At 37.5% G+C, this 138,447-nt stretch overlaps 20 protein-coding genes, 1 long non-coding RNA gene, 1 other non-coding gene and 6 pseudogenes across 36 annotated transcripts; 14 read left to right on the top strand and 14 right to left on the bottom strand.

The window, feature by feature from the left end:
* Positions 1-11,363: 11,363 nt before the first annotated feature.
* LOC104790704 (cyclin-B2-1-like) lies at positions 11,364-14,022 on the top strand. 3 transcript variants are annotated; one of them, XM_010516487.3, is made up of 10 exons: positions 11,364-11,757; positions 11,858-11,990; positions 12,088-12,150; positions 12,234-12,372; positions 12,460-12,588; positions 12,671-12,760; positions 12,856-13,077; positions 13,163-13,261; positions 13,360-13,538; positions 13,657-14,022. In XM_010516487.3, exons 1-10 carry the CDS (start codon positions 11,694-11,696, stop codon positions 13,796-13,798), a joined length of 1,260 nt encoding a protein of 419 aa, XP_010514789.2. In that variant the 5' UTR covers positions 11,364-11,693; the 3' UTR covers positions 13,799-14,022. The 3 variants fall into 3 exon arrangements, 2 of the variants coding, with proteins under 2 accessions (XP_010514789.2, XP_087314451.1); XR_015561967.1 differs by having other exon boundaries at positions 11,429-11,757; positions 13,403-13,538; XM_087458325.1 differs by lacking the exon at positions 13,657-14,022 and having other exon boundaries at positions 11,429-11,757; positions 13,360-13,542.
* A 65-nt stretch (positions 14,023-14,087) lies between these two features.
* Positions 14,088-15,763, top strand: LOC104790694 (phosphoserine aminotransferase 2, chloroplastic). The gene has a single exon (XM_010516477.3). It carries the CDS (start codon positions 14,317-14,319, stop codon positions 15,595-15,597), a length of 1,281 nt encoding a protein of 426 aa, XP_010514779.2. The 5' UTR covers positions 14,088-14,316; the 3' UTR covers positions 15,598-15,763.
* A 42-nt stretch (positions 15,764-15,805) lies between these two features.
* Positions 15,806-18,368, bottom strand: LOC104790684 (serine acetyltransferase 2). Of its 2 annotated transcripts, none has more exons than XM_087458330.1 (10): positions 17,928-18,368; positions 17,375-17,572; positions 17,236-17,295; positions 17,060-17,155; positions 16,932-16,956; positions 16,700-16,794; positions 16,441-16,607; positions 16,277-16,350; positions 16,149-16,208; positions 15,806-16,046 (listed from the first exon to the last, which is right to left on the bottom strand). In XM_087458330.1, the coding sequence occupies exons 1-10, from the start codon at positions 18,066-18,068 to the stop codon at positions 15,922-15,924; spliced, it is 1,041 nt and encodes a 346-aa protein (XP_087314456.1). In that variant the 5' UTR covers positions 18,069-18,368; the 3' UTR covers positions 15,806-15,921. The 2 variants fall into 2 exon arrangements, with proteins under 2 accessions (XP_087314456.1, XP_010514770.2); XM_010516468.2 differs by having other exon boundaries at positions 15,806-16,042.
* Positions 18,369-18,673: 305 nt separating this feature from the next.
* LOC104790673 (isovalerate--CoA ligase AAE2-like) lies at positions 18,674-21,775 on the top strand. 2 transcript variants are annotated; one of them, XR_015561966.1, is made up of 3 exons: positions 18,674-19,459; positions 19,541-21,272; positions 21,436-21,775. XR_015561966.1 is itself a non-coding variant. In XM_010516457.3 (2 exons), exons 1-2 carry the CDS (start codon positions 19,133-19,135, stop codon positions 21,002-21,004), a joined length of 1,791 nt encoding a protein of 596 aa, XP_010514759.2. In that variant the 5' UTR covers positions 18,674-19,132; the 3' UTR covers positions 21,005-21,775. The 2 variants fall into 2 exon arrangements, 1 of the variants encoding a protein (XP_010514759.2); XM_010516457.3 differs by having other exon boundaries at positions 19,541-21,775.
* Positions 21,443-21,775, top strand: LOC109125703 (protein NOI4). Its single transcript, XM_019228163.2, has one exon. The coding sequence runs from the start codon at positions 21,443-21,445 to the stop codon at positions 21,650-21,652; it is 210 nt and encodes a 69-aa protein (XP_019083708.1). The 3' UTR covers positions 21,653-21,775.
* A 3,915-nt stretch (positions 21,776-25,690) lies between these two features.
* On the top strand, positions 25,691-27,356 carry LOC104790666 (pentatricopeptide repeat-containing protein At2g17670-like). The gene has a single exon (XM_010516448.3). It carries the CDS (start codon positions 25,803-25,805, stop codon positions 27,201-27,203), a length of 1,401 nt encoding a protein of 466 aa, XP_010514750.2. The 5' UTR covers positions 25,691-25,802; the 3' UTR covers positions 27,204-27,356.
* A 10,492-nt stretch (positions 27,357-37,848) lies between these two features.
* LOC104710842 (uncharacterized) lies at positions 37,849-39,734 on the bottom strand. Of its 4 annotated transcripts, none has more exons than XR_015561963.1 (5): positions 39,542-39,734; positions 39,119-39,279; positions 38,469-38,723; positions 38,313-38,361; positions 37,849-38,219 (listed from the first exon to the last, which is right to left on the bottom strand). It is a non-coding gene; the product is annotated as an uncharacterized LOC104710842 (long non-coding RNA). The 4 variants fall into 4 exon arrangements; XR_015561962.1 differs by having other exon boundaries at positions 38,469-38,552; XR_015561964.1 differs by having other exon boundaries at positions 38,469-38,552; positions 39,119-39,268.
* Positions 39,735-40,590: 856 nt separating this feature from the next.
* On the bottom strand, positions 40,591-41,779 carry LOC147949883 (uncharacterized). The gene is made up of 2 exons (XM_087511065.1): positions 41,405-41,779; positions 40,591-41,259 (listed from the first exon to the last, which is right to left on the bottom strand). The coding sequence occupies exons 1-2, from the start codon at positions 41,777-41,779 to the stop codon at positions 40,591-40,593; spliced, it is 1,044 nt and encodes a 347-aa protein (XP_087367191.1).
* Positions 41,780-43,104: 1,325 nt separating this feature from the next.
* On the bottom strand, positions 43,105-44,133 carry LOC147949882 (uncharacterized). Its single transcript, XM_087511056.1, has 2 exons — positions 44,026-44,133; positions 43,105-43,923 (listed from the first exon to the last, which is right to left on the bottom strand). Exons 1-2 carry the CDS (start codon positions 44,131-44,133, stop codon positions 43,105-43,107), a joined length of 927 nt encoding a protein of 308 aa, XP_087367182.1.
* A 7,200-nt stretch (positions 44,134-51,333) lies between these two features.
* Positions 51,334-55,244, bottom strand: LOC147949881 (uncharacterized). Its single transcript, XM_087509038.1, has 4 exons — positions 53,020-55,244; positions 52,353-52,890; positions 52,181-52,280; positions 51,334-52,084 (listed from the first exon to the last, which is right to left on the bottom strand). Exons 1-4 carry the CDS (start codon positions 55,139-55,141, stop codon positions 51,380-51,382), a joined length of 3,465 nt encoding a protein of 1,154 aa, XP_087365164.1. The 5' UTR covers positions 55,142-55,244; the 3' UTR covers positions 51,334-51,379.
* A 1,085-nt stretch (positions 55,245-56,329) lies between these two features.
* On the top strand, positions 56,330-57,341 carry LOC104708089 (uncharacterized). The gene has a single exon (XM_087509037.1). The coding sequence runs from the start codon at positions 56,398-56,400 to the stop codon at positions 57,277-57,279; it is 882 nt and encodes a 293-aa protein (XP_087365163.1). The 5' UTR covers positions 56,330-56,397; the 3' UTR covers positions 57,280-57,341.
* A 1,664-nt stretch (positions 57,342-59,005) lies between these two features.
* LOC104790646 (agamous-like MADS-box protein AGL97 pseudogene) lies at positions 59,006-60,249 on the bottom strand (annotated as a pseudogene). The gene has a single exon (XR_015596044.1). The product of XR_015596044.1 is annotated as an agamous-like MADS-box protein AGL97 pseudogene (transcript).
* Positions 60,250-60,530: 281 nt separating this feature from the next.
* LOC104790654 (UPF0548 protein At2g17695) lies at positions 60,531-62,312 on the bottom strand. Of its 2 annotated transcripts, XR_768764.2 has the most exons (5): positions 61,969-62,312; positions 61,778-61,864; positions 61,493-61,669; positions 60,937-61,398; positions 60,531-60,869 (listed from the first exon to the last, which is right to left on the bottom strand). XR_768764.2 is itself a non-coding variant. In XM_010516436.2 (4 exons), the coding sequence occupies exons 2-4, from the start codon at positions 61,834-61,836 to the stop codon at positions 61,017-61,019; spliced, it is 618 nt and encodes a 205-aa protein (XP_010514738.1). In that variant the 5' UTR covers positions 61,837-61,864; positions 61,969-62,312; the 3' UTR covers positions 60,921-61,016. The 2 variants fall into 2 exon arrangements, 1 of the variants encoding a protein (XP_010514738.1); XM_010516436.2 differs by lacking the exon at positions 60,531-60,869 and having other exon boundaries at positions 60,921-61,398.
* Positions 62,313-62,346: 34 nt separating this feature from the next.
* LOC104767072 (serine/threonine-protein kinase STY8) lies at positions 62,347-66,584 on the bottom strand. Of its 2 annotated transcripts, XM_087458303.1 has the most exons (16): positions 66,111-66,582; positions 65,626-65,740; positions 65,449-65,528; positions 65,251-65,361; positions 65,079-65,133; positions 64,840-64,950; positions 64,666-64,716; positions 64,329-64,501; positions 64,136-64,243; positions 63,810-63,883; positions 63,555-63,730; positions 63,355-63,450; positions 63,147-63,227; positions 63,000-63,053; positions 62,775-62,909; positions 62,499-62,722 (listed from the first exon to the last, which is right to left on the bottom strand). In XM_087458303.1, exons 1-16 carry the CDS (start codon positions 66,311-66,313, stop codon positions 62,603-62,605), a joined length of 1,743 nt encoding a protein of 580 aa, XP_087314429.1. In that variant the 5' UTR covers positions 66,314-66,582; the 3' UTR covers positions 62,499-62,602. The 2 variants fall into 2 exon arrangements, with proteins under 2 accessions (XP_087314425.1, XP_087314429.1); XM_087458299.1 differs by having other exon boundaries at positions 62,347-62,909; positions 66,111-66,584.
* A 2,149-nt stretch (positions 66,585-68,733) lies between these two features.
* On the top strand, positions 68,734-71,013 carry LOC104790631 (uncharacterized). Of its 2 annotated transcripts, none has more exons than XM_010516419.3 (4): positions 68,734-69,905; positions 70,021-70,286; positions 70,401-70,483; positions 70,609-71,013. In XM_010516419.3, exons 2-4 carry the CDS (start codon positions 70,044-70,046, stop codon positions 70,757-70,759), a joined length of 477 nt encoding a protein of 158 aa, XP_010514721.2. In that variant the 5' UTR covers positions 68,734-69,905; positions 70,021-70,043; the 3' UTR covers positions 70,760-71,013. The 2 variants fall into 2 exon arrangements, with proteins under 2 accessions (XP_010514721.2, XP_010514717.2); XM_010516415.3 differs by having other exon boundaries at positions 68,739-69,929.
* On the top strand, positions 68,740-69,458 carry LOC104790621 (uncharacterized). The gene has a single exon (XM_010516406.3). It carries the CDS (start codon positions 68,740-68,742, stop codon positions 69,124-69,126), a length of 387 nt encoding a protein of 128 aa, XP_010514708.1. The 3' UTR covers positions 69,127-69,458.
* A 3,460-nt stretch (positions 71,014-74,473) lies between the features above and the next one.
* LOC104790613 (prolyl 4-hydroxylase 5) lies at positions 74,474-76,896 on the top strand. Its single transcript, XM_010516395.3, has 8 exons — positions 74,474-74,914; positions 74,998-75,091; positions 75,502-75,599; positions 75,692-75,789; positions 75,948-76,077; positions 76,163-76,350; positions 76,442-76,551; positions 76,675-76,896. The coding sequence occupies exons 1-7, from the start codon at positions 74,721-74,723 to the stop codon at positions 76,513-76,515; spliced, it is 876 nt and encodes a 291-aa protein (XP_010514697.1). The 5' UTR covers positions 74,474-74,720; the 3' UTR covers positions 76,516-76,551; positions 76,675-76,896.
* A 3,645-nt stretch (positions 76,897-80,541) lies between these two features.
* Positions 80,542-81,192, bottom strand: LOC104708063 (uncharacterized). The gene has a single exon (XM_010424552.2). The coding sequence runs from the start codon at positions 81,190-81,192 to the stop codon at positions 80,542-80,544; it is 651 nt and encodes a 216-aa protein (XP_010422854.2).
* Positions 81,193-81,335: 143 nt separating this feature from the next.
* LOC147949880 (uncharacterized) lies at positions 81,336-82,523 on the bottom strand. Its single transcript, XM_087511037.1, has 3 exons — positions 82,083-82,523; positions 81,860-81,988; positions 81,336-81,680 (listed from the first exon to the last, which is right to left on the bottom strand). Exons 1-3 carry the CDS (start codon positions 82,521-82,523, stop codon positions 81,336-81,338), a joined length of 915 nt encoding a protein of 304 aa, XP_087367163.1.
* A 5,015-nt stretch (positions 82,524-87,538) lies between these two features.
* Positions 87,539-88,354, top strand: LOC147949879 (uncharacterized). Its single transcript, XM_087511033.1, has one exon. It carries the CDS (start codon positions 87,539-87,541, stop codon positions 88,352-88,354), a length of 816 nt encoding a protein of 271 aa, XP_087367159.1.
* A 4,387-nt stretch (positions 88,355-92,741) lies between these two features.
* On the top strand, positions 92,742-94,713 carry LOC147949878 (NEP1-interacting protein 2). Its single transcript, XM_087458285.1, has 5 exons — positions 92,742-93,378; positions 93,600-93,778; positions 93,873-93,956; positions 94,053-94,220; positions 94,330-94,713. The coding sequence occupies exons 1-5, from the start codon at positions 93,219-93,221 to the stop codon at positions 94,450-94,452; spliced, it is 714 nt and encodes a 237-aa protein (XP_087314411.1). The 5' UTR covers positions 92,742-93,218; the 3' UTR covers positions 94,453-94,713.
* Positions 94,714-96,910: 2,197 nt separating this feature from the next.
* On the bottom strand, positions 96,911-97,843 carry LOC104790594 (protein VACUOLELESS GAMETOPHYTES pseudogene; annotated as a pseudogene). The gene has a single exon (XR_015596027.1). The product of XR_015596027.1 is annotated as a protein VACUOLELESS GAMETOPHYTES pseudogene (transcript).
* Positions 97,844-101,101: 3,258 nt separating this feature from the next.
* Positions 101,102-104,163, top strand: LOC104790584 (aspartyl protease family protein 1). Of its 2 annotated transcripts, none has more exons than XM_010516362.3 (10): positions 101,102-101,629; positions 101,752-101,887; positions 102,319-102,554; positions 102,677-102,901; positions 103,014-103,149; positions 103,225-103,301; positions 103,383-103,482; positions 103,564-103,621; positions 103,719-103,790; positions 103,876-104,163. In XM_010516362.3, the coding sequence occupies exons 1-10, from the start codon at positions 101,352-101,354 to the stop codon at positions 104,070-104,072; spliced, it is 1,515 nt and encodes a 504-aa protein (XP_010514664.2). In that variant the 5' UTR covers positions 101,102-101,351; the 3' UTR covers positions 104,073-104,163. The 2 variants fall into 2 exon arrangements, with proteins under 2 accessions (XP_010514664.2, XP_087314404.1); XM_087458278.1 differs by having other exon boundaries at positions 101,141-101,634.
* LOC147949877 (F-box protein At2g15640 pseudogene) lies at positions 104,140-105,844 on the bottom strand (annotated as a pseudogene). The gene has a single exon (XR_015561957.1). The product of XR_015561957.1 is annotated as an F-box protein At2g15640 pseudogene (transcript).
* A 5,789-nt stretch (positions 105,845-111,633) lies between these two features.
* LOC147949876 (small nucleolar RNA R71) lies at positions 111,634-111,743 on the top strand. Its single transcript, XR_015565538.1, has one exon. It is a non-coding gene; the product is annotated as a small nucleolar RNA R71 (small nucleolar RNA).
* An 8,123-nt stretch (positions 111,744-119,866) lies between these two features.
* LOC147949875 (uncharacterized) lies at positions 119,867-122,841 on the bottom strand (annotated as a pseudogene).
* Positions 122,842-124,198: 1,357 nt separating this feature from the next.
* On the bottom strand, positions 124,199-126,913 carry LOC147949874 (uncharacterized; annotated as a pseudogene).
* A 1,354-nt stretch (positions 126,914-128,267) lies between these two features.
* Positions 128,268-129,046, top strand: LOC147949873 (cell division cycle 20.2, cofactor of APC complex pseudogene; annotated as a pseudogene).
* The last annotated feature ends 9,401 nt before the right edge of the window (positions 129,047-138,447 follow it).

Here is a 138,447-nt window from a genome sequence, read left to right as displayed (position 1 = left end):
AATGAGAGATTGAGAGAATGCTTATTTATATGATAAGAAATTATGGAAGTTACATTTAGAATTACGGAGTTACAATAGTAATTTATTGTGTTTGAATCAAATTGAGTGGTAGAATATGATTAATGCATAATTTATTTTATTTTCAGTTATAATTTTATTTTAATGTGTGAATTAAATGTATTGTGTTTATTGGGTCTTAAATATTGTTTAAAGCAATTAAAAAGCAAAAAAAAAAAAAAAAAAAAATAGAAAACATTAAATGAAAATCAACCAATAAGGAGAGACCAAAACCTTACAAAACAAAACAAAACAAAAAAAAAGAGATTTGAAAGAGTGACTAAGAGAATAAGATAATGAGTATTTATAGGAAGAGAAATGATGAAAAACTACATTTAGAAAAATGAGAGTTACAATTCTAATTTATTGTTTTGTTTTAATACAATTGATTAATACTACTTAGTGGAGAAATAAAGTTAATGCATAATTTATAGGGGGAATTTATATGATTTGAGTTTTATATTATGTGAGTTAAATGTGAAAATTAATTGTTTTTAAATTTGTGTTTTAATATAAATATTTTTGTTGTTAAAATCCAAATGGACCAATAATGAGAGAGTGAAACCTTACTTTTATATATATATGATTATGAAAGTTGGCCAACTCTCTCCATCCTTCTGCCACATCAGCAATGTAGAGAGTGTCACATGTCCATCCTTCTTTATGTTGCTTGACTGATCCTCATCTGTTTTTTTGCTTGATTTTCATAGTAACTCACACTTTGACCTTTTTCGACTTCCTTTGCTTTAGTATCTGCTCCTTTATAATATCTCCTTTACATTGTTGTGTTGTTCCTTCTCTGCAAACTTTTTTTCTATGACTCTATCTGCTCAACTGTACTCAAGATTGCAAGTTCATTCTCACTATGGCGAACCTTAAGGATTTTGTCTTTGAGTGGCGTTGTTTCTAAATTTTTGTTTTATGCATCTAGGGCCGGTATGTGTGTTGTTAAATGTAATCTTACTATAGAATAAGAAGAAACTGGTCATTTTGTGTTTGATTTTTAAGAGGTAGAATAGATTATGAGACTTGAAAATTGGCCAAATTTACTATAGTTTTTTTTCTTACTGCTATTGTGCCAGAGAATAAGAAAATTCAATCATGTGTGGTGCCTACTCTAAATTTTCAGTTATATGATATGATATTGATCACCATGATTTGTGCTTTCATTTTTTACTACTCAATGCACAATATAATATTGACAGTAAAAATGTAATTGTTCATATCGCCAAAAATAACCCGTGCGCGAATACTCATTTAGTGTACTTAAAAGGATGAGATCTGCAAAACTCAATGTACACGTGTCATATGAACGGTCAAGATTCGAAGAGAGCACCAATCCATTATTCCCGTCCGTTGCTCTTCCTTACGTGTCAAATTATTTCCGCTCTTCCACGAAAAAAATCCCGCCACTGTGCAAAATTTTCAATCTCTTTTTACATTAAAAAATTAAAAATATAGTAATATTATTATTATCATAAATAAAAACAAAAACCCTATTACTCAACACTAGTCATAACGCCCTCTCTTCTCTAGTTACAATTCTAATTTATTATTTTGTTTTAATACAATTGATTAATACAACTTAGTGGAGAAATAAAATTAATGCATAATTTAAAAGGGGAATTCATATGATTTCAGTTTTATATTAGGGCAATTGTCATAAAGGTTTTTATTCCAAAAATACCATAATTTAGTTTTTTTTCCAAAAATACCACTAAAATGTAATTTTTTCCAAAAATACCACATAATTGAATTAAAGTTCTAATACTAAAAACTAATTCTTAAATTGTAAACACTAAACCCTACCCCTAAAAACTATACTCTAAAACTAAATGTGTCAACCCAAACCTAAAAAAAAAATTATAATCCTTAAAAATCAAATTTTTGTATTTGTGGTAATTTTGGAAAAAAAAACTAAAATGTGGTATTTTTGGAAAAAAAAATTAGTGGTATTTAAAGGAATTTCTCTTTATATTATATGAGTTAAATGTGAAAATTAATTGTTTTTAATTTGTGTTTTCATAGAAATATTTTTTTTGTTAAAATTGCATTGTCAAGTGGACCAATAAGGAGAGAGTGAAACATTACTTATATATATATGATTGCTTTAAACTTTCAAATGAGAAATATATTATTAACAATAATTTTACATGAGAAATATATTAATTTAGCCAACCAAAATATGAATATAAATTTAGCCAAGCAAAACAATTTAAAAATATTAAAATTTAACCAAAAATATTTTCTCTTGAAAGATAAATGAGTTAGTAGGAGGAATGAATTAATGTACAATTATTGGATAGGAGTTACATTTGATTTAAATGGAGTAACATGCCTTTAATTCTAAATAAATATTTTTAATTTTTTATAACCTAAAATAAAAGGAATACCAAGTGTACATCTTTGTTTAAATATATTTTATTTTTATATTTGAGTTCCAGTTGAATATGATTTATTTTTTGGATCAGTTTTTATTTTGATTAAACACACAAAACCAATTGTTTAATTATGGATCATTTCAACTTCATGATCTTATTGTGTGGTGAATATTGTAAAAAAGTATGAAAATAATGACTTATAAGATGTTAATAGAAAATGGAGATAAACCTTTTAAAAGATTAAAAATATATATATAAGATATACATGTCATACAAACTCAAAAACTAAGTTTTTACAATGATATTTGATTTGATTTTTTATAACCCATACAACAACAATAACAAAAAAAATACAAAACAAAACAAAACAAAAAAAAAGAGATTTGAGAGTAGTGGAAGAAGATAAGAGAATGAAAGACTGATAGACTAAGAGAATAAGATAATGAGTATTTATAAGAAGAGAAATGATGAAAATTTATATTTAGAAAAATTAGAGTTACAATTCTAATTTATCGTTTGTTTTAATACAACTAGGACTCAGACCCCCGCGACATCGCGGGAGAAGTATTTTAGAAAAAAGTAAATAAATTTAAAACTTAAAACTATACATTATGAAATCATTTGAATGTAATAGAATAGTTTGAATACATAAACATCTATAATAGTATTTTTGCAGCAACTTTTGACAAAAAAAATTCATTTTGGAAATAATTAGCATTCAATGCATTGAATTTAGTATTAGTTACCAAAATTTTGAAAATTAATTGTAGGTAAGATTAAAAAAATAAGAAAATATATTATCTACCTCATTCAAACATAAATTTATAATTCTTTTCATTTTTGTTTCAATTTATATTTGAATTATTTTAGAATTGTGATTTTTTCTTGCATATAAACTTTTTAAAACGGACATATATTACTCAATAGATGAAAAAATATGGGTACAATATCCCACATCGCCTAAAAAAATGGACCATAGTTCAGAGTCATACTATAAAATAGACAAAATGATTCATAATACAAATGAGTAGAAAACTTAATTTATCAGGCATTCAAACTATCAGTATTAGAGAATAGATATATATATAATTAAAGTGATTAAATAAATATTATGTAAAAAATAAATTATCTTGCAGTATTATATAGTTTAAACTTTAAACCATAAAATTAACAATTATATAATATAGTATATTTAACCAATATAGTTAAACATAAACTGTTACTTAAAACATCTGACAACCCGTCCGTGGACCCCATTAGCCCACCGCTAGTTGCTCCCATAGGCTGGCCCTGCAGGGCATCGATCCTAACTCATCACTGTGGATATCCAAATCCACCAGTAGGTTATTGGTGACAACTTGTCTGTGGGAAGGTTGTTAAAGGGTGATGGACCAAGGTTCGAGGAACGCCTGATGCACCAATAACCTACTGGTGGATTTGGATATCTACAGTGATGGGGTAGGATCGATGCCCTGCAGGGCCAGCCTATAGGGACAACTAGCGGTGGGCTAGTGGGGTCCATAGACGGATTGTCACATAAAAATTGATTTTTATACGACAACCCGTCCTCTGGACCCCACTAGCCTCACTGTTAGCTTGCCCCCATAGGCCTAAAGCTGGCCCTGCAGGGCATCGATCCTAACCCCTCACCGTGGCAAATAGAACTACTCATCCAAATCCACAGTAGGTTATTGATGCGCCAGACATTCCTTGAACCCTGGTCCTCACCCTTTATCAACCTTCCCACAGGACAAGTTGCCACCAATTGATCTGATACCAAACTGAAACGACCTGACATGTTTTTTTTTTTAATAATAAATAATAATAATAACAATAATAATAATAATAATAACAATACTAATAATAATAATAATAATAAGAATAATAATAATAATTAACTACGACTAGTGGTTCCATACCCACTAGCCACCTAACCACAATCACAAATAACAGCGGAATACCAATACCAATTAAATAACCAATAATAATCCATAATCAAATAACCAATAACCAATCCTAACCATTTCAATGTCAAACAACAAGAAACACCAAACCGGCAATCATAACAATGTTTCTAATGACCCAACTCTATCACCCTAGCAATGCCAGACAACATCCAATCGAGTCCCTAGAACATCTTCCTCTTCATTGCCTTGATTCCACGATCACACCTTGCCTTTACCTGAACCACAAACACAAATTGAGATGCATGAGTATTTGATAAATACTCAGTGAGGCAATCCTCCCATCTACTGGGCTATACACACAAGCAACAATGACTCCAATGTTCCAAACGATCAACAAACAAAACACACAAACCAGGAAAAAACGAACATCGTCACACTGGAACGGAGGTGTCGACCGACACCAGCCTAGTGTCGACCAACACTGGCATTGGTGTCGACAGACACTACCCCACAGTGTCGATCGATGCCCATTTCTGCTGGTATCGATCGACACTCCACCTGCAACTGCGATCCGCACGAAGCTGAGAGTCGAATCTGGCTTTCCAATCTCCTCCAAATCATCCAATACTCAAAACCCATGCCGGAAACATCATTAGGAACCTGTATAATCCAATCCCCAGCAAGAAAACACACAAAACAACAACGAACAAGCAAGAACAAGGAAATCAAGGGCTTAGATTAGCCATGGTCATGCACTCACCTCTTTGCAGGAAGTTTCTGACCAACAATGAACGAATCCACACTCTCAGCAAGCTTCCCACACGTTCCTAGCCTTGAATCCTCACTCCCACAGCAAGATCTCACCCACAAAGCCTTTAAATCTCACAATCTCCCTCTAGAACCTCAAGAACAGTTTTCTCTCTTTTCTTTTCTCTCAAAGCAGCGTAAGACAAGAAAAACACGACCCTAGGTCGTTTTCTCCTTTTTAAACCTTGGTCCAATGGTTTCCTTAAACCAAACTGGTCTAAATCAATAATTAAAACAATCTGGTCGAACCAAAAATAAGTAGTATCGACCGACACTAACATGGGTGTCGATCGACACCCACCCCTAAAACGCAGAGTTTTGGTTCGCGGGCGTTACAATTCTCCCCCACCAAAATAGATTCGTCCTCGAATCTCGAACAACACTTATCCAAAGACTCATGTGCTACCGAATCCACGGCCCACACTCCTCCGACTGATATACGAAAGGTCACCTCTAGGTGATAGACTCACGCTCCAGGCGTTATTTGCTCTCGACTTTTGGACTCACCTTTTTTTTTTACTCACAGGCCCAAACCTTGAGTTTTTATTGGCTCCTCATCAGACCGAAGTCTGCATGCCATAATATTGGCTCCTCATCGGGCCTAAACCCGCATGCCATAATGTATATATGGGAGTCCAATACTCGTCTCTCGGGTTGCCACCCTACAGCGCGCCTCCGGATCTTCATCCAAAGTCGATATACCAGCCATACTCCCAAGCCACAAAGTCTTAGAATATGACGGTACTAGGAGAACCTAAGTTCCCCAAGAGTCGCGAGCAAACAATTCTGAACACATCTGAGTCCTATCCCTATCCAGGTTCCCTTCCCGTGGATCGCGTAAGACAACACAATGTCCTACCAACCACATATCCCCTCACTGGAATACCCCATGACCACACAAGGATCATCTCACTGCCCCACGGGCCGCCAAGAAGGCCAAACAAATTTCCTAAACAGGACCGCCTCAAAGGCCAACCAAATGTCCTAAACAAGACCGCCACAAAGGCCAAAGAAATGTCCTAAACAGGACCGCCACAAAGGCCAAACAAATGTCCTCAACAGGACCACCACCAAGGCCACTCGTCCCGAAGGACTGTCACGAAGACCATATGTCCCGAAGGACCGCCTCAACAGGCACTCTGGCTAAACAGCCCGCCACGAAGGCCACACAATGGCTAAACAGCTCACCACGAAGGCCACACAATGGCTAAACATCTCGCCACGAAGGCCACACAATGGCTAAACAGCCCGCCATGAAGGCCACACAATGGCTAACAACTTGTCTGTGGGAAGGTTGTTAAAGGGTGAGGGACCAGGGTTCGAGGAACGCCTGATGCACCAATAACCTACTGGTGGATTTGGATATCCACAGTGATGGGTTAGGATCGATGCCCTGCAGGGCCAGTCTATAGAGGCAACTAGCGGTGGGCTAATGGGGTCCACGGACGGGTTGTTACAAAACACAACCATCAAAATGAAAACTTATAAACAAAAATAGAATAGACGTAACTGTGCAAAAATATTGTTTAAATTATTATAAATATATAAGATATTTTATGAAGAATTATGGTAAAGAGGTACAATTAAAAAAATTATACTAACAAAGGGATCTTAACTCAAAATATTGAATTAATGGTTGTAATGAGTAAATTTAATTTTAATAAATAATTATAATGAAAAATGTATTTAATAATGAGTGAAACTATATCAAAGAAAAATTGAAATTAAAATACACAACTTTCAAAAACATGATAAAATAAATTTTAAATATTAAAAAAGTTTTTAACGAAAGTTACGATAAATATACCCAATTGTAAATTCTATATTAAGTTGTATTAACTTTCTCTTTTGCTATATTTATTTTTAAAATTTTAGTTAGATTATAGAATAACGTTGAATATTAGATATTAATATTCAATTATTTAGATTCAACATAAAGTGAAAAATTTGTTTCAACGAACTTGTTGGTTACTGATGAAGAGACAAATATAAAGAAAGTTTAGAAGACATGACTATTTAAATAGAAACACGTCAATGACGTCATACACCTATTAGAACGAAAGTTGTGATGAAAAAATATAAATAATAGCGAAAGACACAACTCTATAATGAACAAATACAACCGATTGATTTAAAAAAAAAAAAACAAATAAAATCAAAAAATTTACGAAAAATTACTACGAAAAATCGCAACTGTTAGCAATTCATTATACCTAATAATCCATATAAACTGCTTAAAATAGAAGGCATCTTTATTACCATATTGAAAAGGTTAAATTCAAAAACTCACTCTATAATTCATCTAACTGTTGGAAAAAACCATAGGTATTTTTATTAAATTTTTATATTTAAAATTAACTAAAAGTTGTAAATTAGATTCATCATTCCAAAAATCTTTTGTTAAATCAAGAATTGGAGGAATTTCTTTACTTTTAAAAGAATGAATGCTAGAGAATAATAATTTAGAAAGCTGTAAAAACTGTTGAGAATGAAAATTTATATTATTTTGTGCCATAACAAAAAAATGAAAAGAGTTCAAACAGACAAATCTATATAGATTTCAAAAGATATGAATGTTTCAATAAACACAACTCTACAGTGAACCGTTGTAACTTTTCATAAGTAACCGTTTTAATGTACTATCACGACTTTTCGGAAAATATCCAACATGTACGATTGAAAAAACACAACTGTTGGTCGCATTTATTCGGATTGTTATTATATATAGATTGATTAATACAACTTAGTGGAGAAATAAAGTTAATGCATAATTTATAGGGGGGATTAATATGATTTCAGTTTTATATTATGTGAGTTAAATGTGAAAACTAATTGTATTTTTAGGAAGATGAATGATGAAAAATTACATTTAGAAAAATGAGAGTTACAATTCTAATTTATTGTTTTGTTTTAATACAATTGATTAATACAACTTAGTGGAAAAATAAAGTTAATGCATAATTTCTAGGAGAAATTCATATGATTTCAGTTTTATATTATGTGAGTTAAATGTGAAAATTAATTGTATTTATAGGAAGAGAAATGATGAAAAATTACATTTAAAAAAATGAGAGTTACAATTCTAATTTATTGTTTTGTTTTAATTCAATTGATTAATACAACTTAGTAGAGAAAGAAAGTTAATGCATAATTTTTTTTTTAACACTAGAACTGCATTAGCTAATATAATGATTACTTTATAGGGGGAATTTATATGATTTCAATTTTATATTATGTGAGTTAAAAATGAAAATTAACTATTTTTAAATTTATTAAAATTCTATTGTCAAATGGACCAATAAAAAAAGAGTAAAACCTTACTTTATATATGATAACTTTATCAAAAATCCTAAATGATAAGGAGGCTCCCCATGTTCACGGTTTCATTCCCTAGCATTACCCGTTATGTCTAGATTTTCGTAAACATTGACTATTATTCCTACTTTTATGCTTATGTTTATATTACGGTAGATGACTAACTTTTTTGGTGCTGAAAAGTATAAAAGATTAATTTTTTTTTTACTAGTTTTTGTTTTGGTTCGAATAAGTTTTAGAAGCACGTTGCAATCAGTTGTCTAAATAGATATATCATCTTAGTTTTTGGTAAAAAAAATATAGAAACACAGACAAAAAGAATACTCATTTTCTCCCTGATAGTGTTCTAAGATTTATTTTTTTGCCTAATAGATTGAATTTGTATATTAAAATATTAAACTAATTTTTCTACTTTATGTTAGACATGTCATCTATTTAATGGTTTATATTTTCTCTTTGAAAAATAGTTAGATTCACTCCTGAGATGAACCTTTATATTCACCCTCTTCCCTCTCAATCAATCAGAATGTTCTATCTAATATTTTATTTTAAAATAAATCAAAATTAAATTAAAAAGCAAAATTAATTAAGGAAATAAATTTTGTATACTTTTATTTAAAGAAAGTTAAATATTGGCTTGGTTTAGATTTTACAATGAAACGAGGTTATATATCGGTTTGAGTTTATAAATGAGAATTAGGGTTTAGATTTTATAATTAAAACGAAATTATATGGCAGTTTGGGTTTACAAATGAGGTGGTTAGGGTTTAGATTTTACAATTAGAACAAAATTATATGTCGGTTTGAGTTTACAAATGAGATGATTAGAGTTTAGATTTTACAATTAGAACAAAATTATATGTCGGTTTTGGTTTACAAATGAGATGGTTAGGATTTAGATTTAACAATTAGAACAAAAGTATATGTCGGTTTGGGTTTACAAATGAGATGGTTAGGCTTTAGATTTCACAATTAGAACGAAAGTATATGTCGGTTTGAGTTTACAAATGAGATGGTTAGGGTTTAGATTTTACAATTAAAACGAAATTATATATCGGTTTGGGTTTATAAAAGAGCGGTTTAAGTTTCTAATTTTATAATAAATGTATACAGAATTTATTTCCTTATTTTATAAGAGGGTGAATGAAGAGGTTCACCCCTATTACTCTTTCTCTTTCTACCCAAAAATTATTAAAAATTAATTTACAAATAAAAATCAAAGTTTTTTTTAATATGTGTGATAATATTTAAACATCAATTTAGGAGAGAGAGGGAGTAAACAAAATTTATTAGAGACAGGGAGTAAACAAGACTAAAGTAAATAAAACCTCAACCATACTTCTTAACACAAAAAGGTATTTGTGAGAAGTTTTGCCTCTTTTCCATTCATTTTTTTTTGTCATAAATTTCAATTCAGATCCAATTTGTTTAGCCATGCTCTCAAGAATATATATAATCCGCACCGGAATGATTATTTCCATTAATTGAACTTCTTTTTCTAAGCTCACACATATGCATATTAAGCCATAACGCCTTATTGATATGGGTTATTTTTTTTTTTTTGGCGATCACCTTATTGATATGGGTTAAAACTCAATATTCTCTTTCTTTCCTCCAACCTTCTCTTGGTTCTTTGCCTAGTCACATGACTTTTTTTACTCGAAGGTGGAAGAGATTTTGGGAGGACAACCTCACTTTTGTCCACCCTAACTATGTTACTTCTATGATGTTATTATTTCAGGCCTTCCGAGAACCATATACTGAACAATACAAAGGAGAAGTTTTGCTAAGTTGTCTTCCGGCAATCGAGCCACTAACCAAAACAATGACATTTTTTTTGTGGCGAACAATCTTCAAGAAAAACAAAAAAGGTTGTGAATTCTGATGATTTTTCTTGAATAGATAGACAGATAGCACAAAACCATAATTCTACATTTTTCATTTTTTAAAAAAAGTTACAGTAGTCATACATGATGGAAATACCCTTGAGTCGACAAAATTCTACTGTTTATGTGCTTAATCGAAGGACATTGTTCTCATGCTAGCTAGTGGTGATGGACAACAATGACTTCTGATTTTTTTTTTTTTCTTTGACAAACTTTTACAATGTTTCCAAAATATTTAACAACTTTTGGAAAGCTTCATAGGTTCTCAAAAAAATTCAATTTTTTTTAAATTCCAAAAAAAGCAAAGAAAATTGTTGTTGATAATAAACATACAAAGATTTTTTTAAAAACATAACCCTAAATATAAAAATATATATTTAACATATATACAATAGTTTATTTAGCAAGTTTTTTCAAAAAAAAATATTCTAAAGGTTTTAAAATTTCAGAAAACCACAAGCAGGCTTTCGAAAACCTCCATAATTCTCTAGAAACTTTTACATATAGCCAAAATATTTATATACATTTTGAAAACTCTAAATCGTGAAATTAATGTAAGCTCTGATCCAAAATTCCAAAATAACTCTCATAGACACATGCCACAAAATTCCAAATACTACTTTATTAAATATATTCACCTACAAAAGATAATTTCAAATGGGAAATACAAAATAGTAACTCTCTCACGGGCCAGCATATAAGTCTCAGTACGGAATCTGGTCTGGTCTGCCTAACGAATTTTTCACTGAACAGAGTACTGAGAGAGCATGATTAGCTCTGTAAATGATTTAATTAATAAGTTAAGATTATTGATTGTTAATTATATTCTTACTATAACATTATTTAATAAGCTAAGTTTTTAATCAAAAAGTTGGTTAGGGGAGCGCATATGGAGCGTACGATTTCGTCTTAAAAAAAAGTCGAAGCCACCAAAAAAAAACTAAAAAAAAAAAGAAAGAATAATAAAAGTTTGAAAACAAGAAGAGAAGAAGAAACGAAGCCACCCACATGCCTTGAACCAAAGTTACCGTTGTCTTATACAAACTTAGAAGTGAATCGTTTCTTTCCCCTAATCATCCAACGGTTATATTCTCATCCTAGCCGTCCCTTTTTTTAAAAAATTAAACACTTTGTTTTCTTTTCTATATTATTTTTTGTTTTTATCTTTCCTCTTTTTGCTTATTTCATCCCCTTGTTCAGATTCGACTGTATCAGACTTTTAAGATTCTCTTCGTGTTCTTAATGCTCTTCTTCTCCTTCTTGCTCTTCTTCTCCTTCTTGCTCTTCTTCTCCTTCTTACTCTTCTCTCTTTGTGGGTTTCTCTTGGAATAATCAAAAAAATGGTTAATTCATGTGAGAACAAAGCCTTCGTTGATGAATCTACTACAACTACGATTCTTCAAGGTAAGTCTTGTATGAGAATTTTTCGAGGTCTTATATACCAATGGAGAATCCTGACAGAATGTGTTTTTGTTCTGTTTTTTTTTTTTTTTTTATTGTTTAGATGAAACAAGAAGTAGAAAATTCGGACAAGAGATGAAGAGAGAGAAGAGAAGAGTGTTGGGTGTGATTAACCATAATAATCTTGTTGGTGGTGCAAGTGTTGTCAACAAGAGAGGAAGCTTATTATTATCTAAGTACGTTTGATTTAACTTCAGTCTCTCTAATCTCACAAGTTTGTCTCTCTTTTCAATTTGATTGTGCTTATATGGGGTTTTGATTGATTTGAATCAGTAATCAAGAAGAAGAAGGAATTCAAAAGAAGAAGTTTCATTCTCTGCGTCCACCAGTTACAAGGTATATATAAAGCTTCAATCTTTATTGTCAATTTGTTTTGATTTGCAAGAAAGAAAAGATCTGAGATTGTTTTGAATATGTAGATCTGGAGTTGAAGAGGAGACTAAGAAGAGGCTGAAACCAACAATTCCAAGTTCAAATGAATTTGGTGACTGTATATTTGTTGATGAAGAGGAAGAGGAAGCTGCATTGGACCATCCGATGCCTGAAGCTGATCTAATGGTAAAACAAGAACATTCACAATGCTGAATTTGCAGCTTTAGTTCAATTTATAAATTCAATGATTTTAATGAAACTTTGATTGGACAGGAGGAAATTGAGATGGAGGATGTAACAGTGGAAGAACCGGTTTTGGATATTGATGCCGTAGATGCCAAGAACTCACTTGCAGCTGTTGAATATGTTCAAGATCTTTACGCATTCTACCGAACAATGGAGGTAAAAGTATTGTATCTGTGTTTTGAAGCAAGAAGTGGTTTGAGAGCTTGTTTAAGACAGTTCTTTGATTTTGAAATTGCAGAGCTTTAGCTGTGTTCCAGTAGATTATATGATGCACCAAATCGATTTAAACGACAAGATGAGAGCAATACTAATAGATTGGTTAATCGAGGTAATATTATCCACAACATTTTACAGTTCTCTCTCTCTCTGCATTGTACTGTGTAGTTTTGATAGAGGCTAAAGAAGCTTATGTAAAATTTTCAGGTACATGACAAGTTTGATCTGATGAACGAGACACTGTTTCTCACAGTGAATCTGATAGATAGATTCTTGTCCAAGCAAGCTGTTATGAGAAAGAAGCTTCAGCTTGTAGGTTTAGTAGCTTTGCTCTTAGCTTGCAAGTACGAAGAGGTTTCTGTTCCAGTTGTCGAAGATTTAGTACTCATTTCTGACAAAGCTTATACGAGGGAAGACGTTCTTGAGATGGTAAAGACTAGGGTGGTTTTTTACATACAAGCTTCATTTATGTTGAGACATTCTCTGATTGAATGATTCTGTTTCTCTCTAACAGGAGAAAGCAATGTTGAGTACTTTGCAATTCAATATTTCGTTGCCGACTCAGTACCCTTTCTTGAAGAGATTTCTTAAGGCAGCTCAAGCAGACAAGAAGGTAAGTTAAAAAAAAACAATTGGCTTATCATGAATCAGTTTTACCTAGAAGTCTGAATTTAGAAAAGGAACTAACTGTGAAACTTAAAAACAAAACAGTGTGAGGTCTTGGCATCCTTCTTGATTGAGCTTGCCCTTGTAGATTACGAGATGCTTCGGTTTCAACCATCATTACTAGCTGCCACATCTGTGTACACTGCTCAATGTACACTTGATGGTTTCAGGCAATGGAACAGTACATGTGAATTCTACTGTCGTTACTCTGAAGATCAGCTCATGTAAGTCTCTCTCTCTCTCAAGTAATAATTAATCTTTTACAAAGATCATCATCCTTTTTAATCCATAATCACAAAAGGGTATTGAGAAAAGACTGATCTTTTAAAACTGTAATCGCAGGGAATGTTCACAGAAGCTGGTGAGTCTTCATCAGAAGGCGGGGATGGGAAACTTGACAGGAGTATATAGGAAGTACAACACATCCAAATTTGGGTACATAGCAAAATGTGAAGCTGCACACTTTCTAGTACTGTCCTCCTAGTCTCATCATCATTTTTTTGAAGCCAAAAAGGCCAATTAAGTAGTTTTGTACAGCTTGTTGACATAGTTCCTCATTCACCCTGTAGCACAAATAACAAAAAAAAGAAGAAAAAAAAGCCAAGTTCAATTTTATTTACTTCTATTGTAACAATCTCTTAGCTTCACTTCTCAGCATTACACTCTATAATGAATGATATATGATTGAATCATTCTTTTACATGAAAATTTTCTCAACTTGTGATGTCTTTATTGGCTTGTGTATCACTGTTTGTCTTGTAGGTAAATACAAAAATACATTTCAAAATCAAAATAGAGATCAATCTATGTGTATTAAATGTATTTTTGTATTTGAGCTACTTACAAAACAGCGTCGTTTTCATTGTTTTTAACTTTGACCTGTTTGAGATCTCTCTCTCTCCCCACCAACTCTCTCTTTCACACTTCACTTCCACATCATCAGATATATTATACAGAAAAAAAACAAAACTTTTTGAAGATTCTTCAAGATCAACGACGATAATGGCGGCGTCGACGAACTCATTCCTCATCGGAAACAATACACAGATCCCTTCCTTGAAACCCAAATCAAATTCCCAATCTTTTATCCACTTCACCAAACCAAACACCATCAACCTCACCACCACCACCAGAAGAAGAACCAATTCCGTTTCAATCCGATGCGCTTCCGCTTCAACCACCGTCGGATCCGAGCAACGGGTCTTCAATTTCGCCGCCGGTCCAGCCGCGTTACCTGAAAACGTCCTCCTCAAAGCTCAATCAGATCTCTATAACTGGCGTGGATCTGGTATGAGTGTCATGGAGATGAGTCACCGTGGTAAAGAGTTTCTCTCCATCATTCAAAAAGCCGAATCTGATCTCCGTCAGCTTCTCGAGATTCCATCGGAATATTCCGTTTTGTTCTTACAAGGCGGTGCCACCACTCAGTTCGCTGTTTTGCCTCTCAATCTCTGTAAATCTGATGACTCCGTTGATTACATTGTTACTGGATCTTGGGGAGATAAAGCTTTCAAGGAAGCTCAAAAGTATTGTAACCCTAAAGTGATTTGGTCTGGTAAATCTGAAAAGTACACGAAAGTTCCATCTTTTGATGGGTTGGAGCAGAGCACGCACGCCAAGTATTTGCATATATGCGCCAATGAGACGATTCATGGAGTTGAGTTTAAAGATTACCCTCTTGTTAAAAACCCTGATGGTGTTCTTATTGCTGATATGTCTTCCAATTTCTGTTCCAAACCTGTGGATGTATCCAAGTTTGGTGTGATTTATGCTGGTGCTCAGAAGAACGTTGGTCCTTCTGGTGTTACTATTGTGATTATTCGAAAGGATTTGATTGGGAATGCTAGAGATATCACTCCGGTGATGCTTGATTACAAGATTCATGATGAGAACAGCTCCTTGTACAATACGCCTCCGTGTTTCGGGATTTATATGTGTGGTCTTGTGTTTGATGATTTGTTGGAGCAAGGTGGTTTGAAAGAAGTGGAGAAGAAGAACCAGAGGAAAGCTGAGTTGTTGTACAATGCCATTGATGAGAGCAGAGGGTTTTTCAGGTGTCCTGTTGAGAAGTCTGTGAGGTCTTTGATGAATGTTCCTTTCACGTTGGAGAAATCGGAATTGGAAGGTGAGTTCATTAAAGAAGCTGCTAAGGAGAAGATGGTGCAGCTCAAGGGACATAGATCAGTGGGAGGTATGAGAGCTTCTATTTACAATGCAATGCCTTTGGCTGGTGTCGAAAAGCTTGTAGCTTTTATGAAAGATTTTCAGGCAAAGCATGCTTGATTCTTTTTTTTTTATTGCTTTCTGGTCATCTTGTTGTGTATTATTAAGCTTTGATGCTTATGAATTTTGAGTTTTTTTCCTTTCTTTTGTCTGTACTTGAATTCTAATTGTTTGTTGTGGATTTTTTCCAGTAATAATAATTTGAGATGCCAGGTTTCAATTTCAAGCAAGAATCATTTACACTTTTATGTTTGTCTGAGACTCTGAGTTGAGACTGAAGAACTGATGAAAACTTCCAAGTTGTCAAAATCTTGTGTTAAACAACTTATTGAGAAAATGCTGAGATTAGCTTATGATGATAAGCAAATGCAAACAAGGATCAGCTTATGATGATGAGCAAATGCATACAAGGATCAGCTTATGATGATAAGCAAGTGCATACAAGGATCTCATGCTGTGCAGATAGTGTGTCCTTTCTCTGTTTCTCCTGCTGAGACTGATGGTCCTGTCTTCAAGAAGCGAGTAAATAAGTGATTCAGGTTTTCAAAATCCCAACTAAACTGTAATTTTAGATTCTTTATATCAGAGTTCACTGTGAGCGTGTAAGTTACCGTTAGAATGTGCCCCTTTGTAACCATCAGCTACATGTCGAAAGAACTCTTTGGTAGCATCTGCATATTCATTCAAGAATAATCACTACTACATCCAGCCAGAAGAACAAAAATATCTGCAAACTCACCGTGTTTTGTTGTAAGAGACGGGTCTTCCCCATCCATGACCCTGATCAGTTTTGCAGGATTTCCAGCCACCACACTTCAAAAATACAAAGAGGGTGTCCATTGTTACCAAAAACAAAGAGTGCCAAGTCATGAAGATTTGTCAGATGCATTTTCTCTTTTATACCAATGTGAAGGAACATCCTTTAACACAAGTGAACCTGCAGCTACCATTGCTCCAGGACCTATGCTTATGTTCCCAAGTATAGTCACACAAGCTCCAAGCAATGCACCTTCACCTATTTTTGGGTGACGATCGCCGGTTTCCTTGCCAGTTCCTCCTAAAGTCACACCCTGTGACAAAGAAAACTCAAGTAGCCTTGGTTGGAGAAGATCATGATCTCGGTATTAAATTTCCAGGCAATGGTTGGAGAAGAGATGCTTACATGTAAGATTGAGACACAATTTCCAATTACAGCAGTCTCACCAATAACCACTCCAGTTCCATGATCCAACAATATTCCCTCCCCAATTCTTGCCGCTATGCAAAAAGAGTAATAAACCAATATGTATAACCAGCAATCAAATCACTGATAAACCTGATCAACTAATACACCAGAGAGGGGAATAGGATAATGTTCAAACAGATAAGAGCGAGATATGAAGCTCAAACTCTACCTGGATGAATGTCGATTCCAAAAACCTGAGAGAAAAAACCACAGCATATATCAGACATTGAGATGAAAGATACACCTCAAGCGAGGCTCTAAATGCAGTAACAAAAAGACAATGATTGCCAAAACTACCTCACTTATCCGGCTTTGCAATGCAAGAGCTAATAGTTTCCTCCCTTCATTCCACAATTTATGTGCAACTCTATATGCTTGCAACGCATGATACCCCTGTAGAACAAAACCACCTCAGCAGTCACTTCTTCCTAGTGAGGAAATGTTCTGTCTGTATAGACAATCAAAGATTTTACCTTCAGATGTAAGATTGCAGAACTATACGACAAACAAGCAGGATCCCGGTCTTTAAATGCCTGCAAATCACTGAAGCACATGAGAAAACAGCCTCAAACAAACACTTTCACATGTACTAAATAAAACCGTTGCCTTTACCTGAATGTCATGGCGAATAGAACACTGGATACCTTTGTCATGCATCATAACACCATAAAATATATCCAAGAGTTGAGTTGCCAACAAAGTTGGGTTTTGGAGACGGTTGGCCAGAACAAACCCTAAAGCTTGCTCCAAACAGTCATGAGCCAAGATGCCAGCATACAAGAAGCTACTCAAAATAGGTTCTTTCTCTGCCTATAACCACAACAAGATTCAGCAATGTAAGATACCAAACTATATAAAGCATAGAACACTAACACTGTAGTCAAACTTTCTTGCTTTCAATCAAACAACCTTCAAAGTGAAAACCTTTAAAGTGTATCCATGTGTGATGATGATCAATGGGAGGGGAATGAACATTCAAGTCCTATGTTTGGTCGGATTAAATATCAAAGCTTGCAACGAGAGAAACAAGATTGACTAATTCCTAACCCTAATGGATACAGGGTTACTACAATAACAACTGTGGATTAACATGGAGACACAAAACCATAACTTTTTTCTTCCAAATAAGACTAAGAATCGATGAAGCAGAGAAAGTGTTAGAAACCTCAAGCTTAGCTTCTTCTCTGATAGCATCCCAGATAGGATCAGAACCAGAATCAAGCAAATTCGAGTCAAACTCTGACTTATGCATTCCCTTAGCGTAAACCTCGAAACCCCTCTCGAAAGGAAGCTCATCGCCGTTCATATCTCCGGGTATAGTTTACAATACAATTCCCGGAAGACGATGGAAGAATCACAAACTCTATTGATTGGTTGGCGAGAGAAAAGAGAAGGAGAAAGTGCTAAAAAAACGGAGGCTACTTTAATGGATATGATGCGAAACTGACAAAACCCTTTATCATCTTTTAACTTTTTGATTCTCTATCGATGGTCGTTGTTGTTTGTTTGGTTTCTCGTTGTAAACAAGTCGTGTGTTGTTGTGTTGTGTCCAGTGTCCACCGCTTTGAAAGGGTTCTACGATGATATCATATCATTTGTTGTAATTATGTTTATTTTTATATTTTCCTTTGGCCTTATTTGGTCGCGACCGTGATTGTGTCCAAGTTCGTAATGTGATTAGGGTCTCTCTTAAACAGCTAATTGTTTTTCTAATCAACAAGGCTCGTATAGATTTGTTAAATACTATTATAGTTGAATCTTAATCGCCTTCCTCGGTGGAGATGATTAGTGGAATATAAAAATTGTACTACAAAGAACAAAGTAGAGTGACCCACAAATGATGCCAACTAGTCGTATGTTTATTGCATATTATAGATTATAAATGTCTTATATGTCGCCGGATAAGGTCATATAAACTATTTGTACTCTATTCCATGGATTCTTAACTATACAGTATGGATGGCTACACAAACTTGTACTTCATTCCCAAACTACACTTATTATTTTAAATCAGTAAGTATAATTGATTTCAAGAATTTATGATTTCAAGACTATTCATTTGTAGAATCATCCTTGAAAGCCTAATATAATATGGTCATTCCCATCAACACTAGCACCAAAATCATTCACCACGTTGGGTGCCATCGAAGCCCTCAAACATAAACGCATAACGCATATCCCAGTTATCTTAGGACGACGACGCCCGTTAATCACGAGGCATGGTTATCCCAATAGAGCTTATTTGTAATCAATTTAGACCAATCGTTTTGACAGACCATTTGAGTTCCCGGAGAATCAAAACCTGTCTTGATCAGTTCCAAAGACCAAAACTTTCAATCCAACAAAGGCAACTAGAGTGAGATTTAAACCATGAGATTCTTGTTAACCAAAAGGGCACTCAAAAGCTTTACCCCACGTTTCCAGAGACTTCTGTTAACCCATACTTCCTTCTCCTCAACCTCAGACTCCGGCGATTCCGAGCCGGGATCATGGAGAACTATGGAGGGTCTACTCCGATCCCCCGCCAATTTCTCTCCTTTATCCCCAATCACGTTCTTGGAACGATCCGCCAAGGTTTACAGAGACAGAACCTCTCTTGTATATGGTTCGGACAAGCACACTTGGTTCCAGACTTATCAGCGTTGTCTCCGTCTTGCCTCTGCTCTTACCCACCTCGGAACGTCTCCCGGCGATGTGGTTAGTCTCTTCAATTGTTCAATTTCTGCTCCGATTAGGTTTCCGATGTAGTTTTAGTGATAAAAGAGGATCCTTTTTTAGGTTGCAGCTTTGGCTCCGAATGTTCCAGCTATGCATGAGCTTCATTTCGCTGTACCAATGGCTGGTTTGATTCTCTGTCCGCTTAATACTCGACTTGATCCTTCCACATTGTCCGTTTTGCTAGCTCACTCCGAGGCGAAGATCCTCTTTGTTGATCAACAGTTACTTGAGCTTGCTCATGGAGCTCTTGATCTTCTTGTCAAATCAGACAGAACAAGAAAAAGTCCAAAGCTTGTGTTGATCTCTCACTCTAATGATGATGGTGATGATGATGAGAGTGATTGTTCATCAAAGTACTCTTTTGATTACGAATATGAAACTCTGGTTAAATCCGGAAACAGCGGATTTGAGGTGATCAAACCGAGAAGCGAATGGGATCCCATTAGTATAAACTACACTTCAGGGACGACTTCGAGACCTAAAGGCGTAGTGTATAGCCACAGAGGAGCTTATCTCAATTCTCTTGCGACAGTCTTTCTTCACGAGATGTCTGTTTATCCGGTCTATCTATGGACGGTGCCGATGTTTCATTGTAACGGATGGTGCCTTATTTGGGGAGTAGCAGCGCAAGGCGGTACTAATATCTGTCTTAGAAAAGTCTCTCCTAAGTTGATCTTTAAGAACATTGCTATGCATAAAGTGACTCACATGGGAGGAGCCCCTACGGTTCTGAACATGATTGTGAACTCTCCTGTGACGGAACGTAAACCGTTTCCTCACAGGGTTGAGATCATGACAGGTGGGTCACCGCCTCAACCACAGATCCTGGCAAAGATTGAAGAATTAGGTTTCAATGTGTCTCATCTTTATGGTTTGACAGAGACATATGGTCCAGGGACACACTGCGTGTGGAAACCTGAATGGGATTCTCTTTCTTTGGATGAGAGAACTAAGTTAAAGGCTAGACAAGGAGTGCAGCATTTGGGTCTAGATGGGCTCGAAGTGAAAGATCCGGTGACAATGGAGACTGTACCTGATGACGGTTTAACCATGGGTGAGGTTATGTTCAGAGGAAACACCGTAATGAGTGGATATTTCAAGGACTTAGAGGCAACAAGAAAAGCTTTTGAAGGAGATTGGTTCCACAGTGGTGATCTCGCTGTGAAACATCCGGACGGATACATAGAGATAAAAGATCGGCTAAAAGATGTGATCATATCAGGAGGAGAAAACATAAGCTCGGTGGAGGTGGAAAGAGTTTTGTGTAGCCATCAAGCGGTTCTTGAAGCCGCTGTTGTGGCACGTCCGGATAATCACTGGGGACAGACTCCTTGTGGTTTCGTGAAGCTGAAAGATGTGTTTGATGGTACCAAACCTGAGGAGATTATTGGTTTCTGTAGAGATCATTTACCTCATTATATGGCTCCAAAGACTATTGTTTTCGGAGACATACCTAAAACCTCGACGGGGAAAGTACAAAAGTATCTTCTGAGAAAGAGAGCTGATGAAATGGGCAGCTTGTGATCGCCATGTAAGAAACAAAAAAAAAAAAAACTTGGTATGTAGTTTATGTTTGTGTATATATAAGGAAACAAAAGATGTGAGAATCGTAAACCACCGCGTGAAAAGGAAGAAACAGATCAGCCATGGATATGATTTGGCTATAATTAGATTTGTTACGCGGAAAGGCCAACGATTTTGTACCTCAGAAAGATTTACAAGACATTAATAAAGAAGAAGAAGCTTAATAGAATATTCCGCCGTGTCTGAAACGGGTCCAATTCGTAGGAAGGTTTCAAACACAATCTTACTTATCTGTCTTTTCCTTAAAAAAATATCTCCATTATAAATCTGCATTGGACGACCCTTACAAAATCATCAACTCATCCAAACAGAAGAAGAAAAGATTTTGTTTGTTTTCTTTCTGAGAAGATTGTTTGTAATTTTCTTGATAGAAAAAATATGGCATCAAACGAAGCTGGAAGGCCATTGCCGAAATTTGGAGAATGGGATGTGAATGATCCGGCGACGGCTGATGGATTCACGGTGATATTTAGCAAAGCGGGTGAAGATAAAAAGACAGGAAGGAGTTCGACCAAGACGAATTCTCAGAGGAAACAAGATAATGATAAACCAACGGTCAAGAAATGGCTCTGTTTCACTTTTGCTTGATATTTTTGGTTTTTGTTTGTAAAAGAGAACTTAGCTTTGAGCCTTATTGAGAGCCCTTTGACAACTTTTGTCATTTTGTTTCGTAGTCATCTAATAAACAAATGATAAGGTTTTGTTTCCTAATGAATAGTTTTTTTCACTTGGTAATACAGAATCAACAAAATGACAAAACTCATAAAAAAAGTATCTTTGATTTTGAGGTGAACACCAAGTTCTTGATCTTGAACATCTTTCTTGTTCAAATTCAGACAAAATGTGTTCTTCTTTCTTCCTTACAAAACATATTTATCTCTCTTGCTTTTCGTTTTTTACGGAAAAATCTTTATATAGGTTTAATGGCAAAGTCAGAGAAAAAAATCCACATTGAGCCTCTAACTATTGTTTGCACCTAGGGTTTTCGCTCACATACTTGTACAAAAAGCAAAGGAAATTACATGTTGGGGGCGGGGGGGGGGGGGGGGGGGGGGGGGGGAGAACGTAAGACCTTCTTTATCGGTGGGTTTATAGAGGAGATCTAAGTATTTAGTTGAAAAAAAAATAATTAGAACAAAAGAAAAAAAGGTAAGAACTCCTCCTATATAGTATACTCAAACTTAGTTTAAGAAACGCTACATGTTATCATTCTATTGGATGAACAAACTAATACAAAAGGAAAAAAAAAAATTGGGAAAGATCGATTGATTTTATTCTTTTTTTTCTCGCTCTTTCTCTTGCGATTGAATCCTCTTTCTCTTAGCGATCTGCAGCTATTTCAGAAAATTTGACCCCTAAGTTGTGGATTGTGCTAACATGTATTTTTAACATGATTTGGACTTGTTATTGGATGTTTTAAGTTAAAAGTAATATTGCTGATCTTCTTAGTGATGTTAGCATTTTTGTTTGAAGCTTAAGGCCCTGTCTTTTGTTATTGATAGTCGTCAATGTTCTAAAAGAGAAAAGCTTTAGGTTACTAACTGGTTTTTTCCGCTTTATCTCTGTTGGTGTTATGTCTCATGCTACATTCATTCTTAGTGTTTGATCACACTCATATATTCGTGTGACGATGGCCTTTCTTTTATGTGAAATGCTCCGCTTCTTGGTAGGTATATTGACGATGCAAAGGAAGCAATCTTTTGATTCATACTTACAGGATTTCGAAGTGTGTTTCTTTTCCTGAGCTGTGAACTTTGACGGTGGAGAGTGTCTTTTGCTTTTGTGTTTGGTGGTTGTGCTTTTGTGTCGTACTTGATGTTTTTTTCTATTTTTATAAAATTTTAAATGTTTATACATTTATACTACTTCTATTCTATTTAAAATTTTCAAATTTTAAAAAACAATTTTACAAAAATAAGAGACCCAAAATTAGAACTTACCATTAGAGGAGAAAATTTTAACTAAGAGTTCATGGGTTCTTATTTACAAAACAATACACAATTTATTCTTAAAAAATTCAAATAGTGTCTAAGTACCCCAATATATGAACCCCCAATAATCTTGCTCTAAGCAACTTGAGTGCGACTGTCTGTGCGAGTGCAAGCAATTCGCAAATACCTCTCCAAGAACCCTAAAAGCTAAAAAAACTTTTGCGGTCAAATCAAAATGGCGAAAGATCCGCCGTCGCTTCGCTCTATTCCGAATCTGCATAATCCAACTGCTCCTGCCTTTGTGATAAAATGTAACGCATGCCACCTCGATATTGAAAGTGGTCAAGGCTGGCGCTGTGACGTTTGCCCAGACTATGATGTGTGCAGTGCTTGTTTCAATAAAGAGGCCGGTTGTGTTAATCATCCGCACATGTTAACAAATTATCTATCACTAGCTGATCAGAATGCTCAGAATAAAGAAGCTAGGCAATTTCGGGTATATTGTAATATTCAGTTTCTTGTTGTTGTTGTTTATGGTAGATTATTATGTTAAAAGAGCTGCCTCTTCTTCTCTTTCTTTAGTCTTCTCTTGATTTAAAAAATGGATGGTATTAGATTAGTCATATGGCAGTGTCTCTGAAAAGCTAAAGTTTTCATTTATCTAAAATATGCAGCTCAGGAAAATGCTCGAGGTTCTGGTGCATACGTCGCAATGTTGTACTCCACATTGCCAATATCCCAATTGCGGCAAAGTGAAGGATCTATTTCGAGATGGTCTCCAATGCAAACTACGTGCCTCAGGAGGTTGTTTTCTATGCAAGAATATGTGGTATTTCTTGCAACTCCATGCTCGGGCCTGCAAGGACTCCTCTAATTGTTACATACCTCGATGTAGGTAAACTCTTTAACTTCTGATGTGTCCCTGTCTTTTTCGACAAGTAAAAACGTAGGATGGAATGTCTGTCTTTTTCTTTCCTGGAGTCATGGTTTTTCTTTTACTTATGCCACATTCGAAAATCACAATCTCAACACACAATTTTGGATATTACAACCCGGGCATATATAACATATGACATAGTTATATATTGTATTGATCATTGTATATCTCTCTTTGTATTGGTTTGTATTGATCATTGTACATCTCTCATTTCAGGGACCTAAAGGAACATATTGAGAAGGTTGCAACAGCAACCGGATTCACGACGCAGAGCTGCTGTCATGGAGATGATGAGACAGAGAGCTGCGGTCAAATCAAAATGGAGAAAGATCCGCTGTCGTCTCGCTCTATTCCGCATCTGCATAATCCAACTGCTCCTGCCTTTGTGATAACATGTAACGCATGCCACCTCGATATTGAAAGTGGTCAAGGTTGGCGCTGTGAAGTTTGCCCAGTCTATGATGTGTGCAATTCTTGTTTCAATAAAGAGGCCGGTTGTGCTAATCATCCTCACATGTTAACAAAATATTCATCACTAGCTGATCAAAACGCTCTGAATAAAGGAGTTAGGCAATTGCGGGACTTGGAGGTATATTGTAATATTCAGTTTCTTGTTGTTGTTGTTGTTGTTGGTAGATTCTTATGTTAAAAAAGATGCCTCTTCTTCTCTTGCTTTTAGGCTTCTCCTGATTTAAGAAATGGATGGGATTAGATTAGTCATATGGCTCCCTCCACAGTGTCTCTGAAAAGTTAAAGTTTCCATTTATCTAAAATATGCAGCTCAGGAAAAGGCTAGAGGTTCTGGTGCATACGTCGCAATGCCGTTCTCCACGTTGCCAATATCCCAATTGCGGCAAAGTGAAGGATTTATTTCGACATGGTCTCCGTTGCAAAGTACGTGCCTCAGGAGGTTATTTTCTATGCAAGAATATGTGGTATTTCTTGCAACTCCATGCTCGGGCCTGCAAGGACTCCCATTGTTACGTACCTGGATGGAGGTAAACTCTTTAACTTCTGATGTGTCCCTGTCTTCTGTCCACATTCGAGAATCGCAATCTCAACATACAATTTTGGATATTAGAACCCGGGCATATATAACATATGACATAGTTATGTATTGTATATCGCTCTTTGTATTGATTTGTATTGATCATTTTGTACATCTCTCATTTCAGGGATCTAAAGAAACATATTGAGAAGGTTGCAACAGCAACCGCCGGATCCACGACGCAGAGCTGCTGTCATGGAGATAATGATGAGACAGAGAGCCGCAGAGAAGTCGCTGGAACCTCTGGTTGAATAATTCGTATATACTAAATCTATATATAAGATCTAAGCAGAAGTGCAAGTGTAATCTTAATCCCCAAGATTAAGAAGATGAAATAAGCAGGTGTTTCTAAATAACACCTGGAAACAAACCCTATAACAGTTTGTTTAATTTAGATTGATTCGTATGTTCTGTTTTATCATCTGCAATATAACAAGCATTGCATTCTTTTAATCTTTGTTGATTTTGTTTTGTTTTCTGCAAATTTGCCACATTTAGCCTCCAACTACGTTCTTGTTTTTTACAAAAAAAAAAAAAAAAAAAAAAAAAAAAAACTACGTTGTTGTTTCTAGGGATATTGGCTCACACAATCACATACTTGCGTAAGAAAGCAAAGAAAAGTACCAGTCGAGGCCTGCTAATAGGAAAGCCCAATAGGCCCAATGTGTTTCTACGGTTTTTCCGAATCGCTAACGTAAGCAACTTGAGTGCAAGTGTGACTACCATGCGCCTTTACTCTGTCCCCCCCATTTTGAACACTAGAGTCGCAAAACCCTCTGCAAGAACCCTAAAAGCTAAAACCTTTTTGCGGTCAAAACCGAAATGGGGAAAGTTCCGCCGTCGTTTCGCTCTTTTCCGGCGAACCAACTGGTCAGAAAACCCACACCATCTCCTCCAGCGACGCCGCGTGATTTTCGCAACAGAACCGCCGTGAGAGATTCAACTAGACTCCCCCAGACTACTCATCATCAACCCCTTCATCGCGAGCCTTTTAGGAACCCTTTCAAGTCACCAAGTCTCTCAGACGCCAAAAGCCTCTTCAATTCAATCGCCGCCACTTCAAGAATCCCACTCGATCTCAAATTCCACAACTCTGTTCTTCAATCATACGCCTCGATCGCCGCCGTCGACGATACCGTGAAATTGTTTCAGCACATCTTGAAATCGCAGCCTAAGTTCTCTCCTGGGCGTTCCACTTACCTCATCTTGCTCTCACATGCTTGCAGAGCTCCTGATTCGTCGATTGCGAATATTCATAGAGTTCTCAATCTCATGGTCAATAGTGGTTGTGAGCCTGATCATGTGACAACTGATATTGTTGTTAGGTCTCTTTGCGAAACGGGTCGGGTTGATGAAGCTAAGGATTTGATGAAGGAGCTGACTGAGAAACACTCGCCTCCGGATACGTATACTTATAACTTTCTACTTAAGTATATGTGCAAAAGCAAATCACTTGGTGTTGTTTATGAGTTTGTTGATGAGATGAGAGAGTCTTTTGATGTGAAGCCTGACCTTGTCAGCTTCACTATCTTGATTGATAATGTCTGTAACTCTAAGAATCTGAGGGAGGCAATGTTTTTAGTTGATGTCTTAGGTAACTCTCATAATGGGTTTAAGCCTGATTGTTTCGTCTATAACACCATTATGAAAGGCTTTTGCACACTGAGTAAAGGGAGTGAGGCGATTGGTGTTTATAAGAAGATGAAGGAAGAAGGTATTGAGCCGGATCATATTACTTACAATACTTTGATATTTGGATTGTCGAAATCTGGGAGAGTTGAGGAAGCTAGGAAGTACTTGAAAATTATGGTTGAAGCGGGTTATGAGCCAGATACTGCTACTTACACGTCGCTGATGAATGGAATGTGTAGAAAAGGCGAGTCTTTAGGTGCGTTGAGTTTGTTGGAAGAGATGGAAGCAAAAGGTTGTGTTCCAAACGATTGTACTTATAATACTTTGCTTCATGGGTTGTGCAAGGCGAGGTTGATGGACAAAGGGATGGAGTTATATGAGTTGATGAAAGCGAACGGTGTAAAGCTTGAGACTAATGGTTATGCTACGCTTGTGAGGTCACTGGTTAAATGTGGCAAGGTGGCAGAGGCTTATGAAGTGTTTGATTATGCAGTTGAGAGCAAGAGTTTGACAGATGCTTCTGCGTACACGACTCTTGAAACTACCTTGAAATGGTTGAAGAAAGCGAAAGAAAAAGGCTTGGTTGTCTAAGTGGTATTCTCTTGCTAAGGCTTACCAACTTTCTTCTTTATGCAAGTCTTTGTTATTTTCTATAAAAGGAATGATATTTGATTCGTTATATTGAAATTAACAGTTAAATCCTCGAGGAACCAGTATTGATTTATGATAATAGGTGGTTGGTTATCTATGTTGGTAATATTCTTGTCACATGAGATCTCTAAAGGGTTCCTTAAGCACTCGAATGATCGATTGAGGGACATTTTTTCTGCTATGTTTCTATAAAAAAATATCATTTTCTGCGATTCAATTGGTATCAGCTTTTTGTTTAGTGTCATGTACTCTGTTCTTACAAGCTATTGTAAACTGCTATAATTTTGGTTGTATCCTGAGAGAGATTTGCTTTGATAAATTACCCCATGTGTTCGGGGTAAACGAGGCAGAGTATCTTGAACAAAGATTGTTTCTTTTCTCTAGCTGCAGGAAGAGACTGAACAAACTTATCTTCTGTTTTAAGTTTTAACACTAAGCAGCCAAGTGCAGAGTATCATAAATTATCAGTTGACATACAAAACCAAATCATTGAGGGGGCAAGAAAACAGAGGACAACGTTGGTGGAATCATGAAGAAGACTTTTTTTACAAATGGTCAACAATATTATGGTATTAGTCTATTTCATTTTTTTTTTTGAGTGACCAATTCCAATCATTTGGTGAATATACTCTTTTGTTTATTTTGATATCTCTTCTGTCATGTTTCATTATCTATTGTCTGTCTCCCCACCATTAAACAATAGAACGCTACGGAGAAAATACACGTATTAGGAAGAAACGTACGTACCGCGAGGTCCACGAATACAAGATTCTCCTACCCTTATTGTAAAACGCATAGATTCTTAAATCTACAATAGTCTCCAGCTTTTTTCTTGAGTTAGTATAAGTTTCTCTGAGCTGTCATGTTCTTGTATACATCTCTCGTACAGATCTTTTTGTATATGCCAGAGATGATAAAGGAAGCAAGAATAGACAATAATGGGGACAAGATAATCAGGAAAATCTGAGAGCTTCACGTTGCCGGGTTCGTGATCACAGAGAGAGAGAGAGAGAGAGAGAGAGAGAGAGAGAGAGAGAGAGAGAGAGAGAGAGAAGAGAGAGAATTAATAAAACACAATGACAATGGTGCAAAGAAGATCCTCATTTCCATAAGATTTTAAATATTTAACACATGCCCAATTGCTATTGCTGCTCAAGCGATTAGATTAGATTTATGACTCAGGGAGCTTCGACTATAAGCTGAGTTGCTTATTAAAGACTACTCATTCAACGTAGACTCATTGTTGAACAGTATGACTCTTAAAAGAGATGTAGCTTTTGTAAAGAAGAGATGATTGTATAGTTTCAGTCCAATCTTGTCCCTTCAAAAAGTAAATTATTGTCGGCTCTTATGCTAACCCGGCTCATTTTCTAAGCCAAGGAACCGGAATTTTAACAAAATTAGATGCTATCCGTTTATGTCTCTAGATGCCAATTTTGATTAATTGAGCATTCGTGTTTCGATACTGGTTTTTGTATGCAAATATCTATTATTTTAATAACAAACAAAATTGAATTTTCATATGGGTTTGTATATGAAGTTTAAACTTGCAAAAGATCAAGAGATCAAGATACCTTTACAATATTAGATTTGTTTTAAAAAAAAAACTCAAAATAACTTTACTAAATTTCATGTCAAGTTCTATACCCCTGCAATTTTAGGTTAAAATATATAAAACAAAATGTTGCGTTGAAATCGCAGAATACAAAGTTGTGAAACGCAAATTCAATTTAGTGTTAAAAATCACAGAATTTTCCAAATGTAGAATTCAAATACAAAAGATTAACGGAAAACTGATATAGTTTTGCATTTGAATAGAGAAAAAAAAACGTTCTTGATTTTCTAAATTTTGTTTACATAACAATTCCATAATATCATCAAAAAAAAAACATTATTACGTTCCTATCCAATTGAGATTGTAAGTACGGTAACTATTTTGTAATTTAAACTTGGTTTGTAATTTTTTGTATTACTTGAATTGTTTTTCACTTTTGTATGATGATGACCCACGACCACGATATAAGCATAACTCAACAAAACACTTGTTTTATATAGTAGTATTATGCCACATTCTTCTCTTCATTAATTTAGAGAAATCGGTAGGAGAAGAAAACAAAATTGGGAGATAGATCATTGATCATTCTCATTATTACAGGTTGCTTTTTGATTAATTAACGTTGACACATCTTTGTCACAGATTCAACTTCCTAAATAATATATATACTGTTGGGCATAATTTTATTCATGTAAATAATAATAGATAAATTCTATTATTATTATGATATACTCTATAAATAATAGAGAATTACGTATTCTCTAGAATATTCAGTCAATACCAGCCGTAACAGGATATGACCACCAATGTCGGGATATGGCCACCAATGTCGGGATATGGCTACCAATGTCGGGATATGGCTACTAATGTCGTTAAGAGAATATTCGAGTCTATCTCTTGAGGAAAATATTCAAAACGACCCTATCTCGTGTAGAGGCGGTGACTCAAGCCCAAATCCCATGAAGATTAGGGTAAAGAGACTTCTCTATAAAAAGGGAGCGAGATCAACACAATACGACACGAAATCGAGAGCTAAACAAGAGACCAAAAACACAGCCACACGACTCAATTCCAAAGCTTTGCTAGGGTTCTTAAAATTGACTCGTTGTGCCTTAAACTCTTGTATTGGAGCTCGATACCTTGATCAATAAAAAGCGATTATTCAACATATATTTCCTGTTTCCGTAGTCTCTAAACAAATCGATTATTTTTGCCCAAACAATTGGCGCTAGAAGGAGGGGTAGAGTAAACTACGTGAGATGACGGGAAACGGAGGTGACACGACTAACATCGACACGACTGTTGCTGGTCAGCTGGAAGCCTTAACTACTAAGCTGAACGAAGCTGTGCAGAAGTTATCACAGATCGAGGCTGATAACACTAGACTACGGGAGGAGAACGCCTCACTGATGACAGCAGGGAGGATGTTCACCGAAGCAAGCTCTAGATTTCGTGGCGTGCAGGTGAGTCAGATGCAGGACCTTACCTCAACGCCTAGAACCAACAATCGAACACCCACAACGGGAGATGGACGGCTGGAAACTCCTCGTCAAGAAGAGAGCGGCGGAAGAAACCCTGACACAAGGCAGGCGCGTGAAAACCCTACCCGTGAAGAAAATTCGGATCAACAAGAAGTTGTCAACACACAGCGCATGATAGGAATCGAACATGAACCATACACCAAGTCAGCCGAAGCCACTTACTTGGAAGCTATGATTGCAAAACGTTTGGGTGCAGTAGAAGCTATGATTGAACGACTGCCAGGAGTGGCTCCACCGATTCGGAAAAGCAACTTGCACTCGTATGCTGATACACCTTTTTCTGACGAAATTGCGCTCACGGAGATGCCGAGAAAGTTCATGTTACCAACAATGAAGATGTATGATGGAACATCTGACCCGGATGACCACATCGCACAATACAAACAACGGATGTTCACGACGGCTATCCAAAAAGAGTGCAGAGAGGCTACTATGTGCAAGGGATTTTGCTCAAGCCTTACGGGGGCTGCGCTTCAGTGGTTTATCAACCTACCAAACGGCTCAATAAACTCGTTTGCATCATTGACAGATCTCTTCGTTGAGCAATTTGCTAGCAGCAGGAACCTGGAAAAGACAGCGGATGACCTTTATGAGGTACGACAAAAGAGAGACGAGCCATTACGTGCCTATGTGGGATGATTCAACAAGGAAAAAGTATCGATACCAAGTTGCAACACGTCAACCGCCATCTCCGCATTTAAAAGAGGCCTGCTTCCAGACGGTGACTTGTACAAGGAACTTACGAAGTATCAGTGCAGAACAATGGAAGACGTACTTTCACGTGCATGGGCACAAATCAAGTGGGAGGAAGATTCGGCTTATCGCCAGCGATGTTCACCACGATCTGATTCTCGTGTGGTGAGAAACGAGAGAACAAGTAGGGATGATAAGCCTTACCAAAGACCTCGTGATGAAAACGCCAAGAGTGGAAGAAAGAACACACATCGACCATTGAGCGGAGCAGACTACGTGAAACCTAGATCATCAACATGGCCAGATATTAGTAACCTTTCAATCTCGCATGCACACTTAGTCGGTGTACTGAAGGAGATGGGTGAAAACGTGAGATGGCCTCCAAAGATGAAGGCACCTGACAACAAGCGTAACACCTCAAAGTAGTGTGAATTTCACAATGATCACGGCCACAGAACAGAAGATTGCATCTCATTGAGGATGGAAGTGAATGAGCTGTTGAAGAAAGGATACTTGAGAGAATACTTGTCTGATAAAACCCAAAATCGATTGGATGGTGGAAGCAACAAACAAGTTGCAATTGCCAACGGTCCGGATTCACCTCCAAAACATGATCGAGTTATCAATGTTATCTCTGGAGGATCAGAAATAAGCGGGATAACTCATTCAGCTGCAAAAAGAAATACCAGAACTGTCAAAAACTGTCAAAGCAAAGGGCAAGCTACGCAAGGCGACATGCCAGTGTGCACAATATCTTTTGCAATGAGTGAGAGCAGTGTATCAACCCCGCATCATGATGCGTTAGTCATACAATTGACAGTGGCTAATTGCTTAGTGAAGAGGATATTAATCGACAATGGAAGCTCAACCAACATCCTTTATATGCAAGCATATAAAGAGTTGGATCTTGACGAAAAAGAATTGACACGAAAATCTATCCCGTTAGTGGGATTCAGTGGCGAGGTCAAGCAGAGTGTTGGCGAAGTGAAACTTCCAGTGTATGCTGAGGGAGTTAACAAACACACAAAGTTTTTGGTAGTGGACTGTGCTTCGGCTTACAATGCCATTATGGGGCACCCTTGGATTCACGACATGGGTGCTGTCCCATCGACTCTACACCAGATTATCAAATTTTCCACCCTATGGGGAGTGAAGGAGATAGCAGGGGCACAAGAGAGTTCACGCTCGTGTTATCAGACTACCTTAAAGGGTAAAGGTCAGCAATTATAGCAATTACAAAAGCCACCGCTGGCACCTCATGGGGAAGAACCAGAGGTGGAACAATTGGATGCGATATCATTCCTCGAAGACGATCCTGACAAACGGGTAAACGTGGGTTCGAAACTCCCAACAGATATACGGAAAAGGCTAATCGACTTTCTCAGATCAAACGCGGACTGCTTTGCTTGGACGCACGCTGATATGCCTGGAATTGACCCAAATGTCATCACGCATCGACTTGAAGTAGACCCAGATCACCCACCAGTTAGACAAAAGCGAAGGAAGTTTGCACCTGAACGCGACTCGATAATTAACAAAGAGGTCCAAAATCTTCTGGATGCAGGATTCATACGCGAAGTAAGCTATCCAGATTGGCTAGCCAATGTGGTGGTCGTTCGAAAGAAAAATGGAAAGTGGCGGGTATGTATAGATTTCACTGATCTAAATAAGGCATACCCTAAAGATCCATTCCCATTACCTCACATTGACAAACTCGTAGATGCTACCGCTGGACATCAACTGATGAGTTTCATGGACGCTTTCAGCGGCTACAACCAAATCCTAATGCATCCAGATTACCAGGAAAAAACATCATTCATGACTACACGAGGCATATATTGCTATAAAGTGATGCCATTTGGTTTGAAAAACGCTGGATCCACCTACCAGAGATTGGTGAATATGATGTTTGCTAGCCAAATTGGTCAAACTATGGAGGTTTATATCGATGATATGCTTGTGAAGTCACTGGCGGCAGAAGACCACATTGTGAACCTACATCAAGCATTCACCACACTACGCAAATATAAGATGAAGCTAAACCCGTCAAAGTGTTCTTTTGGTGTCAGTTCAGGCAAGTTCCTTGGGTATATTGTCACATATCGAGGAATTGAAGCCAATCCAGACCAAATAAGAGCAATTCAGGGTATTGCTCCACCAAGAAACGTGAAGGAAGTGCATAAACTAACTGGCAGGATGGCTGCACTCAGCAGATTTATCTCGAGACTCTCCGACAGGTCTCATCCTTTCTTTGCAGCTTTACGAAAGCCAAAGCCGAAAGATTTCGTATGGGATGACAAATGCGAGGAAGCACTGAAACATTTGAAGGAATATCTTACTTCGCATCCGGTTTTGTCAAAAGCTAAGGACGGAGAAGTGTTGTTACTGTATCTTGCTGTGTCAGAACATGCAGTCAGTGGAGTCCTCGTACGTGAAGAAGAAAACAAACAATATCCTGTGTACTATGTGAGCAAGTCTCTCTTAGAAGCCGAAACAAGGTATAGCCACCTGGAAAAGCTAGCGCTTGCATTAATAACAGCGGCGAGAAAGCTGCGTCCATACTTCCAAGCTCACCCTATTGTGTTAGTAACCTCATCACCTATCAAAGCAGTGCTCCACAAGCCAGAGATGTCAGGGAGATTGGCTAAGTGGGCAGTCGAACTTGGAGAATATGACGTTATATATAGACCAACCACAGCTATCAAATCTCAAGTATTGGCCGATTTTGTGGCAGAGTTTGCACCAAACATGATCCCAGAAGTGACAGAAGAAGTGAAAATGCTCCATGAAGGGGCAAGAAACGGCGAATGGACGCTCTATGTCGACGGTTCTAGCAATATTTGAGGAACTGGCCTCGGCCTGGTTCTTATGTCTCCTATGGGTGAGATAGCATCAAGAGCTGTCAGATGCAATTTCAGATCCACGAACAATGAAGCAGAGTATGAGGCACTGATAGCAGGTCTAACATTGGCTCAAGAATTTGGAGCTCAGAACTTAGAAGTTTTCAGTGACTCACAGCTAATTGTCAATCAAACCCAAGGGGATTATCAAGCCAAGGATTCTAGTATGGCTAGATATTTGAGTGTGACGAAGGAACTTATCAAAGAGTTTAGCAGCTGCAGGATTAATCAGATCCCAAGGGAGCAAAACAATCATGCAGATGCACTCGCCAACCTTGCATCCTCACTAAAAACGGACACCTCAGTCAATGTACCACTACTGATCCTACAATGGCCAGCGACTAACCAAGTAGTAAAACCGCAAAAGTCTCCTGTCATAAAATCAGTGAAACGACGAATTGGATGACTCCAATCCTCAACTATCTTCGGGATGGCGTGCTGCCAATGCACCGTGCTGAATGCAGAAAGATCAAGCAGCAAGCTGCACGATTTATTCTCAGCGGAGGAAAACTTTACCGTAGGTCATTTTCTGGCCCCTACTTGAAGTGTATTACGACGGTTGAAGCTCAAACAGTTTTGGCAGAATTGCATTTAGGAGAATGTGGAAACCACTCAGGCGCACGAAGCCTAATGCTAAGAGCCAAAAGAGCTGGATATTACTGGACTACGATGAGCGAGGATGCCGTACGATTTGGTCGCCACTGTGACAAGTGTCAAAGGTTTGCTAATATCTCGAGGCTACCACCAGAAAACTTGAAGACAATTAGTTCTCCGTGGCCATTCATGAAGTGGGGCATGGACATAGTCGGGAAACTGCCAACGGCACCAGCTCAGAAAGTTTTTCTATTGGCAGTAACTGATTACTTCACAAAGTGGGTAGAAGCAGAGGCGTTTAGCCAAGTCAGAGCACAGGAAGTCAGAAGCTTTATATGGAAGAATGTTATATGCAAATTTGGGGTGCCTCATGAAATTGTCACTGACAACGGACCCCAATTTGCATGTAATAAGGTGAAGGAATTCTGTGAAGATTGGGGAATAAAACTAAGCTTCAAAACGCCAAGGCATCCGCAATCCAACGGTCAAGCGGAATCTTGAAACAAAACTATTGTGCAACTGTTGAAGAAACGCCTTCAAAAGGCTAAAGGAAATTGGGTAGAAGAGCTTCCAGGCGTGTTATGGGCTTACCGCACGACCACTAAGTCATCAACCGGTGAAACACCGTTTTCACTTGTGTATGGGATGGAAGCAGTAATACCCTGCGAAATAAGCGTGAAAACGGTAAGGACTGAAAACGCTATCTTACAGGAAAACGAAGAGTTGATGAGTCTCGGACTCGATCTACTAGACGAGAAACGAGAAGCAGCAAAAATCCAAAATTGGCGTTATCAACAGGAAGTGGCCAGAAGCTACAACAAAAATGTTAGGACACGAACATTCCAAGTAGGAGACTGGGTCTTGCGACGTACCTTTCAAAACACAATGGAACAAGGAGCTGGGAAACTCGGCCCCACTTGGGAAGGTCCTTACAAAGTCATTGAAGTTCGTGGATCAGGAGCTTATAAGTTGCAAGACAACAAAGGAAAAACTGAACGCAATAGCTGGAATGCCCTGCATCTGAAGAAATACTACTTTTAACGATTTGGGTTCTTGGTTTTTGATTATTTATTTTTGGTGTTTTTGGCTTTCCAAGGATCAACACTACATGTCTCAAGTTGTAGACAATGGTTTTAAGAAAACTGAGTTCTGGTCTATGTGACCTGCTTTTCAACACATTGGGCATTGAAGTCATTGATACATGAACAATAGGCTCTCTGCAGAATCAGGGTAATCACCTGAAACGCGAAACATTCGCAACAACTGCGTATTAGCGAGACATCGCTATAGGATTGTAACAAATCTGAAATCCACCTGATGGTCCGATCCAAAATTAGCAAACTTGACAGCAAAACACTTGCTAACAAAAATGAGCTATGAAACTCTTTAATTGGGTCACGAACCCTGAAATTGCTATGGCCAATCGTTATGTTTAGAACCAGTGTGGGAACAATGTGTAACCAATTCAAGAATTGGTTAGGAACCACATTGTCCATGTAAAAGCCAATTCACGTAATTGGTTAGAAACTACGTTGTCTATTTAAAAACCAATTCATGAAATATATTATTTCTGCATTCAGCACGGTGCATTGGCAGCACGCCATCCCACTTTATTAACTTGGACGCACTTTGACTCCGGGTTGGCTCTAAGACGCCAATTTGGTCTTAACCAATTTCATGAATTGGCTGCACATTCACTATGCATTGGTTTTGAACAGACAATGTGGCTTTCAAATGGCTTTTGATTAATTAAAGTCATTTTTTATAATAAATGGCTTTTTATTTTTTATTTTTTCCGCTCGACCAACGAAACAATAGCCACTAGCTAAAAACTATCATATGTAAACCAATTCAGCTGGTTCTATGAATCCAAAAAAATTGTTTAGCTGGTTAAAGCCATTTTAGTGTTGGAGCTACTTTAGGGAACACACCTGACATGCGCCACAAGAAATAACCTTAGAAAAGAATGTTTTTGGAGATCTACGCTATATACAATGTACGTAACATGATTGAACACATTCTTTGGAATTTGGATGCATGCAATTATTGGTGACTGCCAATGAGATCTTAAACAATGATAAAAACAGCTTTTACGTGTGTACATGATGCCAGTGACGTGGAGAAACGGAGATGTCTGTTTACAAGTCCATGAAAGATGGAATTTTACAATCTACTAGAGGCTTATTAATTTTTTTTTGCAGATTTTACAATTTACGAGAGAAAAATTAGAAATATTATTAAATATTACCACGGTAGTATTCTTCAGTTTAACAATACAAGAAAAACAAAAATATAGTTTTCCGGTAAAACTGTAAAAAGAAGACATGCAAAGTAGATAACCGTACATGGTAAATAGTTTTCCTTTTTGCATATAATCTGAACAGATAACTCGATACTGTATAAAATAAGTTTTAGGAAATAAACGGACAAATGGTGATGTCCGTTTACAAGTCCATGAACGATGGAATTTTACAATCTACGAGAGGCTATAATTTTTTTTTGTGTGTGCAGATTTTACAATTTACGAGAGATTTTAGAAATATTATTGGATATTACCAGGGAGGTATTTTCAGTTTAACAATACCAAAAAAAAACTAAATTAATTTTGTTCTTTTTTTTCTTTTGTGTGTTAAATAGCCAAATTTTGGTAAAACTGTAAAAATAAAACACGCAAAGTAAATAATTGTACATAGTAAGTAGTTTTCCATATATAAAATAATTTTTAGGAAATATATATGGTATTTTCTTGTTTTTAATAGTAGATTCTTTAATTTATCAACATGTATACCAATTTAGATTGATTTACAACATCACTAGGACAAACCGCTAATATGTGTGTCTTATTTTTTTACTTAATTCATTCCAAAGTAATAACAAAGAACAATCACTACAAGAAAACAGGCAAATAGTGACTGCACTATTAGTCACTATTTAGTCGCTAAACAGTGTGTTACGACTAAATAACGACTAAAACCAGTAGTCGTAAATCGAGAGTCGCTAAAATAAATAGTCGTAAAATTAGTCGCCAAATAGCGACTACATTATGACTATTTTGCGTAGTCGTAAATTTAGTCGTAATGTAGTCACTAAATTCAGTGACTACGCTACGACTATTTTACGACTAAGCAAAATAGTCATAATGTGGTCACCAAATTTAGTGACTAATTTACGATTATGCATTTAAATAAATTGTATTTATACAACATTATATATATAGATATATACTATTTTAATAATAATAATTTATATATTTATTAATTATTTTTAAATAGATATATAATTGTTTTTGGAATGAATTGATATTAAAAATAAAAAATACTATATTTATTGTTATGAAACCATGATATTAAAAATGTATTACAAAATAAAACTAAAAACATAATTAAAAATAAGAATACATCATACTAGTAAAAAGAGAAAGTAAATATTGGAGGTATCTTGGGGGAAATGCAGAAACATCAAGGGTTTAATGTTTGAAGCGAGGTTGCTTTGCTTTCCCATATGAGAAGTCTTTTGCTTTTGAGATGAATGTTAAAGATTTTGACCTGAAGCAAACTGTAGAGACCCGAGACAAGGAGAAAGGAAGCTGAGCAGATGGAAGCATCTCTTAAGGAACTTAAGGTGAGGGAGAATGAGCTCAGGTTGCTTAATGACACCATCAGAGAGAAATCAGCTGAAATGGAGAAGAAAGAAGTTTGCTTACATATACCTAAACTGGATTTAACAAACACAAACGAGGGAGAATGAGCTCAGGCTGCTTACATACCTTGAAGCGATGGAGAATGAGCCCAGGTTGCTCACATATACCTCCTAAACTGGATTCAACAAACCCAACAACTTTGGTTAACAACTTTGATTATATATGGTCACATGAATTCTCTTATGAACTGGATTCCCTTGGACTTAGCTTAAGCAAATATACCTTAGCCTTGGAGTGCCCAACATGAGAAGGACAGAATATGAATTGCCTATTCAGGTTATTGACTTCAATAGTGTCCATGTCAATCTATAACACAAAAGAATCCTAACTGTTAGATGCAAAAACTGATCTATACAGCTTCTTGACAGGTTGAATACAACGAAGGGTGCTGCATTGGTTTAAACATGAGAGCCCTTGAGCATGGTGACCATGAGCCTCCTTGCAACGAACAGACAAAAGAACATGACCTCGCAGGTCCTACAACAAGATTCAGATTTTCGTAGGACCCAAATTAATATAGCTCAAATCTATGATTCTACTCACCTTAACATAATCATCATAGAACACAAATCAATCAACAGAGCTATAAACCTAATTATATATCTGGTGGCTTGCTTCTCGAATTAAAATCTAATCTATTCAAAATCAAAATAAAACACAAACTAAAGACACAGAACTTTTAAGCCAAAGTTTAATTTATTCCTTTGAAATTGGGTTGGAAAGAGAAGAAACTCTCATATTCAAAAACCAAACCTAGCAACTTTGACTAACATGGACTCGCAGAAAAAATGTTAAGCAACTAAAATTTATGCTCGATATGAAATAATCTGATATACAAGAGTAATAATCGAAAATAAACATAAGGCTTTTACCTATCTTCTTCCAGCCAACTGCTTCTTCAAGCTTCTTGACATGTTCTTCAACTTCTCCAAATCCAGTTAACACATATCGAGTTTTATCAAATAAACACACCAAAACTGAGGTGACTGTGAACGAAGTCGATTTTAAAGATCCGGGAACCTCTGTGAAAACCCTAATTGTGTGAAATACAAAAATTACATAACAAGCTTGGACTTTTCGAGATTAAAACGTAAAATCAGGGTTTCAAATTACAGGGAAAGCTTGGGATTTGAGAGCAGAGACGACAAATGAAATGAGGAAGAGTTAATAAAAATCTTCGACGAAGATTCATTTTGTGGGTCTCAGACTAAAACAGATCTGAAAAGTTTAGATCTAATAGTTTTTTCGAGAAGTCCTAGAGAAAAGGGGGAGATGATTAGAGAAAGAAGACTTACCCGACAGACTCAAATCGACGGGACGTGGAAGACGACGATCGGAGGCTTGGCCGGACAAGTCATCGCGATTCGAAATAGAGAAATGAGAAATGAGAGTGATGTTGTTTTGTCGAGGAACGGAGGCACAAAATCTAGGGTTAGCATTTTTTTGTTTTTGTGTTCTGTTTTCCTTTTGTGGCTCAATTTCGATTATATCAAAGCCCAAAGTGATACAAAGCTTTTTAAGGCTCAAATGATTAGTTTTAGGTTTAAAAATGACTAATTTAATAAATTTTAGAAAGATTAAAGTATATGTAAATACTAAATAGTTTTACAAATTGATTTTATACATATATATATATATAATGGTTATATTTTGGTTATATCGTGTATAATTTAGTTTCTGTATATGCAATATAAAAGTTTAAAATTGAAGGTATAGGGTTTGGGGTATAGATTTAACTTTTAAGATTTGAGGTTAAGTTTTGATAAAAATATAAGATTTGGAAAACTGTAATTTTTATAAGTGTTAGGTCTCAGTTTTTGTTATAATTTAGGTTTTGGAGTTTGGTTAAGTGTTCAAGATTAATTTTTTTTTTTATAATTTTTTTTTTAAATAGCGACTGATATGCGACTTCTTAGCAATCTTTACTATGAGCCGCATATTAGTCACTAAATTGGCGACTATTTAGCGACTAAATGTTTTGGTATGCAATATAGTCATAAAATAGTCGCTAAATTACGACTAAACTACCGACTACCATACGTAGTCGCCAAAAAGCGACTGATATACAACCAAATATTTGTAGTCGTAAAATCGTCGTATATTAGTCGTTACGTAGTCACCATTTTTGGCGACTACATTTGTAGTCACCAACTGTAGTCGTAAAAAAGCATGTTTTCTTGTAGTGAATAAATTTGTTTAAAAAATTTCATTTTTTTTAAATATTGTATTAATTTGGAAAATTTTCATAAGACAGTTAAATACTTAAATATTTTAAAGTCACTTAAGGCAAAAGATACTCAATGATGTTTTTTTTGTTGTTCAAAAGATGATTTTCGATTAGAAATTAAACCGGGTTCACTACAACTTGGTTTAGAGCAAACTTAGCTATTGCATCAGCTTCTCTGTTACAAGATTCGGGAATAAAAGAGAAACGAATTTTCTGAAATTTTGACGATAAGATGAGGATGTCGTACTGCATCCCATGGATTTCCTTGATTGGAGATCCCAAATTGATGGCTTCTATTGCTTGTTTAGAATCAGAAGCGATGTGGAGGTTTGTCATTCCTAGATCTGCAGCCGTTTGGACTGCGTGGAGGATTGCCAAGGTCTCTGCAACCAATGGCGAGCGAACATTTTTGGCATATGTTGATCCTTGTGTGGTCGATCGTTGTTCAATTGCATTGAAGATCCAGCCCAAGCCAGCAGCTTTTATTTCGATGTTCCAGACGGCATCGGTGTGACAAGTAATCTCGCTCGGATTAGTTCTATGGTTTGGGATGGGTGGGTTCCTGATTGGAGGCTTCAGAGTAGTCGTTTGTGCTTGGTGCCATTCCCGAGCCGCGGACATAGCTTGGGATAGAACCTCCATTGGATTTATGTGTTTCCCATTGAAGACCAAGTTGTTCCCAAATCTCGTTTTTCCACTTAAAGGTCTCATTTTCTGGTGATTGCAGGGGTGGTTCTGACACTGTTGCTCGCCAAGTGTGGTAGCATGACTTGACTGAGTATATACCTGTTTTTGTTGGGAGCCAAGCAAAAGAATCTGGTGCTCCAAGTTTGCTTGGTCTGAGGTTTAGGATGTCAGATTCATACATTGGTAACAGTTGTCGTATTTGGTTCAAGTCCCAGTCTCCAGAGGGGAGAAGAAGATTGGAGACCTTGAAGTTCTGAGGCGATTCTGTCGGTGGTCCCATTGGAGTGGTTGGGGTGTCAAGGGATAGCCATGGTTCATACCACAGGGAAGTTTGATTTCCATGGCCTATAACTTTTCCTAGGAGAGCTTTTAGCAGATCTCTCCCCGCACAGAGTCCTCGCCAGCCATGAGAGGTGTTAGCCGGTGGTTGGCATTCAAGAAAAGGGGTACTATGGCAGTATTTACCCAATAAGATTCGAGCTAGCAAGGATGATGGGTTGTTCAATAGCCACCAGCTAATTTTTGCTAGAAGTGCATCATTGAAGCATTGGATGTCTCTAAAGCCTAGTCCCCCTTCCTCCTTTGATTTTGTCAGGTTTTTCCATGAAACCCAACACATACTCTTCTTTTCTTCATTCTTGTCCCACCAGAATCTTGTTATGCTGATTGGATTCGTTTGCAGAGTGAGTTTGGTAGCTTGAAGCAAGACATGGTATATGTTGGCATTACCGCTAGAACTGACTTCAGCATGACTAACTTTCCAGCAGACGATTGGAATCTTGAGGACCAGCTGCAAGCTTTTTGTCGGATTTTGTCAACTATGCTGGTGAATAGATCTTTCTTTTTCCTACCAAAGAGTTCCGGTAGTCCCAGGTATTTTCCCAAACCTCCCTCTTTTTGTATACCAAGGTGGTCTTTAACTCTTGTTTTAATCCCATGTCAGTCCTTGCAGAAAAATTTATTGCTGACTTTTGCGGGTTAATCAGCTGTCCAGATGCTACTTCATACTGGTGTAGGAAATGTAGGAGGGTTGAGCACTCATCTATGTCCGATTTGCAAAAGAACATTGTATCATCAACAAACAGCAGGTGATTGACTCTGGGGCTTTCCTTTCCCACTTTTATTCCTATTAATTTGCCTTCAGCTTGGGCTTTGAGACATAATCTTGATAGTACCTCACTGCACAGGGTGAAAATGAAGGGAGAGATGGGGTCGCCTTGTCTGATACCTCGTTGTGGAGTTACTAGGCCCCGAGCAGTTCCGTTTAGGAGGTAAGAGTATGAGACAGTCGTGATGCACTGCATTATCCAGTTGATCCATTTGTGGTGAAAGCCCATTTTTCCATTACCAACTTGATAAAATCCCATTCCACGCGGTCGTAGGCTTTTGTCATGTCAGTTTTAACAGCCATAAACTTTCTTTTTTTTTTTCTTTTGAGTTATGTAAATAGTGCAAGACCTCATGTGTGATCAGCACGTTGTCAGATATTGCCCGTTGTGGCACTGTCGGGAGGACAGGTTGTAGTCTCATGGTGAGTATCTTTGCTATGATCTTGTAATAGACCGAACATAGTGCGATTGGTCTATAATCTTTCATGGTTTTTGGACTCTTTATCTTCGGTATAAGTCTCACATGGGTCTCATTGATCTTTGTTGGTAGGGTTCCAGTGGTGAAGAAGCTTTGTATCTCCCGCGTTAACTGACTCTCCACTGTGTTCCAGTTAGACTGGAAGAAACTTTCGGAGAAGCCATCTGGCCCTGGGGCTTTATCTGGGTGGATGGAGAAACATGCTCGTTTGATTTCAGCCTTGGAGGGTAGGGCAATAAGTTGCTCGTTGGTTTCCTCAGATATGCAGGGTTGTACGGCTTCTGAGATCACAGACGTACAATCTCCAGCTGCAGAGGTGAAAAGAGTTTGGTAGTACTCAGTAATAACTTTAAGTATCTAGGGTTCCTCATAGTAAGTTTGCCCCGCATCATCCTCTATAACAGCAAATTTATTAATAGTTCTTCTTCCTTTTGTGATTGCATGGAAGTAGCCTGTGTTTCTGTCCCCTAAGGTGAGCCAAAGCTGTCGACTACGCTGCTTCCAGAACTCCTCTTCCTCACCATATGCCTTTGCCAGTTCCTCTGTTATTTTGGATAAATCCGCTGTGTTTGTGAGGGTCTCCGACATGGCCAGGTCAAGCTTCTCCTTGCATTCATTTATTCTTTTTTGGCTATTGACATGCTTTTCTTTTGACCATTTAATTAGAGCACTTCTGACTCTACTTATCTTTAGGTTCACCTCCTCTGGGATTGTAGGGTCCCAGTTTTCCTCGATCAATCTGGATACTTCTTCGTTTGATTTGAGTCTTCTGTTATACCTGAATAGGCCCTTGCCCCTCTTCATTTTTAGGTCAAAGTAAGTGATAATTGGTCTGTGATCAGATCCTTCGAAACGAAGGTACTCACTTCTGCCAGATGGGTAAGAGGTTGCCCATTCACTGTTTGACATTGAACGGTCCAGTCGACAGAAGACTAGGTGGTCGTGGCGTTTGCCTCTCCATGATAAGAAGTTTCCTGAATGGCGAAGATCGAAGAGGTCACATTCTGACATGAAAGTGCAAAGGTCGATGAAAGAATCCTCTGGGCGTTCTGGTCCACGAGATTTCTCAGATGAGTCTATGATATCGTTAAAATCTCCTGTTAGGATCCATGCTTCTGACCTGTTTCGTCCAATAAGTGATAATTGATCCCAGATGTCTTTTCGCTTTGCTTTCACCTGAGTGTCAATGTAGTTTTGGGTCTCAGCTAGGATTTGGAGTTCAATGTGTTCCTTCTAGAGCAGGGCGAGACCTCCACCACCTGGACTGTGGGGAGAAACCAGTTGCAGATTTGTGTAGCCAAGGGGTTGTGTGGTTGCGAGGACCACATCATCAGGATTTTTTGTTTCCATGAGAAACAGTATATCAGGAGATAACTTTCTGTTCATCTCCTTGAGGCGTCGAACTGTTGTGGGATTCCCCAAACCACAACAGTTCCAGCTTGCAATCTTTAAGGAAGAGGTGGAGGGGTTTTATGAAAACTCCGATTATTCTTTGTTATGGCTGGTATGATAGGCATCTGAGGAGGGTCACGAGTAGAAGGGGGGCCTGCTGCATATCCAGAGGTTTGGTCAAAACTACCATGAACTTGGTTGTTTGGTGGGGGACTGGTATACCTTGATTGGTTTGACTTACTGGAGTTATGACGTCTTTTTGGAGAGTTCTGAATTAAGGTTTTGTTTCTCTTACTCGACTTTGCTCCTCGTAGGTTTAGAGGACTTCTATTAGTAGATTTGTTCAGCGGAGGCCTTCCTCTTTTCTTTCTTGGTGCTGCAGGTTGGTCAGAGATATCAGCAGGATGGATAGGGAGATCAGGAGATGACTCTGGGATCTCTAGGCTTGCAGCTATTAGTGGCTGGGTAGTAAGCTGTGCTTGGTTGGCTGCCGCAATGATTCCAGCAGCTGTTTCTGCCATCATACCTCGATTCTCCCCTTGAGTGACTCTCTGTTTCCTAGCCATGCTTTAAGTTGGATCCGAGCAGGTTGTATACTGAATGGTGACGTCCCATAATTCTTCCATGATGTCCTCTGTTGCAGGTATTCTCACAAGGTCAGACGGTTGCGGTTGAAGGGGTGGGACTCGCTCTAGAGGTGGTCTCCTGGATCTAGGAGTTTCAGAGGATTCAGACCAGTTAAGTTCTCTTGGGGTAGACTTTTCTCTCCATTGGAAGTTTGGGGATAGGGTTCCATGAGACAACCTAGGGCCTTGGTTTGGGAGTCCTCTGTTTTGGTGTTCTAGTGTCCTCGGGGGAGATCTCCTGTATCCAAATGAACGAGAGTCATGGGATCTAGGGCAATAACTTTTGTTCTCAGTGGGGGCCCTATCGTCATATTTCCTCTTACTTCCTGAGAGGTAGCTTTGGGAGGCATTAGATCTAGGTTGGACCGAATTGTTGCGGTCCACTCTTTCTTTGTAAGATCTGTGGCTATGACTTCCTGTAGGGTGTTCGTTGGGTTTTGGCTGGGAGGGTGCTCTGAAGTTGTCTTCAGGTGTGTAGTAGTTCCTATGGACCACTGTTGGATTATGTGAGGGGCCTGCATGGGTTATAAGGTCTTGGCTCTCTTTTCTCTGGACTCCCGGGCATGCTTTTTCCTCGTGGGTTAGTCGTTGACAATGGTGACAATGGTTCTTAAGATTCTTGTAGTCCAGATGAACCAGAGCTTCACTCCCATTTGCGAATTCTACTACCGTCTCCTTAGTCAGTGGTTGTAAGCCATTGATTAGGAGTTTGACTTTTGCAGTAGCGTTTGTTATTTCTGTTTCCATAACCTCTCCTAACTCATCACCGATTGTTTGCAGCATCTCTTGCTGCCAATAGTGTTTAGGTAGGCCTTGCACTTCGATCCAGAAGGGAATCATGGATGGGAAGGTTTCAGAGATCACAGGTTCCCATTTTTGAAGGATGACCATCCATTGATCAAAATGGTATGGTATTTTTTCGAGTACTTTTTGTAGATCTTCTTCGTATTCGAATTTGAATTGGAAGCAACCTCTTCCTAGGTCAGCGCCTGTAGCTTTACCCTTGAGGGTCCATCTGTTGGCGAGAAAAGGAAAAAGGCATACAATCTTTGCACTGAGGGATTTGTCAGTCTTCCCATGAGGGTAAGTGCATTTTCTTCAATTAGGGTGGAGGTATCAAAAGGTCAGGAAAAAAAGATTAATTCATAAAAATCATAGTTAAATAGTAAATCATGTACCTAACTTCAAGTATATGTACAAGATCTACACACTTACGTTTAATAAAAAAATGCTAGTTATAATAAATTCACTTTGACCTTTGTTGAGCTTTTCATAAATATCTTTCTAATTTTATAATTACAGATATAATTATCAGATGAGTCAAGTATATGAAATTAAAGTTTTAAAAATATCAGTTCAATAATTTTATGTTACACTTAAATTGGAAGAAAATAAAATTATTAGTGTTTTTGACTTGCCCCTTGATTTGAGGTAAGATAACACTAGAATATTAAGATTGGATTTGAAAACCTTATATGTATAAAAATTAAATTGGAAAACATTTTCTACACTACAGTCTACTTCATCTCTAAGAATTATGCACCGGAAGACAAGATTTTGAGATTATAAATTAGTGTAGGACATTATTGCAATGAATTTCAAATTTATATTTTATCACAATTCAAAAATATTTATTTTAGAGATTAACTTACATATGCAAAATTCTTATATTTCTAATAAGGTTTCCGGTATTACATTTGTATATATATGTGCAAAAATACACCTCTTTTTTTAGTTTATTTATTTTCATAGCACCTCCCCTTTTGTAACTACCAAATTATACTATTACAATACACCAAAAAAAAGGTTTTGATTCCATAAAATCTTACATTTAAATTCTGTTCCGTACGTTTTATCATTTGAAAATCATTTACACTAGTATTTCATAATGTAAATTAAATTTTTATTTTTCTAGTAAAAAAACATAGAAGTCTTATGATTTAATTTTTTTTTTGCCAACTATCAATATTATTACTGACTAGAACTTTTGCCACACGACGCACACTCAACACATGAAAGAAAAAGAAATTTCAAAAATACCAATTTTAAAAAATATCTTTTAAAATTTTTTTTTATCTAAAATGTTACTAAAAAATTGAAATATATTCAAATAAGTATACTTATACCTTATAAAGTATACTTAAATTACATTTATACGTGTAAAAGACTTATAATATTATGCAAATACCATATAAATACTTTTAAATTTTTGTAAAATTTTACATAGAATATCTTATAAAACCTTATAAAATTTTACAAACACTACAAGAAAACAGTCGATTTGCGATGGAAGAATCCATCGCAATTCCCTCGCAAATCGACAGTCGCAAGGGATTTGCGAGACACAACTATTCCTCGCAAATCGCTCCTCGCAAATAAGCTGACATCGCAATTCCCTCGCAAGGGGTATTTTCCCTCGCAAATCTAACGCAATTGGCGAGGGATATATTCCTCGCAAATCCCACGCACATTGCGAGAGACGGTTGTACTCGCAATTGTCAAGCAAATTGCGAGGATTTTTTTCCATCGCAATGTTCGATCCGTCGCAAATTTTGCGACTACTTTGCGACTTCCATCTGCCTAGTATTGTTGATATTCGCTAATTTTGTAGCAATTCTTCATTTTTAATTTTTTTTTCTTTTACCATTTTTATGTTTGATTTTTTTTTTGTGAATAATATTTTAGATGTTAAAAAAAAAATAATAAGAAGAACATAATTGAAAATTCAAAATAGAATAAAACATAAATATTACAAAACAAAAGTCATGTTTTCGTTTCTGGTCAGAACAAAGTGAGAAGAGTTTACAAAATAAAGATGGTCATGTTTACAAAACAAAAATCAGAACAAAGTGAGAAGAGTTCTTAAAAGGATTGAGAGAGAGAGGTCACGTTTCTGGTCCCAGTTTGGCTACCAGCTGCTCCCATTTCACCTGTGTTGCCCTCTGGGTTGGTGCCTTCCTGGTTGGTGCCTTCTGGGTTGGTGCCTTCTGGGTTGCTCCCTTGTTGGTTGGTCGGGTATCGAAACTTGGCAGCAAACTCAGGATCCTTTTCCGCGAGATAGTCAAAGTATGCATCATAGCTATGCATTCTTTGACTACTTTCCTGGATTTGACTCGCCTGGGTTTGGATTTGAGTCGCCTGGGTTTGAATGCATTCCTCAGCGGCAGCAAGCTTCTGAGCCAAGATAACCGGATCATTAGCTGGAGACAGAGGTTGCGGACAGCTAGTGGTAGAGGACGCTTCAAACTGTAGAGAACCAACCCCAAAAATTCTGTTTTTCTTCTTCGGAGCAACCTAAAAACAAAACAACAAACGACAAGTTACAAACATACAAAAAAAAACAATGGATCACATACTAAACAATTGCAAGTTATCACAAACTAAACAATCCCAAGTTATCACAAACTAAACAAGGAAGTTATCACAAACTAAACAATCGCATGTTATCACATACAAAACAATCCTAAGTTATCACATACAAAACAATCCTAAGTTATCATATACAAAACAATCCTAAGATATCACAAAATCATTAACAAGGCAATCGATAGCAATATACGATTGGCAAATGAACACACCAGAAGCACTAAAAACTAACTTAACCACACAGTTCAACCATTGAGTATTTTTTTAAAAAAGAACTAAGAACGTTTATCTTACCTTAGTGTAAATTTTGTTTTTGATATGAATGGGCACCCCACCAGAAGCAGAACTCTCTCCATTCTCCCATGTGCAAAGCTCAGATTCTAACTCTTGAATCTTGGACGACACCTCATTGAACACGGACTCGGACTTGCCATCCGTAAATGAGCCATCTGGTTTTCGATGAGTGTCTTCTAAGATTCGTAGGAAATCCGGAGTTAACTCCCCAGTGATCTCAGACTAGAAAGAAACAAAAAAGAGGTTGATTAGTTAACAAATAAAAGAGTGTCTGAAGGCCTAATCTTAAGAAAAAAAAAACTTAAGGAACTTACATGCTTTCGAGCACGGGCTTTAAACGAAGTTTGGCCTGAACGGTGCTTGTATATTCCAGTGCCATCCGGATCATGATAGCGAGCATTCCGACTGTTGATGCTCTTGATTTCTGATTTTGGATCAAGCCAATACCGAACAAGACCCTCTCATACTTGAGGATCAATCCACCGTGGCTTTGCCTCATCGCCTTTAAGCTTCCACTTTAACTTCCACCTTGACACTTGATCACACATCCTGTCCTTCAACTTGTCTTCAAACTCTTTCCTCACTCTATCGTTTATGCAACGGTCCGAATTGTAAATTTGCTTCCAAAAAAAGAAAGGATTAGTCTATATTTAATTAAGGCAAAAAAATATATTGTAAAATAGCAAACAAAGAGAGTTCACTGACCGCAAACGTTTCATACCAACGGTCTACCACTTTAGTTGGCGTCTGTGTCCAATTGGCATGGGGCTCTTTGAAATCTCTTTCAAAGATGCTTCGAACAGTAGCCGCAACACAGGAGTCTTGGTCAAACCTTCAAAATAAATTCAACTTTCAGAAACCATGCAAACACAACTTTGTAATTCTATTATCAAATTAAAAACTTAAAAGAAAATTCTTACCACAGAGTTCCTGGATCGACCAGGACTATCGAGTAACTCCTCCAAAGTCAGGTTGTTGAGACGTTGGGACATGACTGTAGACGAGGAAAGCGCGGGTTGAGATGCAGGAATTTCAGGATCCGCCGCAGAGCCACCGTGCATGGGAGATGGTGAAGGTGTATTATATGGAGGCATGACAGGCAGGTGCTGCGAGGTTGGACGGCGGCTATTCTGAGAACCGGAGTTTGGGTTGTGAGAACTGGAGGCACCGGAGGTTAGACGGCGACAATTAGAAGCAGTGGGAGAGGGATTTGAAGTAGTGGGAGTGGCTAAACCTTGATCCGACAGGAATCTTGTGTAATCGTTGCCTCCAAACATCTAGAAAGAAATAAAATGGACATCTAAATCAAAACGAAAGGATAGATCGAAAGCAAAATGAAATCGAAACAAGAACGAAATCAAAATAAAATCAAATCAAAAGTAGAGAAGAAGAAATCATATGCGAGAAGATTTACCTTAGGGTTCTAGAGAGGATAACGGAGAGGACGAGGTCGGAAGAAGAACACTGAAAGAAGAATATCGGAGAGTACGAGGTCGGAAGAAGAACACCAGAGAGGACGAGGTCGGAGGAGAAACACCAGAAGAAGAACACCGGAAGAAGAAGATGGAAAGAAGAATATCGGAAGAAGAAGATCGGAAAAGGATTAGGGTTCAATCGAAAGAGAAAGAGAATTAGCGTTTAGGGTTTGACGGCGAGTGTTTTGGGTTTGAGCAAGCTCAAACCACGATTGGTCTTGTATATATAAACTTTTTAAAGCGTCGCAAAGCCCTAGCAATATTTGCGAGGGATTACCTAGGATACCTTGCAATTCCCTCGCAAAAAACTTAAATTGCGAGGGATTAGCTAGGATTCCTCGTAATTCCCTCGCAACATTTGAGTGTCTAGGGTTTACAATTTTGCGAGGGATTAACAAGAATTACTCGCAAATCCCTCGCAATGTATCTAGGGTTTTTAATTTTGCGAAGGATTAACCAGGACCCTCGCAAATCCCTCGCAATGTTTAAAGTTGCGAGGGATTAGCTAGGAACCCTCATATTCCTCGTAATTCTCTCGCAACGTTTGAGTATCTAGGATTTTTAATTTTGCGAAAGATTAATAAGGACACCTCGCAATTCCCTCGCAATGTTTAAACTTGCGAGGGATTAGCTAGGAACACTCATATTTCCCTCGCAATCTTTATGTGTCTAGGGTTTACGATTTTGTGAGAGATTAGCTAGGATCCCTCGCAAATCCCTCGCTTATAATATTTAGGGTATTGAGTATTGCTAGGGATTAACGACCATTTTGCGAGGGATTTGCGAGGATTTCCTCGCAAGTACAACGCAAATCCATCGCAAAACTATAAATATGTTTTATAAAAAAAAAAACATGAAAATATACAATTGTGCTCATTCGGATTTATTTTCTAAACTATTAGAAATTACATTATCATCATTAGAATCTTCTCCAATATCAGACACTTTGAATTCTTATAATTCACTTCTTCTACTTTAGGGTTTAGTAGATCATCATGTTAGTTGATGATCAAGTTGTGGTGCAACAACAATATTTGCGAAATTTCCATTCCAAACATATCAATAGAAGATGTACATCCACATTGATACACAAAAATCCATTGCAATGTGTAAAAGCTTAGGGTTCAAGCATTTAGTGTTTAGGGTATAGAATTTGCGAGGGATTAACGACCATTTTGCGAGGGCAAGCCAAGATTCCCTTGCAAGTCCCTCTCAAATCCCTCGCTAATTTTTTTTATTCGTTATTCCCTCGCAATTTGCAAGGGATTAACGACCATTTTGCGAGGGCAAGCCAACATTCCCTTGCAAGTCCCTCTCAAATCCCTCGCTAATATTTTTATTCGTTATTCCCTCGCAATTTGCAAGGGATTAACGACCATTTTGCGAGGGAGTTCTAGCACTCCCTCGCAATTCCAACGCAAATCCATCGCAAATTGATAAATATGTTTTTTTAAAAAAAACAACAAAAAGTACAATTGCTCAATCAGATTCATTTTCTAAACTACTAGAAATTACATTATCATCATTAGAATCTTCTCCATCATCGGACTCTTCAAATTCGTCTAATTCACCCTCTTCTTCGGAAACATCATCAACATCTTCAACTTGCCTGTTTTGTGGATCAATGTGGATAACATCTTCTGTTGACATGTTTGGAATGGAAATTTCACCGACTCTTTCTTGTTGCAACACGACTTGATCATCAACTGACCCGATTATACGGCCTCGAGGATTAACTTTAATGACTGATAACCACATTTCACGTCTTGGCCTTAAACGAAGATAGGGCAGAAAGCTCACTTGTTGTGCTTGTGATGCTAGGATGAAAGGATCAAATTTGGAGTACGATCTGTTCGCATTCACATCAACAACTCCCCAATTATTTACTCGCACGCCTCGGACCGATGGATCGTACCAGTTACACTTAAAAAGTACGCATCTCAGATTCAGAAGGCCTGGATAATCAACTTCCAATATTTGTTGCAAAACGCCATAGAAATCGATATCACCAGCTTGTACATAGATTCCATAATTTGCTGTAGCTTTGCGACTTCCGTGTGCGTACGTATGAAACGTATAACCGCGAGTAAAGTACATCGGAGCAGTGGTGATCTTCGCTCTTGGTTCCTGAACAAGCTCATGCAACCAAAGAGGCAAGGGTTCATTTCCACATCCATTCTGAACCTATATAAACGAATAAGATATTAGACCATAAGTTTATTTAACTTAAAAATTCTAATACATATAGTTAATCTAAACTTATTTCATACATATAGTTACATAGTATTTTAACCAATTAGCGAAATCCCGCTCTTTGTAGGCCTCATAGTCAGATTCTTGTAAATTAGGATATGCTTCACGAATCTGCATTTCAAAAAGTCTAAAAAAATAGAGATTTGTTAGTTCGTTATCTTATAAAATATAATTAATTTTAGTTTTTAAACAAGAATACCTTTCAAAAGGTTGAACGTAATCTAGATTCCTCAATATGTAATTGTGAGCTGCTCGACAATAGCTATGATCTTCCCACCAAACTTCCTTTATCTTTCCAGCAAGTCTTCCTATTTGAGTAAAGATATCTGGAACATCAGGAACATTATATGTAGGTGCAACGCCTCCGTCATCATATCGTCGAGTACGTGTTTTTTTTGTTCTCACGGTGGGGCTAAAGTAGTATGATGTGAAGTGAGACGTTTCCTCTGTTAAACTCCCGGCGACTATTGATTCCTCAACTCTGGCAAGATTTTTGGCCTTTCCTTTGAGAGCTTTCATAAACCGCTCAAAAGGATACATCCAGCGAAATTGCACTAGGCCACCAAGATCAGCTTCATGTGGTAGATGGACTGGAAGATGTTCCATCACGTCAAAAAAAGCAGGGGGAAAGATTTTCTCCAAGTTACAAATTAACACTGGAATATTATCTCGTAACTGTTGTATGACTTCACTAGTCAATGTTCTAGTGCATAAGTCTCGGAAAAAAACTCCGATACCTACAACCAATGAATAACAAAAACATGGGTGAATTAATTAAATAACTATATATATATATATATATATATATATATATATATATCAATATATAAATATATATATATATATATCATTATATACTTATATACCTGCAATAGCTTCATGAACGTGTTTTGGCAAGAGCTCAAGAAATATAAATGGTAGTAGCCGTTGCATGAAGACATGACAATCGTGGCTCTTCATACCTGAAAATTTTTGGCCTTGCTCTACACATCTTGAAAATTTAGAGACAAATCCATCTGGAAACTTCACTTCAGATTTAACCCACTCGAACAACACCTTCTTAGCCTCTACTGACAATCGAAATTGGGGTACTGGTAATTTCCCATCTCTTGTAAGATGTAACTCGATCCTTGCACATATTTCCGCCAAATCCAACCTAGATCTCCTGCTATCTTTTGTTTTACCCTGCACATTCAGAAGCGTAACGATGAAATTATCGAAATTTTTTTTCTCAATGTGCATCACGTCAAGATTGTGCCGCAATAGAAGATCTTTCCAATATGGAAGCTCCCAAAAAATACTCTCCTTGTGCCAATTGTGAGCGTTTCCATATCCATCTGGCATGTTTGCTGGTGTGTGATAGTTACCCCCATGTTTACAGGTTTCTTGAGCTCCATAGTAATCAATCTGCTCAAATAAATCATTTCCAGAGACATAAGTTGGTGGAGGAACATGAACAACTTTATTCTTTGTAAATAACTTCTTGTTCCTCCGGTACGAATGATGCAAGGGAAGAAACCGACGATGACAATCAAACCAACAAGATTTTCGCCCATACTTTAACTGAAATGCCTCTGTACGTTCCATACAATAAGGACATGATAATCTTCCATGTGTTGTCCACCCAGATAACATTCCGTACGCAGGGAAGTCACTAATCGTCCACATTAGCACTGTCCGCATATTGAAATTCTGTTTTCTCGACGAATCGAACGTCTGAACACCTTCATACCACAATTGCTTCAGCTCATGAATTAGAGGCTGTAAGAAGATATCTAGAGATCGCTTTGGATGCTTTGGACCTGGTACCAAAATACTCAAGAACAGAAATTCGCTTTGCATACACATATCTGGAGGAAGATTGTATGGCGTCAATATAACAGGCCATAAAGAATACTGCCTCCCTGACATACCAAATGGACTAAAACCATCTGTACACAACCCAAGATAAAAATTCCTACACTCTTGAGCAAAGTCAGGATATACCGATTGAAAATGTTTCCACGCCTTTGCATCAGATGGGTGTGTAATTTCTCCTTCTTCAGTAGAATGTTCTGCATGCCATCTCATTGCCGCTGCAGTCCGTTTTGATTGGTATAGGCGTTTCAATCTATCAGCAACAGGCAAGTACCACATACGTTTATATAACACTCGCGTCCTTCCTTGTGTAGGTTGATATCTCGGCTTCCCGCAAAACCGACATTCCTGCAGCTTAGCATCATCTTTCCAAAAAATCATGCAATAGTCAACGCACACATCAATCATTTCAGATGGTAATCCAAGACTCGCAACCAACTTCTGTATTTCATAGTAGTTCTCAGCCGATACATTATCAGGTGGCAAATACTCTTTAATGAATTCAGCCCAAGAATCCATGCAATTCTCACTTAAGTTATTATCAGCTTTAATTGTCATCATCCTAGATGCCAATGATAACTTAGAATGCCCTTCTCTACATCCATCGTAGATAGGTTGATTTGCAGCATCTAACATAGTATAAAAACGTTGTGCATCTACGTTGGGTTCTTCCGTATTATTCTCAGGAAATGCAGCAGTAGTTTCATGAAATGCATCATTAACCATATCATGAAATCTATTTTCCTCATTATACCCATAAAAACCAAATTGATCAGATTCTTGATGCCCATAATTACTAGGTTGATCAACAGCATAATTCATACTACTACTTCCAACGTTACTGCTACAACCCTCTCCATGACGAAACCATACATAGTAATTTGGCATAAATCCTCTATTATAAAGATGCTTCTTCACTAGATTAAATTCCAAATACTTATCGTTGAAGCACTTAGGACATGGACAAAATATTGTACCGTTTTGACGAGCAAAGTCTTGGTTTGTCGCCTGGTACATGAAAGCGCGCAACCCATCACAAAACTCTCTCGTCACATCACCGGTCTCCGGATCTCTGTGATTGTACATCCACCGTCGCAATGTGTATACCTCATGCTGCCCGCCTCCAAACATTATTATATAATTTAAAAGTGTTTAGGTTTTTTTTTAGCCTTTTTTTCTTTCACAATATTTTTTTTCGTATTCAAAGTGTGTTTGTTGGAAGTGTTTTGTGTTTGGTTTCCATGGATCATAAACTTGCTATTTATAGGCCTACTAAAAATAGTTGCTATGGATTTGCTAGGAAAATTTGCAAGGGATTTGCGAGGGATATTTTAAAATATTATTTTTTTGCAAGGGATTTACGAGGCTTTTACTGTTTTGCCGACAAAACAGTTACACTCGGGAAAAACGTGGCTGCCGACATCATCGGCCCTTGCAAATCCCTCGCAAATTTGCTACGGAAAATGTCATCGCTAATCCGTTGCAATATGCGAGGGAGTTGCGATGTTTTTGCGAGGATTTTTCGCGGAATCGCAAATCTGTCGTAAATCCGTCGCAAATTTGCGAGGAATTTCGCCGTCGCAAATTTTGCGAGGGAATTGTAAGTACCCTCGCTAAACTAGCAAACTACTCGCAAGTTCGTCGCAAATTTGCGAAGACATTTTGCCATCGTAAATTTCCCTCGCAAATCGACTATTTTCTTGTAGTGAAAAACTTGGATCGAGTCTCCAAATAGCATTTATCATCAGAAAACACTTTTTTAAAATATACATATATTTTTGGGAAAAATAATAACATACTAAAAAGGTATTTCTCCAAAATTCTTAAGAAAAAAAATCTCAAATTAGACGTTGCAAGTACTGTATATAATTCTCTCACGGATACAATTACAAACGAAGTAATCAATAAAAATGCCGATACAATCAAACCAAAGATTCGACTCTTTTCCACGTGTCATAAACCCAATATTTTGAGGCTACTTAATCAGACAATATAGGTAGGATAGGACGAGGCATAATATGGTTGAGGAAGATCTGCATTGCTTCACCTACCGAGACAATTCATAGACCGTTTCATATTATTTTAATTTAGAGTACTCGAGTAGCCATTAATTATGTGGCCAAACTGGAGGCATAACAGTCGATGACTCATCAAGTCATCAGCTATGTGGCCAAACTGTTACGCATATTTTGACAAATCGAGCTATAAAAAAAAACATGACAACTCATAATCACACATTTTTCCTATAACAATCGGACAAAGTTAAAATAATAAATATCTTATTATTTGTTGAAGTTTTGTTGGTTGATGTTACAAACTTTTATCATATAAATAGAGCTCGTTGAATAAAAATTAACAACACACCTCAAAGACAGTACAAACCAAATATGGCGATGATGATGATCAAGAATCATGTAAGATCTATTAGCTTACCTTCAAGATCTCATCCTAGCACAGCAGCGATCGAGGAATCGCTTGATAAGCTTCTTATCATCACCATGAACACTTCGACGATGACGTCATCCGATTCGGTTTACTCCGGTCTATCGGGGCTGGAGGATCTGTACGACTGCACGGAAGAGCTTCTTAAGATGGGTTCGACGCAAAGTGTGTTGTCGTGTAGTGATGGGAGGAAGAAGAAGAAGAAGAAGGTGAAAGGAGAGTTTATGGAGGAGATGCTTGATGGTTCGTTGAGGCTAATGGATATATGCAACGTCTCGAGGGATCTCATGGTTGAGACTCATGAGCGCGTTCTTGGTCTTCAATCTTGTGTTAGGAGAAGGAAAGATGTCGATGTCTCGGGATATGTCGGGTTTAGGAAGAACATGAGGAAAGAAGTGAAGAAGCTTCTTGGATCTTTAAAGAACATTAGTGTAGGGTTAGTGATGAGCGATCATGATTGTGATCAGGAAGGTGATATTCATTTCTTGGCCGTGATTCATGCAATGAGACGTGTCGTTTTGATGACAATTTCGGTCTTGAAGTCGTTCTTGGAGTTCTTGTCCGGACGACAAAACGGGAACGATATAAGGAGCAAGTTGGCTTTAGTCCTCATGAACAAGAAGTTTCATGATCACGATAAGATGGTCAGAAACGAGTTGGATAATGTAGATTCAGCGATTTGTGGAGATTCTATCTCTCATGATGATCTTCATATGAAGCTTGAGGAAGTTCAGGAATGTATTGGAAGGTTCGAGAAGAGTCTAGAAGGATTGTTTCGAGGGTTGATTAGAACACGAGCCTCCCTTCTCAACATAACCTCTCAATAGATGTATATGTAATATTGTAATCTTCGTGGGCATTCAATTTTAGAGGATTTGCCGGAGGGATACATTATACAAACATAAAATTTTGTAAAAGAATAGTTTAATTTATTAGGAAAAAAAAACAATTTGCACACTAAAACGAACCAAAGTCGTTTATGGTGTAAATAAATGGTTCACTAGGTAACAACTCGGCTTAAATAAAATTATTCTGCATAACATTATTTGTGGGATTTAATTTTTTTTTTTGTATTAAACAAAATAGGGAACTAAACTTTTTTTTTGTTTCATTCAAATTTACGTTTATTTTTATGTTAAAATATGTTTTATCCGTGAAAATTAAAATTCATATCTTCATGTTTCACATTATTATTTACATAAATGAAAATTTCATTATTATTTACAGAAATGAAAACAAAAAAGAGAAATGGTTGAACAGTCTTTGACTAATCGCTATCCGATTTTTCACCGTTGTTGGAACTCAAACATTTTCATAACATGTACACATCTAGATATTCCTCTGTTTCCGGCATAAACAACTATACTTTTTTGAGCTTTCCTATATTCCACTTCAATTCTCTTGTAGTCGTCGTTCTCTCTATCGTCTACCTAGAAGAAAAATAGCTCATGGATTCGAAATAGTGATTCTTATCACACTCCCAAGAGGAGATCATCATGGTGATCGTAACCACAAGAAGACCATGTAGTTCTGGCGGCTTCTTATTATGTTTACGTTACAGAGGAGATGAATGTTTTCCCGCCTCTGCTCATTTCTCTTCTTCCCGCGGCTAACTCATACTTCTACGATTTGGGCTTGTGATACTTTCTAATTTTCATCTGTTGGGCTTTTTTGCTTTTGTCCTCTGTTTTTACATTCCTTGTTCGTCTGGTTGACGCAGGCGGCTGCGGCAGCGGCAACGACTGCGTTTACGTATTTAACCGCCGAATCGAAACAACTTTTAAAAATGTTAGACGCAAGTCGCAGCGTTTGCAGCAACGTCTTAACGCAGGTACGTGCATCAACCAAACGAACAAGCCCATTGTGTAACTCTCTATATGTCACTTCAAATATATTGCTCCTTTTGTAAAGCAGGAGGGATTACAGCAATACATGGAACTCTCTAGCTCAAGTGATTATTATTATTCACTGACAATATAGCGAACACTTTACGAATTGGAGTTTTGGAATAAGTGAGATAATAGAAAACGGTTTTTTTTTAGAGTTTGGGATAGAGAAAGGAAGGAATGTGAATGGTGGTGGTGTTGTCAAAGTCCAAACACAAAGAAAGCGCAGTGATGAGTTTCTTCACATCTTCTGTGGTATGTGCTGCACTCAGTGTCACCCTTAGCCTGAAGTTGAATTCCACAACAGCATATGATGAGTTTCACCGAGATTCAACGAAAACTGATTTTACCTGCAAGAAGAATTGGCTGGCACTGTGGGCGGTCTTATTGCCATTACATGGAAGCCTGCTTCTAATAGATACCTGCAACAATGAGAAAAATCAATCAGCTATACAAGTTTGTTTGTGTGTGTGTGAGAGAGTAAGAAAATGTGTGTGAACCTGCTCGCTTGTTAGCTAATCAGAAATTAACATCATATTATATATTATGCCTTGAAAATAAATAAAAATCTCAAAAAAAATTTGTTTGACTTGGTTGAAATTCAATTAACTTGTCAGATATTTCAACTGTTACTCATGAGTAGTAGTATAAAAGGAATTCTACAGACTAGTAAAAAGCTTATCTGTTTTTTTAAGAAAGTTGATAAAATGTACTCCAAATATACAAAAAAAAGATGGTGCAATCATGAATTAATAAAGTCAAACCGGACCCTTCCTTCTTCCTTGAGAGTTGAGAATAGAATCTTTAACTTGTTGTTGTATATATATATATATCTTGGAGGGAGTTTTCAGATTGGATCAGGGGAGGTTAATTCATTGAAATAATCAGAAAAGCATAGATTATCCTCATCCAAATCTATGTGAGTCAGTAATCCTCCATGTCCAACTGTTTCAGAATTCGTAGTCACCATCGAGACACCATCCATCTCCAAGCTCTGCATATAATTTGTCTCAAAATCAAAGATCTGATCAAGATCCAGCTCTTGAATGAATTCATCAAAGTTTTCAGATAAAACATTGTTGTTGTTTATGCTGTTGTTGTTGTTGTTGTTGTCAGAAATCGGTAGCATCACATCTTCATCTAAATTGGACAAGTGGATAATATCATCATACAAATCAGTGTGAACCACCAATTCTTCATCTACAATAGCTTTAGAGTCAGAGAACGAGTTTTGATTTGGTGTCACCATCGAGATGTTTTCCAACTCTGAATTCACTGATGAACTTGTCGACTCAAAATTAATGATTTGATCAATGTCCAACAACTCTTGATTGCATCCATCCTCCACGTTTCCAAGCAAAGCATAGTTGTTCTTGTTGTCGCAACAAGATTCAGGATTAAGAGTATGGTTTTGATGAGTTTTGTCTACTAAACCCTTCTTCTCCACGTCCTCACAATCTCGTCGCAACTCTTTCAGATATTGCAACATCTTCGACATTGAGTTCATCGCGTCTCTCAGTTCCTCCGGATCCTCTGATTTTGCAAGCCTCTCATCCTCCCACCAGAACCCTAACCCTAACCCTAGATCTTCCCGAGGACGCTTGTTAGCGAGGAATGCGGCAACAACGTTATCCACGGATGAATGACCAAAGCTGTAGAAAGAAACATTGGAATTGGAAGAAACGGGAGTTGCCAAGATCGCAATTTGTGCATCGTCGTGCAGGCAAATCTCAGCCGCTTCACTATAAAGACCTTTTGTGCGTTTGGAGAATGCTACTGCGCGTGAATCTTTTTTCCCTATCATCTCTATCGGAATCTTTCTCTTTACGCCACCCATTATGTTGTTTTCACGATTTCACAAACAAAAGAGAAGTAGAAAACACAGAGATTGTTTTGTGTTTGCCTATCGCGAGAGATATGGCAGCATTCTATTCCTAATCGTATGTATAAAGAGATTATAGTCGGTCGGTGTTATTTCCTTTTTCTGTAAATTCGCTAAACAGTAATTAAACGAACTAAGTATGATTGTTTTCCATTTTGTTTGAAAGTAATTATTCTTAATCACACCTGAGACGAACCAAGGCTGGTTCAGTAACCAGTTAAACCAACTTTATTTGGCTTAGTGCTTTTTATTTTTTATACTAAGCTGAATTTGAACACAACAAATATTCAAACCAACTAAACCAAAAAAGTAAACCGAAGTTGTAAGACTCAGTATAATTGAAGAGTAGCAAATCATTTAATTAAACCACATCAAATCAGACAAATTGTATATGAATTTTCTTTCAATCGTCATGGATCGCCTTGATCGCCATCCGACTATTCTCCCTTAAGTAAAAATACAGAGAGACCTTAAACTCTCTTCAAGCTGCAAAATGGTTTGCAGCTAAAAGGTAAAACCATTTTGCATTGTCGATTGTCTCCTCTCCTTGATGAGAACGTCCTTGGATGATAATGTCAATGCTGGTCGCGTTCCTTACTCAGTGACACAACGACGTTGGGAATGTTGTGACGTATGAGTTCTGCGTCACCTATTGATTAAGGTGTTCAAGCTTAGACTATGGTAGTAAGTACCAATCATCTGAATAAAAAACTTACCTTTAAGCTTTCATTTTACGGTATAGACAAAGCGTATATGCAACAACTTTTATCGTAAAATACAACTTGACATATCATCATCACGAAGCATTGAGATGTTTGAGCACTGCTTCAGAAGAATGACGAGCAAAGTGCTTCTGCCTTAGCTTCACATAAGGATATCCAAGGAACGACAAGAAATGAGCTGGCTTAGAGAAGGACGTTATCTCATACCAAACTTGACCATTACCGTCAAGCTCTATTGAAAACCGTTCTTCTCCAGCCAGTAAATGTCCCTGAAGAGTGCCGCTCCCGTAACCGAAATGCGCAGGGCCTTTTCTTGATTTCCGGCTTTCATCGACATAAACAACTTGAAGAGGAAGCATCACCCATGGAAGTACTTCTTTCACACAGATGCAAAACTTCTTACCGGTTTCAACTGGAGTTGCAGGATCAACAAATGTCCAACCCATACCAAAATGCCTGCAAAGGTTATCAGATCGAAATCAAGGAGGACAGAACCAATTTGGTGTTCCAATAAATTTGAGATCGAACAAAAAAGAAACATTGTATGTACTTCCAAGTCTGGAGAGCTTTTTTCCCCTTCTCATAACTCTCTTTACCAGAACCGACTAAAACACGAGCATGATTGATCAAGAATCCATCTTTATCAATCTCTGAGTCTTCCTTAAGTTTAGCTATAGATTTAGACGAAGCTCCTCTGTACTTGTTGTCATAATTGAAGGTTCCTGTTCTGGATTTTAAAATGCACAAACCATACATTACTTACTCAGAGAGAGCTTTTTCTAGTGCAAATTTTTTTTTTTTTTTTTCCTTTCTAATTTACGAATTTGATTCTTACTTGTTGAGAACTTGTTGCTGCTGCTCTGAAGATGGACGACCCCAACTTAAGAACACCATCTCCTCTTCCACAACCACTGGACAACAACTGAGAAATTCAAAAAATGCATCGATAAGTATGCGATTCAATTAATAAAAATCGAAACTTTGAGCTATTCAAAATTCGAATTTGGGAGGTGTATAGAGAAGAACCTGCAAGCTTCACAATTCAGAGGCGTTTAATCCCACCAATTTCATTTGGCTAGTGGAGCTCCAGAGATTTTATCATCCTAAATCCTAATCCTTCTCACTCATGTGTTCCGGGTTTGCATTATGTCGTTTATTTGCATTGAGAACGGCACGGTGTTCGCTACTAAATGTCTAAACCGACGGATAAGCCATTGCAACAAACCTCAAGTGTGTATATCAGTGGGCATTGTCTGTTTTAAAGATGGAAAAGTATATTAACTGGTTATGGAAATACAAAATCATCTGTACACGGATCTGATCTACTGTCAGTTTCGGTCTGTTATTCATGCATGTATTCCCTTGTCTTCATTTTTATGATCCAAAACACTAATGAGAACATGATTTTATATAGTCAAAAGAATACGCAACTCTATTGAACTTGCTTTCTTTATGAAAAGAAAAAGGAAAAAGAAGCGACCAAAAGGGTTTCTAAGATTCTTCTATGTTGAAAGGAATGAGGGGGCAACTAAAAAAGGATAAGAAAACACTCTCTAAGGTCAAAAACTAGATCCTCCCCAATGAAAAAAAAAATAAAAAACTGTACAAAGGCCAACAAAATAGTGCCTTCAATCGTGACACTGATTTTTTTGTATCAGAACTAGTAACGGGGCTTTCTAAAGGGAGTAGTCAGGAAAGACATGCACTGGTTGTCCTTGCTAGGGTCTTCATCTCCAACCTGCTTTGTTTCCACCACATCCACACATCCTGCTCTGAGAATCTCTCCTTGTAAGGGTAGGGTTTTTACTCTGGGATCACACTACGGCGTTTACCTCATTCACCATCTGTTGCAGCATTTCTATGATTTCCTCGAAGAGTGGTCTCTGCTCTGGGTCTTGGTGCCAGCATCTCTCTAGAAGTCCCTTCACTTTTGGGTGTGTTTTCTTTGGAATTTTTGGTCGAAGCCCCTGAAAAGCAAATTCAATTTTTTAGCCTCTGGATATGGAGGAAGACAAACAACTAGATTCACTCAATGTTCTTCTATTAGAAGTGTATACCTTTTGGACAACGCCAACAGCTGCTTGTAGCGGAGTCAAGAAAGCATACGGGATCTGTTTCCATATACAAATGCATGATTCATCAGTGACTAATTAGCATGAAAGATTCAGACAACAAAAGAAAACTGTAGTCAGATAGATTCTTACGTCACCAGTCAAAAGTTCCCATAGCACTATCGCATAGCTGAACACATCTGCCTTATGGTTGTAAGGTTTGTGCTCAATGACCTGGGTTTCGCAAGTTTTTTGTCAAAGTAAAAGAGCCAGATCAAACAGAGGACTCCAAAATCTTATTTTTCCACAAATACGTAAAAAAGGCTGATCAATGTATTTGAGGTTCGAAACTCATACATACCTCTGGAGCCATCCACCGGTAAGTCCCTGTTTCAGCTGTCATGACCCCTGATTCAATCTGCACTCTGGCAACTCCGAAATCAGCAACCTTGACAAGCTGCTCAAAATTATCCCAAGGTTAGAATCCTAGAGTCTGGTGATTCTAGTAGACATAAAAGAGGTTCATAGAGGTAATATGAATAGCCAGAGAACAAGTCTTACTCCATGTTCATCCATAAGAAGATTCGCAGTCTTAAGGTCCCTGTGAATAATGTTGTTTTGATGCAAATAGCTCATTCCTTTTGCCACATCAAGTGCAACTTTAAGCAAAGTCTGAAGTTTAAAAGCGCATTTCTGTTTGTGAAGAAAATCATATATGCTCCCTCGAGCCATAAACTCTGACAGAAACATAAATCCAGTCAACTAACATATTGTGGTTACAACTCAAACCAGTCAACTCAAATACTAAGAACTTACCAGTAACTATACAGAGAGTTGGAGATCTTGTGCATGCACCCAAAAATTGAACGACGTTTTTGTGTCTAACTTTCCTATAGACAGTAAAAGCGTCAGTAAGAAATGACAATGAAGCATGCATGTTGGTTACTTAATACATCAAAAGTGATTTAACGTCAGACAAGGAATTAAAAAAATTCAACCCTTCTCCTGAATATAAATCTCAGACAAGGTATTGTTAATGCTAAGCATGTTTCTGTATATAAAAATATGACTGTATTTGAAGTAGAATTCATGTAAACTACTATTGGAATTTCTACTTGATGCTGAGAACTAATTGCACTGACCTCATTATAAAAACTTCTTGAGAAAATTCTCTAAGCATCTCAGTGTTTACACGCTCAGGCTTGAGAAATTTGATAGCTACTTCCTGACTGCAATATATGCCTCTATGCCTGCATAGCCATCAGAAACAAATTACTCACTTCTGAATAAAAAATTCCAGTTCTCAAAACGAGCTTAAGAAACAATAATACTCACAGATCCCCATATGAACCAGATGCCACTTTCTTTTCAATTTTGAGCTGTGTCACGTCAATTTCCCACTCATCAGTTCCATCCGTGGGTATTTCAATGCAGGCGGGTATAAGCTCATTGCTTGATTTGTCATGCTCAAAGAACGCAATAGATTTATATTTTGAACCAGGTTGATCCTGTAGAACCGACAAGGGAAAATATTGGGAAAGGACAACTGTCAAATGTTTGAGGTAAACGAGCAAAAGACTATGTCCAAATTCATATTGAGAATCAGTGAGAGAATATATGAGGCATCTCATGAAGATCATTAACGTTTAAAAAGTTAAGATATCAAAAATACCTTAAGCTTCAGTATCTCTTTGCTCAAGGCATCCTTTAGACCATCTGTTTCCTATAATTCCAAAGTGCATAAGTTTCTCAAAATAACAGAGACAGTAAGGTGGTATTCACGATCAGATTAAGTCATTCACTGTAACAAGTAGCGTGATACTTCAAAAAGCTAAAACCACCATACCTCCTGAGACCAACCATCTACTACAAAGACATCTAGAGAGAAACCATCCACAGTGGAAAAAGCATGAGCTTCTTGTATATTCAGTCCAAGCTCACCAAGTAGGGAAGTTAGCTGAAACAGAAACCATTTTGCTCACTCAAATAATCCCAAATATGGAAGAACTAAGCATCCATTCTCTAAGTATCTTCTATGGCAAAGTTTATGCAGAAAACAGCGCTATTAGACTAAGAATCACCAACCTGGCTAAGGAGTTTGGGCTTATCAATGGTTGAAAATGTGATCTCGTGCATCGGTCTGCATGATAGACAACAAAGGATAACATCAGCGCAGATACTATTGTAATTAAACATGAGACAAGATAGGAAAAAAGATACAAAAAAACATAACGAACAACATAACAAGAAATCTCACCGAGTAGACAATGTTACATTTACAGCACTATCGACATCTTCAACAATTTTATTTCCCTGAGTAATAGCTTCAAAATTTGGAGAAGAACCAAAAGTCGGAGGAGCAAGAGCCCTTTTCACAGAAGAAAGGGCAAGACAAATTACAATGTTGAAAAGGCTCTAAGTTTAAGATCGATCTCAATTTGGTAGAACACAATACCCTTGCCCACTTGGTTGGCGAGAGCTTTGGGCATCTTCCTCCACAGCAGGGTCAGAGTCAGGAGAAGTTCTTGGAGGAACCTTTAAGAAAGAGGGCCAGCGAAACCAATAAACACAACAAAGCCAAAAAAAAAGAAAAATCAAAGCTTTCAACATTATAACTCAAAGCTTCTATTACCTGTACACTACGAACTTCAAACACAGGCCTAGTTGCAGGATCTTCCGCCAATTTTAGCAATCTCTGATGTGTGAGAACATCTTCCGCTCTCTCAACTTTAACATCAAGAGCATATCTGAAACAACATGCAACAACAATGCCAAATGCACAAAACTTACAAACTAAACAACACACCAAGAAGCTTCATTCAATTGATCAAGACACGTGTTGAGAAACGCAAAAGATTATCAATTTTTGTAAACAAACAACATATGACTCAGAGAGAGAGAGAGAGAAAGAGATCGATCAGTCACTGTCGATGAACATATACAAAACTTAGAAAAAAAAACACAAAATCGAGTAGGAAAGTAACGAAATTTCCAAGATTCTACAACTCTAGGCTCGAAAGTAAATAAAACCCTTATCTTTAAACTCCAATTTGAATCAAACCTCAAATAAAGAAACAAGAGAAACAAAAACCCTAAAGGAATGTAGAAGAGTATTACCGAGCAGGAAGACGATTGAAATGGAGCCAGAGCTGATCCTCGAAATCAGGAAGAGTTGCTTCTTCGTAATTAGATTCTTGAAGTCGCTGTAAAACCTCACTGTAGACATCGAGTTTCATCCGGTAATGTCTAGGGTTTTCTTGAGACGCCGAAGCAACGACGGCTCTGCTACCGCAACTCTCCGACTCATCTTTGATCGTCATCGTAACCACCAAAAACCCACGGCGGCGGATCGGAGAAGAGAGGAAAGAAGAAGAAAAAAAAACGAAACTTTCAGAAAAATCCCTAAAACGAAGAATGATCTTTAGAGAGAATGATCCCAGAAGATTCTCAAACAGCAAATGATGAATGAGAGATCTTGAAGGATTCTTATAAAACGCTGAAAAAAAAAAAAAGGATTAAAGAGAAACTGAGAGAGATTGAGATTTTTTGGGCACAGAGTGAGGAGAGGAACGTTACTATGTGTGGTGTTACACGTAGGAACTAGCCACGTCATCATTTGTGTGATTCTGTTTCGTTTTTTTTTTTCTTTAATAATTACTTTATCTAATTGGCGTAGATAAATATTTAAATTTGATATTGGTAGAGTTATGAATTTATTATTATTAACTCTAGTGATGTGATTTTATTTAGTTTTTAATTTTATTGGTAAGTATACTTATTATAATCGATTATAAAAGCTGTATAATATATAAAAAAATATTTAAATTTTTTTGTATTGTACTTTTTATTATTCATCGCTTTCTGTATTGTTCAAATTTATACATTTTTGTATTACCATCCAATATATTTGAAGTCATTTTTAAATAAGGTTTACATTTTAGGAAAAGAAAGAAAGATAGAGTTAATTTGTTTTAATGATTTTTTTAAAAAAGGTAGTTGAGATATTAAATTAATTTAGTTTTACGATTTATTACGGTTCAAAATGTCAACTATAGTACTCAACATAATGACCATACTCGCATCACTTTTGTCGAATAGTATCAATCATACCCCCCCCCCCCCCCCCCCCCCCCCCCCCCCCCCCCCCCCCCAGCTACTTGGAGCTCATAAATATGAATTGATCTCTTGAAACAGTTGTTAAATCTATTTCAATAGTGTCGTTTAAAACCCAAACAAAAACGTGTAATTCTCATCCGTTAGGTTAGGTCAAACATATTCATTTGGAAACGATTATTATTTTATTGGTGTGACACAATCTTGGACTCAAACCTATGGTGTTAAATTACCTAATGGGAGTCTAAAATATTTAGGCAAATTTTTAAAAAAATCATATTACTAATCGAGCAAAATCAATTATTAAAAAAATAATGGCTGGCATCAGCTAATATGGAAAAAGAACAAGGTTTTTTTTATCAGTACTTTTATGAGTTTACAGTTTAAATTTAGTTTAGTATTGTTTACAGTTTATTTTTGTTACTAGTTTTTTTTTACCTATTGTTAATAATAGATAAGCTACATATATATTCTATAAATTTTAAAATATTATTGTGAATTTCAGTAGATTAAAATTATATCAATATACTTTTTTGTTGTTGTTAATAACATAGAATATAGTATGAGTTTGAATTTAGTTGGTGACACAACTATGATAATGACACAAACCGGTTACATGCTTACATTGGTCAATATAAAAATCTTATTGAAGAATGTTAGTCTACAAACAGATTTAAATTTTTGTATTCATAGTGGAGTTACTTAATTTGTAAAAAAAAGAAAACAAAAAAAAACATTTCCTACCATTTAGTTAGAAGATTCAATGAATGCTGCTAATTCTACCATTTGTTGTTGTCAACTATTTTATGAATCTTTTGAATTAAACATGTTAATTATCCGACCACTTGCACCATATTAGTGGTCCATGAGCATATTTAATTAACATATCCAAATCACTGCTTGCTCTAATTTTGTAATACAGTAAACGAATAAGATTGTCGACGGTACCCGACACCACTAATGACAAATTGAAAAACAGTGACTGGATCACAAATTATTGGACAAGAAGTTTTGCCTTACTAATTGTGATTAAGTAATCAATTAGGGAGTGGGAAAAAGTGAGATTTGAGGAAATATTCTAAGGAATATGCTGACATCGACATACATAAACAAATCATGCACATGTGTATGGTATATTAAACATACATTGTATATGGGCTTTACCTTATAGTTTAAATGATAAGTTGAAGAAAGAAACATCTCCAAAATCATCTTTATTTCTCTATTTTAATCTTTGATTACACTCAAAAAGCCGTACATACGACTCGTCTTATATTAGTTACATTTACATTACATACGAAATTTTGGAGTTTTAAAATGTCACCTCTTACATCAAAACAAGGCTCATCATTTCTGGAATCCAAAAGATAAGGCTGAATCAAATTCGCATATGATTCACAAATCATTTCTATAGAGAGCTATCAGAATTAATAAAAACATGGATTAAGAACATAGGCCCAATTTAATAAGTCTATAGGCCCAATTTGACTACGGTAGAGAGATCTCCGAGTCAGTTCCGACGGCGCTGACCGAAGAAACGCGTCTCTCTAGAGAAAATTGAAAAATCCGCAGAGTGAGAAAATAAGAAGAAGAAGAAGAAGAAGACGAAATCAGAATTGAGAAAGCTGCAACAATGGCGTTAACGATCTACACATGCAAAGAATGCGGATCAGATCTAAATCTGAACCCTAACGATTTGTTCCCACCGGATTTCTACTTCGAAGCCGGAAACAAAAAAACACTATCATTCGCCGCCGTCGACGCCGACAAGTTCCGTTTCGAGAAAGAAGATAAGATCGTGCCTTTCTTCGAAACCCTAGATTACTGGGGAATCCATCGCAAACGAACTAAGATCAAGTGCAGTAGCTGCAACCACCTCATCGGCCACATCTACGACGATGGCCCTCCTCTCACTGGCGGTATTGGTCAGTGCGGATTCGGTCCGAGTCAAGTCATCCCTCGTGCTCCTCGGTATCGTTTCAAAACCAAAGCCATTCAACAAGTCTCGTCTCAGACTTGAGCTGAAGCAGAGAAGGTTTAAAAGGCTCTTTACATAGATATGTCAAAAGGGTGAACATGATTGTAGATGTTTGAACCTCCTTTGGATGTGATTAACATCTACAATCCTATTCTCTGCTTTGTTTCCTTTGTCTATTGTAGAATAAGTTGTGGTGAATTGGAGGATGGAGTAGCTAGTTTAGTTTAAGATATGGTTTCTTTAAGTATGTGGTATGGTTTGGATTTTTGATCATATTTGTAGTGTGTTTGTGTTTGTTGTGAATTGAGATTTCAATGGTGTTGATGTTTATGTTTGATGTGAATCACATGGTTTGGGCTCGTCTTCTTTAATCATTACTTTGTTTTTGTTTGTGATAAGTTTACTATTCAGTCGTTGAACTTTCGTACGAGGAAAGCTTGAATTTTTTTAATGGTCTGTGGGTTTGAAAAGATAAAAAGTGAAGAGAAGAACAAGAACCAATAGTGTTGTTTAATGGAGGACGACGTCATATGAAAATGTCATTTCGGTGATATTGATTGTGACAGCCATTAGAGATTCAATTCAACGGCTGTGATTGAGTGATATACCCCACTAGTTGCTTCAAAACCATATATTTTGTATTATCCATACATTTACCTAATTGCTTAAATTATTGTTGATGTTGATGAAGATTAGAAGTTACGTCTACTTGTCTTTTCTTGGACAGTTGAGTTTATAGTTTGTCTTGACGTACAAGATAATTTGAAGGGTAGACGTAGACGTTGGATAATTTCCTTTGGTATACTCTTAAAGAATCTTAGGTGGGTATCTCTTTGGGTTTGAAGGTTAGATTCAGAATCTGCAGATTCATTAGCTTTTTGTCCTTTTTTTGTTGTGATTTCTGTGTTGTATATAAAGTTCCAAGTGAATTTGTAGCTGGTGAAAGGTGAAGTTCTGGTATGAATATGAAGAAACAGATCATGGATGAGTCTGAGAAGTTGTGTTTCAAGAACTTAGGTATGTCGCCACCTCCTCCTCCACCACTCCCTCTATCTCCAGGATATGGATCAAGACAGATGGATGGAGACAGCATAACCAATAAACAGATCAAGAACTTCTGGAAGCAGAAGCAGATCATCGAAGAGGATCATCTCTTTTCTGCTATTAAGGCTGCAGCTCGTGTCAGAGCTCGTAATCTCTCTGTATGTCCTTTTTGGTTTAAACAAATCTTGTGTGGTTTATAGATCATTGGAGAGGAAATTCGATATTCTTGATCTTTGAGAAGCTCGTGGTTCTGATGTCGAGATCTATGACAGGATGAGGACTACAAACGCTTTGAAGAAAGTTTGTTGGACATGGAGGAACCGGGAACCGAAGATCATCAGGGATTAAAAGACTGGTCTCTGTTTAATTCTCATCCATGTTATCTTTACACATTTACATATATCTTGAACCATTAGATGAGCCTATAAAAGAAGAACCAAATGATTTAACTTTGAATTTCGATGTGTATCTTGGATTTAGGTGGACAAAGAGCAAATACGCATACTTGAACCAGCCAGCTATTGGATCTGCAGATTCACTGAAGAGAAAGAGGTTTTCGACTTATACACCAAACTGTTTCTCTTTCAAGCCTTGCAATCCTCTTTACGCAACTTCGCTCAATGTCTTCTGAACCATGAGCAAACTCTGCAAGATCAATTGTCTTGCAAATATGTATATATATATATATATGTCCTTTGTGGGTGTTGTCTGTGTACATTCATGTTAACGGATCTGGACATTGGTGCGTGGTTCTTGATTTGTAACTGTTGAATAAAACTCAAGTGTTTCTATGGAACATTAATTTATTTTTGTTCCATAGATGATAAAGTTATTGTACTTTGGTGTTTTATATTTCTACCGATAAGAAAGATTCAGATGAATCAATCCACTCTTTAGAATTGAGTGACAATTTCGTTTTTCGATTATATATTGCTATTGAAGTTAAAAGATTGTCATTAATATGTTTTCTCATTCCTACTATTTCTATTTTCTTGTTCACTGTCATTCCTACTATTTCCATCTGCAATGTGTACTAAGATTTTTTCCTCCCATTGATTTGCATTTTGTGATAAGATTACCGTACTTAAGGGTGGAGAAGAGGAGCTTTAGTTTTTGTTAGATTAGTGTTTAAAAGAAAATTGATTAGTGAGAAGGGAGCGTTAGAATGTCCATGCTAACAAACAGATGGGTTTCAAAATTATTGCAAGGTTTTTTTTTTTTTTAGCAAAGTTATTGCAAGGTTCTTTTAATCGGGCTATTAAGATTCAAACCTATCCAAAAGTCCAAAAGCTAAACGCGTACATATTATGACTAAATCAGTTTTTACACTCACATTAGAGAAACTATAAACTAAATTCAGAAATATCAACGAACTTCGTAGTGCGCCAAGACCATGTTAATGGAGATGAATACGTAACCTCGGAATCCACAGTTTGTACCATATCAGTCTTGGCAAAGTAAGACCTGATCACCATTGATAATGTATATTGCTACCGCCAGGAGAGCATGATAACACGTGGGAGCTGAAATTTGCATGTCCTCCACACTAACATCATATATAAACCCATTGCTAACTAAATTGTTGTAGCTAGGATACATGAGAATAACAATAGTTGGAAGACCATTCTCGAACATGTAAGACCTAAGTTTATTTTGGAAGTGGTTTACACCATAAGTGTATACTTGATCAGCAAGTGTCACCAAGATAGTAAAGAAGGTAAAATGCATGATCACACCCTCAGTGTATGTGGTGTGCCCCAGAAATTCCTGCCTGAATGAACAGTGCTCATCAAAAACTGTCCCATTACAAAGTAGTGTTTCGGGCCCTCCTTCCCAATTAAGCAATGCACCGTTCTCCAAGATACTCTCATAATCACAACCGGTAATTTCCTTGAGAAGCCTTAAACCATCCTGAATTTGGTTGAATTTCGTTGAGAATGTTAAATCTACATAGGCGGCAATTATTGCAAAGTTATATTTACATCAATGTGGACTAATTGTGTTGTACAGTTAGTGAACAAAAAATTATTGACTTGACAAATATTGATAAGATTGAAGATTCCTCAATAAATAAATCAATATAATTATTTAACTCTTTTGTATATATAAATCAAGTTCTTTTAAATATAAACCAATTGTACTTAACTTCATCATGATGTATCAATTGAATAAGTGTACAAGCAGAAATATTGTTTTCACAATCTCTATGACATCTTCAACAGTCGTGAAAGTTAGTTTGCTCGAGGTTGTTTTTGTTTCTTTTTTTTGCTTTATTTTTTTATCAAACTGTCGGAGCCTTTCATGATGCTAAAAAATAACTTTCACCACTGTTATTAATTTAAGATTTTAAAAATTAAGATTTAAATTGGTAATAACTATGTAAGAATAAGATTTATTAAAAAGATTTAGGAGAAAAAAACAAAACATATTAATTTAATTTTATTTGTTTGTTGTTTCTTCGGATTGTGTTGTTGCTACTAATGATTAAGTTATATATTAAGTTTTTTCCAATCAATTTGTTAAAAATCAGATAAAATATTCTTCCATCCCTTTCATTGTTAGTGTTGTTTAAATTTTGTTTAAACATACATTTTCTCTTTTTATCTTATATATATATTGTTTTCATTGGTCAACACATTAAAAGTATGTATTAAATATATATATATTAAAAAGGTAAAAAAACATACAGTAAACCCTTTATAAATTAATATTGTTGGGATTATGATATTTTATTAATTTATTGAGTTATTAATTTCTAATTGAACAAAAAATTGATTTGGGTCCAAAAAAAAAGGTATTGATTTATCAAGGTATTAATTTATCAAAGAGAGTATATGGGTGACTTATTTGTAATATGGTTGAAAAATTGACTGTCTTAATTTAAGAAAAAATAAACTAATTTAAACAAGTGACCAAATCATGCATTGGTAATGTCTAACATGTTCTAAGCACATCCGGTTTATATATAAAAACAAAGAGATATGCATTGCAAATAAAATATATAAAAATGATCCAAGTGGACCAAGACTAAATACTAAACTGGGAGATAGGCCTGGGCATTCGGTTAACCATTCGGTTTCGGTTCGGTTGTATTCGGTTTCGGTTATTTTGGATATAGTAATATAGTAACCATTTGGATATTTTTGAAATTTCGGTTCGGTTCGGTTCGGTTTCTTTCGGTTCGGTTTCGGTTTGGTTATTTAAATAAATAACCATAACTAACATAAATTATATTAACATTAACCAAATAAACCAAATATAACCAAAACTAACCGAATATAACCAAAATTAACCAAATATACAATAACAAAAATACAAAAAAGGGAAAAATATGGATTCAATTTTACAAAATAGTATTTAACTTTGTAAATTCAAAATAATAACATTTACATATATTGATTATTTAAAATATTTAATTGTTTTGAATCTAGAAATAATTTATATTTTAAGTTTATTTTATAGTTTTGCATAATATTAAGTATATAATATTTGATATCTTCTAGGTTTTCGGATATTTCGGTTAACCATTTAATTGTCGGTTCGGTTCGGTTCGGTTTCAGTTAGTTTGGATATAGATTTTTACTAACCATTCGGGTATTTGAAGAATTTCGGTTCGGTTCGGTTTGGTTTTTTTCGGTTCGGTTTCGGTCGGTTATTTGGTTATCGGTTATTTTGCCCAGCCCTACTGGGAGAGATTCATGTTCTGTTCCAATATGGACTTTAGCCAAGCTTCTAAATCTTGAAAATACCTATTAATTTGAAAACTACCAAAGCAAATTCTATCAAAAAGTCTCATTCATCAATCTGCCAGTTATATATTACGTTGTTATCCAAATATCCATTATAATGATGGCGCAAAACAAATAAAATAAGATTGAACAAAAGAAATATGTGTTGTTAATACAAAAAAACATAACGACCAAATGTAAAATAATACAATCTCTCTCAATCAGTGGGAAAGAAAACATCAGACTAAGAGCATTGGTTTAAATAAAAAGTATTACATATTGGATGGCTAAAAAGATATATATATTTTTTTTCATTGATATAATAACGCTTTTATCCAAAAATATAAATTGTATAAAATTTTCAAAATTGTTTTAAAAATGCCCTCTATAGACCATGAGACTGTAATAAGCTTAGCGAATATTAAATATATATGTATATTTTTTTTCTGGTTAATGGTAATATTTAGTTTATGTCACTAACGAAACGATGAATAAACGATGACAGAATTGGACAAAACAAACAGGGTATATTCTGAATAAACAAAAAGTATTGGGAATAAAACCATAAAAAGAAGAAAATAAAAGACCGAGTCCAAAAATTCCAAAAAGTCAAAGCCACCTTCCTAATTTTGTCTGTATCTAACAAATACGCACACAAAGAGACGAAGACAAAAAGAAGAAGAAGAAGAGGAAGAGAACGAATCATTCAATCACACAAGATAACTATAAAATTCTTCTTCTTCTTCATATTATTATTATATATAAATAAGGAAACTTCGATCTAAGCTTCGTCCAATGTTCTTCTTTTAGATCTTAAAAGAAACCAAACCAAAACTTTTACAGAAAAGATCGTAAAAAAAACCAATGGCGTCAAAATCGAAGCAGCATCTTCGTTATCAGCCGCGAAAGACTCCGTCACGATCGATTCAAGCGTTCACAGTGCTGATACTTCTGCTTGTAGTGATTCTGATTCTTCTTGGTTTAGGGATTTTGTCACTTCCTAATGCTAATAGAAACTCATCCAAGACGAATGATTTGACCAACATTGTACACAAGAGGTTTGATTTGGGAAATTCTCGATCTGGGTTTTTGGTTTTGATTGTAAAGTTTTGATTTTTATGATTTGGGTTTTTGTTGTTAGTGAGACGAGTTATGGAGATGAGGGAGGGAATGGTGAACGTTGGGTTGAAGTGATTTCTTGGGAGCCTCGAGCTGTTGTTTATCACAATTTCTTGGTAAGTTCCTTGTTTCTCTTTGATGGTGTTGATTTGATTTGGAGTTTGATTGCTTCTTTAGGTTCGTATTTCTTGTTAGGCAAGATAAAGAGGTTTGAGATTGATCTTCCTGTTTCTAAATTTTGATCGTTGGAGTTGACTTTGATCTTCTTCAATCTTATATTGAAGAATGTTTAGTGAAAATGTTGTTTCTAAGTGTGAAATTTGCTATGTTTTGATGGATTGAGTTGACTTTTGTTCTGCACTAGAGTTTTAAGTTTTGGATTTCCTTGAATCTTTCATTTGGGAATGTTCGGTGGAAATGGTTTAGAGGAATGGAAACAGATGTTGTTTCTCCCATGAGAAGGATTGGGAATGTGGTTTTTCAGATTGTGATCTTGAGCTTTCTTTTTTCATTTTTCTAACTTTAGACCAATGAAGAATGTGAGCACTTGATCAGCCTTGCGAAACCGAGCATGGTTAAGTCAACTGTGGTTGATGAGAAAACTGGTGGGAGCAAAGATAGCAGGTTTGTAGGCCCACTCTTTCATTTTGTCCTTCTAGTTTAACTTGGAAAGGTTTGTTGTTTTTTTAAATTAATGCTGTATCAATCCTGTGCAGAGTAAGAACTAGCTCAGGAACTTTCCTTAGAAGAGGACATGACGAAGTTGTCGAGGTGATTGAGAAAAGGATTTCAGATTTCACCTTCATTCCTGTTGGTAAGTTCCCTTTGCTTTTAGTTCACTGGTGCTTTGATGCGCTGTAGGAAGTATTGAGACACCTTAAGATCACTGGTTGCAGTTACTCTTGCTATCTTGAGTTGTGTTTACTTTGGAAAGCCTTTTGTGAATTTGTGAATCGCTCTTTTGTTTTGTAGAAAATGGAGAAGGTCTTCAAGTTCTTCACTACCAAGTTGGGCAGAAGTATGAGCCTCACTATGACTATTTCTTAGATGAGTTCAACACCAAGAACGGGGGACAACGTATAGCTACTGTGCTTATGTACCTGTAAGTAACTCACAAAACTCATTATCCCTTCTCCTCAGAGAACTTCGGTGTTTAATCTTGTTTTTTTTTGCATACGATACTTTAGCTCGGATGTGGATGATGGTGGCGAGACTGTGTTCCCTGCAGCAAAAGGAAACATTAGTGCAGTCCCATGGTGGAACGAGCTCTCAAAATGTGGCAAAGAAGGACTATCTGTTCTACCAAAGAAGCGAGATGCTTTACTTTTCTGGAACATGAGGCCTGATGCCTCTCTAGACCCTTCAAGTTTGCACGGTAAAGGACTAAATAGATTCAACAGCAAAACTCTCTTGAAGCTAATAATATCAGTCTCTAAACTTCAAATATCCTATGCTGTGATTTTCAGGTGGATGTCCAGTGGTGAAAGGAAACAAATGGTCATCCACGAAATGGTTCCACGTCCACGAGTTCAAGGTTTAAGAGAAACAAAAACACGAAAAGCTAAAATTTGAGGAGGTAACCTCTTAAATCTCAAGCTATCTATCAAATGACATATCTATCAAATGACATCTTCAAGGTTGCCTCAAGTCTTTAACTCAATATTTTCAAACTCACATATCCTTTTTTATCAATCTGTAGGTTTTCACGGAAACTTCAAATATGTGTGGATACAGTTAAACACGTGTAATGTGTATTCCCCTTCTGAAATGAGAGATCTTTAGGACACTGGAGGCTGTTTCTTTCATGAGGGACATTTGAACATTTTCTTTGAACTATTTGGATTATTTTTACTGTAAGGACATGTTCGGATCTGAGTTTTGTAACTTTAACAACTCAATACAACCATACATTTTCCGTTTACATGCACAATTCTATTTTTTTTTTTTTATGGTTTTCTTTTTTCCATACATTTTTCATGAGTGATCAAAAGAAAAAAAATTATAAAGTTTAATGTATCCATGAAAAGCTTAAACATTAAAATTTGAAATTGTATTGGGTATCCACTCCGTTTCAGCAGATACCAAGCTGATAGTTAGCGAATGTGAAGTCCATTAGCCGGGGGGTTAAGGAAAAAGAGGATAGAAGAAACGTTACAAATCATTCGATCTAAACAACAATCAGGTGGAGCAGATTTTCGTATTTATTAGTATTGGATTCTTTATGGAGATTTTTGAAGAGTTCAACAAAATCATTAAAAGTGAATAATTGAAAGATTGTTAAAGATTACAAGAGAATTTTGTTGATTAGTTTTCTAAAATCTTGTAAAGCCCTCCAAACAATTCATTTATTTTTATGATATTTTTCATGATTTTGGTTTGTAAAGAAAGTGTCTAAAATCATGAACCAATAACAAAATAATTGAACTCATTAACAATCATAAATTCTTATGTTTTAGTTGAATAACACAAATTTTTTAATGACTTTATAAAAGTCTGAATCCAATAACCCAAATTTGTTAAGATTTTAAATGACTTTTTACAAATCACAAACTAATAACACTACACTTTAACAAAGTTTTTATTTTTATTTTGGTAGAAAAGGGGAAGTAAAGCCTCCCCATTTATTAAAAAAAGAAAAGAAAAAACAAACTACACTCTAACTGTCCGTACACGAGCGCACCCAACAGCATCCTCAAATAGTAGACCTTGAACATCAACAGGACTAACATCAAGAGAAAGAAAACCTAAGGGAAGAGAAAACGCATAGTTCGCTAATCCGTCTCCAAGACAATTAGCTTCCCTATACACGTGACAAATACGGACTAACCAGTCCTTCGAAATCAAGCCATAGCACAAGCGCACTAGGAAAGACAGGGGATGATTATCATTGATCCCTGAAGTTAGAAAACCAACCACGACCTTGGAGTCCACCTCAAGCTTCACCCGTGTATAACCCTTCTCCCATGCCATCACCAACCCATAATAGACTCCCCACAGTTATGCGAGAGGAGCTGAGCAGAACTCGATATTTAAGACAAAACCCCCGAGCCAATTACCTTCACCATCAAAGAGTACACCTCTCGCTGTTGCCTTACCAGGGTTCCCATGCGAGGCCCCATCCGTATTCAGTTTTATCCAGCCAACTCGCGGAGGAGACCATGCTATAGACCGTTCCTCACGACCTCCTTCAGCGCTCACCACCCACTGCAAGAAACGCCATATAACACTCCTCTGCTAACTTCTTTAAAAAGCAAACTCTGTCACGAAACTTCCCTAAACCACCAAAAACATCTCCACACCTCCACTTCCACCCCCACCAAACTGCCCCTGCAAACAAGGTAGCCCATGAATAGGTTCCACTACCCGTAGTCTCATTCAGATTGACAAATAATCATTCCAACAGAGAGGCGGCAAAAAATGCAGTGCGCTTACTCGGCGGTACGAGACGCTGCCACACACCTGCCATGGCCGGACAATCCCGAAAAACATGTAATAGTGTTTCCTCTCCACTACTGCAAACAAAGCAAAGACTTGAACTGCTCAAGTGTCTTCGAACCCGTTCAACATTAGTCATCACCACTTGATGAGAAACAAGCCAAAGGAATCATCTCACTCTCTCTGTAGTCATCACACGCCAAATGCAATCAAAAAATCTGCTCATGTCCTGCTAGGGAGCATTGACCTTGCACAACAACCTATACGCGGAACTTACAGTGAAACAACCATTTGCTGTCTCTCCCCACGAGAGTTGATCACGAGCACCAGTAACCGTATCAATGACCACTGATCTCAAACAAAGTTGTACCGTCTCCGACAAAAAAGAGCCCAACGGATTCAACTGCCACCCCGTGGTATTCTGCCAAGCATTCCGAGCTTTCATTTCCAACCAAAATGATGGTAATTCTGCCGTTACCACATCTAACAAAGGCGTATCTAAGATCCATTTATCATGCCAAAAGCGTATTTCACTCCCATCACAAATCCCCCAACTCAGTCCTGGTAGTACCGCTTCTCGCAACCCCACACATACACTTTGCCAAGTTGGAGACCATGTTCCTTTAGACCCCAACCATGACCCTTTATGGACACTACCCACCTCATACTTAGCTCTCAAAATGCGTGCCCACAAGCTACTGGTGTCATGAAGTAAACGCCACCCAATCTTTCCAAGCAGAGCTTTATTCATCCCCTGTGCTTTACGAATTCCCAGACCACCTTCACAATTAGGCAGACACACGGTATCCCAAGCCACCAAATGGATCTTCCGCTTCTCCCTCACACTCCCCCACATGAAATATCCCGAGATCTTGTCCAAAGACGCCCATACTGATTTTTGTAAGCATATAGTGCTCATTGAGTAGATTGGGATGGAAGATAAGACAACCTTCGTAAGGGTTAAGCGGCCAGCAAAACTCAGAAATCTCCCCTTCCAACCAGACAATCGTGAAGAAAGCTTCTCTAAAGACTGACCAAAGGTTTCTTTGTTAATTCTTTTATGAAGAACTGGCATCCCAAGGTACTTCCCTAGATCTTTAGTAGCTTTGATCCCACTTGCCTCACTTATCCTCTCTGCGAGATCACGACTTACATTTTCAGAGAAAAAAACTTTTGACTTCTCCAAACTCACTTTTTGTCCTGAAGCTAAGCAGAATCACTCCAACACCTTCCGAATAACTTTTACATGTGCAACTGACGCCTCAGAAAAAAGAATAAGGTCGTCGACGAAGCAAATATGCGAGAGTCTTGGACCACCTCGCGACAGACTAATTGGCTTCCATTATTTGGGATCCACTGTCAACTCAATCAGATGACAAAGTCTCTCTAAGCATAGGATGAAGAGGTATGGTGACAAAGGGTCCCCTTGTCGAAGTCCTCTGGATGGCCTAAACGGTTCCATCTTCTCTCCATTCCATAGAACAGTCATTGATGGGTTCTCCACACACTGCATAATCCAACACCGCCAGGTATCAGAGAGCCCCGCTACACGTAGAGTATCATCCAGGAAGTCCCATCCAACCTTTCTTCCCTTTCTTCCGTCGCATAGAATGCATTGCCTCCTGAACCACCACAATGTTGTCTGTACTCAATCTCCCTGGAATGAAACTCGCTTGAGCAGGACCAATGAGCTTAGGGATCACTCTTTTCATCCTAGTAACCATTGTTTTTGTAATCATTTTGAATAACATGTTGCATAAGCTTATAGGCCGAAATTGAGACATTAACTCTGGTTTCGCCACCTTAGCAATCAAAACAACTAGTGCATCGTTCGCCTCAGTAGGTAGAGCTCCCGACTCAAAGAATTCCATGATAAAACGAACCATAGAGGGACCTACCACATCCCAGCTACACTGATAAAATCCCGGGTGAAACCCGTCTGGACCAGGAGCCTTAAATTTGCCCATGCTTCTAACTGAGTTCTCCACTTCAACAGCAGTAAAAGGTTTACTCAACTCTGAAAGCTCCCCCTGTGTTAACTTCAAAAACCCTGTCTGTAAAAGACTCTCGGCCTCCAGATCAACACCCTCCAGCGAGTACAGTTTCTTATAAAAGGCAATTGCCATTTGCTCTAATTCCTGTACATCCGAGACCCAGCCTCCCTCATCATTTTCAGCATTTCGATCATATTCTTACGCCTTCGAATAATGGTTGAGGTATGAAAATACTTTGTATTCCTCTCCCCCAAAGCAATCCACTTCTCCCTTGATTTTTGAAACCATAGAACCTCCTCCTGTTCCAAGACCAACTCTAGCTCTTTGATCAACCCTTCTTCCTCACTTAGTAGGATATCTGACGGATGGACATCCGGTTGATCTTGAACCCTTATAATCGCCACCGACAGATGCTCTTTGCGTCTCTGGATATCTCCAAAGACTTCATGATTCAACTTCTTAAGCGTAACTGTCAATCTCTGCAAAGCTAATTGTGTTGTGATCGCCATATCACAGGACGATGTCAACATATCTTTAAACTCGGGATGAGACAACCACGCAACCTCAAACCTAAACGGTCTCCGCCGCGGATCACACCGAAACTCTGGACTCAACTGCACATAAACTGGGGCACGATCCGATGCCAAGAATGGTAAGTGTGTCACAGTTGCTTCGTGCCATCGTAGATGTGTCTGAGCACAACACAGTACTCTATCCAACCGCTTAGCCACATAGTTAGAAACCACACGCCCTCTCCGCCATGTAAACTTATTACCCTTAAATCGCATGTCGATTAGGGAGTTAGCATTTATCCACGAACCAAACTGCAGTGAGTCTGGAGACAAACGAGCAGTACCTCAGGATTGTTCATCCAGTCGTACTACGATATTAAAATCACCACCCACCATGAAAGGTTCATTAATCCTCTGAATCACTTCACCCAGCTTTCCCAAAACCCACATCTTCTGGTCGGTGTAGGAGATGCATAGACGACAACTATATGCATCAGATTCACTCCATCATCCACCCTAGCATGAACAAACTGGTCAGAGGACTCGACAATTGACACCAAACCGACCTCCGTACGCCACAATAGCCAGATCCCTCCACTTTGTCCTACAACATCCACACAAAAGGATAGATCAAAACCTAATCCATGACAAATGCGAACTGCTCGATCTCCACCAGCATGAGTTTCAAACAAAGCGAGTAATTGCGTCGGAAACCTCTTCAACATATATCTAATTGACCGCCTGAAATTGGGTTTATTGGTCCCCTGGCAATTCCAGAACATGCAATTCATCATGACAGACAATAAGTGGTATAGAACAACCGGGGGAAACCATTAATCCTTCTGGAGGGTGACCCCTCCATCCAATGATTTACCCAAATCTTCCCTATAACTCTGTCTTACCCCATCCTCCACACAGGGCAGAGCTAGGGTCCCTGACGAACTCCCCCAGAGCCTGAAAGATCCATTCCTGCATCACCCTCTGTGGTCTGTACAAACACCCCACCAGGGCGACCGATATGCCCCAAATCCATTCGCAGGCGTTTTCCCGTCGCGTAGAGTTCACCTTTCGCCTTTTGCAGGGCTAAACATTAGACCCCGAGTGGGCTTATTTTTAAATTGCTTAGCCTTCAGCCCATTTGCGGCTGAAATTTTTAGGCCCATAACCTTTTTGTCTCTTGGGCCACCACCTGATCTAGTAGGACCACCCCGCCCTTGATCCACTGATCCTTTACTCCTCTCTTTCCTTACTTGTATCCCTCTCTTCAAACCCGATACCGTATCTCCCAGCCCACGATTCTCCTTATTTTCCTCCCCTAAAATCCCGAGATTACGTATCTCAGATGATGCCAAATCTAACTCCATGTTACCAAAAATATTGGCCACCCGGATATTCACAATAACATTATTCGATGGGATCTTCTCCAGATTTCTTCCCAAATTCGACTTGGCAACGCCTGCCGTGAAAACAACTGGCGGAGATCTCCCCTCCGGCCTCCGCCCATGCTTCCGAACCATCGTGAACCCATCATCTCCCTCCAGAGATCTCCTCGACTCCACAGGCACCAGAGCCACAGCCTCGACTGGTTTCTTACCCACCATCTCCATTAGGGCTCTCGGACATGAATGAACCAAATGGCCATACAAACCACACGAAGAACAGATATTTGATTAACCCTCGTAGGCAACAAAATAACATTCACCATAAATCAGAATTGTCCCCTTTAATGGTCTCTTCAAGTTCACCTCCACGCACACTCTTGCAAACCGAGCCCTCTCATAATTCAACGTCGTCATATCAACCTTGATGGGGCATCCCAAACCTCTAGCAATCCTCATAAGAATTGACTGGTGGTAGAAATTAACAGGGATATGAGTTAAACGATTCCACACAGGTGTCGTAACTATGTCGTCCTTCAATGGATCAAAATCTGGCGACCATTTCGTTACCATCAGATAGCTTCCAAACGCCTTCTAAGGTCCCCCGTCAACACCGCCAGAAACTCATCCTCAATATCAAAACGGATCATGAAGAACTGTCTTGGAAGATCCATCACATGCATCCCACCTTGTGGTTTCCACAGTTCCCTCAGTTTCCGACTTAGCGCCGCGATAGAGATGTTCCTTCCCAAGACTTTCACAATCATGCATTGCTTCCACATCCTGTTCGTCTCCTCCTGAACCTCTGCGTCAATCGTAATCACTGGTTCTCCATCCTCCCCATTTGGGAACTCCAACTGCACTCTCGCATCCACGAAATCATCATTAAGTAACTTCTCTGGTACTGGCCTCCCTCCAACACCGCTCACTACAACCCGTTGAACCCAAGTGCAATGATCATCCAGAGGATCCCCTGGAGGACGGTTGATACTAGGATTTTTGTGTGTCCTACCTGGTTCAATTAACCTTATGCAGTTGTAATACTTAAGGTGTCAATCCAGTTGGGAAACTTCACTAACAATTAAGATGCAATCAAGAAATCACAGGTCAAGCCAATTCAAAGAGATGTTTTTGTCTAATAATCCTAGAATAATCAGAATGCAAAACGGAAATGTGTTCTAGGACTAGAAACGAGAATGTATGCCAGGAAGCAAAAATGAATGAAAACAGAAAACGAGTCTAAGCATGAACTAAAAGGCAAGATACAAAACAATCTTAGGAATGTAATAAATATCAGGAAGAAAGAGGTTCTAAGGATGGGAGTAATTGATGTCGGTGAAGTCTCCTAGTCTACAAAGTGTTTAACATGCCACAAGCAATCTATCCCTAGACAACGAACATCACAACTAAGCTAATCCAATCTCTTGGTAAAAGCTACTCAGACTCAACCACTTCCATACCCAACTCTCGCTAGAGAAACATGGTTGAACAGGCATGACAAACAAGTTCGTTCATGTCAACAAACATCCTAGACAACTATTCTCTTAGGCTAGGAACGTAAGTCTCTGGCACTAGTTGGTCAGACATTTCATCAAACACCTTTTGGGTGTGGAAATGTCTCGCACCTAACACTAGTTCCAATTTCTAACACTAGTTCCAATTGATCATAGAGAAACTAGCATTTCTAACACTAGTCCAGAAGGGAATCATAAAAATCAAAGCTTAAACACTCTGCATCCTAAGATCTCCACCTAATCTATCCCATCCTCAAGGACTACTACACTACTCAGATCCGAAAATTATTATCCAAGATACAAACACAGAAAACATTGAACCAAGCATAATAAGATAGATAAAAATGAGAAGAACAACTTTTGAGAAGGAATCAAGTACAAAAACTGAATAAACTCGGAGATGTCGGATTACAAGTCTGAGAACGTTTTTAGGTGGCTAGGTTAACCCTTAAGAACGAAAATAAAAATGAGATAAACGATAGGATGTCTTCGCAAGGACTTGACAAAATGTATATGTAGTGGTCCAACATGGAAAGCCCTAAAACTTAAAACGACAAGGTAAGGAGTCGGTTTGGTAATCTCCTGAAGCGTGTGAAACCAAACGTCTTTCTTCCTGACATGTGCGAACGAGTCCGTGCGCGTCGAATCGAAAGCAATGTCATCATGGCTTGGACGGACGGCTGGGGAGCATGGCTCGAACGGATGCGCTTGGGAGCATGGCTCGGACGGATGCGCTGGGAAGCATGGCTCGGACGGATGCGCTGGGGAGCATGGCTCGGACAGATGCGCTTCCAACGTCTCCTCATTATCTGAAATACTTCGAAATGCATAATGTATGCAAGTATTATGCAAAAACTACCTAGACATGCAAAGTGTATAGAAAAGACTAGAAAATGATGCAAAACAATTAGTTATCCTAGCTAAATGCATGATAAATATATGCTAAGGAGAGACAAAATATAGACATATCAACTCTCCCAAACTTATTCTTTGCTTGCTCTCAAGCAAACAATAAAGAGTAGAGTATGGAAGAGAGGTGTGAAAATGGGGTCTCAAAACCTAAAACATGCTAAATAAAATAGTTAGAATCAAGGTCCTTGTTTTTAGTTCTATGATGCATGGTGAAGGAATTTCATTTGTTTAATCTACACCTGCAATCCTATCAATCACCCCCTTTAACATTTATTAACAGAAAACCATGAATCAAGTTATGCAATGTCATTGAACTCATTTGGCTAGGGTGAAGGGTTAAAGACGAAGGTGGTCTCCTTCTCAAGTGGTTTTGTCAATACAGAATAAGGTTCTCTCACGAAAAGGAGTTGAGCTCAAAAGAAGGCTAAAGGTTGAAACCAACTAATACATACAAGAGCAGTGCCCTGTCTACCCAAGGTCCCCAAGGAAACTCAGTCCTAACATTCTAACCCAGAAGTTGGTCTTATCTCTACCCTTCATCAGAAACATTATCTCAAATTTTTTACACTTAGTCATAGGAGGAGTTCACTTCTTATCATTCTAGCGGATTGAGAAATCTTTATTATCAGCAAGGTTCTTTTTTTTTTCTTCTAAGGACTCGATCTAGACATCTTTAACATTTTACTTTCTTTTTTTTGTCTAATCTTTTCATTCTATGCCCAGAACCGGTAAATCTTTCTCCTTTGCTCAACCCAAATCATTTACTAGACTTGTAAACTTTGATAACACGTCCCCCTCCTTAAGACTTTGTACCATGTACTTTTCTGCACAAATCCATACCCAATCCCCAAAATCGAGTTCTCACCTAATCCTACTAGTCCGGAAAACGAGAACTAGAACTACACAGGATCCTACTCTTGTCGGTTAGAACCTAACACTTTCTAACAAGCTCAATTCGAAAAAGGCCTGACACTCAAGAATACAATTGGCTTTAAAGAACGGTTGGTTAAGGGTGCGGAAAACTGTTGCAGCAATGGGAATCAGCTACTTGGATTGACAAGGGTGGTAAAAATGTGAAAGACAATCCAAGTATGTGTATGATATCCATGAGTTCAACTTCAATGCATAATCGGATAATTGCAAGTCAGGATTAGGTTCAGATAGATAGGGAGTTATGTCAATTCAAAACATGCTTCAATCTTACATTTTCAAGTTCAATCAACAAGCATCAAAGAACTAATAACAAGGGCCTTGATCCTATCCTATTAAATCCAACATGCTTACAAGGTTACATCATCAATCCCTATGCTAAATGCAACAACCCTATATGAATAACACTAGACTCAATCCTAATGTGCAAGTTTAAACTACATGAACATTCTGTTTTTATGGAGATTTTTTTTTTCTTTTGGAAAATTTTCAAATTTTTTTGGTTTTTCTATGCAAATAGATGAATGCAGACTCAAATATGATATGATGCAAAAATTTGAAATAAGATGAACTTTTGTATGAGCGGCCGGATGCTGTCAGAAAAAAAAATCATGTTGGTAATAAAAATGGTTACGTAAACTTATGTTAGTTAAATTAAAACGGTTACGTCGAAGTTATTTCTTTTATATATTTCCTAATATAATAAGAGTGTAAGCTCATTTTTATTCAGAAGTAAAAAAGGAACGAACACATGTATCTTCTTTCGTATACACACGTACATTACAACATGCCGCCATTATACAGAAAACCATTCTTATCATAAATACGTTCTGCGGAGTTTTTAATCAGTTTCCTTCGCTATTGCCTATTTATGTAACTCTGATGTGTGTATGGGGACTGACTGGCCTATAGTGGCATGGACCCAAATGCCTTAAGGATTACATAAAATAAATATACTCGAACAAAAAATATCTTCGAGCTGATATTTTGTTCAAATGTCGTATATGTACATTTATGTATATAAACCCGGATCGAGTATTTATTATAAGGAAGCCACTATGTTACATGTATAATAATTTAAGATCAAATAAGTGTTTCAATACTTACTTTGGAGACAGACACATCATACTTCTGACATCGAATTCATTACTAGATATGTATTAAATATCATGTGCATAGAAGATGTGTTCCAAAGCTTACTCACAGTACGGGCTCATCGTGTAAGCCACCGCAGCGGCTGCTAACGACATCCGTAAAAGCTTCAGATTCTTTCTTTAAAAATATTGGCAATATATTCGATATATTGCTGCATTTGGGATTGAAACGATCTCGGAGATGCCTCTCCCCCTCTACATGTCGTCGAACTAAAGACTCTTTATGGAGTATGAAGTACTTATTAAGGATTCTGCTTACTAGTGCCAAAGTGTTCACGTTTTTAGTTGTTAACTGAATTTGTTCATTTGATGTAATTTGTAAAGATATTGAGCTGGAATTGTTGTGGTTTGGAGAATCCCACAACAGGCCGACGATTTCATGAGATCAATTCCAGTATCACACCTGATGTAATATTTCTCATGGAGACAAAAAACTCTGATGAGAATGTCCTCTCCTCTCTCAGTTGGTTGCATTACCCGAATCATTTTCTGATCTCCCCCCACGCTCCTGGGGGAGAGGGACTAATCCTCTTATGGAAACACCATATAGACATTGCTGTTTTATCTTCCTGCAAAGATTTTATTAACACTCGTATCACTGTTGAAGGAAAATACTTTTTTTCCACCTTTTTGTACGGAGAACCTGATAGAACGAAAAGGAGGGCCGTGTGGAAGGAACTTACCACTCTAGGCGCTACTAGAGAAGACTCTTGGTTCCTGACTGGCGATTTCAATGACATCATCGACTCATCAGAGAAACAGGGGGGGACCAGACAGGCATGAAGGAACTTTTGTTGATATCCGATATTTCATGACTGAGTGTGATCTCTACGACCTAAGACACTCTGGTAATTTTCTCTCCTGGAGAGGCAAGAGACATGATCACATCATTCATTGTCGTCTGGATAGAGCAATGTCCAACGGTGTATGGGCAGAGAACTTCCCTCATAGTCGATGTGTATACCTCCGGTTTGAAGGTTCTGATCATAGACCCCTACTCACCTGCCTTGATTTGACAAAAAGAAAAAATAAAGGCCTGTTTAGATATGACAGACGTCTAAAAGGGAATCCTGAAGTTAAAGAGTTGGTGTTAAAGGCTTGGAATTATGATGAATATGAAACAGTGCAAAATAAACTAGCTCGATGCAGACGAGAAATCATAACCTGGTCCCGACAGAAACACCAAGATAGCCAGAAGGAGATTGATTTGCTCCGACAACAACTAGAAGACGCCATGGCTACCCAAGCTCCCATGGATGATGCAATCTCCACCATTAATTTAAGACTGTTAAAGGCATATAAAGATGAGGAAGACTTTTGGAAGCAGAGAAGCAGACAACTATGGTTAACCTTGGGAGATAAAAACTCTAGCTATTTCCATGCTGTAACAAGGGGAAGACATGCAATTAACAAATTTTCAGTAATTGAAAATGAAATGGAGTTGATGTACACAAAAAAGAACAAATACTTACGGTCATCACTGAATATTTCCAAAATCTCTTCACATCTGAAGGTGGTGACCGTGAAAGTATCATCTGTGAAGCAATAGAACCTTGTGTTACACCTGAAGCAAACCAAAAACTCATAACTATCCCATCTCCGAAAGAAATAAAAGATGCTTGCTTCTCAATTCACCCTGATAAAGCTCCTGGGTCAGATGGCTTCTCTGCCAGTTTTTTCCAGTCCAACTGGAACACAGTGGGGGACAATGTAGTTCGGGAAGTCCAGAGTTTCTTTCTATCAAACAGAATTCCTGCACATAGTAATGAAACTCACATCAGACTTATACCTAAGATTCAAAGCCCCCAGAAAATGTTTGATTAGCGACCTATTGCGCTATGTTAAGTCTTCTACAAGATCATCTCCAAAGTTCTAGCAAAGCGTCTACAACCTATCCTCCAAACGGTGATTTCCGAAAACCAGTAAGCTTTTATACCTAACAGAGCAATAACAGATAATGTATTAATAACGCATGAAAACCTTCACAACCTCAAGACCTTTAGAGCTAAGATGCGGTGTTATATGGCAGTTAAGACTGACATGAGCAAGGCGTATGACCGCATTGAGTGGGACTGCATCCGCTTGGTACTGGAAAGAATGGGTTTTCACCACATCTGGATAGAGTGGATAATGTTATGCATAACTACAGTCTCCTACTCCTACCTTCTAAATGGCTCTGGACAAGGAATTGTTGAACCACAGAGAGGAATTAGACAAAGAGACCCACTTTCACCCTATATTTTCATCCTGTGCAGTGAGATATTATCTGGTTTATGCATTAAGGCTCGACAAGAGAAACGTCTACCTGGAATTAGAGTGTCAAAGAAGAGCCCGCGAGTTAACCACCTCCTATTCGCAGATGATACCATGTTCTTCTGCAAATCAGGCAAACAAAGTTGTAGCGAGTTAATGTCCATCCTCCCTAGACAAAAGATAAACAAACTGAAATCTGCTGTTACCTTATCCGCAAAAACATGTGAGACCACACGAGATGCGGCTATCCAACTCCTTGGAGTGAGACAAATAGGAGTACTTGGTAAATATCTAGGACTCCCGGAGTTATTTGGCCGAAAGAAACGAGATATGTTCAACTCCATCGTGGATAGAATTAAGCAACGATCAAGAAGCTGGTCCACTAGGTCACTCTCCTCTGTTGGGAAGACTACCATGCTAAAATCAGTCCTTGCTTCAATGCCTACCTACGCTATGTCATGCTTTAAGCTACCAGACTCCCTTTGTAAACGTATCCAATCCGCCCTTACTCGTTTCTGGTAGGATGAATCTGAGGAAAAACAAAAAATGTGCTGGATATCCTGGTCAAAGATGACAAACCCTAAAAAGAATGGTGGCCTAGGATTTTGAGACATACCAGACTTCAATGATGCACTCTTAGCAAAGGTAAGCTGTCGAATCTTAACTCAACCAGAAAGCCTACTTGCAAGAGTCTTGATGGGAAAGTATTGTGGTGATGCTCCCTTCTTAGACTGTGAGGTACCTTCCTCAGCCTCCCATGGATGGAGAGGAATTTGTATTGGCAGAGACTTGATCAAATCTCAGATGGGAAAAGCAATAGGTTCTGGGACCTCAACTAGTATCTGGTATGATCCATGGATTTCTTTATCTGCACCTACATGCCCACTGGGACCCCCACCTAAGAATTCCCATATTCAAAGGTATCAGACCTCATTTGTTATCTCACCATGACTTAGAACCTAGAGCGAGTAGAATCAATGATTCCCAAGTACAAGGACGACATTCTGGCCATTAGACCCAGCAAACATGGAGCAGGAGATCGCTACATATGGCTACCTACAAAATCTGGGGAATACACAGCAAAATCAAGTTATCAAACTTTATCCTTAAAACGAGATCAACAAGCACAACATGAAAACCTTTACCAGGATTTTAACTGGGAGAAAGAGATTTGGACCCTACCTTGTCTACAAAAAATCAGATTCTTCTTCTGGAAGCTACTGAGGAATGTGCTTCCAACGGGTGAGAATTTAGTAAGCCATGGTATTAATCAAGCGGTCGTTTGCCCTTTCTGTGGCCACGAGGAGACTCGCCTCTACCTATTCTTACATTGTTCTTTTGCCAGAGATGTTTGGATGCAGGTACCGGTTAAAGCTTCTTTTGATCCATCGAGGATCCAGAGCTTGGACATGGGAATAAAGGCATCCTGACCCCTTGTGTGTCTCCCACCTACTGGGATTGCAAAAGGGGCTCTTGGTGTTTGGAATCTATGGACCATTTGGACATGCCGAAATAAGCTGATTTTTGAACAGAGATCTATATCCCCGAAAGAGGTAGTGACTCAAGCAGTTACCCAAACCCGAGAATGGTACCTCAACCAAACCCCAGAAAATCCCCTACCCCATACATGTGCACATCGACAGAGCCTCGACGAAACACCAGATCTGATTCATTGCTTCACGGATGCGGCTTAGAGGGAGGAGTCTAGAGATGCGGGCTTTGGCTGGATTTTCTTCGGACCCTCGCCACATGCTGAGAAAACATGTACTGCAAACTCTCACCATGTCAGATCGCCGCTTATGGTGGAAGCAATAGCAATATATATGGCTCTGCAACACGCTTTTGAGCTTGGCTTTCGGAAACTTTTGTTCGCCTCTGATTGACAACAGCTGGTCAAAGCGATTAATTTGGAACTCCAACTGAAGGAGATTCATGAGATTCTACATGATATCCTCTTGCCAACATCGAATTTTGAAGAAATCTCATTTAACTTATTTCCTCGGGAGAGGAATCGACGAGCGGATGAGATTGCGAAAACCTCTCTATCTACTTTCATTTCATCTGATGGTTTACATCTACTTATCCTTGTATCGTTGACTGTGATTTTCCTGGTTCAACCGGCCCAAATTATACTAACTCTTTAATTTGAATTAATGCAATTTGATTAACAAAAAAAATGTAATTTGTAAACACAATTTGTCATTTCCACTATAAGTATAATTATAATGAAAGAAAGTATAGTTGCATCAGTATCAGAATACTAGCTAAAACTAGTTTTTCTAATATTGGGATTTTTCGAAAACGAAATTTCTACTAATTTCAGACTATGCTTGCTATAATCTCTATTAATATAGAAAGTGGTGTTTTTTTTCTGTCAAGTTATATTAAAATATTGGGTTGGATCTAGTAACTATTTTTTGAACTAGAGGAATGAGACCAGCGAACTCAAATTTTTAATTTTCACTTTGTTTTAATTTATGAACTGTTGTGTGCCATTTCTATAATACAATTATCTAAAATTGTTGGTTCAGGTTATATATGTATTCAGACACTTATATGAGAAAGGGTACAATCGCTTAGAAAAACGGAATATCACAAACTTTTACTTTTGATCTAAAATGCAGTAATTGTTTTAATGAATCCAGGAAAATCAACCATGAACTTTACAGAAAAAGACTCGTTCAAATGAGCTGACTAAAGAATTTTATACAAAACAAAAAAAACTTTATAAATAACATATTTTTGCAAGTTTACCTTCAACTTGAAAAAAATACATATCAAATCTACAAAATTGAATTTAATGTGCAATATCTGGGAGATAATATTATAGTTAGTGCTTGTGGTTATCAATAGATTTATATGAATATGTCATTCAAAAGTGATCATTATGATGGGTAATATTCTAGTTATGAACCCATTTTAGCAATGAATATATATATATATATATATAAAGATTTCTTTCAAAGTGATTATTATTTGTTGTGATATACATATAACTATGGGACGAGTAATTAAACTTAAACCCCACAACATATATAAATACTTGAACTTTACCTATAAACCATTTACTTTTACGCGTACAAGATATCGAAGAAGAGACATTGACAAAGAGGAGACGAGGGATCACATACTCTCTCAATATAACTCGATTTTTTAAAAAGAACTTCTCTGCTAAAGTAATATATAGTTTTAACAACAGTTCTTATAATCGTTTTTTGCATTTTTTTCTATTGCTTAAATTTAGCTAGCCTTTGTTTATTAAATTTCTTATACGTATTTTGCTTGTACGATCACATTTACTAGTGTTTTGAATTATAAAACTAGATTTATGTAGTTAATATTAAGCTTTTGAAAATTAATACATGTTATTATTTTTATTATAATTGTTTTGAAAAATAGAAAATTGTGACAAAATGTTATATTAGGGTTTAAATTATAGATTTCCTACAGTTGTTTTTTTTGTAAGTTTGGAGTGAACTTACAAAAACTGATATTTATAAGATTTCTTAAATGCTTTAAATTATATATTAACTCATGCATTAATTTTTGAGCAATAGAAAGAGAAAAAAAAACTTTATCTTAAACATCCATTAAACTCTTCTTATAGTTGCAAATGGATTGACCTAAGAAATAACGTCTTCTATAATTTGGCTTACCTAAAGAAAATGTATTAGTTAATAATTAACTAATTTTCAAAAATGCTTTTTTTTTTTTTTTTTGGCAAAATAATTAGAAAGTTCTTTGCCCCGTGATGAGCTCATCTCTCTTCTTCCTTCTCTGACTCGTGTGTGCTTCCTGAAAACGAAAGTTTGAAACTTTCGTTTTGTTGTGTATCGTCGTCGTCACTGATTCTGACACACACACACAAAAAAAAAAACTCTATAAGATAATCCTTCACCTACAATAAAATTCTGGCCATGAAAGCAAAACTCACCCCCAAGCTTTAAATGCAATTAGCGAAACATCCCATCTCTCTCTCTCTCTCTCTCTCTCTCTCTCTCTCTCTCTCTCTCTCTCTCTCTCTCTCTTAACCACTAAGCAAAATCTCATCTTTCTCTCCCTATACTATATATAATAAAGCTTCTCTCCCAACTCTGCTTTTCATCGTTAATCGTTTTCTGGGTTCTCTTCGATTACGCTTAAAGGTTTAGAAAAAAAGTATGTCTTCTTCTTATAGATTCCAATCTGGGTTTTGTCCTCTTTCGTCAAGCCCTTCTCTTGGGAATTTCGTCGAACGGATCAAAGACGCTTGCCATTTCCTCGTCTCTGCTGTTTTGGGTACCATTATCTCCGCCATCTTGACCTTCTTCTTCGCCTTAGGTTTGTTTCTTGTAACTGTTCTTATGATTTTGGATCTGATTTTGTCTCTCTGCAGTCAATATTTGTTGTTGTTGCTCTGCTGCAAAATTCTGAGATTGTTTGGTAACATAAATTTGTTGCTTTATCTTTGATTGGATTGGTTTGAATCATTGAATTGATATGATTATTAGAAAGTCTTCAGCTTGGAGCTATATAAAGTTGTTTCCTTTTCTCTTGTTCAGTGGGGACATTGCTAGGGGCACTTACAGGGGCTTTGATAGGCCAAGAAACTGAGAGTGGTTTCATTAGAGGAGCAGCAATTGGTGCCATTTCTGGAGCTGTTTTCTCTATTGAGGTCTTTGAATCATCGCTTGATCTCTGGAAATCCGATGAGTCAGCTTTCGGATGTCTTCTCTATTTGGTGAGCAGCAACTCTTTACTCTGTTTTCAAAGTAGCCATCAAGTTTGGATTGAAATTCAAAGTGATTGATTAGTGTTTCTTTTTTGGTGTGTAGATTGATGTCATTGTTAGTCTTCTAAGCGGGAGACTTGTACGAGAGCGCATAGGTCCTGCAATGCTAAGTGCGGTGCAAAGTCAAGTATGTTGAGCATTCAAAGCTTTCAGAATTTTTTTCACCATTTCTGTTAAATTTGCATCTCCATCTTTATTAATCCTTTTTGTCTTTTCTGATCAGATGGGAGCTGTGGATACAGCCTTTGATGATCAGATAAGTCTCTTTGATACAGGTGGCTCAAAAGGATTGACAGGAGACCTGGTTGAGAAAATCCCAAAGATGACAATTACTGGCAACAATAACACTGATGCTTCTGAGAACACAGACTCCTGTTCTGTTTGTCTTCAGGTTGGTTCTATCATCAGTTTGCTTTGTGGTAGCTCTTTATCTCGAATCGCATGTCTAATTGAAAGTTTTTTTGGGGGTTTCTTCTCCTTCTTGATATGTGATTTTGCAGGATTTCCAGCTTGGTGAAACAGTTAGAAGCTTGCCTCATTGTCATCACATGTTTCACTTGCCTTGCATAGACAATTGGCTCCTCAGACACGGTTCTTGCCCGATGTGTAGACGTGACCTTTAATTTCACTCTCTCTCTCCATTGTCCATCTCTCATAATGCAGTTCAAATATTTCTACAGCTTGTACCTCAAGAGGCGGTTCTGCTCCTTTTCCTCTTCCATAACTTTCATGTAAATTATAGTTCTTTTTGGCTGTTTACAATTACCATACCTCTCTTTGTCTTTCAGAGTCTTTGTAGGACTCACTCCCTAGTTCTCTAATGTTATGTTCTAGTCAGCCCATGTACAAAGAAACACAAAAATATAGAGTTTTTGTTTATTATTTTTTTTTTTTTTCTGGCTAATGTTGTGTTACTCATGTTCTATTGAGCCAGAAACTAGTTGGTCGGCTTTTTCTTGAGCACTTGAAACTAGAGACACTACTCACTCACGGGACCAAATCCATTAGACAATATTTACTAGATTCTTGTCTGGTGGAACCAAACTAAGTACTTACGTATTTAAAGGATTCTTTGATGTAATTTGCTCAACCTAACAATTGTTTTTTGGTGTGTGAAGTCGTTGTCTAGCACCAAATTGCAATCTTCTATAATAATTTCTGTCCTCTAATTCTCTGGTAGTTCTAGTACCATAAATCCTCTCCCTGAATCAGAGCCTTGTATTGTAGTACTCTTAATTTATATCACATGGTATTGTATTTTCCCGTGGTATTGCTATGAAAACCAAGTACAAAATTTCAAAGAAGTTCCAAAAGATTGATATAGATTGTAACAAAAAAAACAAATTTAGCTTTGGCTGCTTTGCTAAGGCACCAACTAAGTGTTTGTTCTCTGTTTACTTGTTGGGAGTTATGAAATTGAATCACCTTGCAACACGGTGTTGCGAGGTGTAGAAGGGCGGATCCACATTGAGCATGGGTGATGGACTTGCACAATCTCTCCCCCATCGGGTCTGCTTTTCTTCTTTTTACTTTAGGACTCCGAGTTCTCTAATGTTAGGTTTAAGTCAGCATATGTACAGTACAGAGAAATACGCCAAAAATAAAGTATTTGTTTATTTAAATGATTTATTATGGCTAATGTTGTGTGACTTGTGTTCAATTACGCCAGAAACTAGTTGGCCGGCTTTTTCTTGAGTACTTAAAACCACAGACACGAGTGTTTACATATTTAAAGCACAAGTACTTACATATTCAAAGCACTCTTTAATGTGAACTGAAATCAAACCAGCACCAAATTGCAAAAATCAATCGTAATTAATATGACTTTTACTATAAATTTCTGACCTCTCCTCCTTCAGAGACTACAACTACTCCGAATACTCTTAATTTTTATGACATACTTTATTTTGTTTCCCTGGCTGACTACTTACCTTTATATTTTACCTGAAAACCAAGTACAAAGATGGCAAATTTATCTCAAAGTTTTCCAAGTGTGAGTAGTAAACGACCAACAACAAAGTTGCCTTGGTAAGCATCAACTAAGTTGCCTTGGTAGGCATCAACTAAGTTGCTTTGCTAACCATCAACTTAGTTTCTTTGCTAAGCATTAACTAAGTTGCTTTGCTAACTATCAACTAAGTTGCTTTGCTAACTATCAACTAAGTGTCTTTGCTAAGCATCAACTAAGTTTCTTTGCTAAGCATCAACTTGAGCATTTTAAGCTCTGTTTACATGTTGAAAGTTGTATCATCTTTTACAGCAAGCTTGATCACATCTAATATGTATATTGTTAATTAAAGGATGGGGCCATGGGGCTATACTGAAACCGAATATATATGAAGAAACTAATAAGAACATATCAAAATTTTGAAAAAAAATGATAGACAAAAATCCACCTTCACAAATTTCTTGTTTTTTTTTTTTTTTTTTTTTTGGGATTTTAGCAAAACTAACAGAAAAAAACATAAATTAAGTGAGTGATCCCTTCAACCATCTAACCCTTATATGCTAATTAACTATAATATCCCATTTTAAAAATTCAAATCATATTGAACACAAAAAAAAATTATTATGTTTGACCCAAAAAAAATCAATTTTTTGGATGAGACTAATTCAACATTTAAAACCACTTAAGATAATATTAATTTGGCCATATCATCACTATTCTCTCTCTTCTTTGACTCTCTGGCCGCGGACGTATCCTTCACTTATTCTAGTTCTATCCCTTTTGGTCATCTCATCTTGGGCTATGGCTATTCACTTCGTTTCCAGATTTAATTGGCTGTATTCTTTATTATGATTTTGGTTATCTAGCAAATTGACCCTTTTTTAATTTTCCTTTGTAACGTTCCTTTTTCTAAATGAGTCTTTATCGTTATTATATTCAATAGTTTATTACTGATCAATTGATTTGATGAGTGTAATGGATGTAGACTGTAGTAGTAGTCTATTTGTACCACGTAAATTACTTGAATATAGTAAATGTCTATGGATTTTAGCTATACAACTAACTAATGCTAATTAATGGCTTGTAATTCTGCTTTATTCTTTCTTTCTTTTTTCCGTCTTTTATAGTGATGATTTTCAACTACTAAAAGATTATTTCATAGATAAATTACATAAAAGCTCGGAGAAAATACAAAATATAAAGAAAATATAAAGACAAGCAAAAAGTGAAAGAGTTTTAGAGTTTTAGAGTTTCAAGATTCCGAGAGCAATAGACGAGTTGATATCTTAGATCATTTTGAGCATATGTTTTCTTGACTTTTTATCAATCTTAGCTCTTTGCATCTCCAAGTGTAGAGCAATCTGCATCTGCTCCATCTCCCTTTGAGCCTTCAACATCGCAGCTAGCTCTGAATTGGCCGAGCTCCTTCCTCCGTTCACCCCATTTCCATTACTTCCTCCTCCTCCTCTTCCTCTTCCTCCTTTTTTTGGCTTTTCCTCTTCTTCAGCGACGCATGCATGTAAATGAGCACCGTAGTCACACTTCTGGCAATAGTGCAACCACAAATTATCCGGCATAGTTTCCTGGCAAACATCACACGTAAATATATGACCCTTTGGGCAAGGAGTACTGTAGAGCAAAACGAGCGTGTGCGCGTGCTCGTCATGCTTCATGGTCTCTGGCATAGATACACATCCAACATGAACATCGTAGTGGCATATAGAGCAGTTATACGTGAACCCGGATCCATACTCACCGCATGCGTCACACGTGTAGGTGGATTGATTATTCTGTGGGGAATAGAGTAGGGTCAAAGGGTGATCAGGGTGAGACTTGTGACGAATCTCTCGTGGAAGCTCGAAACATGACTTGTGCAAGAAGTAATCACACTCTGACTTTGTGCACTTGAAAGATGCACCGATCAGGTCTAGGTCGCAACCAGAGCAAATGATCTCATCTTCAACTTGGGCTTTGTGACCGCGCAATGGATGGTTGTGGCTCGGGTGTCTCACTGAAGGGCGGGTAGCTGGTTTCCCTGAAGCCATTAGAAGTAATAATATTCTTGATTTGCGTATGAGCAAAAGGGTTTCAAACTATTTATAGTGAAAATAAAAGAAGACTTTTGGTAATCATTCACAAAATAAAATGATAAAGAGTTTACTTTTTTTTTTTTGGTTTATAATGTTTAAGATTTGACTAACCAAGTTGTAGTTTGTCTTTAACTATATTGGAACAATAATGTCTCTCTATAAATATATGGACAAGGTTCACATTGGGATTCAAACTAAAGAAGGTGGATATATTGCAAAATAACGATTCAATGTATCAAATTATCTTCGTGCACAAAAAAAAAGTATCAAATTATCATTTATCGTGTTGGGCTAAAAGTTCAATAACGTTGACATAGTGAATATGTGAAAGTCAATATAATCAAGCTGGGACTCTAATGCATATCGTCTGCGAGTCGTCTTGTACATTCAAGGATAACATCGAGAGACCAAATCGTCTTTTATGTCAAATTTTTTTTTTGGATTTATTAGAAATATAAAGAAAACATGTTTGATACTACTTTATTTTTCTGTCCAAACAAGTTCGATACTACATAATCTAGTGAATTCAGAAGATTTGAAAAAATAAACATTGTTAACCAATTACGACAACAATATATATAGTAAAATACTTAGGTTCACTCCTAGGATGAACCTTTTTATTCACTTCTTCTTTTTCAATCCATTGAAATCTTCTATACATTATCTTATTTAAAAAAATTAATCAAAATTAAATTAAAAAGCAAAACAAATTAAGGAAACAAATTATGTATATATTTTTTAAGGAAGGTTAAATATTGGATTGGTTTAGATTTTGCAATTAGAATGAAATGATGTATCGGTTTGGGTTTACAAATAAGGTGATTAGGCTTTAGATTTTACAATTCAAACAAAATTATATGTCGGTTTGGGTTTACAAATGAAGTGGTTAGAATTTAGATTTTACAATTAAAACGAAATTATATGTCGGTTTGGGTTTACAAATGAAGTGGTTAGGGTTTAGATTTTACAATTAAAATGAAATTATATGTCAGTTTGGATTTACAAATGAGATGGTTAGGATTTAAATTTTACAATTAGAATAAAATTATATGCCGATTTGGGTTTACAAATGAGATGGTTAGAATTTAAATTTTACAATTAGAATGAAATTATATGTTAGTTTGGGTTAGAATATGGAGCACGAAAAATGCTATCATCATGACTGATTATGGTTAATAGTATCCACAAAATTTATTTTGATATTTGTGAAGTGCTTTGTTTTCTTTGGGTAAATAGATGATTAAGTTAAACGCTTCATGTATGACAAAAAAAAGGTGAAATGCTTTATATACATGATCATGAAGAATAGATATGCAAAATAAAAGTTAACAAATATATGAAGTAAACTTTCTATACTTTGTTACTCAATTTGTTATAATGGATGTTCTTGTTTTTTTTATTGATTATTTCATATTATTAGATTTTCACAAAAATTATACATTATTTATGTTCATTTAATATGTTATGATCTAGAAAAACGTTTATGGTTTATGGATTGCATGGGAGAGTGTATTATAGTTTATGGATTGCATGGGAGAGACGGGTCAGAAAGTTGGAGTTGGAGGTGGATTCTAAAGTGTTGGTTGATTTTCTTGTGACAAGGATTAGCGAGGCTCATCCATTCTCGTTTTTGGTACGTTTGTGTCATGATTTCATTTTTTGGAACTAGAATATCTGAATTACTCAAGTATATATGGAAGCTCTGACAAAAATTAGCAAACTATGTTTTTTCTTTGCAGTTAGGTTTTCATTCATTTGATACTGTTCCAAGTGGTGTTGAGTCTGTTCTTTCGGATAATGTTCCGAGGGGTTGCGGCTCCTCGTCAGGTTTATCCTTAATTTTTGAGTTTGAATAGTTAAAGGGGACTTAGTCTCCCCTTCCTTCCCAGAAAAAATTATGTTATGTCTATTTGTATTCTGCAGTTTCTTTTCTATTGGTTAACTTTTTAAAAATAAATGTTAAATAATATGTTTATACAAAAAGAAAAAAAACATTTATGCTTCTTAATTAAACTTTGTACTTGTAGGTAGAAAATCTTATGAATTGGACAGAGGGAGTATTTTCTATTTATTAGAGAAGATACATTAATAGTTAGTTCTCTCTAATACAAAGGATGGTTGAAAATGGTTCTTTACCTGTTAGGATACACATACGGTTTCGCAAGAAGGTCGGAAGCCTAGTTATAGTTCTCTCTATTACAAAGGATGGTTGCAACATAGGTTACACATGTAAAAAAGACGAACCTCATTCAACTAAACGATTTAACAGTTGTTGAAATAGACGGAAAAGGGGTAAAAATCCAAACCCCTAGCCTGCTTAACACACAATGACACGCACATAGCTAACAGTAGGAATCACAAGCTATAGAGGTTGATCCGTTGAGGAAAGCAAGACCAATAGTGATACCTAAAAATAACTTGCCTGGTCAGAGTTAGGCACTTTTTTTTTTTTTTTTTTTTTTTTTGGAACTGGACGTAAAATTTATTCAATCCAAAAAACAACAGTTCTTACATCAAGTACATATTAAGATTGAAGAGTAGAGGAGAGTATTTAGCTTAATTCTTGTAGAGATCACCACACTTCAAAAAGCATTTGTCTAACTTGTCAGCTCGTATAAATGATAGCCAGTTTCGAACGTATTCTATCTATGTGTTTTGATTAGGTGATGGAGGGAGAGAGGAATGTATCAATAATGTCTCCTTGAATTCCTTTCTTTCCATATGCTTGTCTACTGCGCGGTTTGCAGGACATACCGAAGAGCAGAAAGAAGTTGTGGTGCTAGTGAGGTTCGCTATCTATTATTTTGTAACGCGATTAATTATTTGTTTACGATCGAAATGTATAGGCAAACCATTTAAACCAACTAAACTAATTCACCAGTTTTAGTTAGATCTAACAATTACTACCTATAAAATAACAACAAATTATATAACTAAACCTTACAAAAAAAAAACATTTAGGAAAAGTCGGTCCAACTACATATAACTAATAATACCAATCTTTACATAATTAAATGACGTGTTGACAAAATCAATTCAATTGCGTAACCAATAATAATAAACATTAATTTGATTGTGGTTTACAAATTTACACAATGACGTTGAAAATTCTACAGTAGTGATGACTTCTACTTTGACTTTTGCTTTAATTTGAGAGAGTCTTTTGATAATGAAAATTACCTGCGACCTTTTTTTATTTCTTACTATAATTAAACAAAATAATAATAAGAATAAGTTTTATTATTTAATTACTTTTTTCAGGAAAAATAAATTGACTTCAAAGTTGATCATCATCATCTCATACGAAGGAGAAACCTTTGAAGCTTCTCCTACTTCACACGATTCTTCTTCCCTAATTTTCTCGGTTTCTATTTTACAAAAATTCGCTCTTTAGCTAGACTGGGTTTTCAGTATTACTCGGAAATTTCGTTTTTTTTTTAAGGAAGTTTCCGAGATCTCGGTTTGGTACTCAAGCTGTAGAATTATGTATCTGGGTCTTCTTATTTTGATAGCTTCGAGCTGGGTTTTGGATAGATGCGAAGGAATTGGTGAATTTGGGTTTGAGTTTCATCACCGTTTCTCGGATCAGGTTGTTGGTGTTTTGCCTGGTGATGGTTTGCCTAATCGAGACTCTTCTAAGTATTACAGAGTCATGGCTCATCGTGATCGGTTAATCAGAGGTCGTAGGCTTGCTTCTGTTGATCAATCACTTGTTACTTTCTCTGACGGCAACGAAACTGTTCGTGTTGATGCCCTTGGATTGTAAGGTTTTCTTTAATTTCAAAATAAAAATAAAAAAAAAAAGGTTTATGTTTTTATGGAGAGAGACTTGAAAGGTTTTGATTGATATATGTTGGATTGTTTTTGTTTGGTGTTTGTAACAGTTTGCATTACGCTAATGTGTCAGTTGGTACGCCAGCTGATTGGTTTCTGGTTGCTTTAGATACTGGAAGTGACTTGTTTTGGTTGCCCTGTGACTGCACCAATTGTGTTCGTGAATTGAAAGCGCCTGGTGGCTCGGTAATGTTTCTTCTTTTTTTTTTTTTTTTGCTTATATACGGTTACTTGTTTCATTTGAGTATGTTGCTAAGCTAGCTTGTGTATCTTGAGGATTTGGTCTAGATTGTGAAGAAACTATAGGATTGGGTTTTAAGTGAGGGTTTGTTGTGGGATACAGATGGATTGTGTAGGATAGAAATGTGACTTTGGGCAGGTCTTTGTTAACGCTAAAATACAGTGAGACTGACACTAGACTTATCGAGGGTACATCTATGTGTTCAGTGCTCTGTTGCTCACCATGTGGACTAGAAACATTTAGTAAATGAGATATGTCTATGCTTAGATTTTGTTTTATCGACATCTGATGTGATCTCTTTAGACATTTTTTATTTTATTTCTGCAAGTTGTTCGATTCCTTAAGGAATTTTTTTTTTTTTTTTTTGTTGTTGCAGAGTTTGGACCTTAATATTTATAGCCCTAATGTATCATCGACAAGTTCAGAAGTTTCCTGTAATAGCTCGTTATGTACAAGAGGTGATCGATGTGCTTCCCCTCAAAGTAATTGCCCATACCAGATCCGGTATCTTTCTAATGGTACCTCGTCTACTGGAGTCTTGGTGGAGGATGTACTTCACTTAGTTTCAAATGACAAAAGTTCTAAAACTATTCCTGCCCGAGTTACTTTGGGGTAAGTAATTTCTTCTATACAGACTTTTGAGTATATAATATTATATCATAGAATTTTTCTATTATGTTGGCAAGCCTAAATCTTTGTGTTTTCATCTTTAAAATCTTTCTGTGCTGGAACAGATGTGGTCAAGTTCAGACCGGTGTATTCCATGATGGTGCAGCTCCAAATGGTCTTTTTGGGCTTGGCTTAGAAGACATATCAGTTCCTAGCGTACTAGCAAAGGAGGGAATTGCAGCAAACTCATTCTCAATGTGTTTTGGGAATGATGGAGCTGGTAGGATCAGTTTTGGAGATAAAGGTAGCGTAGACCAACGGGAAACACCATTGAACATAAGACAACCACAGTAAGCAAGCCGTTGAATCATATCTTCTCTATGTTTAACCGAACTTGTCCATCTCCTTGAATATACTTCTAGTTGTTTCTTCTAACTACCATATTCTTTTATTGTCAACCAGTCCTACTTACAATATCACCGTCACGAAAATAAGCGTTGGAGGAAATACAGGCGATCTTGAATTTGATGCTGTTTTCGACTCTGGAACCTCGTTCACTTATCTGACTGATGCAGCTTACACCCTTATTTCAGAAAGCGTAGGTCTTCATCTCTATTGTAATATGATCTTGGTTTGGTATTACATTGGCTTGATAACCAATATGATTTTGCAGTTTAATTCTCTAGCTCTGGACAAACGATATCAAACAACTGATCCCGAATTACCTTTTGAGTACTGTTATGCATTAAGGTTGCCTCTGTACTCTGGTCACCATCACTCTTATTATCTCTGAAACCTTACTAACTAACTTCTGGATCTATCTATGTGCAGCCCAAACAAAGACAGCTTCCAGTATCCAGCTGTGAATCTTACAATGAAAGGCGGGAGCTCATATCCCGTTTATCACCCTTTAGTAGTAATCCCCATGAAGGTTAGTTAGGCCTCTGTTATTGCAGCGCACCTCTGTTCTGTCTCTGCCATTACTTAAGCTCTCTCCTTGTGATGATTTCAGGACACAGATGTGTACTGTTTAGCCATCATGAAGATAGAAGACATTAGCATCATCGGACGTAAGTATAAATTTGGAAACTCAACCAAAAACTGCTGTGTCACGAAACTTAGAAATGCAAGATTTTTATCGGATTTCTTCGTTTTTACAATTTGCAGAGAACTTCATGACTGGCTATCGTGTTGTCTTTGATCGTGAGAAACTGATTCTGGGGTGGAAAGAATCTGATTGTGAGTTCATTATCAACTTTTATTCCCTGTAGAGCCTAAGATCCTTAACTTCTTTCTAACCCGACTTCATTTTCCATGGCTAAAGGTTACACCGGTGAGACCTCGGCGCGGACGGTTCCATCGAACCGTTCCTCCTCCTCGGCTAGACCACCAACTTCTTCATTTGACCCGGAGGCGACAAACATACCATCTCAAAGACCAAGCACGTCGACTTCTTCTACAGCTTATTCTCTCTCTATCTCACTTTCATTATTCTTCTTCTCAATTTTGGCCATCCTTTAATTACTTTTACACGTATATAAATTTAGACATCTACTATACACGAATATGTATTCTTTAGAAGATAATGAATCACCAAAAAAATCTTACACTACCGATGTTTATTTATTTTTATTTTTTTCTATGGTTGTATATTTGTCTAATTTACTACAAGAGGACAAATCTCATTGAGAATAAACAAAAACTAGAGCAAATATACTCAGATTGAGACAGAGAACTAAGAAAAAACAACAAAATCATGTTCTTGAGACCAAACAAAATGATTAAAGATGTATTAAGCTCGTTAAAGAGAGAAAAACGGTAAAACAGATACGGTTGACAAACAACAAAAAACGCATGGATTAAGAGCACAAAAGGACATGACCATTGCTTTCACCTAACTCCAATGATCCTCTATATTCTGTATCTGATTCTAATGTACCTCTATATTTTGGGTTCACCAATGGAGGATGGACTGACTTGAGTACTTTTAAATCGTTAACATCAAGATCCTCTATGTGGTTTAAAAAGGTGCGAACGCTACAAGGTTGCTTAAACGCTTCACCAAAACCTTGGATTTCAACACGTTGGAGAGTGTTCCTTTCGGGATTGAAGTAGAAAACATAAAACGGTTGTTTAGATGTATATGTGCCCATCGAAAACACTATCTCACCAGAAGCGGTCGCTCCAGCGATGGAAACGTGACGAAAGAATCTATCATCGGTCCAAGTGTAGGCATATTTGGACCATTCCTGTTTCTCGACATCCTCTAGAACCCACACATGCAACTCATTAGTTGCATCAGCTTCAAGGTTATCCTTTAAGTACTGGTCGAGATCCTTCCCGTAATAACAAATCTCATAAATGTCGACATCATCCTCCCAATAAATCAGAGCTAACTTGCCCTTATAGTTTATCAATTGACAAATCCTTTCTACGTCAATAATGGTGAACTTTTCTGACTTAACATCAAAGCAAACTATGACATAATCAAATGATAGTTCTTCTCTCTCACATAAGAAATACAAAACCCCATTGATGCATATGCCATCACTCTTAATACCTGGCCGTCTTAAGGGACACTTGATCCTTCTCCATGTCATATCTCCATCTTCCAATGTAAGAATTTTATGATGACAACCAGGAGGACCAGATGGATATTTAATGGACAATACCTTGTATTGCTTGTCAATCGGGTCAAACCCGAAAAAGCTATACGCCTTTCTGTAAGTATAACGAAAAGGTGTGATCGCATACCGTCCTGTGACGGGGTTACATACCAGAGGTCTACCCTGGTTTCTATCACCATAGATATAGAACAAGCCTGAGGCATAGCCGCATGAAAAATATCTGGGGTCATAAGAATGATAGATCAGTAGATCGTCTGGAGAGAATCTCACATGAAAGTCGGTTGCTGCTACAAGTGTCGTCGACGACGATTTCACATATGGATTCTCAAGCTGAGGCAACGAGAAGAACCTCCAACAAGCTTTTCCATTTTCGTCGCCGTCTTCTGCGATGGCGAATAAGAGGCGCGGCTTAGCCGATGACATGCTCAGGAACAACTCCTTGAAATATGGACTACCAAACATTGATGCCCATTCCTTCGACACGCAACGAAACCTCGCAACTGACTTTGAAGGCAATCTCGACAATATCTCCAGGATGAGACCGATCGATATGTGAGATGATGAATTCATCGATCTGGAGAGGATGAGATCCAACGAGGATGTTAAAAACGTATATAGTAAGGCCTAGATAAACCTTAGAACATCTTATATATAATTATTTTAAGATTAATGATATTTGTTTACTTAAAAATAAGGGAAAAAAAAACCAAAGAAAATTGAAAATTATTTCAAAAAGTTTCTAAATTTAATGATAAAGCATATCTTTAAATTTTTAAGTATTTAAAGAAAATATAATTTATTGTTCAAAGCATATCTTTCATATATTTTTTTTTTTTTTTGTAAATTTTTAGTTTTGATAACCATTTATACTTTATTATACATATAATAATTATTATATGTCATTAAAATTTATTTATAACACTTTATTATTTGTTATCAATAATCAATTAAAAATATCTTTTTTCTCCATATTATCCATTTAAAACCAAATTAATAGTGTCATATGTGAATTGTATTCTCCATATTATATTGGTTTGAATAAGTATGGAAAGTCTGGAATAATACTATTCAAAACATAGAAAATATAAATAATTTACTTATTCATTTACTTTTGATGACCTATGAAGTGAAGATATTAATTGTAGTAAATTAATGTGAATAATCTAAAACATTAATAATAATTTAAAAGTAAAAGATGATCCATGTCAAGTAGTAGAAGTGCCAAATATGAAAAAGTTATAGAGTAGACCCCCTCATATTATCTAAGATTTTTTTATCCAAAAACTATCCCCTATATATTAATAGAGAAGCATTCTAAACAAAATGTTGATGTGTCGTCGTTAGAGAGCTCGAGACACTACTGAATTTATTGCTCTCATTTTTATGGATATTTACACATAATTGCTATTGAATGATAAAGGAATATTCCTTTTCAGTTAATTAAAAAATCAAACATTTTAATTTTAAAATATATTTTTATAACAGATTTAATTATTATATCATTATTAGATCTAAAACATTTTTAAAAACCTAAATTATTCACCTATTCAAAAAAAAACTGATTAATATTCACATATTTAAATTTTCCAAAATAAAATTATCACAATAATCATTATTGTAGCCTTATAGGCAATGTAATTATTTAATACTATTGGTATAATATTTCACAGGTGAAACATATTCTTACAAAAAGAAAATTAAACAAAATAAATAATCTTGCGTAGATTGAAGAAAGAGCGGATGATATATATAGTTGATACATAGTAGTTTGATCTAAGCATAATCTCACGGGTTATATATTTGGTTATTACAAAAACAAATTTTAGATTTTCGATAATAACTTTAAACACTCATATTATTTGTATAGAGTTATCCCGCATATAGTGCGGGTTGTTACCTAGTCTATAATAGTATTTTTGCAGCATTTTTCACAAATAAATACTCATTTTATAAACAATTACCATTGAATGCTAATACATTTAATATTAGTTACCAAAATTTCAAAATCAATAATAGGTAAAATTTGAAAGGATAAGGAAATCTTTCTACCTAACTCAAACATATAAATATATGATTCACTTTCACTTTTATTTGAATATATATTTAGATTATTTTAAATTATTATATAATACATAAGAACAAATTTTAGGAATACCCTTTTTGGTATACCCCTTTCAAAAATATCATTTTTGAACATTTTCATTTTAACCCTCTTTTACATAGTTACAATATGTTTTCTTTATTTTTTAAAAATTTTTTAGGTTTAGGTTCTCTATTTTACATTTAGGATATAATATTGAGATGTTAGGGTTTAGGACTTAGAATTTAGTTGTTTTATACAAAGAAAAGGGGTATTGTTGAAAATCGACAATATGAAAGGATATTTTTAAAGAGTGACATAGGAAAATGAGTATTTTTGAAAATCACTCAATAAAATTTTTGTTTTTCTGCATATGATGTAATTCAATTTTTTCAATACGGACATATATCCCATATGGGTACTATAACCCATATCGCTTAAAAAATTATGCAATTATTCAGAGTCATACTATAAAATAGACCAAAATGATTTAGAATATGAATTAGTAGAAAGTTTGATTTATTAGGCATTTAAATTAAAAAATTATTTGCTTTATTTTGGTTATTTATTTTAAGGTACTTAATCTTTATAAAAGGTATTTAATCTTTATAAGAAATTTAAATTTTATAAATATTTCAACAATTAAATAGGTTAAAATTTATAAAACCATTTAAATATTAATAATCTATTTAAACTTTTAGGAAGTTTCAAATATGATATATATTTAAACTTTATAAGAAGTCTAAGTATTATATGTATTTAAAATTTATAATAAACACCAATCTTATAAAATTTAAATGATTAAAATCTTAATAAATATCACCCTAATTCGATCTAATCTTTATAATACAAAAATAAACATTAGAAATTAAGATGATATACTGCAAGTTAAAATATCTCGAGACATGGTTATATGGCGGGAAAAGTTTCATCATATTGATATAAATTAAAATATTATTCATTCGGTGCTACACGACTAAAACATCATTTCATCTTTTTGTTAACTATCGATATTAGAGAAATATACATATTTAATTAAGTTAATTAAATTTATATTATTTAAAAACAAATTATTTTGCAGTATGATGTGAGTTTAAACCATAAAATTAACAATTATTATACAATTATAACAATAAACAAAGCAAATAGAATTTAACAAACAAATACAAATTTTCATTTTAATTTTTTTTATAAATAATTTGTCTGCATTGTACTACGGGTCCTAATCTAGTAAAGATATATAAGATTTTTGATTAATAAATTGAAGATATTAATTATGGTAAAATAATGTGAATAGTTTAAAACATTAGTAATAATTTAAGGGAAAAAATGATACATGTCAAGTAGTTAGTAGTACAAAGTGCCAAAGTTATAGAGTAAACCCTCTCATATTAAGAGAATTTTAACTATCAAAGTACAAAGTGCCAAAGTTATAGAGCAAAAACATATTTTTAACCATCAAAATATCGTTAGATATAACTTTAAAGAATTTTACTAACATTATAAACCACCATGAAAGAAGATGGAACAGTAATGTGTTGAGAACTCTTTGTGATCTGTCGGATCTGATTGTTATATATATCTTCTGTATATATCAAGAAATATACATTCACAATTGTAGTTTTTTGCAATTTTTCAGAGAAAGTAAGTGAGTTGTTCCTTTTTCCTTGAGCCTCCTTCACCATACAAATCATTGTTTTGCTTTAGCTCATTCATTCATGCTCCCTATGATGCAAAATGGTTCAGCTTAAGGGATCTATTTTGTAGCTTAATCAAGGAAACAAGGGTTTTTCTGAGACCTACTTCGCTGAATCAAGAGATTAGGAAGAATCTCTTGAGACCGACTTCTTGTTTTGATGACAGAATCAAATCAACACAAGGAAAAGGAGAGAAACTCTCTGTTTTTAAATTTATCAAAAGCTGCGTACAAAGAAGAGAAGCTAAACGCTTAAATAGACAAAGGGCAAAGCCGCTAGTCCTAGATAAGATCTAAACACTGTGAACTTACCGTAACAGAATAATAGAAATAACTAACAAAAGGAAAAGTTTTAAACTGACATAAAGAAAATGGGAAGAGGAAGCTTCTAGGATATTGCATCAGGTCCCTCCTGGTGAGAAAGATTCCACCCCAAATCTGGAACTGGATCAGGAGGAACGTAGCGAGACATGTATTTCACATTGAAGACATCAGACGTGTTGATACCAGCGGGAAGACTGAACCTATTCGCATTGTCGTTGATACGTTCAAGAACTTCAAAGTGGTCCAAGCTTCTTTGCTTTGAGTTTGTTAAATGCACGTAATGGCATACGATCCTTTGTTAGAACAACCCAAACCATATTACCAACTTCAAAAATCAGACAACGACGATGTAAATCCGCATCAGCTTTGTACTCTCGGTAGACGCTTCCAAATTGGTTTTAAAGAGATCATGAATGAGAGAAATTTCAGTAACAAAGTCAGCAGAGACATTATGAATGCGAGTTTGAGCAGGAAGAGTAGAAAGATCAGCCGGACCTCCTGGAACGATGCCATAGATAACTTAAAATGGACTGAATCCCGAACTTCTAATTCAAGCATGGTTATGCACAAATTCAGCTTAAGGGAGCTTGGAATCACCAACCAGAGCTCGCAAGATATTTCCAAGTGACTGGTTAACAACTTTTATTTGGCCGTCAGACTGTGGATGGTAAGCAGAACTCATGTCAAGACTTGTATCTAGAAGATTCCACAATGATCTCCAAAAATGACTCAGAAAATGTGAATCACGGTCAGAAACAATTGATGAAGGAAGACCATGTAAACAGTATATCTCTCGAAAGAAGAGTGTAGCAACCTGAACTACATCTGTTGTACGCTTGCAGGGTATGAAATGAACCGTTTAAGAAAAACGATCAACCACAACAAAAATGGATTCAAAGCCATGTTGGATTCGTAGAAGACCCATTATGAAATCCATGCTTATATCTATCCAAGTCTGAGTTGGAATAGGAAATGGCATATAAAGACCTGCATTAGTAGCTTGTCCCTTAGACTTTTGACTCACAACATACCGCTTAACGAAACATTCAACATCACACCGCAAGCTTGGCCAAAAATACGAAAAAGTCACGAGCTGAAGCGTGCGGTCCCGTCTCACATGACCTTCATTATGAAGTTATGCAATAAGCTGGATACGAAGGCTACAATCTAGAATGCGAAGACGAGAACCACAAAACAAGAAGCCCTCATGTAACGTAAATCCGATGATAAACCTGCTGTAACTGATTCCAAAACGCGACCAAAAATGGGTCTGTTGGGTATAAATCAGCAAAGGTAAAAAAAATACTCTTCATGTACTTCCTTAGAGGGGGAATCATAGCACAAGCTTCAACAAAAGGTAGTCTTACCGATAATTGCCCGACAAGCTCCTTGAGTTTGGCTTTCTCTTTTTCTTTCTTAGAAACTTTAGTAGGGTATGGTACCTTGGGTTGATAAATGTGCGTAGGAGGTGGAACGAGAGGTGGAGTGTCCTTGGTGATCTCCTCGTGGGTAAGCTCTTCCCTTTCCTTCTCCCCTATGGTTCCTTCTTCTTCTTCGATGGGGATAACTTCTGGTGTTCGATCTTTCTCCAAGTAACCTTCCGGGTATTCTGGTTCTTTGTAGGCTGTTCCGCTCCTCAACGTTATAGCTTTCAAGTTTGCAAGGTTAAGCATCTGCTCATTGGTTTCCAAAACGGACTCCTTGTATTTTTCAAGAATGAAAATGTTTTCCTTATTCTGCTTCTCAAGGTCATTGAACTTGATTGTAAGGGATGTCATCTTGTCGTTTAGATCCTTGTACATATCGCTCATCTTCAAATTGATGTCTTCTGTATAAGCTTGCATGTTGACTTCAATTTCTAGTATCCAATCTCTCAAGTCAGGGCCTTGATCTCTCGTGGTTGGATTAGGAAATCCTCTTTGAAAACCTTGAAAGTCGGTAAATGTAGCTCTTTGTCGGAAATTGCCTCGGTTGAATTGATGTCCTTGATCTTTGAAATTTCGGTTATAAAACCTCCCTTGGTAGTTGCTTCTAGCTCCAATGTAATTCAACTCTTCTTTTTCATCACAAAATTCTTCCTCATCTTCGAACGTGTTGTCTCCTTTCTGAATGTGCTTGATAATGAAACTCATCGTTTCTTTGAGCTGTCTAATATCCGAGGCCTCATCAGAATTTTTTTCCATGTCCGAAGGGGTCGAGCGGTAGTTGTTGTCACTCTTAGCTAGATTGCATATCAAAGAACGAGCATCCTCAATCGTTTTTGTGGCGAAATTACCGTTACTTGCTATGTCTAGAGATAGCTGGTTTTTAGGGTCAACTCCTTCATAAAATTTGTTCATCAAGCCACCATCTGTAAAACCATGATGAGGGCAGTCCCTCACATATGCTCTGAAGCGCTCCAAAGCTTCACTAAATGATTTAGTTTTTTCTTGTCTAAATCCTTGAATCTTACTCCTCAAGAGGTTGGAGCGAGATCTGGTGTTAAAGTGATTCAGAAAAGCGGCCTTACACTCCTCCCAAGTTGTAAGCAATGCTGGAGGCAGAGACTTCAACCATCTACTTGCCTTATCTTGAAGGGAAAACGAGAAAAGTTTGCACATCGAGTATTCCTGAGACTCCTTGGATGTGGCAGTTACTCCACATATTTCTTCAAATTGTTCAATGTGGTCTATTGGGTGCTCCGTGCTAAAACCATGGAATTGGTTTTGCTTCACTAAGGTGATAACTTGAGGGCTTATTTTAAAATGATCTTGTGGCGGTCTTGTAGGTTGAATCGAGGACCGGTCTTGAATGTGTTGATAAGGGGTATCAAATTCAGCAATGGTTTGAACGAATGGATCAAGCTGATCCTGCTCACGAACATCATCATGTTCTCGGACGTGCTCTCCATCATTCATAGCAGCTCCTTGACCGTCCCTCCCAGGTGGAGGATCGTTAAGGTTGTGGTTCTGGTTCTCCATTGAGCTAACTCTAGAGCTCCTGAAAATTAAAAAGAAAATATCAAAGTAAACTGAAATATAAATGCAAAACTAAAGTTTAAAAAAAAAAAAAAATCCTAGACGATAATCCTAGTCTTAAACTCGAAAGTGACCTAAAAGGTCCCCGGGAACGGCGCCAAAAAGCTTGATGTGTGTGGAATTTCACTTCAATCTTTTACCTCAAAAGACCACACGAAATACTGCAAGTGCACAGTTGATCGGTAGTAGTATTTAAGGATCGATCCCACATAGACGAATAAATCAGGTTAAGAGTTTGTTTAGAGAGGACTATGGCTAAGAAAATAATAAGATTGGGGTTTTGGTTGGGTTTATAACTAAAGAAACCAATAACTAAATGTGAACGGGCTAAGAAAATATAAATGGACGGAATGTTGGGCTGTAAGGAATTCTTAGGGTATCATGCACCGGTCTAAGCCTAAAGGGATTAGGTATGGAAATTCTACGGTTAAACGTTCATGGACTACGAAACACGAAAGAACAGGAGATAAGCTAGTCGCTAGTCACCTATCTAAAGTCTATACACTCCTTTACTCAACTCTCGCAGGCAATGACGCATATATCCTAGCAATTAAAGCAAGTTCGATTCTAATCCGTAAAGGCCTATAACTCAACTGACGCAGGTTATAACACGATACTTGTCTAGGTTATTGCGAGCGAGTTTACAACACTTATGATGTGTAAAACGCCTATGATCAATCACTAGTTAGCTAATCAAGCAATATGCATTAAGAATGAACCTAGAACAAAGAACTAAGAATGAACTAAACCAGATCTAAACACCTTTAAACAAACGATAACATGAATCCCTTTGAAACCCTATTACCCAACAAGTAAAATACTCACACATACTCATGCAATTCAAAACCATATGAATAGAATATTGCATATAAGATTAGAAGTATGAGAAAAGGGTTTAGAGATCTTCTCTGTGATACAAAGTAGATGATTCTTCTTCCTTAAACAAGTAGGAAAACGAAAATAAGAAAACTAGAAAGAGATTTGGTGACTTCAAAGGCAATCGGTGATGACTTCCAAGAGAGCAGTAGAACGAACTTCGACGGCTGAGTAGAGGTCTAGGTACGTCTCTAGGGCTGCTTCTGGAGGCGTGGATGAGTAGTTAAGAGGCAGAGGGAAAAATACCAAGGAAGCACACCTTGAAACCCTAGGTCTTAAGAGTATTTATAGGGTTTTGTCTTGGATTAGGGTTTGTAAGGTTAGAAACGTCTTTTCTTCTTGAGTGCAGGACAAGGGGCGGCGAAATAGGCTTCTGGACCGTGGAGGAGGCTTGGACTGGGCCGCCGTGATGGTCGCTGGTCAGGCCTTGGACAAAAGCCCATCCGTAGGTCGGTTCTTCTTAAGTCGGTTTATAACATGTCTTGATAAATCGGGCATACCTTTCGGATGAATGCATGGATTGACTTGGTTCCACTTCGAGGAGAAAGATGACTCTTCCAGCTTTACATTGACTTGCAACCACCGGCATTGGAAAGATAACTCGATTTCCGACAACTCGGATGAAGAACGCTGAAGCTGAATCGCAATGGAAGATCTTCATTCCAATGGATCTTTGAGAAGCTCGTTATGAATCCGACAGAGTACTCGACCGTGTGCCTGCTCGAGTGGTATGGTCGAGTGCCTTCTTTTCCATTCCTGATACATACAATCCTCTTGTTTAGCTCCAGAAATAACACCAAGTCCTTCCTTACCCTTTTAGAGCTCAATAACACCTAATAATACTCAAAATGCACAAATGTATGCAATGCATGCTTCTAGACATCCTAAATGCATATTTGGACATAAATGGCTATAAAACCTAAGGAATCACTTCTATATGATGAAAAACATGAACTAAACAAGGCATTAAATATGGTAAAATATTGTGACATCAAGAACACCCTTCCAAGCAAGAATGATGAGCACAACTCTGAGTTGACAACGAACCGTGGTAATCCTTGAGTTAGCTCGTTCTGCATCATTGACTTCAGAGTCTCGGAGCTTATATGTCCCAACCTTGCATGCCACCGACTTGATTCACTCATGGTTTTAGTGAATAAGCTTGTAGTGTTCTTTATTCCCATGATCACCTTTTATAGACTGTTCTTGGACCTTTCAGATTTAACAAGTAGCTTTCCTTGTCGATCATGCATTGTTAGATGTTTTACTCTTATCCTTATGTCACATCCTGCTTCTGCTGCTTGTCTGAGACTGATGATGTTATTCTTGAGCTCCAGAATAAATTATACATCCAACAACATCCTTCTTGGTCTCCATTGATGTCTATGAACGAGATAGTTCCTTTTCCTTTGATGTCACTCCTGGAATCATCACCAAATCTTACCTTTCCTGTGATAGTCTCATCAATATCTTCGAAATATCGCTTATCACTCATCATGTGGTTACTGGCTCCGTTGTCAAGGTACCACACATTCTCTCCGCTTATGTTTGCTTCGAATTTACTTGGTTTTCTGTGTTTCTCATTCAAATAAACAACCTCGTGTATCATAAGGGCATCTGCTTCTTGTGTTTCACTATTACTATCAGCTTCATGAATCTCTTGTAGTTTCAACAAACGATCTGGACAGCTTGAGGCGTAGTGGCCAGTCTTTTCACACCGAAAACATATGATCTTTGATATGTCTCTTCCACCATTAGACCTTAAACGGCCTCTTCCTCGAAAACCAAAACGTCCTCCTCATCCTCTGTATCGAAAATATCTACTGTAGTCACGGTTTTGTTGAGCTTCCATGGTTGTATACATTAGCTTGTTTTGATCCTCTTGTACTGCCTCCTCCTCAGAGATTCTCTCTTCTTATGCTTTCATTCGACCAACAATGTCTTCAATGCTGGTCTTGTTAAGATCAAGAACTTGTTCTAATGACGCCACCATTGTGAATATACTTCGACTGAGGAAGATACTTGAGAAATGTTTTCACGATCTTGGATTCCTCAATGCTTTCTTCGAGTGCTGCTGCCTTTGAGACATCAAAGAAGCTTACGCCAATGACGCCGAGTTCGAAGATTGCTTCAAGAACCACAGCAAGGGCATATTCACCAAGTTCTACGTGCATGAAGTTTTTCTGTTTTGGGGCCGGCGCCTTTGCATCCCTACCGGCTCGATTCATGACTTGTTGATCCGAGAAACACATAGTGGAGGCTTGTCCGGTCATTTTGGTATCACTAAGACTTTGGCCGTGCTCCAAGAACACTTTTATTGGCGAAAGATGCAAAGCATGGTGGAGAAGCATTGTGGACATTGTGTAGTGTGCCGAGCGTAAAAAGTCAACTACCCACCCTCACGGCCTATACACGCCACTTCCAGTGTCGACAGGACCGTGGATCGACCTATCGATGGATTTTGTCCTCGGCTTACCACCTTTACACCATAAGGACAGCTTGATGGTTGTGGTAGATTGCTTCTCGAAAATGATGCACTTCATCCCGTGCAATAAGAACCACGACGCGGTGCAACTGGCCAATCTCTTCTTCAGTCAAGTGATCCGACTCCATGGTTTACCACGAACCATTATTTCGGATCGAGACCCGAAGTTCCTCGACCATTTCTGGAGAACCCTATGGAAGAAGCTTGGTACCAAATTGTTGTACTCCACCGCCGCGCACCCGCAGACCGACGGCCAAACCGAAGTCTTGAACCGATCTATTGGAGCTTTAATACGGACATCGATCGCAAGCAACAAAGGATCATGGCTAGAGTGCATCCCACTCATCGAGTTCACATACAATCAAGCCATTCATTCGACCACCAAGAAGTCTCCTTTTGAGGTCGCCTATGGGTTCAAGCCTCTTACGCCGATGGATCTCCTACCATTGCCACCGGACGAGGTCGAGAGTCAAGACGGAGTCGCAAGAGCTGAGTTAGTCAAGCAGCTTCATGAGGAGGTTCGAGCAAACATAGAGAGGAGGACTGAACAATATGCGCGCTTCTTGAACCGCGGACACAAGCCTATGTTATTCAAGCCAGGAGATTGGGTTTGGCTGCACCTAAGGCCGGAGCGATTCACACAAAAGAGGAAGGACAAGCTTACCCACGCAGCGACGGACCGTTCCGAGTCATTGAGAAGATCAACGACAACGCCTATCGTCTTGAACTGCCAGGTGAGTACAATACTTCAACCTCATTCAACGTTACTGATCTCGTTCCGTTTGACGCAGGTGACGACGAAGAAGTTTTGGGGACAAAACCTTCTCAAGGGGGAGGGAATGATGTGAGCACGGGACCAGACTCGCAGCCAGGGACGCACGTACCAGACCAAGACGCCGAGGACGCGACCGAGACGCTTGCACCACTCGCGGGACAACAGCCAGCTAATACACCAGAGATCACTCCGGGAGCTACAACGCGATCCAATAGCTCGTCCAAGGCCACAAGACAGAAGATCAACCGGTTTGTGCAAGGATTCATTCAAGGAAGCGACCCGGCCAAAGAAGTCCAAGTGGAGACCGTTCGCACGGCCTTCATCCTTATCCAAGGATGAAGGCGACAAAGTCGTTAGGGTAAGGACTCGTACTCTTTTTCCTTACTCCGAGTTTGTCCCATGAGGTTTACCGGAGAAGGTTTTAATGAGGCGACGAGTCGTAACACAAACCCTTCCACGTTTTGAAAGCCAATGACGTGGTTCCCGTGCCAAGTCCGAAGACGTGTTATCCTTTACTTAAAGCTTTGCGTTTTGAACATTGTTCTAGACTTTTCCTTTTGTAACATTAAGTAGTGTGACGTGTGTGGTTATGTTTAAACCACTTAGAAGAGTGACGTGTTCTCTTTCAAAAGGAACACGTCAAGGGCAACGTGTGCGGACCATTACGAGTCCGCGTGTCCCTAGTCTCCTCTAAACCTAGCACTATTTAAACCCTCTCTTATTTCTTGTAAAGGCAGACTTGATTGAAATAAAAACTTTCTTTTCAAAGAGTGAATCTTTGTATCTTGTCTCACCCTCTCCTTAGAATTAGTCCGGGACTATCTATTGAGAAACCCTAGCCGATCTCGAACCGAGTTCGCTATCGACTAGTCCGACCGTATCGTGAGAAGAGCCAGCCCTCGCATGTCGTCATTCAATCCACCTTCGTTCCATTTACCCTAGTAGAACCATCATTTGGTTCGCTAGCCGCTTCCTAACCTTGACAGCCGTTCCGCATCGATCCGTCCCTCCGCCCCAAGTTGTGACCTTCGTCCCAACTCGCGATTCACCCGTTTGTTTTCTTTCAAACTTTGTTTCCATCGTTTGTTTTCCCTCTACTCTCGTTCTACCAAGCTTGGCCCGAGTAAAGTTGCTTTTAACCCAAGCGTCCCAAAGACAAGCCGTTTTGTCCGTTCCGTAAGACGACCGGTGCTTGCATCAGTGTCGGTCGAGACCAAGGAGGTAGTGTCGATCAACAACAAGGTGGTGTCGGTCGACACCTATTTCTGTCAGCAGCGGATGATGTTTGTTTTGCCTAGTTTGTTTGTGTTTGGTTGTTTGTTGTTAAGCATTGGTTTCTCAGTTGCTTGTGTGTATAGCCTAGTAGATGGGAGGATTCCCTCACTAAGTATTTGTGATAATACTTACGCATCTCAATTGTTGTTTGCTGTGTGCAGGTATGTGGCGTGGAATCCTGGCGATGAGGAGGAGGATGATCGAGGGTCTCGTTTGTGTGTTGTTGGTTATATTGTTTATGTTGGAACCTTGGATATAGTTATGCTAGGTTGTTGGATAGGATGATTAGAAGTGTTATTGTATTGATAATGTATTAGTTTTGTATTATTGGTATGTTTCCGATGTGCTTAATGGTTATTGCTGGTTTAATGATGAGTTGTGGTTTGGGTTGGTTAATTAAGTATTATGGGATGCTTAATTATGTATTGTATTTATTAAAAAAAAAAATGGGTCTGGTTGTTTCAGATTTTCCATTGTAGCCGGAAGTGGATTAAGGAGATTCATGAGGGTTCAATCTCAGATTTTTCTATTGTGACTGGATGTGGATTTAGGAGATTGATGGGGGTTCAATCTCAGGTTTCAGGTTGAGATCGGGTACGGGATCTCGGGATTGATGGGTGTTCAATCTCGGGGTTTCTGTTTGTGAACCGGGAGGGTCAGGTGGATGCTGGTCGGGGGGACCAAAGTTATGATGGTTGAGAGAGTCTGGTTTGAGTTGACCGGTAGATTCTGGTTTGGTTTGACCGATGGGGTCTGATTGTGTTGACTAGTAGGGTCAGGGTGGTTTGGACCAGTGGTGTCCTGGTTGCGGTAGACAAGATGGTTGGATGGTGCGAACCGTTGCGATGGTTGTTTGATGAGTATTGCAGATGAGTGGCAGTGTGTTCAGATCCGAGGACGAATCTTTTGTTAGAGGGGGAGAATTGTGACATCCGTGAACCTAAATTGGGGATTTTGGGGATGGGTGTCGATCGACACCAGGGTAGTGTCGATCGACATCAGCTTTTCTGGTTCAACCAGATTGTTTAATTCGTCGATTTGGGCCTGTTTGTTTTTGGTGGTGTTACGCCGTTTGGGACAGAGAGAAAAGGAGAGGAGGTGTTCTTGAGGTTTTTGGGAGAAATTGTGGGATTTCTAGGCTTGTGGGATGAGATATGTTCTTGTGGAGTGGACAGCTAGAGCTAAGGACGAAGGTTAAGCTTCCTAAGGTGTTGGATTCGTCATCTTTTGGTCAGAATCTTCCTGTAAAGAGGTGAGTGCATGACCATGACTTATCTAAGCCTGAGAATCCTTTGTTTTGCTTGTTTTGTTGTTGTTTGTGTTGTATTTTTGTGTCTTTGTGGTTGGATGTTGGATTCTATGAGTTTCTAGGAGTTTTTGATGAGTTTCGGACGGTTTGGAGGATTTGGGAAGCAGATCTTCGACTTTTGGCTTCATGCAGAAACGAGTTGCAGAGTCGGTGTCGATCGACACCAAGTAGGTGTCTGTCGACACCCTTTTCTGTCAGCAGCGGCTGATGTCTGTTTTGCCTGGTTTGTTTGTGTTTGGTTGTTTTTTGTTAAGCATTGGTTTCTCAGTTGCTTGTGTGTATAACCTAGTATATGGGAGGATTGCCTCACTACGTATTTGTGATAATACTTACGCATCTCAATTGTTGTTTGCTGTGTGCAGGTATGTGACGAGGAATCATGGCGATGAGGAGGAGGATGATCTAGGGTCTCGTTTGTGTGTTGTTGGTTATATTGTTTATGTTGGAACCTTGGATAGAGTTATGCTAGGTTGTTGGATAGGATGATTAGGAGTGTTATTGTATTGATGATGTATTAGTTTTGTATTATTGGTATGTTTCCGTTGTGCTTAATGGTTATTGCTGGTTTAATGATGAGTTGTGGTTTGGGTTGGTTAAATAAGTATTATGGGGTGCTTAATTATGTATTGTATTTATTAAAAAAAAACGGGTCTGGTTGTTTCAAGTACTAAAATGATAAACAAGAATACCAGTCATCAAGATACAACCTAAGCTATCCAGTCAATATGCAAAACATGATCATGAAACTAACAATATGTGGCAAGAAAACTAGTCATCCAACTACAAGCTAAGCTAACCAGTCATTAATCAAAACATGATCATGAAGCCAATCTGTGCCAAGAAACCATTCATCAAGCTACAAGATAAGCTAACAATCTGGTCCAAGAAGACCAGCCATCAAGCTACAAGATAAGCTAACAAGTCATCAAGCAAAACATTATCATGAACCTACCAAGCTAATCAGTCCATTTAACAAGCTGTATAACAAATAATCAAGAAGACAAGTTGCATCTGGAAACCTTTATTTTAAGCCATTGTGCAAGCTGCTCAGTATGGTTTTTCCATAACAAAGTTTCATTTTTAGCACATCGAGCATCATTAGCTTTTAATTCTTCCAAATGCATCCTGATTTTACATTAAACAATAGTTTTGAGAATGAAATTATAATAATAATTAGTAGATAAAACATAAAGGGTTGCCTCTTACTCTATATAAGGATCCAAAGATGCCATGTTCATTAGCACATAGCGATGTGCAGTGTCTCTATCTTTATCTGATAGGGTAACTTCTATACCCTTCTGCAGAGGTCGACCTTCAACCATGCTTCTATCAGCCTCAATATCTTCATTGCGATTAACTGTTTCTTGAACTGGTACTGAATCTTTAAGGAACAATAAACAAAATGCAACTCATTCTCCAGCTAAATACCCCTCAGCCATACATGCTTCTGGCCTTGCATGATTCTTAACAAAAGCCTTAAGTGTTTTCATGTACCTATAACTCAGTCAAGAAATGAATATTAGTTGAACATAATTGCAGGAAATACATATATTGAAGCAAATGAGTACATCAAACCTTTCGAAGGAATACATCCAGTGGAAGTGTACTGGTCCTCCCAAACGTGCCTCTTTTGATAGATGAATTCGAAGGTGGAACATGATATCAAAAAGGGATGGAGGGAAGAAGCGCTCCAGTTGACACATTGTTTCGACAAAATCTGTCTCCATTGTCATTAGTTTCTCCGGGTCGATGATGCGTTGACACAACCTGTTGAAGAAACTGCATAATCTATTGATGGCAATCCTAGGACCCTTATGTAACAACCCTCTTAATGCAGCCGGTAACAAGTTCTGTACTAGGACATGATGATCATGCGACTTTAAACTACCTATATTTGGAGGGTTAACTGAAATACTATTCACAATATTACCACAATAACCATCAGGACCTCTAAACTCAGATAACCTTTGGCAGAAAATGGTCTTTTCTTTCTTGGATAACCAATAGGCTGGTGGAGGTAAGTATGTTTTCTTTCCCCTGACCTCTGTGTGCAAGTGATTTCTGATTCCAATATCTTCCAAGTCTTTTCTTGCTTTCGAACCATCTTTGGACTTAGCACTTTGCATCAAGATTGACAATATAGCATCCGACACAATTTTTTCTACATGCATAACATCAATATTATGACGAACAAGAAAATCCTAACACATTAAGGAATAAACTGTTAGGCTAGCTTATTCAGATCCAATAAGAGAATATAGTTCAATTACTTTACTTTACCTTCTAGTAATGTAGTTCAAAGAATATTGATCTCTTCTTCCACCGCCATAGATCATTTGATTCTTCACACTCTTCTTCTTGATCCACTTCATCATCTTCCAACTCAGTTCTTTTTCTTTTAATTTCCTTGTGTAGTGGTTTTCCAAAACCATTCCTAAAAGCTTGTAGTGTCTCATGTATTTCATCGCCAGTTTGTATCCTTTTGGCATTCCCTTCCTCAACAGTGTTGTCAAACCAAGCTTTTTTATATCGGTAACGATGGCCAGGAGGTAGTCTCTTTCTATACCCCATATAGACAAACTTACGGCTAAACTTAAGCCATCTGGAAGGTGTATCATTTCCACATACATTGCAGGCTTGTTTCTTCTTCACTTTACATCCATACAATGTTCCTAAGGCTGGATAGTCACTGATACTCCAAAGCAGCATGGCTCTAAGTGTGAAGTTCTCTTTCGCAAATGAGTCATAGACTTCAATACCCTCAGCCCACAAATCTTTTAAATCGTCTATCAATGGTGCCAAGTAAACATCTATGTTATTCCCAGGAGCTGTTGGACCAGGGATCAACAAAGTCAACATTATATTTTCAGCCTTCATACACATAGTCAGAGGCGTGTTATAGTTCACCAACAACACTGTCCATGTGCTGTGATTGGTGTTTTGCATGCCGAAAGGGTTCAGCCCATCTGAAGAAATTCCAAGTCGAAATTCCTTGGTTCAGCAGCAAAGTCTGGCCATGTAGCATTCACTTGTGCCCATGATATAGAATCAACGGGTGTCGCATTGTACCATCTTCAGTGCCATTGGTATAGTGCCACCGCAAATCTTCGGCCATCTTTTTTGATCTAAACATCCTCATAAATCTGTCCTTGATTGGAAAATATCTAAGGACCTTTGCTGGAATCCCAACCTTTATCTCATTACTGTGCTTATCCTTCTCCCGTCTTGAAACTTTGCATCTTGGACAGCTATCTAACTTCTCAAACTCCTTCCTATATAGTATGCAATCATTCTTGCAATCATGAATATTTTCGTATCCGAAACAAAATATCTTCAGAAATTTTTTGATTGCAGCTAAACTCTTCGGAAGTACATTGTTTTCAGGTAGCATGTCCTGAATTAAATCCAACAGCTGATCAAAGTAGTTCTCTGACACACCACTCTTAACCTTGAATCTGTAAAGTCCCATAATTGTTGAAACCTTTGTGTATTTGACACAATCAGAGTACAATGGAGTTTCAGCTTCTCTTAACTTTTTCCTAAACTCAGTTTCCTCTACTGCTTCACCGTCGTTTGCCTCTAATGCTTCATCATCATTCCTTTGATTTGGTTCACCTTCACCCATAGAGAATCCTGTCTTAAACAAGTCAAATGCCTTTGTTTCATGTTGAGGACCACTGTCTTCTGTAGATGCTCTTTTTTCACCATGAATACTCCAACAGGAAGTCTTATACTTCTTATCCATACCCCTTATCACTATATGCTCAACAATTTCATCTATAGACTGATGGCATACATTGCGGCAATCTCTACATGGGCATAGCATTTCAGACAGATTGCCCAATCTTCTTGCTGATGAATTAGCAAATTTCGTTGCTCCTTCTAAGTACTCAATGTTGTTCCTACATTGTAAATTGGGAAAGAATTTAGATTTCCATTTGGCAGCGAAAATAATTTCGTTGGTTAATATAAGTAAGCTTGATTGAATTTATTGTATACCTTGGTAGCCAAATCCACGTCTTATCCATTTAGTCACGATGGAGATGGATCCGTTCTGAAACGATTTGGTGAACACAAAGGAATAGTTGGGGAAGTTTTGGTAAACCCTAAAGATGAGTTGTGTTCTGTAAGCTTGCGATCTTAGAGGTTAGTCACCATTAGCTAAGAACAATAACGGCTCAGATAAAAGTTAGCTAGACAGATCAACGGTGTAGGTTTCGCCAAGATTGCAATCTCAGAGGTTACTTCTTATTGGCTAAGAACAATTAACGGGCCAGATCAAAGTTAGCGAGACAGATCAACAGTGTACATTAATCATGTTTACAATAAGAAAGGACGGCTGAGATCATAGTCAGCGTTATCTAACGGTGTAGGATTCGTCCTATAATCTGGGAGGTTACTTCTCATTGGTTAAGAGTTGTTTTTTCATTTTAAATCCGAAAATTATCATAGAAAATAAATTATTATTTTTTTAAAATATCAATATAAGTATTTCAATGTTTAGAATATTATTTCTTATAATTATAAATTTTATAATTAAGAACAAATAATATAAGTTAGTATTCCAACACTAAGTCTTAGTTTAGGGTTTATGGTATAGGGTTTAGGATTTAGACTTTGGAGTTTAGTGTTTATGTTTTATACTTTAGGATTTAGAAATTTAACTATAATGTTTGAGGTTTAGAATTTTAACTTTATGTTTTTGAGTATAGAGCACAAAGTAAGCAAAACAATACAATTTTTTAGCAAACCGGTTTAGACATAACCGGTTTAATTTAGACATAATTGAAACAGGTTTAATTTAGACATAATCGATGAAATATTGCTGGTTTCATCTCCAAACCGGTTTGAACATAATTTAGACATGTCCAAACCGGTTTAATTTTCGAAATTTCCATCACCGGTTTAATTTAGACATGTCCAAACCGGTTTAATTTTTGAAATTTCCATCACCGGTTTAATTTAGACATCTCCAAACTGGTTTAATTTTCGAAATTTCCAGCACCGGTTTAATTTTCAAAATTTTTCGCACCGGTCAAATTCCAACAATTGCTAATCAGTCATTAACCAAAATAAAAATTCATTACAATACAAATTCCAACAATTGCTAATCAGTCATTAACCAAAATAAAAATTCATTACAATACAAATAAAAATTCCAACAATTGCAACATCCCATCCATTCACACAAACTTTATTTTATCATTTGGCCATGCTACAACTGAACCTATTGCATCAGAAATGTATTCAATCTCTGAATTTGGCCTCCAGGCCTTTGAATTACCAATCTTAGCCACTTCAACCGAGACCTTGCTTGCATTTGTACCTATGGGAACATGATGGCACATCTCGTTCAGATCTGTTGAAACTACTCTTCCTTCAACTCCCGTACGTCCAGAGTTGCTGCAATCTAAAAGATAACACTTCTGCTTTGGACTTCTGGTGGAACTATTGCTGCCTGGACTCTACAACTCAAAGCAAATAATAGAAGCAAGTTTCAACATCAATGAAAGTTCCAACATCAATCAACAGACAAACAAATGTAATAACTTAATTTCAATAACATACTGTGACTTTAGGTAGTGTTGCATCTGTAGTGGTTGCATTCGTGATGTCAATCTTTAGGATTGGCCATGCGATTTTCTCGTTGCATCACCAATTAAACTAGCTTCAGTAGTTGGCCTCCACAAATCAGCATTATCATTGAAAACCTTCACAACTTCAATACAAACAGCACTTGGACCTAGATGTATATTGTTAACCTTCTCTTTGGAGTTAGTTGGGCACACAACACCTTCAGCAATAACCTCATCGTCTTCATTAGTCCAATCATATATTTTGCATCTTCGAGTTTCACCTTCCTTGTTTTGCTAAAATGTAGACAGATAATGATTAGAGATATATCACTTCACCACAAGAAAAGAAGATTTGAAAACTTTACCATGGATACATCTACAGAAGCGACTGGATCCGTATACAAAAGCACATTTTCCATTGGCCAAGGTATTTTGCATCCCACAGCTTCCTCAAGATATAGCACATCGGTTGTAGGCCTCCAGAGAGAAGCTTCTGAGTTTAGTGCTGACTTAACAAAGACAGCCATTGCATTAGGACCAATTGGTATACGACCAATTTTGTACATCGGTTCAGCAGAACATAATTCTCCTTCACCAACAACTATATCTCCTGATTGAATCCAATCCAATATTTGTACTCTAGCTCCTTCTTTGAATCCACCAATACTCTTGGATGTTTCAGTATCACCATTACTTATCTGAAAATAAGGAAAAGGAATTTGTAAATGTCTTAAAACCAAACCAATTGACCGAACAATAACGAAATGGATTACCTTCTTTCCAGCTAAGTCTCGGACAATGCCTATTAACTCTATAATCTCACTTTTCATTTCTGCCATCTTTGCGTCTCTAGATTGCAGAAATGCTAACTTAGTAGCCTTAATCCCTCTACCAAACCCCCTTACTCGTCCAGGTTTATCTTTTCCCAAAATCTTGCTCACAACATCTTCCCTTATGTTATCATCAGTTGATGTAGAGTCCATTTGACTATCAAGTGATTGTATTTGTTCCTGATACAAACATTTAAACACAAGAAAACTCAGAGTGATTATCAAGTGATTGCAATCCATTAATTATACACAGTATAACAAGTTCCAGAATTCTTACAATAGTCTCAACAAATTGAGGCTTCACAGGTCTACCATCAGCATGAGTGTGTCCCGCAATCCATACCTTACTCCTCGTCACCTTACTTGGGTCTCTACTCTTTTTTTTTCTATATAAAGCACATACATATCTCAATACCATTTCATTCTAACAAGATATACAATATATATAGATATTTGACAACTACTATTACCATATCATCAGCTAAACGAAGCATTCCTTTGTGTCTGTTGGTGTGAGGAATCTGATTTTGCCTCATCTTCGTGTACTTGTTACTTATTTCCTACATTATAAATATCAGTGTGATTAAATTTATCAGACATGACATATAAACAAGAAAGTTACTTAGTTGTAGATAACTAACCATGAAATATGAGTTATTCTTGCTCCTAACCCAAGAGTTCCACACTTGAATGGATGGGATGTTGCTGGGTTATAAATCTATTCTCTTAGCAGCAATCTTCGCAGCACATACTTTTGACAATAGCCTTAACTTCCAAGCCCTCCAGATATTTCCCATTTGCTTCAAAATAACAACTCTCTGCCATTCTTCTTGCAAGTTAAACCTCCCCTGCATCACATACAACAAGCAAAGGTCAAACATGTTTCATATCTGTTCAACAAAAAATAGTTGCATATAAATGTATACCTGAATCTCTTCCCACATTGCTTGTTTAGTAACTGCATCAACTTTCCTCCAATCAGAAATTGTAACCGCAACGTGTTCCCTCACAAGGACACCAAGAAAAGATGATAATGTTATTGAACCAGGTCCAACATGATCACCAAAGTCAGTGAAAGTAACTGAAACCTTTTCATTAGGATTTTTAGCCACTTTACGAATCTTTGCTGGTCCTCTTTTTTTCTTTCTTTCACTCTTTCCTCCGGTACCTGACTTCCTTCATCAGTGTTGCTAGGAATCGCATTATCTTGACCATTGCCAACACCATCTTCTTCCATATTGCCAGCTTCTTCTTCATCCTCCTGTTGTTCCTGTCCAGTCAAACAAGCTTCTGCTTCTATATCAGAATTTTTTTTCTCATCTTCAGACATTGCTTTCTCAGTCTGATCAGCCTCCGGTGTTACATCTTTCTCTAAAACCTTCTCACAATCTTCTATCTCATCTTCAGACATTGCTTTCTCAGTCTGATCAGCATCGGATGTTACATCTTTCTCATTACCCTTCTCAGAATCTCCTTTCTCATCATCACACATTGCTTTCTCAGTCTAATCAGCATCCGGTGTTACATCTTTGTCATAACCCTTCTCAGAATCTTCTTTCTCATATTCAGACATTGCTTGCAGTGTAACATCTTCTACCTCATCATCTTGAGCAGCCACTTTCTTGCTTCTCTTAGCCACTTTATTTGCTTTTCTTTTCTTATTCACCTTTAGTTTTGCTGCTGGAGCAACTTGTGTTGTTATCTCTTCTACCTCCAAGCCTTGATTACGTCTACTACAACGAGGACCAACTTGACCTCTTCCTCTTGTCTTTGCCATTTCTGAAATTGATAAATGAACAACAGTTTCAATCAACATAAAATCGAAACCCAAAAATCATAATCAAAACAGAAAATCAAAATTGAAGCAAGAAATGTGCCAAACTTCGACATGCATGTTCACCGAAACTAAGAATCAAAACCCAAAATCAAAATCGATACCCACAATCACAAACTTCCGCATCAGTGTTCACACAAACCAAGAATTGAAACCCCAAATGAAAATCGTTTTCCATTCCAATGAACAAATAAGCTACGATTGAATGAAAACATACCTATTGAAGATTCCAGGAAGATTGTGAGAAATCGAGTTGAGAGACTGAGAAATCGAGTGAGATAAAGTGCGAATTAGAGGGAGAGACTGAGAAAGCGAGTGAGATTGAGAGAAATCGAGTGAGAGTGATATTGAAAGCGATCGAGAACTTGTCAATCTGATCTGATACGATGGTGGCAAAAAATTTTAGGTTTTTCCCTCTTACCATTTTCAATAGCGGGATAATAAAGATCTCGAACCAAAAAAAAATTCCCGCGTCACATTCCTTATACCGCTTAAATAATTTGTACCGTTTACAATATACAAAACACTATCTTTAAATCACGATTCAGTCAAACATAACATATACATACAAAACGCTATCTTATGGTGCTATCAATACCCACATTTCCTGTAGTGTATGGAAAACTCTTTAACCTAGCTTCCCATTCCTGCTCGAGGGTCTGCTCGATGATGTGCACGAGGATGAGGTCGGGTTACTCCTCGAGTAGGTCTTCGGGTTGTTCTTCCTTCTCTTGAATCCTCCTCGATCGGGTTGGGGTTCGGACTGTTCTTCCTGCTCAATTGCTCCTTCGGGTACATGCTCGGATTTAACCTTGTTTCTCCCCATTTTAGGCTCTAAAGCACCTGTTTTCATCCAAAGTATGCAAATGCAAGAATGCAACACCCTAAATTATCTAAATGCGAATTCCTACAATTAATGACCTAACAATGCTAAGGTTAGGGTATAAACAATGCAAAATATGGACAAAAAAGGATGATTAAAACATGTAAATTAGAGAGTTATCAAAACATCATGTACCCTCCCGTGATAGCCGCCCAAAATGACCAACTTGCCACAGAAATTCACCATCTTCGACCAATGATCATAACTGAGCATAGGCAATTGCGAAGTGGATATGCCCATCAGAGGTCTCCAGACCAATTCATTCGAATAATATACCACTATTGGATGTGCAAGAGAAAGCGTAAGATCAAGGCAATACAACAAATCTGCAGTGCTGGCATCGACAATGTGGTTAATATATGGGACCGTTCTAGTACTCAGCGGCTGCATAGGCTTGTAGAGCACACATCTGCAGTTAAAGCTCTTGCGTGGTGCCCTTTTCAAGACAGTTTACTTGCAACTGGTGGCGGTGAAAGAGATGGGAGATTAAAGTTCTATAATACTAGGACATGAGCTTGCTTGAACACGGTAGAAATTGACTCTCAAGTTTGTTCTTTGTTATGGAGCAACAAGGAAAGAGAGTTGCTTAGCTCACATGGGTATACTCAGAACCAGCTTACACTTTGGAAGTATCCATCAATGGTGAAAATGGCTGAGCTCAATTGTCACACATCACGAGCTCTTTATACGGCCTAGAGTCTGAATGGTTGTCCTGTAGCTTCTGCAGCAGCAGATGAGAGACTGATGTTTTGGAATGTCTTTGGAGTACCAGAGGTTGCCAAAAAAGCTGCTCCAAAAAAAGTAGTAGTACCTGAGCCATTTTCTCATGTGAACCGTATTCGCTGAAGTTGTTGTGAAGCAATTGTCCAATTGTAATTTTGCTACACAAAAGAAATGTTTATGCACATTGTAGTAGCATGTTAAGTTGTTGTTTCTACCTGAAACGCTTGTATATATCTCATTATATCGATTTTTTTTTTCTTTTGCATTCATTGAAACGATGGTTTGTGTGAAGCTATGGAGACAAATTTACTCATAAGCGACATTAGAAGCTTCTCTCCTTGCAGAAAAATGGAAGCTTGTTCTCGCTGGACTTGCATTTCAGGTTCTATAGCTCCCCTCTTCCCTTCCTTCAACCACCTAATTTTATGGCTTATAATGTTGTTTTAGGTCTGTCTCTGACCTCGGAAAAATGTCATCATCCACGGCTATGTGTTAAGATTATAGTCTTGCAATGTTTTTTTAGCTTTGTTTGTGATATGATTAAATGTGGGAGCTTTAAGACTAGTAGTTATGCTGATTTTTCTTTCAGTAATTTGCTTAAATGTGGGAGCTTTAAGACTAGTTTTGATGTAAGCACAGGACCAGACACGCAGCCAGAAACGCTCATACCAGACCAAGACGCCCAGGACGCGACCGAGACGCTTGCACCACTCGCAGAACAACAGCCGGTCAACGCACCAGAGATCACTCCGGGAGCTACGACGCGATCCAAGAGCTCGTCCAAGGCCACAAGACAGAAGATCAACCAGTTCGTGCAAGCATTCGTTCAAGGAGGCGACCCAGCCAAAGAAGTTCAAGTGGAGACCGTTCGCACGGCCTTCATCCTTACCCAAGTATGAAGGCGACCAAGTCGTTAGGGTCATGACCCGTACTCTTTTTCCTTACTCCGAGTTTGTCCCATTGTCTAGAAATTTCTCTTTGTAACGTTAAGTAGTGTGACGTGTGTGGTTCTGTTTAAACCACTTAGAAGGGCGACGTGTTCTCCATCAAAGGAAACACGTCAAGGGAAAACGTGTGCGGACCATAGCGAGTCTGCATGTCCCTAGTCCCCTCTAAACCTAGCACTATTTAAACCCTCTCTTGTTTTTGTTTAAGGCAGACTTGAATGAAATATAAACTTTCTTTTCAAAGAGCGAATCTTTGTTTCTTGTCTCACCCTCTCCTTAGACTTAGTCCGGTACTATCTATCTAGATACCCTAGCCTATCTCGAACCGGGTTCGCCATCGACCGTATCGCGAGTATAGCCAACACTCGTGTGTCATCATTCAATCCACCCTCGGTTCCATTTACCCTAGTAGAACCATCATTTGGTTCGGTAGCCGTTTCCTAACCTCGAAAGCCGTACCGCATCGAACCTTCCTTACGTCCCAAGTCGAGGCCATCGACCCAATTCGCGTTCCACTCGTTTGTTTTCCACCAAAACTCATTTCCACCGTTTGTTTGTCCTCTCCAACCATTCTCCAACGTTTGGCCCGAGGGAAGTCATCTCCATCCTAAGAGACCCGAAGACGAGCCATTCTGTCCGTACGGCGAGTTGACCGGTGCTCGCATCAAGTTCAGTATATAAAATCCTATTTACATCGTTTTGTTTGGTCCCCCTCAAATCAGTACATTCATGGACTGGCTGCTCATGGAGTTCACTACTTACACCGACGTGGTCCAATACTTCAAGATGCTGGTTTTGATTATTCTTCCAGTTAGTATGCTTGCTTTGACTTTTCTCTTTTCAATTTTTTGTTCTGTATCATAGCTCTGATTTGTTTTGGTAAATGATATGTGTTCTTCGCAGGCGCTTGGGCAAGACAAAGGCTTTGTCAGTGAAACTGTGTTTGTCACTATTCTTTTTTTTCCTTCAACTCGCTGTAATGGATTAATTTGGTTCTAATACCTTGATTGCAGTGGACTTTTCATCCTTTTGTTTCCCACAGTAAAAAGATTTGTACAGTTTTGATATGGTGCAAAAATTTTGTTTATTTAGAAGTAAGTTGCATTTCCACTACATTGATTCTTCTATTTATACATACACAGAAGATAGATACAATATGTTTTTTAGTTTAGTTTTGTCAGAGGTGTTTAAGCTTTCATATGTTTTCAGGCTTCTCAAAGTCTGAGGATCATTACATTCTTTGCAACACAGCTTCCTAGGCCGAATTATCATTGTCGAGAGGTAAATGATCATACAGGTCAATTAAAACCTAATGTGTACTCAACCACGATCCGATGGTGTCTTCATAACACTTCAGGGTCGAATCCACAGAGACCAAACAATGCACTATGAAATTGTTAAGATCAAATATAGCTAAAGGCAAAAGAGGAAGTTTGTGTTTCAAGTAACCAATTAAAAACAGAAATAAATAAAGGTTTTGAAATCAAGAAAAGATATTGGGCGTAAGGAATCAGTTAGGGGATACAACCAAAAATTTAGATGATAGATTGGTAAAACATTAGACACCGTTCTTGAAATCAAATCACAATTGTAAAGCTAACCTACTTCGCAGTGTTAGCTAACTATGCAAAGAAATAACTAGAACCTAATCTTCCGTTTGAATCTAGCTACACAAGCAAACATTAAAGTTTAAGTTTGATTTGTTCACAAGGTGCCTCACCTAAGTTCTTTTCCAACAACTCAACAACACTTTTGGTGCCACGATGAATTAAACCTAAGATCTTAATCCTGGTGATCAGTCTAGCTTAAGCATTAAGAACAACAATAGATGAAGAACAATAAGATCAATCCCAAATCTAACAATCTAAGTTTAGAGAATCATAAACACCTTTTGAAACCCGAAACCCAACAGATAAACTGCTCAGACATGGAAGTAAAAGAACAGCAAATCAAAGATGAAAAAAAACATAATTGAATTGCAAAAGAGAAATAATAGGGTTCAGAATTCTTCTCCAAGTGTTAAAAGGATTAGATATCTTTTCCCAAATCTTACAAGCACTCAAAAGCTGCGTAAAATAAAACTTATCTTTCTAGAGGTCGAGCTTCATGCTTAAATAGTAAAATAAAACCCTAAAAGTCAGTTTAAAACGTAAAAGGAAAAGTTGCTTCGGGTAAGGGACTGGTCGATCTCGAATGAGGATCGGTCAATCTCGGATGCTTTTCTGCATTTGCTCTATCTTCTTGCTAGTCCGATCAGTCTTCAACCGATTTAGCTCCAAATGCATGCTTTCATGCCTAAAACAGTCAGTCTCCTTCCAAAGTGACCTAGAACCTATACAGACTCACAAAGACTAAAAACACTCTAAAATCACACTTGGACTTAACAAAAGACTCAAAACAAGTGTAAAAACTATGGTTAAAATCCTATAAAATGCAGACACATCAATTTCCGCCGCACTTGAATCTTTGCTTGTCCTCAAGCAAGAACAGTCAAAAACTCAGGAACAAAGAAAATGTTTGAAAGTGGAAACTCACAAATTCTTGGGAACCTCTTCCTTTCACTCCTCATCACATCAAATTAAGAACTACTTTTTGTACTCTGCCCATGATTAGGATTAACACTCCCTACTCTGAACTCCACAACCTTAAAGAACCTTCAGCATCCCCATTATTGTGATAACATCATTATTTTACTCATTTTAGCTATAGTTTTCATATGCATTTAGGAAGAGTTTGATAAAATTTCAAGTATAAAAGGTCTATTATCAAGTATTTCAGGTTTCAACAAGGTTTTACAGGTTTTATAGCAATTTGGACCAAAAGGGAAGGAAAATACGTTTTAGAAAAGTTTCAGACCTTTACAGTACGGGCAACTTTTGAAGAGCTTCGAGAACTCCAATCATGTCATGCGTGGTGTCTATGGAAAGCTGGAAGAGTCATGTTTCTCCTAGAAGTGGAACCAAGTCAATCCATGCATTCATCCGGAAGTTATCTTTGATTTACCGAGACGTGTTAAAAATCGACGTAAGAAGAACCGACCTACCGATGGGCTTTTGTCCAAGGCCTGACCAGCGACCATCACGGCGGCCCAGTCCAAGCCTCCTCCACGGTCCAGAAAGCCTCTTTCGCCGCCCCTTGTCCTGCATTTAATTAAGAGAAGACGTTTCTACCCTTACAAAACTCTAACCCTAAACAAAACCCTATAAATACTCTTAAGACCTAGGGTTTTGAGGTGTGCCTTCATCAAGACTTAAAGTGCCTCCTATACCGCCGCTGCTGAGAAACCCTAGACGATTGAAAAAGCTCTCTCCTGCTCGCTGAATCCATTGAAGCCTTTGAAGACCACCATCTCTCTTTCTACTCTTTCTAGTTACTTCATACTATCTTTGCTTTGGGATCAAGTTACTTTTGTGACAAATAGAGAAGTTTACTTTGAACCCCCTTTTGTTTATTTATTCGTTTTTGATGATGTTCTATATAATATCAATGTCATTTATTTGCATCATGAGCGAGTACTTTACTTTGTTGGGTTCTATGGGGTGATTCAAGGGGAATTCATAGGTTCACTTCAATTAGGTTTTTAGATCTTATTTTCGGCTTTATATTAGAGTTCTTTTGGGACATCTTTATCTTAATGCTTATACTTGGATTGATCACCAAGTACTGATCTTGAGAACAGGAGCGCTAACCGTGTTATCCTACTTCTCCAAACTAGTGTTATACCGAAGCCTTTCTCGTAACCTCCGTAAGTTGAGTTACGAAGTTTGGTTGAACTGCGTCGTTGCCTGCGAAAGTTGAGTAACGGAGTGTGAAGACTTTAGACTTTCATTCTATGAGAATAGCTTGTTAGTTCATTAGTGTTTCGTAGTTGAGAACCTTCACCGAAAATTAGTATTTACTTGTTAGATCTTACACTTAATATTGATTAGAACCATGAGAACCCTAAGAAGACTCCCAGAGCGCCCAACGCCTTATTCTTATAGTTTTAATCCGTTTTATTTATTTGCAATAGTTATTAGGAAAACCAAAACCCCAATCTCTTCTTTAGTCTTAGCCATAGTTCTTTCTCTTTTAATTCAATTTGTGCTTGCTATTACTCTCTGTGGGATCGATCCTAAAATACTACAATTGATTAACTGTGCACTTTCAGTCGTCGTGTAGTCTTTTTAGGTAAAAGATTTGGAGTGAAATTCTAAACACATCATATTGTCTCTCTAAATGAGATTAGTTAAAATGTGCAGTCTCGCCGAGGGAATATCGATCACTGAACTTATTGATTCCTTCAATCTTTTAATGCCCAAGACTTCCTTCATATGCTCCCTTTCCTCTCTCTTTTCTCACTTCCAAAGGATTGATTTTTCCCTAATTTTCTAGGGTATCATTGTATTTTTTTATCAATCCTTTGCTATTTTCTTGTGGACAGGTTTCCATAAATTCCGGAGGATGCACGGGTTAATGCACAACCCTCGATTCACTTCTTTATTACCTATATCCTCTTCTTCTTCTTTCTTTCTTTTTTTTTATTGAGTATTGAAGGGAAGAGAGAGGGGAAGCATACTTTGGGAGGAGTTGCATGTCTTGTAAGGCTTAAAGGGAGGAGTCTTGTTCGATGTATACCAAGTCCCAAGGCAAGAAGTTAAATCCGGTTAAGTCCTTTCAAAGATAGAGACAACATTGGATCAGCTTAATGTTGTCTTCGGTGAGTGTCATTTGGGATGTTGTAATCACCTTCACCATGGGATGAATTTCAAGTTGAAAACCCAGGCCCAAAGGACATGGAAGGGGAGCCAACAAGGAGAACAAAAGAATTGCTGAAGAAATATCCGAGAAAATTTGGACGGATCGAGACATGGCCGAGTCGACCGAGACGCACCGAGACGTGCCGAGACGTATCGACCAAGACGCACTGAGACGTGCCGACACGTACCGACCGAGACGCACCGAGAAGTATCAAGACGTACCGAGAACTGCCGAGAAACTTGCGGTACTGCCGAGGATTTACGATACTGCCGAGAAGCTACGGACGAGACCGAGAAACCATTGGATGTAGCGGACGAGACCGAGAAATGTCGGAAGCAGCCGACAATCGACGGACGCAACGCCAAGGAGCCGACAGCGTTCCAGAATTTGCGGCGTTTGTTGGCGGCGCAAAAAGAGAGAATAATTTTATTCTCTTGAATCAACCAATGAGGTTTCATGCAACCTTAAAAGTGTGATCATTGTGTTGTTGAATCTTAAGGAGAAGGACACAATCATTGTGTTTTTGAGGAGTTGGCCAATAGGAGATTAGAAGGTGGAAAGTGAAGGAGACAAATGAAGATTCATCTTCTAGAAATCGCCCAATACCATTACATGCAAGGAGGAAGAGATATTCTCTTGATCTTGAGTAGCTTGCTCACCAAGTCGTCAAAGGAGTGGGAGAGAAGCTAGCAGCGTGTTCAACATGCATAGGTGAGAGGAACCGCCCAAAAACCTCTATAAAAGGAGAAGTTCACTTCTCATTTGTGACATTCTCTCAAACACAAAAGAAAACTCAAAGACTCTCCAAGTAGTTGCTCTTCCAATTTGACGAGAGAGAAAGAGAGAGAGAGAGACGGAGTTGAGACGAGGCAAGACGCTGATCGAAGACGAGGCGAGACGTTGTTCAAAACGAAGGAGGACACTGTTCATGGACGCTGTAGGACGCAGTTCGGAGACGAAGTAGGCGCGAGGAGGATTTGTCTTATCTGTGGTGCTGTGAAGCTCAAGACATCGATCTGCCGAATCACTGTGAGTTCTGTGGTAATTTTGTGTGGGGTACCGCATGGATCCTATGGACCATGTGCGTACCTATTGCTTGCTGCATTTAGTCTAGGTTCATGATAGAACTAGGTAGATGTTGCATGCTTAATATGGTAGGATTTATGCTAGAATTCATGTTAAACACATAGAATTATGTTAGGAATCACCATGCATGTTGAGAATGAGTAGAATTGAACCGCATATTTTCATGATGAATTTGATGAATTTGATGCATTAATTTAGCAATTTGGACTTGCTTAACAGTTGGACTAGGGAATTGCATGTTAGAGAGAACTGATAGAATTTTAATAGCAATAAATTCTTGCTTAAAAATTGATAGATCGGTTGCATGCATATAGAACAATCTAGGTTGCTGGAATTTCTATTCTTGTTGCTTGTTGATTGTTGCTTGATTTTATTGCTTGGTTTTCTTGCTTGCTTGCTTGATTTTCGTTGCTTGAATTGCGTGTAGTTTAGTACTAGATTCTTAGAGTTATTTTCCACTAACCCTTCGAATTTGTAGTACGCATCTTAGCTAGTCTCTTGAATTATATTAGTTATTCTTCTCGAGTCGTAGCTAGGATAGAGTAGTCGATCTTCTGTTCCAAGTGAAGTTTCGTTGTCTCGCGAGAGTTCTCAACAACCACTCGCACGGGACAAAGTCATGTCTAGCTCACTACTAGAATGACCGCTACAAGAAGTTGTAGCTTATCGGGGCTCATGCTGGTTACCTGTGTGGTTTCAGCATGGGAAGGTTTGAAACGGAACAGATTATCGAGGGCCCATATGTGAAAGAGTCTAGGATAGTCGAGATTACCTTGATTTTATTCTAGTCGTCTTAGTTGGTTGCATAGGTGAAAGAGTCTAGGATAGTCGAGATTACCTTGATTTTATTCTAGTCGTATTAATTGGTTGCATAGGTGAAAGAGTCTAGGATAGTCGAGATTACCTTGATTTTATTCTAGTCGTCTTAGTTGGTTGCATAGGTGAAAGAGTCTAGGATAGTCTAGATTACCTTGATTTTATTCTGGTCGTCTTAGTTGGTTGAATAGGTGAAAGAGTTTAGGATAGTCGAGATTACCTTGATTTTATTCTAGTTGTCTTAGGTTGTCGAGTAGGAGTAAAGCGTCTAGGTTAATCGAGTCGAGTCTTGATTGAACTAACCCCCTTTGCTTGCTTGTTATTGATTGCTTCCGCTAATGTTTCCGTTGTGTTGCTTTGATTGATTGCTTGCTTGTTTCCTTGCTTGTTGGGGTGGGGGAAAAGTAGAATGCATGTCTAGGATGGGGTACCCAGGCTCACTGAGTAATATTAGAATACTCATGATAATATTTTGTCTCGCAGGTAGTCTAGGTGGAGTCTAGAGCTGGAGCAAACATAGGGTACCGGATAGGACTTGTTTTCATGTGTTTTTGTAAAACCCTATAATTTCAAAGATGTATTCTATGAAGTAACCGACTATTTACGTGTATTGCATGATAACTATTTTCAATGTAATAACTATTAAGTAATATAATCGGTTTACAAGGAAACATGACAAGTTGCATCCAATACATTGGCCTTGTCCGGGCCAACACAACGCGCCAGGGCCGCGAGGGTTGCAAAGCCTAAGCGAACCTCGGCCGCGGGCGGAGACGTGTCCAGGAGGACTGGTTGGTAAGCTGCAGCTTCCGTCCCTCGGCCGGACCACCAAGGTGCGATCTCCCACACGTAGTGTTCCATACGTCGTCTGTGTCCTCGTCCGGGGCATAGAACGGTTCGGGGGCATTACAGGCGTGTCAACCTGCTCATGTTCATTCCAAGCTTCATGCAAAAATCAAAAGTACTAAAGCAATCATATGAGTGTTAGGTCAAAGCAAAAGATTCCTAAAAATGATCATAGTTTCCTAACATTTTTTTGTTTTTTAGACTCGATAAATGACTCAAATAAAAGAGAAATCAAAGGAAACAACCAAAGAAAACGACATTAGTAACCTGGAGACAATCCTCCCCCGGACTTACTTCACACCGTCACGGTGTGAAAGCAAAGCCAAGAAAAAGAGACTTCCGACAACAAAAGGGAAAAATAGAAAAGATCCTAGAAAAGAGAAAACGGGTAACACGTGGTGAATCAGCAGTCTAGCGGGAAGGTGAGGAAGTCGCGAATGATCAGAGTGGAGACTCTTAGTAGCTGCGTAATCGGTGTCACTGGCAGCAGTAGGATCCGATGGTGGTGGTGCAAAACAAGATGGCGCAATTCCCTGAAGCCAAGTAGCCAGTCGCGTGAGAAGAAAGTTGTTCTTCCTCTGGGTGTCCACCTCTCAAATTCAGATTGAGGTTCCTGTTTAGGCGAGTCGGCAGCAAATTGGCTCACATCAAAGGGAGGAAATGGTGGAAAGGAGCGAGCTGGATGTGAGGAATCTGAGGCAACTGCAGGCTGTGTGCTACGTTTGGGCCTGCAGGAAACATGTTCGTGCTCTTCCATCCAAGCAACCTCGTCAAAGTTGCATAATGCTAAAGCAGGAGGTTCAAAGGCGATGTTCTCCGTTTTGCAAAGTGAAGTGAAGGAAGGCATAGGAATCCTCACGTAGCGAAGGTTACCAGCTTTGTCCTGAAATCTGTAGACAAAGTTTCGACGCACAAGAATCTCAATGGTGAACATATATTTGAGGTCAAGGAACTTCTTCTTTCGGACCAAAGTGGGTGATGGCAAAGCAATGCCACAATACTCGATGATAGGAGTCACCAAGCTACCGATGAGTATCCTCTTATTCTTAGCCTTGGCCATGTTCTTTCATACCTGCTCAAACTCCTTCGAAAGCAAGAATCCAAAGTTAACGTCGTGAGTCTGGTGGTAGACCGGGGAAGTCGGAGCATGC

The sequence above is a fragment of the Camelina sativa genome, chromosome 1, assembly GCF_030686135.1.
Source record: "Camelina sativa cultivar CO46 ecotype springtype chromosome 1, ASM3068613v1".
Classification (NCBI taxonomy): domain Eukaryota; kingdom Viridiplantae; phylum Streptophyta; class Magnoliopsida; order Brassicales; family Brassicaceae; genus Camelina; species Camelina sativa.
The sequence above is the reverse complement of the archived record's forward strand: the minus strand, read 5'-3'. Positions and strand labels throughout refer to the sequence as shown.

Coding starts and splice junctions, on each gene's coding strand:
- LOC104708063 (XM_010424552.2), bottom strand. CDS start 81,192: ATGCGATTTAAGGGTAATAAGTTTACATGGCGGAGAGGGCGTGTGGTT.
- LOC104790684 (XM_087458330.1), bottom strand. CDS start 18,068: ATGAACGGCGATGAGCTTCCTTTCGAGAGGGGTTTCGAGGTTTACGCT. Junction 17,296..17,374: donor CTATTCGCCATGACATTCAG/GTAAAGGCAACG, acceptor AGTGATTTGCAG/GCATTTAAAGACCGGGATCC. Junction 16,047..16,148: donor CAAAGGGGCACATTCTAACG/GTAACTTACACG, acceptor CGCTTCTTGAAG/ACAGGACCATCAGTCTCAGC.
- LOC104790704 (XM_010516487.3), top strand. CDS start 11,694: ATGGTTAATTCATGTGAGAACAAAGCCTTCGTTGATGAATCTACTACA. Junction 11,758..11,857: donor TACAACTACGATTCTTCAAG/GTAAGTCTTGTA, acceptor TTTATTGTTTAG/ATGAAACAAGAAGTAGAAAA. Junction 12,151..12,233: donor CTGCGTCCACCAGTTACAAG/GTATATATAAAG, acceptor TTGAATATGTAG/ATCTGGAGTTGAAGAGGAGA.
- LOC147949881 (XM_087509038.1), bottom strand. CDS start 55,141: ATGTTTGGAGGCGGGCAGCATGAGGTATACACATTGCGACGGTGGATG. Junction 52,281..52,352: donor TACGTTCAACCTTTTGAAAG/GTATTCTTGTTT, acceptor CTATTTTTTTAG/ACTTTTTGAAATGCAGATTC. Junction 52,085..52,180: donor CTAATTGGTTAAAATACTAT/GTAACTATATGT, acceptor TCGTTTATATAG/GTTCAGAATGGATGTGGAAA.
- LOC104790621 (XM_010516406.3), top strand. CDS start 68,740: ATGGCGTTAACGATCTACACATGCAAAGAATGCGGATCAGATCTAAAT.
- LOC109125703 (XM_019228163.2), top strand. CDS start 21,443: ATGGCATCAAACGAAGCTGGAAGGCCATTGCCGAAATTTGGAGAATGG.
- LOC104790631 (XM_010516419.3), top strand. CDS start 70,044: ATGAATATGAAGAAACAGATCATGGATGAGTCTGAGAAGTTGTGTTTC. Junction 70,287..70,400: donor TCAGAGCTCGTAATCTCTCT/GTATGTCCTTTT, acceptor GATCTATGACAG/GATGAGGACTACAAACGCTT. Junction 70,484..70,608: donor CATCAGGGATTAAAAGACTG/GTCTCTGTTTAA, acceptor TCTTGGATTTAG/GTGGACAAAGAGCAAATACG.
- LOC104790666 (XM_010516448.3), top strand. CDS start 25,803: ATGGGGAAAGTTCCGCCGTCGTTTCGCTCTTTTCCGGCGAACCAACTG.
- LOC104790694 (XM_010516477.3), top strand. CDS start 14,317: ATGGCGGCGTCGACGAACTCATTCCTCATCGGAAACAATACACAGATC.
- LOC147949878 (XM_087458285.1), top strand. CDS start 93,219: ATGTCTTCTTCTTATAGATTCCAATCTGGGTTTTGTCCTCTTTCGTCA. Junction 93,779..93,872: donor TCGGATGTCTTCTCTATTTG/GTGAGCAGCAAC, acceptor TTTGGTGTGTAG/ATTGATGTCATTGTTAGTCT. Junction 93,957..94,052: donor TAAGTGCGGTGCAAAGTCAA/GTATGTTGAGCA, acceptor TTTTCTGATCAG/ATGGGAGCTGTGGATACAGC.
- LOC147949882 (XM_087511056.1), bottom strand. CDS start 44,133: ATGAACAGAAAGTTATCTCCTGATATACTGTTTCTCATGGAAACAAAA. Junction 43,924..44,025: donor GCTACACAAATCTGCAACTG/GTTTCTCCCCAC, acceptor ATTGACACTCAG/GTGAAAGCAAAGCGAAAAGA.
- LOC104790584 (XM_010516362.3), top strand. CDS start 101,352: ATGTATCTGGGTCTTCTTATTTTGATAGCTTCGAGCTGGGTTTTGGAT. Junction 103,483..103,563: donor TAGTAGTAATCCCCATGAAG/GTTAGTTAGGCC, acceptor TGATGATTTCAG/GACACAGATGTGTACTGTTT. Junction 103,791..103,875: donor GGGGTGGAAAGAATCTGATT/GTGAGTTCATTA, acceptor CCATGGCTAAAG/GTTACACCGGTGAGACCTCG.
- LOC104767072 (XM_087458303.1), bottom strand. CDS start 66,313: ATGACGATCAAAGATGAGTCGGAGAGTTGCGGTAGCAGAGCCGTCGTT. Junction 63,884..64,135: donor CAAGAAGTTTTTATAATGAG/GTCAGTGCAATT, acceptor TACTGTCTATAG/GAAAGTTAGACACAAAAACG. Junction 63,228..63,354: donor ACCGGTGGATGGCTCCAGAG/GTATGTATGAGT, acceptor TGCGAAACCCAG/GTCATTGAGCACAAACCTTA.
- LOC104790654 (XM_010516436.2), bottom strand. CDS start 61,836: ATGGTGTTCTTAAGTTGGGGTCGTCCATCTTCAGAGCAGCAGCAACAA. Junction 61,670..61,777: donor CAGCAACAAGTTCTCAACAA/GTAAGAATCAAA, acceptor TTTAAAATCCAG/AACAGGAACCTTCAATTATG. Junction 61,399..61,492: donor AAAGCTCTCCAGACTTGGAA/GTACATACAATG, acceptor TAACCTTTGCAG/GCATTTTGGTATGGGTTGGA.
- LOC104708089 (XM_087509037.1), top strand. CDS start 56,398: ATGGCGATGATGATGATCAAGAATCATGTAAGATCTATTAGCTTACCT.
- LOC104790673 (XM_010516457.3), top strand. CDS start 19,133: ATGAGATTCTTGTTAACCAAAAGGGCACTCAAAAGCTTTACCCCACGT. Junction 19,460..19,540: donor GAACGTCTCCCGGCGATGTG/GTTAGTCTCTTC, acceptor ATCCTTTTTTAG/GTTGCAGCTTTGGCTCCGAA.
- LOC104790613 (XM_010516395.3), top strand. CDS start 74,721: ATGGCGTCAAAATCGAAGCAGCATCTTCGTTATCAGCCGCGAAAGACT. Junction 75,600..75,691: donor GGTGGGAGCAAAGATAGCAG/GTTTGTAGGCCC, acceptor AATCCTGTGCAG/AGTAAGAACTAGCTCAGGAA. Junction 75,790..75,947: donor TTTCACCTTCATTCCTGTTG/GTAAGTTCCCTT, acceptor TTTGTTTTGTAG/AAAATGGAGAAGGTCTTCAA.
- LOC147949879 (XM_087511033.1), top strand. CDS start 87,539: ATGACATCATCGACTCATCAGAGAAACAGGGGGGGACCAGACAGGCAT.
- LOC147949883 (XM_087511065.1), bottom strand. CDS start 41,779: ATGTGTTGGGTTTCATGGAAAAACCTGACAAAATCAAAGGAGGAAGGG. Junction 41,260..41,404: donor AATCGCCTCAGAACTTCAAG/GTCTCCAATCTT, acceptor CAACAAAAACAG/GTATATACTCAGTCAAGTCA.
- LOC147949880 (XM_087511037.1), bottom strand. CDS start 82,523: ATGGAGATGGTGGGTAAGAAACCAGTCGAGGCTGTGGCTCTGGTGCCT. Junction 81,989..82,082: donor GTGGCCCAAGAGACAAAAAG/GTTATGGGCCTA, acceptor GCCCTGCAAAAG/GCGAAAGGTGAACTCTACGC. Junction 81,681..81,859: donor ATCTTTCAGGCTCTGGGGGA/GTTCGTCAGGGA, acceptor TGGAATTGCCAG/GGGACCAATAAACCCAATTT.